The sequence below is a fragment of the Nuphar pumila genome, chromosome 6 (genome assembly GCF_984573655.1).
Source record: "Nuphar pumila chromosome 6, dmNupPumi1.hap1.1, whole genome shotgun sequence".
Taxonomy (NCBI): domain Eukaryota; kingdom Viridiplantae; phylum Streptophyta; class Magnoliopsida; order Nymphaeales; family Nymphaeaceae; genus Nuphar; species Nuphar pumila.
The window spans coordinates 17,661,993-17,806,171 of NC_143254.1; the positions used below are offsets into that span (position 1 = coordinate 17,661,993).

The 144,179-nt window shown below is 37.1% G+C and overlaps 4 protein-coding genes across 6 annotated transcripts; 3 read left to right on the forward strand and 1 right to left on the reverse strand.

Annotated features, from left to right (window-relative positions):
* Positions 1-14,989: 14,989 nt before the first annotated feature.
* LOC149834157 (pyridoxal kinase-like) lies at positions 14,990-82,854 on the forward strand. Its single transcript, XM_090011256.1, has 13 exons — positions 14,990-15,097; positions 15,179-15,287; positions 24,294-24,387; positions 24,542-24,646; positions 34,061-34,144; positions 45,231-45,303; positions 46,951-47,016; positions 48,297-48,360; positions 59,832-59,897; positions 61,552-61,608; positions 81,328-81,372; positions 81,473-81,526; positions 82,601-82,854. Exons 1-13 carry the CDS (start codon positions 15,030-15,032, stop codon positions 82,739-82,741), a joined length of 1,026 nt encoding a protein of 341 aa, XP_089867382.1. The 5' UTR covers positions 14,990-15,029; the 3' UTR covers positions 82,742-82,854.
* An 894-nt stretch (positions 82,855-83,748) lies between these two features.
* LOC149834158 (multicopper oxidase LPR1-like) lies at positions 83,749-90,358 on the reverse strand. The gene is made up of 3 exons (XM_090010000.1): positions 90,117-90,358; positions 85,038-86,513; positions 83,749-84,007 (listed from the first exon to the last, which is right to left on the reverse strand). The coding sequence occupies exons 1-3, from the start codon at positions 90,354-90,356 to the stop codon at positions 83,954-83,956; spliced, it is 1,770 nt and encodes a 589-aa protein (XP_089866126.1). The 5' UTR covers positions 90,357-90,358; the 3' UTR covers positions 83,749-83,953.
* Positions 90,359-117,211: 26,853 nt separating this feature from the next.
* On the forward strand, positions 117,212-127,835 carry LOC149834159 (protein MEI2-like 2). 3 transcript variants are annotated; one of them, XM_090011259.1, is made up of 13 exons: positions 117,212-117,513; positions 119,606-119,647; positions 119,808-119,951; positions 120,044-120,513; positions 121,346-121,504; positions 121,584-121,700; positions 121,790-121,941; positions 124,935-125,026; positions 125,142-126,114; positions 126,200-126,284; positions 126,366-126,434; positions 126,977-127,156; positions 127,250-127,835. In XM_090011259.1, exons 2-13 carry the CDS (start codon positions 119,617-119,619, stop codon positions 127,373-127,375), a joined length of 2,598 nt encoding a protein of 865 aa, XP_089867385.1. In that variant the 5' UTR covers positions 117,212-117,513; positions 119,606-119,616; the 3' UTR covers positions 127,376-127,835. The 3 variants fall into 3 exon arrangements, with proteins under 3 accessions (XP_089867385.1, XP_089867384.1, XP_089867383.1); XM_090011258.1 differs by having other exon boundaries at positions 117,276-117,824; XM_090011257.1 differs by lacking the exon at positions 117,212-117,513 and adding an exon at positions 118,869-119,055.
* A 6,123-nt stretch (positions 127,836-133,958) lies between these two features.
* Positions 133,959-135,814, forward strand: LOC149834160 (uncharacterized). Its single transcript, XM_090009291.1, has 2 exons — positions 133,959-134,022; positions 135,246-135,814. Exons 1-2 carry the CDS (start codon positions 133,959-133,961, stop codon positions 135,812-135,814), a joined length of 633 nt encoding a protein of 210 aa, XP_089865417.1.
* The last annotated feature ends 8,365 nt before the right edge of the window (positions 135,815-144,179 follow it).

Here is a 144,179-nt window from a genome sequence, read left to right on the forward strand (position 1 = left end):
GCACGTATAGAACTTGATCTTTAGTAGATTGTTTAGAGTCTAATTTTTTATCTCCCACTCATGTGGGTCTTTGAGCAACACCATGATCTAATGTGCTAACCTAATACCAAAAAGAAAATTAATAAACTAATAATCTATCACTAAACTAACAAAAATAAATAATAAAAAATTTTGAATCACGCAAATCAGATTCAATCATTGCCTTGCTAAAGTAAGATTGGCAAATGAGTCGGCAGATAGGGTTGGCCTGATTGGCTGACTGATCTGGTTAAATCTGATTGTCTGGCCTAATCTGGTTAGTATGATCGGTTGATCTAGTTGGGCTGGCAGATTGGTCAGCAGATTGATGTTCGATCAGTCGGCTGATCTGCTTTGCCAGTCTAAAACTAATTTTTATTTTATTAAAAAAAGAAAAACCCAAACTATAATGCTGAAATAAACTAATCAGAAAATCTAATCTATATGCAGCAAACTAATGAAAATAAAAACTGATCTATATGCATGCAGAAATTAAGCAATGCTAAGCTATATACAGCAAAATAAAATAAAATAAAAAAATAAAGAAAGAGGGGAGAAGAGACTCATTTATGGTTTGCCTCCGACAGATTGGGGAGAAGAAGAGAAGCCCTTCCTCTTTGTTACGGCTTGTCACACACCTTTAGAGTTGAGCTTCGGTCATAAAAAGAATCCACCGACTGGCTGATGGAAAAAGAAGAGAAGAGATGGAAGAAGAAGAAGAAGACAATAGAGGAAGAAGAAAGAGGAGAGGAAGAAAGAGGAAAGAGAAGAAGAGAGGGGGGGTGAGAGAGAGAGAAGGGCGTGAATTCTGAAGAAAAAGATACCCCATCTCTTCTAAAATCCCTTTTTATATTAAGGGCCTAGGGTTGGAAAGGGTTTTTAGAAATTTTCTAAAAAAGGCTCCTAATCTCAATGCTTTTCCTGAATTTAAAAATATTATTTCTAAAAACATGCTAAAGACTAAGATATTTCTAAAATACAAGTGGATCAAATCTGGAATTTTAAAATTTTACCTAATCCGTTTATCAGTTTCAATCCAAAAGTCTTCTATTTGCACTAATTTGCTCATTTTCACTACAATTTTGATGAAATTCGATGCGAAGCTTTTCTGTATGATAACACATAAAAATTGACTAAACACGAGCATTTAAACCTTGAATATGTGCAAGATCATGCATAAAAATATGTAAAAGTATGAATAAAATATGCATGATCAAATTTCTCTATGCTTGTCGTTTGCTAGTCCTCGAGCAAACTTTATTCCTAAACTAAGTGAAAGCAGAACAAAGCATGCAAATCAATAGCCTAAATGCAAAAATTATTATACAACACTTCATTAGCCTAACTCACTTTCGTAGGAATCGCGGTTGCAGTTAGCATATGTAACAAGTCTTTTAAACCCTTAAGTTACCCCAGTTGACGAGTGAGGTCTCGTGAGGGTTTGCAGTGATGCTACCCACAAACATCTCTGTCATGTATACATAAGAATTCTTCAAAAGACATTGGGCCATTAAGAAATTAGTTTAAACAAATATTTCATACAATTACATTTTCATAACATATTTAGAGTTTTAACATACCTCCATAGAAGAATATTTTTTCCTTTCACTTTTCTAAAATTTGCAATTATCTATGCTTTTTCCTCAGAAAATCAAGTACACTCATGCTATCACCCGTTTATCATCACTTGTATGTTTTCTGCACAGTTTTTCATAATGATTTCTAAGCAATAAAATTTTCATTAAGTTCTTGTTATTATTATTTTTTTTAAAAAATTTTATACTTTTTTTTCTTCAATTGAGCACTATTTCAATGTTTAGGTTTTCGCGACCTGTGTAGCGAGCTTTGGGTCAGTGACTTTCAGGCCAGACGACCTTAGGACACCAGATACAGAGTATCCCTCATACTTAATTGCTTGAGTCACTAAACCTTAGACTTTTTATAGTTACGTATAGTCCTCTTCCTATCATGTGCAATGTCTACATCTCTTAGACTCTCTACTAAGTCCATGTAATGGGCTTTCAGGTCGGTGGCTCCCAAACCAAATGGCTTTAGGGCACCGGGTGTAAAACACCCCTTAGACTCTACTTGCTCGAACCAAATAGGCCACAAATGTCAACTAGATAAGGAAGTGATCTCCTTAGTTGTCTTTTTCAACACGAGAAGCAAACACTTCAGCTCGTGTCTCAACCCAGTTGCTAGGGAATAACCAAAACATCAAACAAACTAAATGTATGCTCTTTTTCTTTTAAGCTCTTATTTCTTTATATTTTTCATTTTTTTAGTTTTTAAATATAAAAATGAGACTGTGCATATTTATACTTATGATTCAAAACAAACTCTAACATTCATATACAATCTTTTCTTTGAAATCCACATAAATAACCACTCTTTCTATATTAGTTTCAGCAAAAGTTTTTCATATGGGGCTTAACAATCTCTAGAATGTCAGATTATATAAAAACATTTATATATGCTAAATTTGTTTCTCAAAAGCCTAATTTTATGAGTTTTTATAAAAAACAGATACATGGACAAAAAAAAATTGGTATGCGTGTTATACCATCTCCCATGTTTTAATGACATTATTCTCAGTGGCACTCCCCAATGCTTATATGCAACTGAATGAATGCATAGTAGGGAAATAAAATAAACACAAGAGAAATGGTAGATATCACCTAATGTATGTGATGGAACCCTGTATGCGCTAATTTATGCCTCATTTGTACACCACCACCACACACACGTAGATGTATGATTTCTTGTCGAGTTGGCGCTGTAGTTGCTCCTTAAAAGGTTCCAAGTTGTCCTGTCACCTATACTCATAAATACTAACTAGGAAGTTAAATGTATACAAGATCAGTCATTCATACTCCTAGAACAAAAAGAAAGAAATATGCAACAAGAACTACTTAGCTACAAAAAAATACACCCTACTCTTGACCTAATGTACAAATGCATGCTACTCTATACATCAACGAAGTCAATAACCTCAATGTCCTAGTTCACTGCGACAACTAAAATGCAGGGCTTCAGTCTCTGCCCATTGACTTTGAATCTCCTGCCCGTTATAGTGTTCATGACATCAACAACACCATGTGGAAATACCTCCTAAACTATAAACGGGTCATCCCATCTTGACTTAAGCTTTTCTGAAAAAAGATGAAGCCACAAATTAAATAGCCAAACTTTCTGTCCGGGCTCAAACTGCTTCCTCAAGATATGCTTGTTGTGAAAGTTCTTGTTTTAAGCTTTATAAATTTTGGCACTCTCGTACGCATCATTTCACAACTCCTTGAGCTCGTTCAACTGAAGCTTGCATTCTTTACCAGCTTGGGTCATGTCGCAATTGAATTTCTTAATAGCCCAATAGGCCTTGTGTTCCAACTCAATAGGGAGGTGGCATTGCTTCTAGAATACCAACCGGCAGAGGGACATGCCAATTGAGGTTTTAAATGTAGTTCTTTACACCCATAATGCGTCATCTAAGCATTGAAACTAATACTTGCGGTCTGATCTGACTGTCTTTTCCAAAATCTGCTTGATCTCCCTATTAAAGACCTTGACCTAACCACTGGTTTGTAGATGGTATAGTGTAGCAATTTGATGATACACTGAGTACTTCCTAAATAGGGAAGCAACTTGTAAATTCTTAAAATGCTTACCCCCATCACTAATTACTGCTCTAGGAACTTTGAACCTGCTAAAGATATTGTGCTTAATGAACTTGAGCACCTCTTTATGATCGTTGGTCTAGGTGGATATGTCCTCGACCCATTTGAACACATAATCAACTGCCACCAAAATGTAAACATACCTGAATGATGGTGGGAAGAGACCCATAAAATTAAATCTCTAAACATAAAAAATCTCAACAATAAAAATGGGGAGCAGAGGCATCATGTTTCTCTTTAAGATGTTCCCGGTCTACTGGCATCGCAAGCATCTCTTGCAAAATTCATGTGAGTCTCTATGTAGTGTACGCCACCAAAATCCAGATTGGAGGACCTTGGCTGCAGTCTTTCGACTGAAAAAAATATCCTCTAAAGGCTAGGGAATGGCAAAGGGCCAAGACCGACTTGCTCTTCTCTTCTGGGACACACCTACGAATCATCTGGCCAGTGCATAACTTGAACAACTCTGGGTCCTCCCAGAAATAGTGCTTCACATGTGCCAACAACAGATCCTTCTCATTTTTACTCTATTGCGTAGGGAACTTTCTGGTCCCCATATAGTTAATAATGTTAGCAAATCAAAAAAGATACTTAACGTGCAAGATCTGCTCATTCAGAAATGAGTCATCTATTTGTTCTTGATCAGTAGATGACTCCACTGTTAGTCTAGACAAAAGATCTGCTACCAGATTTTCGCATCCACTCTTATCTCGAATCTCGAGATCAAATTCTTGCAATAGAAGAATTCATCAGATGAGCCATGGCTTTATGTCCTTTTTACTTATCAGGTACCGCAGGGTGACATTGAGTAAACAATGACCTTAGAGTTCAATAAATAAGATCGAAACTTCTCCAATGCAAACACTACTGCCAACCGATTCTTCTCTGTAGTAGTATAATTCATCTGGGCATCAGAGAGGGTTTTGCTGACATAGTAAATAATGTATGACTTTTGATCGACCTTTTGTCCTAAAATGGCTCCTGTTGTGTAGTCTAAAGCGTCGCACATGATCTCAAAGAGTAATGCCCAGTCAAGCAATCTCAAAATGGGTGTTGTGGTCAGGGCTTCCTTGAGAGAAAGAAATGCCTTCTTATAGGCATCATCAAATTTGAAAGGTTGATCTTTTGCTAACAAGTTACAAAGTGGTCATGAAATCTTGCTAAAATCTTTTATAAACCGCTTGTAAAAGCTTGCATGCCCAAATAAACGATCTAACATGTCTCATTGAGGTCGGAAGAGCAAGTTTGACAATAGACTCTACTTTCGCTTTGTCGACCTCAATCTCCTTCTTAGACACAATGTGTCCCAAGACAATCCCTTGCTTAACAATTAAATGACTAATTTTCATACTAAGCGCAAGATTAGTCTCTATGCATCATTTGAGCACTCTAGACATATTTTGGAGACAATTATCAAAAGACTAGTCATACACCGAGAAGTCATCCATAAAAATCTCTAGGACGTCATCCACCATCTCTAAAAAGATAGCTATCATGAACCTCTGAAAAGTTGTCGGGGCATTACAGAGCCCGAATGACATATGTCTGAAAGTGAAGGTGCTATATGGACAGATGAGTGTGGTCTTCTTTTGGTCCTTAATGTAAATGGCCAATTGATTGTATTCTGAATATCCATCTAGGAAACAAAAATATCTCTGATCTGCGAGGTGTTCTAAAATCTGATTGATGAATGGCAACAGGAAATGGTCCTTTCGCATTGTATTGTTCAACTTTCTGTAATCAATACACACTCGCCACCCAGTGGTAGTGCTCGTGGGTACACCTTTTTTCTTTGTCATTAATGGTTATAGTGAGCCCAAATTTCTAAGGAACGACTTGAGTTGAACTTACTCACTGACTATCGGAGATAGGATATATGATCCTAGCATCTAACCACTTGTCTACTTTCTTATTCACCACCTCCTTCATGTGGGGGTTTAACCTCATTTGCAACTCCCTAGAAGGTTTAGCACCCTCTTCCATGATGATCCAATGCATGCAAAAGGAAGGATCTATCTTCTTTAGGTCTACCACAAACCATCTTATTGTCTCTTTATGCTCTTACAAGACCTGTAGAAGTTGACACTCTTGAGTGCTCATCAGGTTTGCCACAATAATAATAGGCAAGGTCTGTTCTTTTCCTAAAAAGGCATACTTGAGAGAAGTTGGCAAAGGCTTCAATTCAAGCTCAAGCGGATTCTTAATTAAGGGTTCGATAGGTTGTTCTGCCATATCCGGGAGAGGATTGAAGTTTCAGGTTCAATTCAGCTCACCTGAAAGTCTATCTATTAATCCCAAGCTATCCTCTCTGAGTGATTCATCTTCCTTATCCTGAGGTGGATCACTTAACGTCCAAAGATGCTTTGCTTCTACCAAGTCCTAAACCAAATTGACCTAAAAACAAGCATTCTCGCAAGCAAAGCCCATGATAGTATTGAAAATGTTCAGCCTCATCTTCCTATTGCCAAAGGATACGTCCATGGCTCTTGTGCAACAATTAATGCACACATTAGTTATAGCCAAGAAGGGTCATCCTAAGATAATGGGTGTCTCCCTAACGTAGTCAACTCCATCCATATTTAGAACAATGAAGTCAACATGAAAATAGAAATCCTCCACTTTGACCAACACATCTTCAAGAATCCCTCACGGGACTTTGATTGATTTATCTGCTAACTATAGGGTCATAAGTGTGAGTTTCATATCCTTTAACTCAAATGTGTCATAAAAGAAATTTGGTAAGATGTTCACACTTGCCCTAAGGTTGAGCAAGGTGCACTCAACAATAATGTCTCCTATGATGCATGAGATAATAGGAGCCTCTGGGTCCTTGAGCTTGGGTGGAGTTTGGTGTTGCAACACCACACTTACTAGCTTAGTTAAGTATACTGTTTTGGATATATTTGACCACAACTTTGTCTTTTGTGTGCAAAGTTCTTTCAAGAACTTCGTATATGCAACAACCTGTTGAATGACATCCAACAATGGGAGGTTTATTTGTACATGCTTGAATATCTCAAGCATCTCTTGAATTTTCACCCCTTGCTTGCCAAAAGACTTCGCCTTCTCAAGTACTTCAGAAAAGGAGGCTTTGGGTATGTATGATCTGGAAAGCTTAGGTTGTGAAGCCCTTTCACTTTTTTGGGGTGAATATAAGGAGATCAAATGATCACTCTTCTGTCTTTGAAACTCTTCACTTGTCTCCTTAGTACAATGATATTCCTTGTCATTCCTAAGGGTAGTGATAGACTTAGCCTGCTCTTGGTGTGAATCAGTCATATGCAAGCCATATATAGGTTTTTTTCTCCTGGGATTGACCATAGGTTGAATAGGAAACGTCCCCTCGCTACGCCAACCTAATGCCTCAGCTAGTTATTACATTCGAGTCTCTAGTTTTGCTATTGACTGTGTGTGGGAGTTCAGATTTGCTTTTATGTCTGCAAAGGCCTGAAGCATTTTCTCTTCAAAGGTTTGACTTGATGTAGGCTCTTAAAAAGGAGGTTGGCTAAACATAGATTGCGCTTGAGGAAAATTGGGTCTTTGGTAGCTTGGTTGATAGCTACCTGGCCTAACCTAGGTCTGGGAAGGAGCAGGGGAGTGTTGTTGTAGATTTCTCTATGAGAAGTTGGAGTGGTTTCTCCAGCCAGGGTTATAAGTGTTGGAAAATGGGTTATTCACGGGCTTGGCAAAACCTTGCGCCACCTGAACTTATTCTTGCATAAATTTAGGGTATTGTGATGCGGTAAGACAACTATAACAAAGTTTGCTGGGCTAGCACATAGCGCGCACACCTGCATAGTTGGGGCGAGATTTGACAACAACTGATCCAATTTTTAGGTCAAAAGGTCAACCTTGTTTTGCAACTCAAGGTTTGTCCCCACTTCGTACATACCAGTTTTCTTAGCTCTCCCAACGATAGGTGTTTCCCTTTTTGCTCTTGAGGCTGAAGCATGATACATATAATTCTCTATGGGAATCCTGAATAAGGCTCATGTTTCATTCTCATTTTTTAGCATAAATGTGCCTTCACAGGCTACATTAATCATTTGCTTATTTTTCTCGGTCAGCCCATCGTAGAAGTATTGCACCCATTGCCATTTGGGCACCTAGTGATGGGGGCACTTTCTAAGAAGATCTTTCATCATCTCCCATGTCTCATGGAACTGTTCTCTCTCTATCTGAGTGAAACTAGTGATAGCTTTGCAGAATTGGTTCGTCTTACCAATTGAGAAATATTTTTTTAAAATTTCTTTTTGCATTCGATCCCAAGTAGTAATTTGAACCATATCAAAAGACTTCAGCCAATGCTTGACTTTATCTTTGAGGGAGACGGAAATAAGGTTAACCTAAGCACATTTTCTCCAAAATTATTGATTCTAACAGCAGAACAGATCTCTAAAAACTTATCAATATGACAGTAGGGATCCTCATTACTAAGGCCATAGATGAAGGATGGTAACATTTGGATGACACTGGCCTTAATTTCATATTATGGGGCTCCTATATTTGGTCTCACTATGAAGGAAACAAGATTGTACTCGATTGGAACGAAGTACTCTCTCAAAAAACGAACTTGAGTAAGATCTGCTGCCATGGGTATGACTCTACGGGATCTCCTGAGGATTAATTCAGGGTTATTAACAAGATCTACAAGTTTAGGGTCTAAAGAGTGTCGCCCTTGCATACACCATTGAGTTGAGACCTAGTGCACTACTCGTTCTAGGGGCTTTTTACTTAAACTAGCATGTAATCACAATCAAGCCACACTACAAAGTAAGCAAGAAAATACTGAAATAAACAACCACCACCCAAATGCAAGTATAGAGCTTGAAAGCAAACTATATGCTCAGTCACCTAAAATATTACCCTAGTAGGTAGGTCAAGCAAAAAAAGTAAGTTGGCTCTATGGTTTGCACTCAACGTTGTTCTAACAATCCTAATTAATAAACCAAAACAAACTAAGCAGTCCTAGATATCAATAAAAAATGAACTAGGCAATCCTAAAAAAAATGTGAAAGCAAACTAGCAATCTTAAATATACATGAAATAAAGGCACACTACAAGAAACTTGTGGATTAGCGACGACCTAAATTCGATGCTAATCCGTCGCTAAACAATTTAGCGATGGATTAGCGTCGGATTAGAGACGGATAACTTTCATTGCGAATTTTTTGACGCTAAGTAGTGACAGAACTCATCCGTCGCTAATTTGCGATGGACATGATCCGTCGCAAGTCCTTCGCTATTTTAAATTAGCGATGAATAATATCTGTCGCTAATCCGTCGTTAAATTTAAAAAAAAAATAAAAAAAAATTGCTCTCTACCAGCGCGTTCTCTAGCAGGGAGCATTTTTTTTTCACAAAACTAGTGCGTTCTCTAGCGTGTTCTTTTGCACAGAACCGATGCGTTCTTCAACGTGGTCTTTTGCACAGAATTGGCGCATTTCGGCGTCATGATGCTCTTCCGCAGCGAGCCAGTCACGACAGGAGAAGGGACGCGAGCAGCCTCTCGCGGCGGCCGATCAGGAGGGAGAACGACTCCCCCTGGAAGGAGACCGACAAGCTCCGTGTCGACGGCCAGAGGACCTCCGATGCCTGCTTCACAGAATAAATTGTCGGTGAAGGAGTGGATGCGCGGGAGGGGGTAGAGGAGCGGCGTCGATCGACCGACTGCAACCTTTTTGGGGTTGTAGTGGAGATGGGATCCGGCGAGGGAGAGGCGAGATGGGCGGTGGAGACTGGCGAGGGGCACCGCCGGGAGGAGGAGGATGACGTGGGGGAGAGGTAGCGGGAGTTGATCTCGCGAGCCTTTGGCCTCCGGAGGCCGATGCCATTGTCACGCTTGGAGGGTGCGAGAGGTGGACGTTGCACGTCGTCAGAGGAAGGGCGGGGCTTCTAGCATCCTGAGAAGCCCGTGGTGGTGGTGGGGACCGCAGCCACCATTATCAATAAATCATGGTCGTAGGGATCTTCATGACCAATAAAACCTGCAATTCCACCAATAAAAATGGAGGGAGGGAAAATTCCGCACCTCAGTTTAAATTGAAAATTAGCGACAAAATTAGCGAGGGAATGTTTCCGTCGCTAATTAGCATTTTTTGTAGAGTTTTGGCGACGGGAAAATATTATCGTTAATCCATCGCTAATTAGCGACAGATTTAGCGAGGGAGATATTTTCGTCGCTAATTTTGCAAATATTTTGAATGCTAGCGAAAATAGTTTTCTCTCATTAATCCATCGCAAATTTGCGATGAAAAAAATCCATCGCAAAAAATCTGCCGCTAATTAGCATTTTTCTTGTAGTGGCAATAAAGTGAGTACTTAGTCTTAAATCGTCGTTCCTCGACAACAATGCCAAAAATTTGATGCAACTTTTTCTTAACAGTATTTTTCAAAGGGTATTTTCAATAAAAATGGTTAGTGTTAACCATGTATCAAATTATAAATAACCAGTTCACACTAATGGCGAAGTCCAGGTCGAACTCATGGAACGAGTTAAAACCTCGTAATTCAAACAAAACAATCTTTATTGCTTTAAAAGTAAACAAAGCACAATTAAACTTATTACAAATGACTGAGTGAAAATAAAATTATTACAACCCAAATTAAATAAATGGCCTAATGTCCCCAAAAAATAAAGAATAAAAAATATGTAAAACTTGCAGGTCTTCATCTACTCGTGATCTAGCTTCTGTTATCCATGCGTGTACGGCCCTGATATGCTTGTCGCTGTTGCGTTCCACTAGAAATCAAGAAGCTCATGCCCCACCTGCAAAACTCAAAACTAACACAAGAACAAAAGCAACTAGACTATCTATTCTAGTTATGGTTAGTTGCAATAAACTAATAATTGAATTGAATCTAAATAAAAAATCTATATGCATGTAAATCTAAGGAAAGAGAAAGTTTAGACTAAAAAAATTAAGTTTACAACACGTTTTTGCCAAAGCATAATTTCAAAACTAGAATTTTTATATGACGCAATATGCAACACGTGTAAAACTTGATCTTGAGTAGACTGTTCACAGTTTAATTTTTTTATCTCCCACTCATGTTGGTCTTTAGGCAACACTGTGATTTAATGTGCTAACCTAATACCAAAAAGAAAATTAATAAACTAATAATTGATCACTAAACTAACAAAAATAAATAATAAAAAATTTGAATCACACAAATCGGGTTCAGTTGTTGCCTTGCTAAAGTAAGATATGCAAATTATTCGGCAGATCGGGTTGGCCCGATCGACTGACTGATCTGATTAAATCTGATTAGCTGGCGTAATCTGGTTAGCCTGATTGGCTGATCTGGTTGAGCTGGCAGATCAATCAGCCAATTGATGGTAGATCAATTGGCTAATCTGGTTTGCCAGTCCAAAACCAATTTTTATTTTATTAAAAAAAGAAGAAGAAAAACCTAAACTATAATGCTAAAATAAATTAATTAGAAAATCTAATTTATATGTAACAAACTAATGAAAATAAAAGTTGATCTATATGCAAGCAGAAATTAAGCGACGTCAAGCTATATGCAGCAAAATAAAATAAAAAAAAATAAAGAAAGAGGGGAGAAGAGACTCGCCTTGTGGTTTGCCTCCGACGGATTGGGAAAAAGAAGAGCGACCCTTCCTCTTCGTTACGACTTGTCACACACCTTTGGAGTTGAGCTTCGGTCATAAAAAGAATCCATCGGCTGGCCGATGGAGAGAGAAGAGAAAAGATGGAAGAAGAAGACAAGAGAGGAAGAAGAAAAAGGAAAGATAAGAAGAGATGGGGGGACGGTTGAGAGAGAGGGAGAGAGGGGCATGAATTCCAAAGCAAAAAAAGACACCCCCCTCTCTTCTAAAATCCTTTTTTTATATTAAGGGCCTAGGGTTAGAAGGGGTTTTTAGAAATTTTTTAAAAAAGGCTCCTAATCTCAATGATTTTCAAAATGTCTCAATTTAAAATTATTATTTTAAAAAACATGCTAAAAACTAAGATATTTCTAAAACACTAGCGGGTCAAATTTGGACTTTTAAAATTTTACCCTATCCGTTTATCAGGCTCAATCCAAGTCTTCATTTGATAATTTTCACTCCAATTTTGATAAATTTGATGCGAAGCTTTTTTGTATGACAACACATAAAAATCGACTAAACACGAGCATTTAAACCTTGAATATGCCCAAGATCATGTATAAAAATATGAATAAAATATGCATGATCACTACTGTAATTTCTTAAAATTTTCAATATATTGATTGTAGACATATTTTCTGTATAGAGAATAAAAAGAGGTACAAGGGAAAAGATGCAACAATATTGAAAAATGTTGAAATATGTAGGCTCAGTGTTCTTGATATTTTATAAACATTGAGGAAAAGGCTTACTGAAAAATTTGTCAAAAATACTGTGCTTACCGAAAAACCTTATTGTCAAGAATGTATTTACTAGAAAACTCATCATCGATGAATCTGGAAAACTCAACGATAAGGTACTGCTGATGAATCGTCAAAAAAATGGCAAAAAATACTTGTCAAAAAAGTTACACGATTTTTTTGGGGAAGATCAAGAAAGTTGAGGACCACAAAGAAACCCTAGAATATGTGAAAATAGCCCTCAGGTGCGAACAATCACTTTTATACCCTCAAAGAGTCACAATTATTCTAGTAGAAAAATCACAAACATGAAAGGACATCACACATTTAGATATATGGTATTTGATAGTTAGTAACATATTTGTATCTCTCTGCACAATTATATATGCAATTTTCTTATAAAATATGTGATTTTATTATGTTATTTGTGAAGTTGCAATTAAAGGAGGTTTGCATAAGTTATATTTGCATGCTTTGTGATGATTGCAAAGAATAAGGTATGAATATATGTGTAAGTGATAGTTAAAAAAAGAAGAAAGGAGGTTTGCACGGTGTATAAAATATGTATTTTTTCTAAGGTATTTGAGAATTTATGATCATAAGGCAATTCACAAAACTTGTTTTTGCGTGCTTCATAAAGACCGCAAATAATGGGTGTAAACATAGATTTAAGTGACACTTAAAAAAAGGGATGTTCGCACTGTTTTCTGCGGCTTTGGTATAAAACATGTGGTTTTACTAAGGTATTTGTGATTTTACGATTAAGAGAGAAGACCACATAAATAACATAATTTTTTGTGCGCTTCTTGATGTCAGCAAAAAAAATGTGTGAACCTCCTTTTAGATACCCGACGAGCAGAGCAATATATCGTGTAAACTTTGTAAGTTTTGCACATACTAAGTGTAAAAAGATCCTAACAAAGTTGACTATTTACGGTTTTGGTCACCACGCAAATTTTTGCAAATCATGGGGTTTTTAGGAAAACACATCATTTTTACGTACAATATGATAAATTTTCAATTATGAAATAAATATACTGCCAAACAACTTCAAAATGGATTTGATATGGACTTGCTGGAATTTTGATGGTGCTCCCAAACATGCAAGTGGGAACTACCAAATCTACAAAATTTGTAGATTTCATACTTTCCTCCCCATCTACCTCTCACTACCAGCTCTCATAAAATAGTTTATAATTTCATGTTAAAGTCAATAAAATGAGTTTTATTGTACATAATCTTCTATAAATAATGATAACACAAAGATGTTCATGCTTTTAAAGTTCATCACTCATGTTTCACTGATATATATTTTTATTGAGTACCAATCTTTCATAAGCTTATAATCATACTTTCAAGAGTAACAAATCATTTATTATTATTGTATTATAATATATAAGTAATCCATATCTACAAATGTATAATAAAACTTATGATTTTATGTAAATTATGAAATTCAATTCATATGGCATGGGTTTTTTAAATATTTGGGGTGAGTTTATCTCGGATAGAACTCTATAGCTTTTTTATTTCAATTTTTTATACCTCTGGCACTACTATATATGACTTTTGAAATGAGTTTCATATTAATCCTTAGAATGATTGCATCACTTAAGGGTGTGTTTGATAGCACATTCTACTGGATGTTGCGGACATGTAGAATGACATCGACAACAAATAGTAGATGCATGGAATGCGTGTTCACCACGTTTGTGGAATGGTGTTTCACCATTATGCTGGGAAAAAAGATAGTGGGGCTGTGGGTTTTAAAAAACAACAAAACGTCGAGGGAGTGGGGGTCTATCTCCCAACACTACCTATTCCCCCCCCCCCCCTCTCTTCTTCCCCTTCTTCTTCTCACTCTCTTGTTAGGGTTTCGATTATAGCTTTGATTAGGACTCTGTAAGATTTTTTTGATTAGAACTTTGAATCAAATTATTTTAATTATGGCTTTTTGTATTTTGTTTGATTAAGGTTTTTCTTTGATTTGATTAGAGCTTTGAATCAAATATATTTAATTAAGGCTTTTGATATTTAATTTGATTAGGGTTTTTTTTCTTTTATTTTTTTCATTAGGGCTTTGAATCAAATATCTTTAATTAGAGTTTTTTATTTTTAATTTGATTAGGGTTTCTCTTTTATTTAATTAGGAATGTTTTTCTTTGACTAGAGTTTGAATGAAGGCTTTTATATTTAATTTTATGGTTTATTTATATTTTATTTTTCTTGTAGTTTAAGATATTTTGGTTGACATATGATTTATTTTCTTACAGTTTATGGTTTTATTATTTATTTATGGTTTATGCATGTGTATAAAAATATGAATTCTTATTTTTTCTCAACTTACTCAAAATTTAATAAACTTTCATAATTAGATCCAATATAATACTGATTAAAGTATTTATATATAAAAAATATAAATTTTTATTTTTCTCAAATTATCCTAATTTAAAATATTTTTTCATATTTGAATCCAATTCAAAATTGATATTCAGGGTTAAAATCTATAATAAACATGTTAAAACACTCACATGATGGCAGATCGAGTCTTACAATTCAAAACAAAGTTATCTGACTCATTATCTATATGTGTCGTTCCCACAATCTAAATCAAACAACGGATGCAAAAAGCACAATTTTTTGTCCAATCAAAACTAACACGGAATAAATGTAGTAAAGTTGTTACAAAATACGTGTAATATATGTTTTGTTCGGTCTTCCATCGATGGGGTCACTGACACCCAAGCCCTTAGCAAGCCCACCAGTTAAAAGGCGCCCTGGGTACTCTTAGTCTTGACATGAGATACCCAAGGACTATGAATAGATGTCTGAGCCCAGATTGATGAAAATGTCGGTTTTTTTGAAGAAAAAGGAAGCTGCACGTATTGGTTGATACTTCAACTGCAGCCCGTCGGACAGACAACAAGAGCGAGAGCGAGAGAGAGAGAGAGAGAGAGAGAGAGAGAGAGAGAGGGGGTCTTTATGTGCGCGAGTGCTTTGACAATTGGGGCAAGGCGGCCGTCTTTGGTACGGGCGACTTTCCATTTCCGGTACTTTCTCTCTCCCTCTGTCTCCCTGGTGCGCAATTTGTTTGATCGACAGCTAGCATCGCTGTTTGGGATATCGAGCAGGAACAAGAGGATAAGAACTTCCAGCTGTATGGCGCCGCCGCCGATCCTATCGCTAGCTCTCCCGTCGGAAACGGGCCGCATTCTCAGCATCCAATCTCACACCGTCCAGGTCTCTCTCTCTATCTCTCTGTGTGTGTAGCACTGGCTGCTCTTTATTTCTTTCTTTTCTGTCTTTTGTTATAAGTCCTCCAATGCTGAAATGTTGGATGTGAAGTTCTTTGTTTTTCCTCTTTATTGTTTAGATCTTTTGGGGTTCTTTTGAGAATGTTGAGGAATGCGTATGGGGCACTCCTGGTAGTTGTTTACTTATTTGCTTCGCATCTGATGACCTGTATATTGGAAGAAAATGGTCTTGATGATGAGGCTGGTTTCTTTAAACTCGTCGAAAGGACTTGGCTTGCTCCAATAGATTTCCGGCGCCGGCCGATTCTGTTGGTAGTTGATATGATATATCGTTGTCAGTGGTGATTTTGATTTTTTTTTTCGGAAGTACACCCAGCTTCGACCGTGGATACTCATAAACATATCTTCGACTTGGGCTGTCATGTGGAGCCCCGTGGGATTGTTATTATCGGAGATATGGAACAATAAATACGATGTTTCCTCCTCCTGACATTGTCATTGTAAGCAATAACAATGAATACTTCGAAAAGAGAAAGAAAAAGTATTGCCTTTTTCTATGAGAGTTGTGCTTAGCAATCATTTCTCCTTTCTTTTTATTCTCCAACTTTTGTTTTGCTCCCTACTGCCTAGCAATAGTTATATACTATATGTGCACATTATAAAGGAAATGTGAATTGTACTTTTATCTTTTCATTACTTTTCTACCATGAAATCCACTTTCAGTGACTGACACACATGAAAAATCCATGATTGTGGTCTAGGTAGGATGTGGGCATAGGCATAAATCGTTGAGAAGATACTTCTAATTTCCAAATTGGATTATTTAGGCGCCTAACTAATATAGTAAAAGACCCTATGGTGATTAAGCTGCGTAAAGTCAAGCCCTTAAACCGCTAGGATTCTAACAATTCACCTTGCGGCTGACATCCTCAATGGCCAATTCTAGGATGGCTCTTAATCTTGCTTTAACTCCAGTTAACCTTTTTCATCTTTGGGGCCTCTCACTCTGGTCTGGACTCTTGATTGCGCTTTTCCTAGATGGCACCTCCCGAGAATCAAACTTGATGCATGGTGGTTGCTTTTATACAAAATGTTAGGTGTCTAACTGATACATTGAAAGCCCTTAGAGTGGTTAACCATCAGGATCCTAACATCATACTGAAGTTAGTGAAAAGATATTTTATCTCCAAATCCATGCAGAGGCTTGTGATCACCTGGGCTGTTTCTTCCCATCCCAGATCTGAATTCCTTTTGTAAGAAGTAATCATTTAACTCCTAGACAGTGACCGACACTCAAATATTGACATTTCCTTTTGAAATACTCGAACCCATCACTTTAGTGGAAAAATCCTTTTCTTTTCTTTGTTTTTCTTAACTTGTTTCAGAGTGATGTTTGGAATTAATTGGTTTATCATTACTTCATTATGTTCAGCACACTGTCTTGCATACTTCTGCCTGCAAAAAGAGATTTCATCAAAAGCATCTTTCGCATTATGTGCTTATGATTTAGTCACCCCTGCTTCGCTTTCTTCTGATTTTTGTCCTCGTGCTTCTCTAAAACGTAGCAGTAAAGTTTGTGATCCAATGGGTTTTTTCAATGGGACTAAACCACTTTGATCCTCTCAATTCTTTTTCTTGTTGCTACCATTCTATTCTGTCTTATGCATCAGGAACATTTGGTTTCAGTTTATATATAGAGGAACAAAATCGCAAAAAGCCATTAAAGCGATTCAAATGGACAGATTTTCAGCAATTTGAGGCACATGCACCTTCCAAATAATGCAAAGTTAAGAATTTGGCGTAAACTCTTTTTGACAGGAGGAATACTGATCCTTTCTAAAGAAGAGATTACATTAATTAATCATGTCATAATTGGAGAATTTAACAATTTGAAAGAAATGTCGAAAACTTAATGTCATGTCAAACCTGGCATTGACATCCTTTGTATTGTTTCCTGAAACTTATTTTCTCAAAATACGGATGTCAAACTCGTTATGGTATTCGCCTATGGTTAGACTTCTGTTTTATTACATGTTTTGACCCATTCAAGTGGCCATGAGATGCATGTTTTGAATTTTTGAGAATTTAAAAATGCTTCTCTGCTATATTACCTTAACACTTCTGGAGGGCCAACGTGTCAGTGTCCGACACTTGGACACTGACACCAAGACTCCTAGACACTTCATTTTTTTCATAGAAGTGTAAAAAAAAATTGGACACCTTGTGTTGCATGTCCGATACTTTTGAGTGTCTTAGACATGCAGTGTCTGATGATAGACACTTTGTGTCAACTTTGTTTAAACCTTTTTTCCTTTATATATTTTATTGGGTCCCAACTCCACGAAAATGAGTCTGCATGCTCCTTGCTATATAGAAAGGGCTCAACCCCCTCTCTCTCTCTCTTAGATAATGAAGGTGTTAAGCTAGCCAATAAAAGACTCTCTCACTGTTACTGCAGTCATGCTCACTTAGTCTCATTTAAGAATTAAATCTCTTTTTTCTTTAACAGTTTCTATATATGATAAATTGTGCGATGCCACATACAGACAAGAGAACCGAACACATCTCTTTTTTTGAAATAGTTCTTTTATTTTTTATTTAATTACTCTTTCTCCCCATATATATATACACTTCGACTTTGACACTTGTGTAAGTGTCCAAGTATGGTTTGGTTTGGCTATTCATCTCTATCAAATAGGTTAGCCTGCACGCTTATCCTAGGCTTCAAGTAACCCTCCTCTAGCCTCCACTGGACAATCATTGATGTTCATCCCTCTGATCGTCCTTGTGATGGTTCCTTTAGATCGAATATTCCCACCTAGTATGCAATTGTTGATCTATCGTCATGTCAGGGCGACTGTAGGGCCGTTTCTAACACTGTTGTACAAGTAGCTGTATCAAACGTTCAGATGAGTGCCCATCCTACTTATTAGCCAATAGGATGGAAAGATATGATGCATCGAGGATACCTAATTCTACGTTCAACGTGCTCGTCCAAGGAGGAAGCCCATCCCATCTATAACGCCCCAAAATTTCAAACTTGCAAACCTTTCAGAAAACATGCAAAAGACTAGAAAAAAATCTCTTTCCTTTCAGAGTTTATTTATGTAATCAGCGGAAAACAATTCTTTTATTGAATTTAGAAAGGTAAGTTGACAACTTTGGGCACGTTAGCTAAAAGAACCAAAACTCAGTACACATGATACTTGCAAAACATTTGGAAAAGCCACCTTCATTTAAAGAAGTTCCCAAATAGTACAAAATTCGGATATCCAAAGGAAAATCTGTGACAAAACCCAAAAACGTCCAGGACGCGAGCTAAGAGCAGGAAAAGAAAATTCTTGAGGCCATCTTGCCATCGTCCGTGGTGTACCTAATCGTTCCATATAATGATTTAGTTTCGTGAAAAACTAGTAGGTGCACAAGAGAGGCTCCAGGAAACTGAATTAAGAGCATTTAATTCAGCATGCTAAGCAGTTTAAAACAGATAAACACTTAAACATGTAAGCAGTTCAAAACTCGATTGAACAAAACATATGCATGATTAAACTTTTGTCTTCGCAGAAAAGTATAAGAATGCTATCTTCTACTTGATTCGACACGGATGAAGAGACACAATGAGACATTGCTCTAGCTTGTTTTTGTTTCTTGAACGGGGTCTCTGCATTTAATTATTATTAGGTCATCGTTTGTCGATCTCACTATTTTTAACAAACTCTTTGTCGTGAACAACCTTAATTTATTCCCATCTCTTAAGGTCTTACGCGACCAACTGTCACCTGTTATGACTCACTTAAGGTGTCATACTTTCTCAGAAAAACCCACCCTTTCATAGAAGGTCCAAAATATGATCTAAAATCAATAAAGATCTGATTCTCACATCTGGGTTGAGCATATAATCATGCTAAAATAGAAAGCCAAATCTATAGATTCATAACTGGCTATTCTGATCAATTTCAGAAGATCATCACAACCTACCATAACTTTTTATGGTAATCAAAATTCACAAGTTCCACGTCAGATCGCCTGGTCTGGGAAATGTACGACCTCATAAGGAATTACCACCCTAGATGATATACCTGGTCTTAGACCATACACTTCTTCACAGGAGTTTGCCGTTTTTGCGGCTACCCACTCTTGGACAGTGTACATCTTCACAGAGAATCTACCACTCTAGCCGATTACCAGATCTTGATCATACATACCCTCACAGAGAATCCTTTGGGAACCCGGTCCTCAACAAATGCCATATTCAATAAAAATTATTGTGATACATGCATCAACATAAATGACCGCTCTCAGGGTCGATAGCCACTATTATAATTAACAAGATCAACGTCGAATCACCTGGTCTGGGAAATGTACAACCTCATAAGAAATTACTACCCTAGATGGTATACCTGGTCTTAGACCATACACTTCCTCACAGGAGTTTGCCGTCTTTGCGGCTACTCGCTCTTGTACAGTGTACATCCTCACAGAGAATCTACCACTCTAGCCGGGTCACCTGATCTTGATCATTGCATCATCATATGCATTCACAATTCTTATCTCAAAGCACATCGTATTCGACCTTTCTAGCGTGTAACTCATACACATATCTTCAAGACATTTTAATCAAATATTCATGATACTTATCAATCATGTTATACATGTATGATATATTCACACAAACAATCATAATGCAATCTTCTGCAATACAACTATGTAGGCGTGACATGTCATTTACCTACATAAGCATCATAATCATAAGAATCTCGGAAACACCAAAGTCATATGTAATTTTATCGATAAGCTTTTACTTGACAAAAAATACGTACCCAAAACACACGAAAGTCTTATGACCCATCAACCAGTGTAAACAAACTTATGTTTCGATATTACTGGCTTGCAGGTACGCGCAGACAAATCGTAGAAACAACTGAGATTAGTTCAGGCGTCTGTTATTCTATATATTTTCAATAACCCGAATAGCTAGTTGAGTCCGCTCCTAAGGGGACGGCTTTAACCGAGAGAGGATTCCTCAAAGGCAGGTACTTGGCAACAAATGCATCCAACTTTTGCAGAAGTCCATGGATCTACCACCTAGGATAATGTCTGGTAGTCCCTTCCCCTAACTCCAATGACTGGGGAGGCCGGATCTTTGCCTGTGGGGTGGTTATTAACAACCTGTCCATTGGAGTGTGTACTGCTCTGTCCTCTCCCTTGACAGACTATAAGAAGCGAATGAGTGCGTCAAGGGTAAATTAATTGACGACTCATTCTATATGCTCTAGTCTTTTGACCAAATGGGCATCTTACCTGTGAAGGCGATCCTATTTTTATGTGTTTACAACATTGTGCATTTAACACTGTTCGAGGTCGCACGACTGTCTCATCCGATCATCGCAGTACTAGCGTGTAGTGCATGACTACAAGTACTCTAGGATGAAAGGGGTATAGTTCTTTAATAGGAGCCTCAACAAAAGTGTTTCACAAAGATGTAATGTTTCTCAAACTTTACTTTTGACATTATTTATCTTTTAAAACAGCCAACAACTTGTGCCAACATTTGACATGCGATTTTCTAGAATCGCATATGCTATCGTGGTATCTACATGCCTCGCATGACTTGATACCGGCCTCGATGAACGAGATACGTGTTTCTCAACAGAACCCCCGCTAAGAAGTTCGCTCAAGCCCCAATTTGGGGTTACCCGAGATATGTCGGATAGACGAACAAAACCAGCCAATCACATCCTTCCAAATACTTCGATTTGGGCAATCTTTGATGCTTTTTTACAGCTCTCTAAATTCTCAATTCTACTTTGCAGGACCGCTCACTTGAAAAGCCAAGATCCCTGCTAGGGATCTTTGTATCGTTAAGCCCCCGACTCAACTTTAAATGCAAGAGGAAGAGCGATAAATGCCCCTTGCATCCTCCACAAGGATGCCTTTATAACACATGTAATGAGCGAAAACCTGAGCATCACCTGCAATGGCAAGGCAGTAACGAGATATTTGCAAAAGTAAGAGCCTGGGCACAAAGCGTGACGGCAAAGGAAAGACATGACAGAAAGTAAAGGACAAGGATCGTGAAACTGTAATGAGATATTGCGGAAATATAAAGAGTACATACAAGCACTTACAACAATGAATAAAAGAGACAATATCACAAGTCCACAAAGGGACAATACAAGCACAAGCCTTTAAGAAGGCAACAATATAAAAAGCCTCTTATTGAGAAGAGAGAAAGCTCTCAAGAATAAGAAATATACAAGGGGTTCACCCCTATTTATACAAGAGGGAGAGGAGCAAAGGGATGGCCAAAAGGCCTCAAAAGGAGAGCCAAAAGGGGGCTCCCATAGAGTCGTTGGGAGCCCCCAACGGTCACATTTGTGACCGTTGGGGGCTCCAACGACTCTAAGGTTGGAGCCCCTTTTAACCCTCAAAAGAAATAAAAAAAGAAATAAAAAAATAAGAAAATAAAATTACATTTTATCAAAAAACGAAAATAGTTGTTTTCTAAAACAACTATGTGAAATTACAAAAATACCCCTATCAGGTATTGATGTAATATATATATATATGTATATATATATATATATATATATATATATATATATATATATATATTAGATACATTTTAACAGAAACCGCGTCCTTAAGTTAAATGTGTACTCATATAAATATATATATGCATATATATTTATTTAATTGTCCTTTTTAGTTAATTGAACTCAATTCAATTGTCTAAGTCCTCTGTGCAATCTTCCCCTACCTTGGGGAGTTGCGAGATTGCTGGCGTCTGCGGGTGTAAGCAATGGACGGCTCGGGTCACGGGGCGCGAGTGGGATCCATCGTACAAGCTGCAAAAGCGAGACGTCAACATGCTATCTCAATCAGAAAGGTAGAGAGGATATGGGCATTGCCGCTGTCCTGACGTGAAAGAAGCAGAGGCAGGGGCAACGTGCCCCGGTGAACCTTCTTTACGTGCAAGAAACAGGGGCAGGGGCTTCGCCCTTGCCTGTCTGAAAGTACAGAGGCAGGGAGCTTCGCTCCTGCCTGCCGAAAACTGGCGATGGCAGGGGCGATACCCCTGCCCTAAAGAAGAGGGTGCAGGGAGGGGGCTCAGTCTCTCCCCTACCCAAACCAAGGGAGGAAAGGGGTCTTGGCCCCTCCCCAGCGAAATAGGGAAGCAGGGAGGGAGACGACCCCTACCCTGCGTAATAAACAAGCATCGACCCCTCCTCCTTTATAGCTCGAAGGCAGGGAGGGCTCGAGCCTCTCCCCAAAACAAACAGAGGCAGGGAGGGCTTGAACCCTCTCCTACACAATAAAAAAGGAGATAGGGAGGGCTCGACCCTCCCTATGAAAAAGAAGAGACAGGGAGGGGTCTCGACCCTCCCTGGTGAAAACAAAAGGGCGGGCAGGGGCCTCAAAACCCCCTGCCAAGACCCTTCTCACAGGCGGCAGGGGTTTTACCCCTGCCGACCTATTCCCTACCATCAAAGGGAGCAGGGAGGAGGCTGTGCCCCTCCCCTACTAAAGGTGGTGCAGGGAGGGGGGTTCAACCCCTCCCTTGGCCACAGGGAGCACAGGCAGGGCTCGACCCCTCCCTTGCCAGAAGGAAAGGGAGGGGGCTCGACCCCTCCCCCGCCATCAAAGGGAGCAGGGAGGGGGCTCGACCCCTCCCCTGCCGACTCAACGAGAAAGAAAGGGAAGAAGACAAGAGAAGAAGACGGTGCGTACCTTGAGGTTGCTGGAAGAAGCTCACCAGAGAGGAGCTTGCCGGAGGGAGGGTTGCCGGCGTGCGAGTGTTGCCGGTGGCCGCTACTCGGCAGACGCGAGGAGAGTGGGTCGGGGGAGAAAGAAGAGGAGACAGAGAGGTTAGGGTTACCTGGGGCTGCCGGAGGAGGTCGCCGGTGGCGGTGAGGTTGCCGACGCGAAGTGAAAGGGGAGAGGGAGTACAGAGAGGAACGAGAGAGCGAGAGGGGAAAGGGGGTTTCTATTTGAAACCCCTCCCCTGCCTCGCTGTCTTTAGAAGGCGCGAGGGAGGCGGTGGCCTCAGGTTGGGTCCGGGTCTGGATCCGACCCGAATCCAAGTTTTTTTTTCCGGGTTTTACACCACCAACTTGAATTACCTATGTTATAGTCTGCCTTTTGTGAATAAAACGGATGAAAGAGCTCAACAAACATGACCTGTAGTCAAGAGGAAGAAAATGTGAATATCGTAGTTGCTCATGAGAGATTTCTACAACTCAAAATGAGCCTTTCTTTCTTGTTTCTTAAAAGGCTTTTTTTGATGGAATGGAGAGCAAAAACAATTCAAACCTACCCTAGCAGTGAGTTCCGCTGAGCCTATACATGTGTTGCCTAGAATAGAAAAGCAGCGGGCATATCCTAGCCGTGAGTGACACCATTGTTGCGAGTGGCACCTACCCTTTCTCCACTGTGAGTTTCACCTATGCTCGACAACTGAAACATTAACTAGAATGCTTGTTTGGTAGTTGTTTCATGGTAATTTTGACTATATGATGGTGTTGCCATGGTTTTCTATTTTATAAAACTGTTTAGCACATTGGAAATGTTATTCAATTTGAGCCAATTATAGGATGCCAAGAGCACTGAAGAATGCAAGAAGCTCCAGGTATCTAAATCACATATTTGACTTATTGATTCAGGAAATTGTGGTCCCCATAACTGCCTGGGCGAAGTAGACAAATACACATGCACACATATAAAATTAGACAAGTAGTTCTCATGTTGATTGATATGTTTAACCATTGATTCTGAAAATTTATTTGGATCCCCTCTCTGATGTTTTTCATATGCAAACATGTGATTTTTTCACCATTTTTGCAACTTGTTAATAACTGACTAGTTGGCATAGTCAACAGACTAGTCATGTGTCATCGCGTCGTCCTACAAATATCTGGTATTATATTTTCAATATCTGGCATTCATACTTATAATCATGGAAATTGTTCTGCTTTTGCACTATCATTGTCAGGGCTATGTTGGGAACAAGTCAGCAGTCTTTCCTCTTCAGCTTCTTGGCTTTGATGTGGATCCAATCAATTCAGTACAGTTCTCCAACCACACAGGCAAGCTGCTCTATATAACTTCCTTCAAACAGTCTCAGGACTCATGGACCTGATATACGGTGCGAACTTATATCTATATTCCTGTATAAGCTCGCAATAGATCCTGCTGTGAGCTTTCAGGCTTGATGGTATCTGATCAATCAAGGTGGTGCAGGATACCCTACATTTAGAGGTCAAGTACTTGATGGCCAACAACTATGGGATATTATTGAGGGCCTCTCAGCAAACAATTTACTATTTTACACCCATTTATTAACAGGTCAGCAATGTATTTTTTTTGGGACATGGTGTTGATTGTGTCCAACTTGGGTTTGACTTTGCCTATGAAGTGTTTTGGTGTGTCTGGTTTTGTGTCATGTTGACATGCACACAGGCTAAGTGTTTGTGTTGACATCTATGTCACAAGAACACAGATATGGGAAAAGAATACGATGAGTATACACTTTGTATGACACGACAATTCTCAAAAATTAGGACATGGGGATACATCCAATAGTTATGGAAACCTCGATTCTTTGGGAATCCTGATTACCGATCAATTCTTAGTCGTAGAAATCTCAATTCTTTGGGAATCCTGATTACCAATCATGGGAATTCCAATTCTTAGTCGTAGAAATCTCGATTCCAAGTCGTGACACTATTTGGTTGTAAGTTTCTTTTGTGAATTTTGAGATATAAATATATTTTGCTATTGCTTCATAGCTTTGCCTTTTAAATGAAAAAACAATGATTTTCCTAGATTTGTAATATTTGTGATAAAATATGCATAAATTACTGTACAAACTCTTTATTATTTGAATGTATAGTGTCTAACATAAGCTTATTAGGATGCTGCCTTTTGAATATTTTGTGCTTTTGTTGAATGTCTGTTTGTGTGTAATTCTCTTAACTAAGTGATCTAGAGATCTTATAATAGAATGATATAGTCCCTGATGGTAGCGCTGGCAAACAAGGTGTGTGAGCCGAGCTTGAACTGTTCAAGCTTGGCTCATCCTTGTGGCAAGCTAAGCTGAGTTTGGGCTCATAATGAGCCCGAGTTAAATGAGATGAGTTCGAGCTGGCTTGTTTATAGAAAAGATACATTAGTTTGGTGATGGAAGAAATATGATTACAGAAAACATCTAAAATATATGTAAAATATATTTTTTAATACCCAATTAGCTTATGCGAGTTGAGCCGAGCCAAGTACTTATTGTTCATAGTCAGCTTGCCAATCCTATTTTACGGGTTCGAATGAGCTCTTTATGAGCCGAGTCATCAGTGGCTTGGCTCGTTTCCTAGCCCTACCTGACGGTGATCTTCCTTCCTTCAAAGTTTTCTTCTTTTCTCCATCAATTTATTAGTATTTCATATGGTTTCACATATAGCTTCGTAAATGATTCCTCATATTGCTTCCTGCTTTCCAAATCCTCTAAGAAAATCTAAAATGTATGCTTCCATATTCTGTTTCCTGTGTTGCTTCTTGTTTCCATTTCTTGTCTTGGCAACTATCAAACAGTGATACACACATTTTATATGTGTGTGTTTGTGTGTCTGTGTTGTGATCAACGCAAAATTTTTCCTCTTTATTTTTCTCTTTTCCCTTCTCTTTGCCTTTCTAGCCTCTATTCCCTTTTTGAAGGGGAATAACAGATAGAAAAGAAGAGAGAAAAGAAAAGAAAGAAAAGAGAGGAACTCTTTTGCGAAGGTCTCACTTGACCTTAATTTTGAAAAGATTTAAAAGATTACTCGCCTCCGTTTTGAAATATTTGCGGGAAAAAGGGAGAGACGGGATTCGCTTCCTGACGCCTTTACTAGAGGTAATCGAACCAAAGATCGAATTTATGCCTTTTGCTTTGCCTTAATATTGTCTAAGAATTTATTCTAAGTCTAGAATGCACAAAGAATCATGCTTGTGTAAATGCAAATGCAGAAATGTATGCTTTTTGAGAAGAATGATTTAGAAATTTTAGGATTTTTCAAATGATCTTGAAATAAATGATGAAGAAATGGTTTTTGAAAGTTGACGATGGACTTGGAGAAGTTAAATTTTCTAACTTAAGACTTAGAATAGATCTTGAGTTTTGAAATAATCAAAGATTGAGATGAACCTGAATTTTAAAGAAGGGAGTTTAGAAAATAAGAATTGAAAGTTGAATATGAATTTCAAAAGGGGAGTTTAGAATTGAAAATCAAGATGGAATTTGACAGTACAGTGAAATTCTAGATTAAAGTTTGAAGTCAGAATGAAAATTGGATGAGTTTTAAGAAATCTAGATGAGATTTAGAATTAGATTTTAGAGATCCAAGATCGATTCTGGAAATTAGAAAGAAGGATAGAGAATGAAATTTAAATTTCGAAATCAGGTGATGAGCCTGGAAATTTTAAAGTTGAATTGAACTTTGAAATTAAATTGAATTTGAACTTGAATCTGGAAATGAATTTGGATTTTTAAAGTTGAATTGAACTTTGAAATTCAATCTAGAATATTGAATTGAATGTGAATCTTAAAAATGAATTTGGAATTTCAAAGTTTGAATTGAACTTTGAAATTCAATCTAGAATCTTGAATTGAATTTGAATCCTGAAAATGAATTTGGAATTTCAAAGTTTGAATTGAACTTTGAAATTTGATTTGAGTTGGAAATTGAATTTTGAATATAGAAGTGAATTTGAAATTTCAAAGTCAAATTGGACTTTGAAATTGAAGTTTTGAATTTCGAAATGAGATAGAAAGATGAATTGAAATAAAAATTTGAAGATTGATTTGAGAAGTGAAGAAGATATTTGAAAATATATCTCGAAAATCACTTGGATTTTAAAAAAAGAAGAGTTTTGAAAATATGATGTAATTCTATCCTAAATGATGAATGAATTAAAGAATTTTGAAAATTGGATATTGAAAAACATATTTTATTCTTTTAATGAATTGAAATAAGATTGAAAAATATAATACATCTCTGACTATGGTCATAAGATGTATTATATAATAATCGTATTTAAATTCAAGTGAAGAATAAAACACATTTTTGGTGCCTTCATAGAGTTTAAAATGAAATTAACTCTCAATATATCCTGACTATGGCCATTGATATATATTTTGAGTTAATTTTAAGTTAAACGCTGATGAAGGAAGAAAATATTTAAAAATATGATGATTTTTGAAAAGAGATCCAGTGTGGATCCAATGTTATTCCATAAAAGATGAAAATCATAAGTTTTGTTCACACCCTGACTATGGCCGTTGATACAAATCGTCAACTTAGGATTTAATCACCTTTTATTAGAATGGTGCACGTGCCATTCGTGTTCCCATTCGTGAAATTTTAAAATAAAAGAGAGAAATGACATGAAACAAGCATTTCTAGAGGATACGCATGCTCATACATTCTAATCTAGTGCAAGGAATGTAAATTCTCATTATAATCCAATTATTACATCATTGAATGGATTAAAAATTCCTAAATTAAGAAGGAAAAACAAACCTTCCCACATAATTCCTGCAAAATTTGAGTTGGCACAAGGTAAAATATACATATAAAAAGGAAATATCACATTGTATTTAAAATGTGAAAATGATGGAATATTCCTACATCTACTTGATGTTAAGAAAAAAAAATTAATGTGTCATGTTGGATGAGAAAATATGTATATGGGTTTAACACTTTAAACTAATGAGGAAATAGATGATGGAATGAAGGCATTGTTAAAACAAGATATCATATAGATATAATCGAGTTAAATCATCATTTACTCAGATATCGACTAATCAAAAGCAAATATATACAGGAATTTTAAACATACCAACAAAATGCAAGTGCTGAAAATCGAGGATTTTTATGTGACAACTGAAATGTACATGTATGTTATACAAAAATTGCTTGGATATGTAAGTAAAGGAAAACAGGGAATTTATGGCAGGTGAAGATATTAGTTGTGCTGTGAAGAGTGTGTAGAAATGTATGTATGGCAGTGAGGTGTATATGTAATGGATGGTATGCAGTGAAGTTTGTAGGTGCAAAGGTGGAAGAGGTGTACAACAGATGCTGTGCAAATGTGGAGGGTGAATGGTTAAGAAGTGTAACAAGACACGGATGGTATAAGTATACTGTTTGCAGAAAATGAGAATGACACACACGTTGAAATGAGTGTGCTAATGCTGGTGTCACTGAAATCCAGTTGATATTGATTCACAAGATGATCAATCAACACATGAATCAGTAAAATGCACAGGTAAGTCAGGAAAGAAAAAAAAAATCACAGATTGGGATATGTACAGGAGATGCTGTGGAGGTGAAAGGGACTATAGGGCTGTATTGGAGAAGGTATTGAGTGAAGTTGTAACCTGTGACATGTGAATATGGGTGGCTACATGTGGAGCATGGCAGCAGATGGACATATGCAGGAAACGGGCTGGATGCTATGAGTGAAGTACAGCAAGATGCAAGGGGTAAGTGCCATAGGTGATGTTGCAATGCTGTGAAGAGATACTGTGAAATGGAACACAATGAAATAAGTGTGGTGCATAGGGCGAGTATACATACCATGGTGTGCACAGGTGGTGTTACAGGAGATAAAAAAATGTAGGTGATAGTGGACATAGGTTGTGAAGATATGACAGATGTAACTGGGAGTGGAGATAGTGTGCTGGGATGTGTAGCTGGTGCTTGATAGCCACTGTAACAAGGTGGCATTCCATAACCAGATTGGTCAGGTGCTTTGAGAGGATAACTTACTGCAGCAGATGGTGGTATGAGATGTGACTTGGTGACTGCCTGCATTAGAAAAATGCTTTGAACGTGTGTAAAAACACTGAGTTAGCAAGGAGTTTGATTTGCAGCAAAACAGGGTTGTGAATGAGAAGTGAAACTAGCAATGAATGCTATATGGATGTTGCTGTAAAGTACAGTCGTGTCGGTGCACTGGGGTTGGAGAGGCATATCTTCATATTCTTTGTTCTTCCGCCTCAACAGAGATCGGGACTTCCTGTCTCTTACCTTACTTTTAGTTGACTGTACCAAGCTTCCACTTGGAAAAAGATGACTTTGGCATGTGCTCTGAATGTACCAAGTAAGCAAACCATATGTTGCATCACACAAATCATCTTCAGATAGATCAATAATCAGAGAAAGTAAACCAATTGGCCGGACATCATTTTCACTAAATCGCCGACACATCGGAACAAGTGATGTGGTAAGGTGGGCAGATAGTGCTGATAAAACATGCACTTGCTACTGCAAACTGGACTGTAGCAGCAGGTGCATGGGGAGGTGGTAGTTGGTGTTTGTTGATAACTGACTGCAGAAGACATCCTCACGGCCCTGGGCGCAACTAATTTTCAGAGGGATCACCACACCTAAAATAACATTGATCTATCTGGAACAAGAAGAATGGGGGGTGGATCGATGATAATACTGTAATTGAAAAGCAAAAAGAAAAAAAAATATCATTAATGAAATCAATCAGAGTGTTAAAATAAAATAAAGACAGTGTAACCCAAGAACATTGAAAATATGGATTGAGCATAATAGAGAGAGTACTGGTGGAAATGGTGTTATTATGTATTCAAGAAAAAAAAAAGTGATGACAAGTTAGTGAACATTCCAATATTAACAATTGGCTGGCTATGCGACAACCTGGCTAATCCATTCACATTGGAAGACCATAATTCTCTTGATCCACTTAATGATCTTGGCTAATATCAGATGAAGTGGAAACAACGCACACCAAATCCCTTCTTATGCCACCACAGAAGCTGGCTTACAGGAGATGAGCTCATTGGATATTCCTGTTTGAGGATGGCCCAGACAGTTCTTATGAAGAATTCACTTTCTACCACAACCCCCAGCAAATCACGATAAATTTGTATAGTAACTGAACTAAAACTTGATAATGAATCAAAACAGGAATTTACAAGCAGACAATTCATACTAAATCAAATGTAGACTTTTGGAAAGGAGGGGAATCAAGTCACAACAATCAGGAAAATGCAGAAAAGGGAATCAGGGATCTTCAACGTATGCAATCTTGAATGTCTGATAATTTGAATGTATGCACAACGAACGGCTTGCAGAATCTATTTTAACACTTTACCAGGGCTTGACTTAACAGTGGGACCAATTCTGGACTATGAGATCTCTGTAACTAATGCATAACAGGAGATCCTGGAACCTTCTGCTATGGTATCGAGGCATACTGTACGATTGTCCCTCTGATTTTCCCATGGGTATGCATCCAGATTCAGACATGTACCAATTGAGGATAACCCATCAAAAAGATAATTAAGAAAAAGAAGAAAAAAAAAGGTTGTGCAGGTTATTGAGATCAGAGGACCGTGCACTTCAAGACTCGCTGGTTCTCTGATATGGCTCGTATTTGCAGAGAGTACGAGTTTATAGCATCAGGGCACCATGACTGATTTGCCATGAAGGCTGGGTGAAACGAGTGGGTTCATACCACAGTAGCGCATTAGCTTAATAAAATAAAAAAAATGTTTAAGCCACATCGTATGATGCTGCAATAAAAATGATACGATGGCACTATGAATAGGAAGATGGAGATGCAGAGGATATACCCCGAATCAAATGCAAGGGATGATGCTAGTGTTGAAATCCAAGCAAACGCAATGGCTGATTGAGATAAAACAGAAAATTAAATGTAAGCAAATGCTAAAAAAAAAAGGAAACTGAAATAAACATGGGAAATCAAAATGTGAAGGATTATACATGAACAAACAATGAAAATGAAAAACAGGAAGTCGAGTTATAAACAGACATTCAAAATCTGTGAAAACTACAGGAGTTCATAAAATAATAAAAAAAAGAGGTGTCGGAACACATGTATTCCATTGCTGTAGCACAGGGTGGGTCGATCTGCTATATGCAGGTCGACCCCACCCCTTTGCTTTATGTAAAAAAAAAGTGAGAAACTCAACATCTAAAAATGTAAAATGCGGCATTAAAAGATGGAAATTACATAGAATGGCAAAAATAATAAAGAAATGTTGGAACCGGAGGATTCCATTGATGTCGCACATATGTGGACCGATCTTGCTATGAGCAAATCGGCACCACCAGAAGTGCTTTGCGGGGATAATGAATCAAGAAAACTCAAATGAAATTAGAACATTCATAGGGAAGAGAGGCACTTACTATATTCCCCTTTGCAGGAATGACTGATCTCCTGGTTCTGCTGGGGTCCTGAAGGGGGGAGTTCCTCCTTTATTCTACCAGGGAACTTTACTCTTGAAGAAGAAAAGGAAGGGAAAAGATCAGGGGAGATGGAGAAGCGGTCTCTTCAGCAGCTCAGAGGGGAAGAGACCAGGGAAGGGGAAAAAATTGAGAAGAAGAAATTGTGGTGGGGTGAAACGCGGTCGTGAATGAGAGAGAAGAGTGCTCAGAGGGAAAAAGGGGAAAGATCGAGAAGAAGAAGAAGAAGCGCAATGGAGAGGTGAAGGCGATGCCATGGGCCTTCCCCTGTGCTCCTTCTTATAGAAGGGGAGGAAGAGTCTGGATCAGCGGATGCTTCCAGAGCAGAGAGGGCGAGAAAGAGACCTTGCATAACAGAAGGATGTTACAGGCTCTTCAAAATGGGTCCCCTAGGTTTTACAATTTTTCAAGAAGAGGACTCTTTTATAAGGTTTTTTCGGAAAAGGGTTTTTCAAAAAAGGGGTTTTAGTTAAAAAAGGGGTTTCTGAAAAGCGGGCAAACTAATTTCCCGAAATTTTGAAGGAAAGACCCGAAAATGTGAGGATTTTAACAAGCGGGACCCAAATGAGGTCTTTGAAGCATTTTTACAAAATTTTTGTTTTAAGATTTTTCTAAAATGAGGTTTTTATGAAAAATGCAGTATTTGTTTCAGAAAATGAACCTCAAAATGGATCTGGATCCAAGATTTTCAGAAAATGTTGGGTTTGGATCTCAATTTGAGATCGAATCCAAATAAAATGTTTGAGAAAATTCAAAGGATTGATTTTTTTTTATTTTTTGAAGAATAAGAGATCTGGGATCAGAATGGGATCCAGATATCTGATCTGGATAAAAAATTGGGTCAGATATGAAAATTGAGTCTGGATTCTAGTGAATTCGAGAAATAAATGGAGATTTATCAGAGATTAACCCAATTTTTTTCAGAAGATGGAGGTCAGGGGCAAAAAGAGATTTTTTTTGTTTTTTTTGTAAAATTTGGGGTGTTCACATGTGTGCATGTATGTGTGTTGATATATATAATTCTTGACCTAAAGCAATAAAATATGAACATCATTTCAAGTGCAAACTCTTGAGTACCAATTCTAAATCACTATGATTAAAAACATCAAATAATGGAACTTAGTTGTAATTGAAACATAATAGAATTGATGTCAATTGTCAAGTTTTAAAAGAAAATTAATGAGAGTGAATACAAAATAAGTAACCAAGATCATAAAAAAAAATAGATAAAGTTAATGACACTGTTTTGGCTGATTGCATCCATGAAGTGCCCTGGTGTGTCCAAGTGTCCTGTTGTGTCAACACAAGATATGCGTGCTAAGTGTCTGTGACATAGGTTGACATAGATCTAATACACTGAATTATGGCATGTGCAAACTTGATTTGTTTGTATAACTTTCAAAACGGCATGAAAGATCACGCCTTTAATATCTTTTTCTGGTTTAAGAAAATAAAACTTATATGTTTAACTTGCCTAAATATGTCTGAACATTTTAAATCTGAAATGCCTAATTACATTTCTTATTTGTTGTAGACTCTTCTTTTGGGAGGGGAGGTTTGACTAGTTAGTTGAATATGCTGATTAAGTTTCATTTATACTAAAGAATGGCCCATTCTTACGAATGGGTCACATACATGCACATAAGACACATTCGAATACAGTTATACAGACTCTTTTACTTGAAAATTATCTATATTTTAACTGATTTTTGTTAATAATTGATATGTTTTTATGTCTCCCTCCCTCTCTCTGCCCCTATTTTTTGATAATTTAATGTTAGACATATAGATAACTTTCTAAACTACCTACTTGATTATCCCCCAAAAAAACTTTCTAAACTACCTAATCTCTCATATATCCATGGGATCCTCGTATAGGTGGGCTTCCTAACCTCTCTCTCTCTGGTCCCTACATGATTTCCATTTAAGTCTTTCTCTCTCTCTCATCCCTACATGGTTTCCATTCAAGTCTCTCTCTCTCTCTTTTGTGCGTGATGGGGGCATCTTTCCCTCAATTAAAGTCTAAAACAAATTTGTAACAGGTATATCATAATACATTGCATGTCATTAAAAAAAAGATATAACTGTGTCAATATTTTACACAATGATACCCTTCATCCATCTTTAAGAAGTATTAAGATTTGTGTTTCTCAAGTATTTTTCTTGCAGCAGAACCATATTCCTTTTTGCTACATGCATGGATTCTCCTTTTTTTTTATTGAATTTTATTGATCACTATCTAATTCTTTTCCCCTCCTGCATGAAATTTCCAAGGTCTTAATGTTTACAAAACTTTGTCTGAATTTGATGGTGCGCAAACAGTGTCTTTCATACTGTTGCAGACTTTGATTTATAGCATCTCAATTACATGCTTTGATTTTTTTCTTTCTTTTAGATGAATCATTCCAGATTATAGCTTTCATCAAATGCATGCTTGGCACCATATAAATTCATTCATGTTTGCCTAATTGTCAAATGCTTGTAGGTTATATTGGATCAGCTTCCTTTCTAGACACCATACTGCAAGTTGTCAAGAGACTCCGTGACATAAATCCTAATCTTATATATGGTATTGATTCTGACATGCCTAGTGTTTCTCTTCTATCTTTTATATTTATTTGGTGCTTCATGTTAATACTAGCATATTGACACTATTTACTTATACTGGTCTTCCTATATATGTTTGTAGGCTTTTTTTTTCTTGGTGTTGTGACATGTGTTGCAATAAATATGGTGAAGAACTGAAGATGCTACCTATTTACATGTGCTTCATGCATACACGGATCCTGTTTCCATTACAATTGGATCTACATGCCACTTATACGCATGACAATAGAGTCTGCACTCTAGATTCAGGGACTTTTCTCTGAAATTTGGTCTTTCAGACATTGCAGGTGTGCAAAGGACTGGATTACATAGGAGACATTCTATGCATGCTTTTGTGAGACAAGAAAATAACATGAGATTCTAATGCTTAGGCTATGATGATTTTTCATATACCATATGGAACATATAATATATGATGATTAAGCTGAGATCAGAACATATAAAGAATTCTGCAGTAGAATATGCTGCAGATACTACAACAGCAACCGAATTAGTTTAGGTATTATAACACAATATATGTGGATAGACTGTTAGGTACTAGCTGGACAGTGCGTATTGCATGATCTATCAAGGCAGAGAATGGAAGTACGATAAAACAGAATATGTAAATCAACATGATTATTAGACTTTCTTAAACTGGTAGATTTGATGATATATACACAAACAAATATGAAAATCTGATAGGTAGTGTATGCTGTAGTTGATACTGGAGTCTGGGGTTGGTGTGTGTGTGTTCGGGGGGGGGGGGGGGAGAATCAGTTGCTCATCGAGTGTGTATTCTCAACCTTGGGATCCTGGGGACTCCAGGGGGAAGATGACTCACATGTGGATGATCCGGTTGATATGAAGGCTGACAGCAATAGTCGTTGGTTGTTTGTGTTAGTGAGGCAGTATGAAGAGATTGTTAAACCACTCTCTTGCATTTTGATGTGAGGGTTTTCAGGAGGTAGAGATTAAAAGCGTTTGGGTTTTCAGTTCATATTTCAAAGCTCTGAACAAGTTATGGCATCAGATTGAGAATATCAAATTCTTGTCTGGAAAGAATGGCTTGTTTCTTATTCACTTCAGCAATGAAGATGACTTGCAATATGTTTTAAGGAGTAGAGTTTGGAAACTGGCAGAACGAACGTTACTGTTGGTGGCCTTGAGACTTTTTTCTTGGTGTGGCTAAATATTTGGGAGGTAAACTGTTGAGATTGATGCAATTACAAGAGTTTACAAAGGATTATCATTTTTTCATATAAGCATTGAAGTTCATACTTCGTTTGTTTCGATCAGAGAGATAGAGGTTGAGATTGAAAACAATAGGAATTTTGTTCAAGCGGTGGAATATGAGTGTATGATAATGTTTTGCTCCCGTTGTGAATCTACTTATCACCAGAAAGGTGTGTGTCTAAGATGCAAAAAGAGAGGTTAAAACTTCAGAATCAAGTGGTGAGTGGAAGATGTTTAAGTCTAAGAAGGTGTGGCATAAAAAAGACTCATCGAGCAAGGAAAAGGAGGTCAGCAATAAATTGTCCATCTTGCAGCATGATGTAATGGTAGTAGAAGAGTCTCAAGAGCAAGTGTCAGGTCAGAACGGTGCAGATAGAGTGAAAAATAAAAGGACCATGGAGGCTGATGACATTTCGTTGGCTGGTCAGATGCAATCAAATATGATGGAGGAGGAGCTTAAGTCTGGACGGAATCCACCTTCTCAACCACTAGAATCCAGTCAGATGACAGATTATTATACTATGGCATCTAGCAATCGTGATAGGAAGGTGCTGGGTAAACAACATATTATTTTCAAAATTACCAATCCTGGATTGGCTATCTTGCCTAATGAGATGTTCCAAATAGCCTTGCCTTTTAAGTTTGGTGCCAACCCTCTATTGTAGGCATGATTGAACGAAGTGGCATGATGGTAGTGTAGTAGAGTTTGGATCCAACCGAGATGACAAGTAGGAAATTGTTAAAATATGTTGTTTGGATATATATATATATATACATATATATATATATATATAATTTTTTTTTGTATATGTAAACTAAAATACCCATCAAGGGTATTTCAGTCATTTCACATTATAATAGGGGTCAGTAGGGGTTGATTTTCTTTTCTTCTTTTCTTCTTTTTTCTTTTTCTATTTTATTTTTTTATTTCTTTTGTCAGGAGCAAAATAATACTATTTGCATCAAAATCTTTAACAAACAAAGCGCAAGCCTGATCTAAAGCTAATATCAATAATAACTTTTGCTAAATCTATCATATGAAGCTTTAGGTGCTTGTTTTAAACCATATAATGTCTTATTTAGGCGAAGGGTCTTTTCTTGAGGAATGCCTATACTGGAGGGTTCTTCCATGTAAACTTTCATAAGATTTTCATTTAGAAAAGCAATTTTAACATCCATTTGATATATGAACCAATTTTTAATAGAAGCAACTATAATGAGGGTTCTAACCGTGGTCATGCGAGCAACATGTACAAAGGTTTTTTCATAATCTATGTCATATTCTTGTGAATATCCTTTGACAACTAACCTAGCTTTGTATCTCTCAAGCGTCCCATCACTCTTAGTTTTTATCTTATACGCCCACCTACAATCTATGAGTTTCTTTCCCTATGAAAGATTTTGAATGAACCAAGTTTCAGCCCTTTTCAATGCTTCTAGTTCTAACCTCGTAGCTTTAACCCATTCGAAGTGTTCTTTGTCCTGAGCATAAAATGAGGGTTCTACATATGAATGAATTAGGGCTATGCATGCTTGGTATTTTCATGAAAAGAGTAATAGGATTCAAATTTTGATGGAGGTTTTGATACTCTAGAAGACTTTCTACACTGGGATTAGAAAAATTTTCAAGTGCACATGGAGGATTTTGATTTTTCCCGTCTTAGAGTATTGTATACAAGTTTGATCATCACGAGTTATGATCATGCATAATTTTATTTCATACATACACATTTTATATGCGTGATTAATTGAAAAAAGAAGATTAATTACCCGTGTTTATCGACTTTTGGCAGGGCATTGATTGGCTTTCAAAATGAGAAAAATTATGCAAAAAAATGAATCCACTTGAGTGGTTTTCGAAAAATTAATATTTTGTTTTAGCAGCCTTCTTGAAAATAGTTTTTGAAAATGGGTGTCTTTTGAATTTAGTAAAAATTATCCAAGTTTTTAGAAAATATATTTTTTTAACCCTAGGTTTAGTTATAAATAGGATTAATCAAGAAGAGGGGGGCATCTCCTCTAGGAATTCACACCAGCCCTCTTCTCTCTCTCTCTCTCAACCGCTGGTTCTCCCTCTGCTCTTCTCTCTTCTTTCTCCTATTTCTTCCTCTCTTCTTTTCCTTTCCTCGCCGGCGTCCTCTTCTCATTCATCGGAGTGTGCGTGCTACCCTGGAGAACGACCATCTCTTTTCTCAATCCCTTGTTCGGAAACAGCCTCAGCATGTGTCTTCTCCCTCGTCTCTCTCTAGTTTCACATTTAGATTAGATTTTGTTTATTTCTTCAAATGCATAAATTCTGTTTTAGCATTGCATATAGTATAGCATGATATTTTTATATTCATCGCATTTAGTTTAGAATAAAATTTAGTTTCACGCAACATATAATTAGTTAGTTTTTATTTTCTTTCGTTTCAGCTATTTTTTTAGAGGATACGCAACATTAATCCAGTCAGAGGCCATCAAACGAATCTGTGTGATCAGTGTGTTCAAGCAGACCCGTTTGGATTTGCAAAGTGCCAAAAAGCCCCAACGTGATCCAGCGTTTTCACGCATATGAGATCATTGAGCGATCAGATCTGATCTGCGTGTTGCTGCAGAACTTGACCCACTCAAGAAATAGCTTGCAGATTGGTCTGTCAGTGCAGATCCGATCTGCGCGAGCCTTCTTTTATTTTGGGTTCTGGTTAGGCAAGATTTGCCTCTGTTTTGGATTGTGTCATCACGCTGTGCAGTTTGCTAGCTTGCGGGATCTGACCAAATCAAATGTTGTTGAACTGTTAAATCCAATTTCTTTGGTCAGATTTCTACAGTTTAGTCCTTTTGATCAGCACATGCAAATCATGCAGATCAGCGTGGCCATCAGTATTAACGTGATCATCAGATCACACAATCTGATCTGTGCACACAGACCAATGTGAGCACCAAACATTGCTGGACCTGATCACGCGTTCCAGCGTGATCATCGTGATCAGCATCATCAAACCCGCATGCTCTTCTCTGCTGAATTATTTGTGTCCTCTATCTAGCCTGTACTTTAGTTTTGTTTGTTCTTTATTTCTTTAATTAGATATTGTTCACAAGTTTTATAGATTTGATTATTTTTATTTGTGAAAACTAACATTCGTTATATTGGGAAGCCTAGTGGTGCGTGCATTTTTGTTTTGCATGTGTAGTGTGTTTTGTAGGTGGATTCACGTGTGCGAATGAAGTGTCATCGCTAGGGTCGTGTCCGTGCGAAGTAAAAAAAAGCTAGTCCGTGAAAGAAGGAGCCCTACACATTTTTGCTTTTCTTTATTTTATTTTTTTAGGGCCACTGGCCATTTAATTGGGTTGTAATAATTTTTAATTTTTGCTCGACTATTGTAATAGGGTAGAACGTTTTATTTGTTCTTTTTCTTAAGGCAATAAAGATTTGTCATTGTGTGGGGTACAAAAGCTTTTAAACACGTTTTCTGTGTCCGACTCGGACTTCATCACTAGAGTGAACCGAAAATTTAAGATTTGATGCACGGTTTACATAAACGATTTTCATTGAAAAGTATCTTTTAAAAATACTTCCATGAAAAGTTGCATCAAGGCAATTCATTAAGAGATTCAATATCTCTTTATTAAATATCGTTCTCAAAATTACAATCATTAATATCTTGTTTTGAAACTAGATCAAACAAAAATAAATGCTCGGTTACTTCCTTAAGTTGATCCTTATCAAAGAAAAATTTCTTTTCCAAAAAAGTTATATTTCTTAAGATATATAATTTTCCATTTTTAGAATCATAACACCTATATCCCTTTTGGTTATTGGCATAGCCAAAGAAAGCACAAGGGATAACTTTTAGAGAAAATTTGTCATTTTTATTGGTTAAAATAAAACATTTGCAACTAAATACTCATAATTTGGAATAATCAAGAGTGAGTTTGAAAAGTTTTTCAACAAGTGAAATATTTTGTAAAGAAGAAGATAACATTTGTTTGTAAGATAAACAATAATTAAGACAACTTCTGCCCAGAAAACCTTAGGCACATGGCTAGCAATAAGCAAAGTTCTTAAAGTTTCAACAATATGCCTATGTTTTCTTTCAGCTAAACCATTTTGTTGTGATGTGCGTGGACAAAATTTTTGATGTGTGATGCCATATAAGTTGAGATAATTTTTTAATTCATTTGACAAAAATTCTCCCCTGAATTAGTACAAAATATATAAATTTCATTTTCAAACCTATTTTTAACTAATGAAATTTTTGAAAGCGAGAAAAAACTTCAGATTTATGCTTAAGGAAGTAAATCCAAGTACATCTAGTAAAGTTATCCATAAGTACAACATAATATGCATATCCATCTTTAGACAAAATTGGTATTGGTCCTCAAACATCTGAATGAACTAATTCAAGAGGTCTAGATGAAATAAAAGTTCTATCATTGAATGATAATCTTTTCATTTTTTCTAGAACACAATCTTCACAGGTGAAATCATTAATATTATAATTTTTTTTCAAACTTAGAAAATATTGGATTTTAGATACATTTGGATGTCCTAATCTTCTATGCTACAAATTTAAATCCATTCTTTGGACACTACAATAAAAAAGTATCTTTGGGTATCTCCAAAAAATCCATATAGTAGAGACCTTCTTGGTGACTTTGCCCAATCAGCTTTCCTGACTGGTGATTCTGCACCAAACATTCATTTAAAGAGAATGAGATATTACAACCATAATATTTGAGACAGGTAAAATATTTAAATTTAATTTAAGAATGTATCTAATTTTTGAAATAGAAAACATTTTAGAGTTTGAAAGATCTTTTTTAAAATTTTCTATTCCTTCGATTTCAAGAGATTCTCTTGTACCATCGGCTGTAAAAACTTTTGATATGCTTGAGTTGTTATTAACATTCAGTTGAAGAAGACGATCCTCTAAGAAGAGGTTGGAGGGCTTCAACTAATTGAGATAAGGATTTGGCTATTTCAATGGATGTGTCTTGAGAGTAGCCAACCATAGTCGTCTCCTTATTTTCTTGAGGTGTTTCAACCGTAACTGCCTTCTTTTCCATGTAGTTCTTGTCCTCCTTTCTTCTTAACTTAGGGCACATAGGTTTAATATGTCTCGATTCATGACACCAATGACAAATGACTTTTCTTTTGTCATATTCATTTTCTTGTCTCTCAAAGTGAGATGGTCTGGAAGTACGAGACTAGGAACCCGATCTTGAGACGACCAAAACTGAATCATCTTCATTCTTGAAAATACGTTTTTTTAAACAATTTTCTTCTATACTCAACTTCTCAATAGTATCTACGTTAGAAAGAACTTTTTTCCTATGAAGGAGAGCCAATTTAGTTGATTCAAATTTGTGTCTCAAGCTATTAATGAATTGATAGAAATGCTCTGCATTTATTTGTTTTTGGCGAAACTCAATATCTACGTTAGAAGGAACTTTTTTCCTATGAAGGAGAGCTAATTTAGTTGATTCAAATTTGTGTCTCAAGCTATTAATGAATTAATAGAAATGCTCCACATTTATTTGTTTTTGGCGAAACTCAATATCTTTAGGACAATGCCACTTAGGCTCTAGAAGCGCCAACTCTTCCCTTAGGGAGGATAAGTCCTTGTAATGTTCTCTAATGCTCTTATACCCTTGTATCATGTCACAAACTTTATTTTGTAGATTGCACACGTGTAATATCTTTAAAGAAATACATATTTTTAAGGTATTCCTAAGCCTTGTTAGCACGTTCGAATTTAGCAAGGCTAGAACATTTTTTAATGTCCACACTATTGATAAGCCAAGATATAATCTTGTCATGTCTCATTCTCTGCTCTTTTTACTTTTTCTTGTAAGTAGCTATAGCCTTAGTCATCTTTCCATCGAAAAGAGGCATTTCTTTCTCATTCTCCACTTTAGTAAGTTTTAATTTTGGTTCCGGATTGGATCCATCCATTAATCCCCACAACCCTTTTCTCCATATGTGGTGCTTCATAATAGAAGCTCACATAACATAGTATCATTAAGTTTGATGGGCATTATGGTGACGTGATCTTTGTTATCCATTTTTACAAGGAATAATAATGATAGAGAGAAGAAGGGAGAGAAAAAAAGAGAAGTAAAGAGTAGACAAGAAATGAAACACAAACACTCCACCACAAATTTGGAAAAGACGCACCACCAAGCAAGCACCAAAATGATCACACGAATACTTGAGAGAATACTTTCAAATGCACGACTAGGATCACATAAACTTGGATTTGAATCACCAACAAGCTTTATCACCAAGCTCTGATACCATGTAAAGAACCAAAATATCCACCAATGTCAAGTGAGCAACACAAAAGTGTTCTCTAAAGAACACAATCACATAAACCCACAAAGGGGTGCACACAAGAAAGCTCATAATATAAAAAACATTTATTTTATTAAGTATCACAAGTGTGCAAGAAGCATACTTTATAAGAGGGGAAGACCCTTATTTATATACACATGAGGGAGAGAAGAGAGGGAAAAAGAGCCAAGAGAAAGAGAGAGAGGGACCTCCCAACGGCTAGATTTCTAGCCATTTGACCTAGTCCAACAATTTGAAATCTAGCCATTGGGTCCTAGTTAACCTAGTTTTACTAGTTCCAACAAAGGAAAAATAAAGAAGAAAAGAAAAAGAAAAAAATCAAGAAAAATAAAAAATAGCAAAAATTCTAAAAAAATCATAACACATGAAACAAATCATGCAACAAATAAGTGACAATGTAAATAAAAGACAACTACATAATTTAAACACAATTTAAAACCTTAACAATATTAAATTCACATTGATCCAAGTCTTACTAAAATATTATAAGTCATAGTTAAACTATTGAGAGTTCATGATAACTAAAAACATCACATGTAACCAATGTCTTATCTGCTAATCTTCATCTCTAAGGTTAAACTATAAATATCCTGTTTTTTTATAGGCCAAGAATTAAGACAGAAAATCCTCATTGTTGCATCCAACTGATGCGCCACCACCTCTTCATATTCATGCTCTTTTTTGGCAAGTGGGTCATCATCATCATCTTCAGAACCTGGAACAATGGTTGGAAGTCATTCTTCTTTGCATTTTTGCAACCTTCTTCTTCTTTCAATTGCTTCTAGTTTAACAATAACATCAACATGAAAAGTGACAAGAATAGATGGAGAATCACATGAACGTGCTTTTTGACAAAGATTTGCAATATGTTTAAATCTATGCAGACACCTTTATTAATAGCACAACAAAACACACATCTTAATGATGACCCTGGTCATGGTACATCATCCATGCTTCTGCAGAATCACCATGCAAGATCATCTCTATGTGAAGACGACATCAAAAGATATAAAATAAAACATAACTAATTAACCACAAAATAAAAATATGGCATACATACAAATATTTGACAACAAGTTTACACGCACATAACAAACTTAAGTCCTAGCAGTACGAATACCGACAACAACGACATTCGCCTGCTCGACTAAATGTTGAGGAGTCATAATAGTATGACATTCGCCTGCTCGACTATGTTTCGTTATGCTCTTCACTGTAACAAAATAGTTTTCTGGCTTAAAGAAATAAGACTACCCAACCACCAGCCTATGAGAACTCCCTCCTTCTCTTTCTCTTAGCACCAACTATACCTTTTCTCAAAAAAACTCAATAAGAAGCAAAAAATAGATTTTTTTTACCTTAACCCACTTCCTTGAGTGGAAAAACGGTGGAAATGCACTCTTACTTGAGAAAATCGTAAAATCCCTCTCCTTTGTGCATAGATCGGCCCCCAAATCGCTCTCAGACTCTTAGGGTGCATGAGTTTCCCTCTAATGGCCTCTACACAAATGAGGGAGTCGGCCCTCAAGAGGTCTTTAAAGCCCAAAACTGTAAAATTACAATTTAGGCCCTTTTTAAGTGCACGGAGCTCGTATCATACAATACATACCGTATCATACGATACATATGATACAAATACGATCCACTCGTATCATGGTACGAGTGCGTATCGTATCGTTTTCCTTCATAGTAACGATGTGTATCGTACGATACAGTACAATACTTACAACACTGGTATGTTCCCGCATGACTATACCACCATCAATCTATTTGTGACTAATTTTAAGTGATCATTGGTTGCCCACAAAGTTTTTTTACAAAATTGGTGATTTTAGTGTTCATCGAATACATTGTTGAGGTCACAACAACCTGTGCCTTCAACTGTGTTAACATGCAACTAACCCATTCTATGAAGATATGTGGATGAATGGTATACAACCATCATGATCATTAAGGGTAATAATACAGTGCATTGTCTATTCTTTATCCTTGGTAGCGGTACCTAAGTGCAAAATGACAAGAAATCAAAAGTGCAAATATCTGTATCAAGCATGGCAAACTCGTCATGTCATCATACTTAAGAAATAAATAACTGAAGATTTTGATTAATGATCTGAAGAGAAATTTATTAAATTTATAATTAAAAAGCATGTAAGACCACACTGTTTTCCTTTGCTAGCCTAGGCTGGATCCAAATGTTGCATCAATTCTTAACCTTGTTTTCACCATGCACTTGATACTCATGACACATTTATGAAACATGATACAGAAAAATAAACCATTAATCCTTTTATTTGTCAGTGTAACAGAACTGGAAGCTGATCAAACTTGTGGAATGCTTTATAAGTACATGTTCTTGACTCCAATGATATATGAATGATCTTTGAAGATCCGAGTCTATGGTCTTGAGCTTTGGAACGGGTAGATTTTTAATTTTGACATTGGAGTATTTGAAATGATGACTGCTCTTTGTGAAGACAGTGTGAAAGTCTCATCTCTTACTAAATGTTGTGAGATTATGCATCAGTATTTTCAAAGTCTTGGAGCAAACATATGCTAAAGATTCTCCATAATGAACCCTCTGGGAAAAATCATGCTTCCCAGAATCATGGCCAAGATTCATCATAGTTAAATCTCTGGAAAAGGTTCTTTATTATTGAACCAATGGAATTGACACAAAATTTGGATATATCCTTAAGAAGGTTGTTTTCAATTCCTCTAGCACGCAATGAAGGCTAATTCATGCACGATCTTTCCTGCTTATATATCATGACACGGGAAGCCATTTGTGATTTTTATGCTTTGAGGAATCCCTGATGAAGTATTAAGATCAACACTAGTATGGTTCCTACTTGGAGATGATGGAACTGCTTTCTCTTCAGCTAAACTGCTTGATTAGTAAGTACCATGATTTCACACCAAGTTTGGGAAAATAGATTCAATAGTTAACACTAGTACGGTTCCTACTTGGAGATGATGGAGCAGCTTTCTCTTCAGCTAAACTGCTTGATTAGTTAGTACTACGATTTCACACCAAGCTTGGGAAAAGGGATTCAATAGTTAACAGGGTCATGGGTTATGGTTTGATGGTCACCTGATGTCTAGATTTGTTGCTGTGTTTGGTAAACATAATCTGAATGTTAGAGGCCCTGGTATGCTAGGGTACTACTGTGCTTGGGGTTCTGGCTATCATAATAATCATGAAACATGAAATCTCTTGTGCTGCCTCACATTGTATATTTTTGTCGAAAGATTTATGCATAACATACAAATTAACATGATGTTGAAGATTTCAAGCTTGCAATTGACACATTCAAGTATGTTCATGCATCACATATCACTAAACATGATATGTTGGTCAATTGTATGTGAACATCACATGTTTGTTCACTTTCATTATTCAGCTGTAGAAGTGAGAAATATGCTGTTATTATTGAAAATTGAGTATCAATCTGTACCTTTTGATATGATTTTGCCTTTTTCTTTTTGTGGTTAGTATGTGATCCAGTTATGGGAGATGAAGGGAGGTTGTACGTCCCTCCAGACCTGGTAGCACTTTATCGCCAGAATGTACAATTCTCCTACTTGTTCTCTTCAGTTGTAAACTTGAGTGTTTTAATTGTAGATGCACTTGTATATTGCAAGGCATTCTACTAGCTTTCTGCTGCTTTATCTAGAAACTAAATTTACTGGTAATAACTTTCTCAAATCCGCTAATTTTATGATAGATCTCAACTATTTTTGTGCCTTTGGTAGACATTATTTTTCTGGCAATTGCGATGGCTTCTTTATTTCTCAGTGTTCAAAAAGCACTGTCATATTCTGTTTTATACTACCAAGTTTTAATCCTTAAATCATTTTTCCCAATGTATTCCTTTATATTTCTAGTTTGTTTTGTACTTTTCAGTCTTGACTAATAAGTACTATGTCATGATTGTCATCTGCAAACACCACACACTAGGGGGCCTCATCTTGGATAAAACATGTAATTTCATTTATGAAAACATAAACAAGGTTAAAGCGGATCCTTGGTATAACCCAACCTTGACTGGAACTTCCTTGTTTGTTCACCTGTAGTCTTAACAGTTGTTATAGGTCCATCATGTGTCTTGAATGATTTCAATCTCTCTCTCTATGGGATCACCTTTCTTCTTCAATATGAGTCAAGTTTGTTTTATTGGAACTGTCATAAACCTTCACTAAATCAGTCAAAATTATAAATATTCCACGACTTGTCTAAACAACTTGGTATTGTTGGCATCCTTTTTACTGATGATGAGATCATCATGCAAACACTGCCATTATGGGTATTGTAAGGGTTACTTGGCCATTACTGTATGAGCTTTGTACTAAGTTATTCAATTCTCAAGGCATGTGTAGACTGTCATTTGAATATAGGCAAGAAAAGATCTTAAGAGCTTCCATGTGAGCAACTCTTTTTTCTCATAATGAGAAAGAGTTGAAGGTGCTAGATCTGTGGTAATCAATTGTCATGAAACTGCAATGACAGATTTATTCTTGCTTCTAATCCACCAAGTCAAGGTGCTAGATGTGTGTTAAAGATGGTCATGCCTCATCAACCTCCAGTAAGATATTTAGCCTTTTTTTGGTCTACTACCAAGGCCCTTGCTTTGCTTCTCTAATGCAGTGATGAATCCCTTCATTTTGGCCTTATGCATCTTCTCCTTATCAGTCATGAGCATCAACTTCAGCTATATGTTAGTTATGAAGTGGAAATCATGATGCTTGGCTACATCTTTTAATCCTACTATCATGGATGTAGCACATTGACTTTTCTATTTGCATGGTATTTTGTTGCATTCATCAGTTATTTCATATTATTCTGTTTTATTATTTCCATTCCTTCATGTGAATTTTAGTTTGTGTTTGGAAGATTTATATGGTGTGATTATTTTTTCATGGATTTGTTATTAGATCACCCCTTTTTCCAAAAATTCTCTGAAGATTTTCATTTCTGAAATAATTTAAAGAAACAGATTCTTGTTTCAACTAGACATGCAATAAAATTTTAAGCTATGGGAGGCATTATGATCTCTTAAGAGTCATTGGGTTATATTTATCTTGCTTTCTTGAAACTTGAAAGTTCCTAATGTGCAATGTGTACATCTTATTTTTGGATGTCATTACCAATCTATTCAAAATTCATTTTTTAATTTTTTAATGACTTTTGGCCTGCTGCTTGTGTATTTTTTGACGGTTGTCCCTGTTGCTTCCATGTTGACCCCTAACCAATTTGAGGCCGAACAATTAACAGGATTCAGGTATTGCTTTCCTTGTGCCAGTAATATCTTGATCTTTAATTGAATTGCTCTTCTGTATTGGAGACATTTTTTTTTGCTTTTGTAAGGATTACCTATAGTCAACTTGTTTATTTTCCTTTATCAAAATTAAATTAAGGAGTGCACATTGAAAAGCCTTCAATGTGCATGAATTGTATGAGAATCCCTAGGCATCTTTTAATATATTCATCATGACTTTGAAAAAAAATGTTAATTTTAAATATATTTTCATGTCATCATGGTGAACTTTTTCGGAGTCCTAAGGTTGATATTCATGGAGTCTAAGACATCCAAAACATGAAAAAGTGCTTTCAATTTTAAAGTCTAATAACTAAGAAGTCAGGACCTGATCTTACAAAAAGAGAGAATAAGGTTTAGCGATGAAATCACAACTGCAGTATATGCTACAAAACCATCAGAGACAGCAACAGTTAGAAAATGTGCATCATCAAATACAATTGCCCCTAAATGTATATTCATGTATAAAGTAACATGTAGTAAGTAGTAACCCTAGACCAAGATAAAGAATGATATAAATGAGAAAGATTCTTGAACATTTGGATGGTCTTTTTGATCTACATCAGTTTGGACTTCATGCATCCTGATCCTCCAAGAAAATTGGCTGAAGTTGGGAGATACTACAAAAATCTAACCATCTTCTATACCAGCTGTTCTGACCTTCACATCCTATTCTGACAAAGTTATTTGAAATGCTGTTAGTCCAAACATCTCAGGAATCTCAGGAATAAATGGATGAACCATGAACTTGGTGGCTTTTTACATGTGTGGTTGGTCTGCTAGCTTTTGGCCATATAACAGGATGGTGGTCAGTCTAGTCTGTCTTAAAAAGCTGAGTATGTTAGAGTCCTTATTCATTGCAGAAAGATTCGATGACTTTGGTCATTGGATGAAATTTTCATCTCCTATCCTATTATCATCTTTAGCAGGCAAAGAAGGATTACCATCTAAAATTGGTGCAATGATTTCCTCATTGATACTCAAATTACAGAAGACTGAGCAACCATGTTGAAGACAATGAGAGAAAAGCTCAAGATAGCTGTAGTCTTTGCCATCTGGGCACATGGGATTTTAGTTCATTAGTTGCACAACACAGCTGTAGTCTTTGCCACAGCAAAAATATAGATTTGGATTCAGCCTTGTTAATGTGGAATTTGAATAGTTAAACAAACAAATAGGATTACATGTGTTTCTTGTAAACTTCTAGTTTTTCATGACAAAGCTTTCGTATCATGATTTTGCAGAATAACTTCAGAAAAAGATGGCTTGGAGGCATGTAACTGTCTTCATGCTGCAGGTCCTTCTAAGGTTTGGATGCTTTATGTGCTTGGTACCTCATCTTAAAACACATAACATCATCCACATGTATTTAGTAAAATTAATTTTAATTCTGTTTTCTAGTTAGGCAACAACATTTTAATGTTTCAAATTTTGCACCATGATGAATATGAAAAATTGCATTCTATGAGCCAAATATAATGGTTGAAAAATTGTAATGAGATTTAAGAAAACAAAATGCTCAGGCTTTGTATCGACAAACTTGAAATTGCAACTAAATGCAGAATAAGGTTGCCAGTACTCATGGAACTAGGGATAACTTTTTTTTTTGGAAAACTATTACTTTTATGGACTTGAAATGATGGAGATTGGTGCTCTTACCACAAATAGGAAAGTATTACATGCATCACTAGTTCTCTGTGTGTCCTATATAATATGAAGATTGCACTCCAAGACTCATTGTGGCATGATCCAACATGATGAGTTTACTTCCAAGGATACTTTCTTGGTGTTAAGAGATGTATGTTTATGTACATGTGTACACACACACACATTATATATATATATATATGTGTGTGTGTGTGTGTGTGTATTTTGTATATATATATACATATTATTTTTATTTCTATTAGATTATATTTAGGATTTATTTGTTTTTTGTTTTAGTGACCAAGGGTGTGCTGGTCATTTTGACCAGCTAGCCGTTGGGGCCTCCCAACGGCTAGATATGGGAGATCCCTAATGGCTAGTTGGTCTCTCTCCCTTCTTTCTATCTTGTATAAATATGGGACCTTTGGTCCCTATTGTGGCATGCATGTTTTATGCATTCTATGATTAATAAATATTTACTTTTTATATTGTGAGTGTGTGCTATTGTGACTCTTATGAGTACCCCTTTGTGGATTGTATTGTGATCTTGCCCTAGTAGGCATTGTGTTTGGCTCTTGGAGATATCATTACATGGTATTAGAGTTATTGGCTCTTGTTACCTTGTTCTTGCTTGTGTTGCTCATTTTCAAAGTGCTCGTGGTGCCATTTTTTTGTCCTTGCATCCTTCATCCTTCTCTTCGCTTTCTCTCTCTATTCTACTCTTTTTCATACCATCATCATGGCCGAAAAGGAGGTTGTCACTATCAAGTTCGATGGAAACAATTACAACATGTGGGCTACGACGATGAGGCGATTCCTTGTAGGAAAAGAACTATGACACTTAGTTGATGGTTCAACTCTGGAACCTTAACTTACTCTTAACAAAATTGTGAATGGAGTTAAAGAAGATCTAAAGGATGGTGAAAAAGATAAGGTTATGTCCGATTACCGAAAAGCCGTGAGAAATGGGAAGTGGGCCACGCTAAGGTCTTCTCACGGTTTATGAATAGCATGGACCAAGATCCATATGCTAACATTTTGAGATTTGAAAGAGCCAATGAAGCATGAACTTTTCTAAAAGAGATGTACACTCAAAAGGATGCCGCCTACTTGTAGGAGCTTTGAGACAAGATTTACTCATGCAATCAAGGTAACCATGTAATGAATGTAGTCAACACAAACAAGTGTCTCTTATGAGAAAGAACAACATATACAAATGAAGACCACTTATGGGTCAAGATACAATCACAAACACAATGCCACTTATGGGCATGAAAAATAACATAAAAAATATAAGGGTTTTATTGAGACAATGCTGGAGAACAAGCTTAACATACAAGAGGGGTTACATCTATTTATATACAAAAGGAAGCAAATAAGAGCCACTGAGAAGTGTTCCCAACAACTAGAAATATAGTTGTTGGGAGTACTCCCAACAACTATATTTATAGCTATTGGGAACACTCCCAATAGCTCTATTTCAAGAACATTATAAGGACTATAATGCCTTTGATAAAAAGAATAAATTACAAAAATAATGAAAACCTAAAGTGCCCCTAATGAACACAACTAATTACATAAGAGAAAATAACTAAAATATTAGTTTTACTTATTACATTAAGAATATATATATATATATATATATATATATATATATATATATATATATATATATATATACTTTAACACTCCCCCCTTAGACTTACAGTGTAATCATCGAAAATTTGTCAAGCAAAAAATGAAACCGGGAAGAAAGAAGAGCTTTCGTAAAAAAGTCGATCAACTGAAATTTTGATGCTATATAAGGCAGAATGATGATCTTCTTCAGGTACTCTTCATGAACATAGTGGCAATCCATTTCAATATGTTTGGTGCACTCATGAAACATGTGATTGCCGGCTATGTAGATGTCGATTTTATTGTCACACCATAACCATGAGGTCAATTGCATATGCATCCCTATCTCTTCCAATAATCTTCTCAACCACATAATTTCAGATGTTGTAGTGGCCATGACATGATACTCAGCCTCGGTTGACGACAACGACACCTTCTGCTGCTTCTTGCATTTTCAATACATCAATGAGTCACCTACAAACAAATAGAAACCGATAGTTGAGCATCTGTCATTAGGATCTCCTCCTCAGTCAGAGTCAGTATAAGTAATTAATTCAATTGGGGAGGAAGACAAAACAATCCTCTTAGAAACAAAATTTTGTAAATATCTGATACTCATAACGACACTCATGTGCACATTGTTTGGAAAATGCTAGAATTAACTGGAGTATGGACTGCATGTGAGATATCAGGTCTGGTAATGGTCAAGTATGTGAATGCCCCAATCATTTGGCGGTAAGGAGTAGGATCATCCAAAGGTGTGCCATCATCTATTTTCATTTTTGCATTTATCACTTCATGAGTGTTTTCATCTGTAATTCCATACCTATCTATGATGTTAGAAGCAAACTTGGATTGAGTTAGACAAAATAATCACGAGTGAAATATACAACCTCAATCCCTAAAAATATCTAAGAAAGCCTAAATTAGTCATTTCAAAACTTTGTTTTAAAACATTCTTAATAAAACTCTCCCAGTTTGTCTCCTCCAGTGATGATCATGTCATCAATATAGAGAAGGTGGATAATAACACCTGCATCAAATTTCTTAATAAACATAGCAGTATTAGTATAGCAGGAAGTAAAACCCAATTTTACCATAACAAAACTAAAATGATCATACTAGGCTTTAGGTGCCTGTTTCAAACCATAAAGAGCTTTCCTTAAGTGAAACACCTTTTCAATAGGAACCTCGTATCCAGGTGGTGGATTCATATAAACTTCTTCCTTCAATTCACCATTGATATAGGCATTCTTGACATCCATTTGATAAATAGGTCAACATCTGATGACAACTATAGCTATAAGAGTTCGAACAAAAGTCATCCTAGCAACTGGGGCAAAAGTTTTACCATAATCTATACCGTACTCCTGAGAGTAACCTTTGTCTACTAATCTAGCCCTCTGTCTTTCTAAAGTTCCATCACTCTTGGTTTTAATTTTAAACACCCATCTGCAACCTATTGTCTTCTTTCCATGAGGAGGATTTTAAAATACATGTAATATATATATATATATGTTTATATATATATATTATCTAAAATACCCAATGTACCCAATAGGGGTATTTTAGTCATTTCACAAGTACCCGATAGGGGTACTTGTTATTTTCCCTTTTCTTTTGTATTTATTTTTGCACTTTATTTTTTCCCTTTTTTTTATTTTTTATTTTTTACTCACATAAGGGGCCCCACCATGGAATCGATGGGGCCCCCAACGGTCACATTTGTGATCGTTGGGGGCTCCCAACGACTCCATGGGGAGCCCCCTATGTGGCTCTTCTTTTAAGGCCATAAGGCCATCCCTCCTCTCCTTTTTTTGTCTATATATAGGGGTGAACCTTTCTTGTATTTTTCACTCTTGAGAGCTCTCTCTCCTTTCAATAAAAGACATTTATATTTTTATGTTGTGTTGTCTCTTTGTGGATTTGGGTGTTATCCCTTTTGTTTGTCCATTGGTGGATGTTGTAAGTGCTTATTGCACCCTTTATTTTTTCGCATATCTCATTACATAGTATCAGAGCCTTGTTTATGCTCTTGATTCTTAATATAGCTAGTTGAGTAGCTATACATTGTTTCTTTCTTTTTGTATCTCTCTTTGTTTGTCTTCTTGTGAGAGATTAAATGGAAGGGGAACAAAAGATTGATCTCTCCTTCAAGCTTAATGACTCTAACTACATGATGTGGGCCGCCGTCATGGAGAACAACCCTCAAAGGTAAAAAACTTTGGGGATACGTTATAGGCACCATTCCGGAACCACAACTCCAACTCACCAAGATGAATGGTGATCAAGATAAAGCTCTTGAAGGAAATGCCCGCATGAAGGCCATTGAAGATCACCAATCTAAAGTGGAAGATTGGGAAAGTAAGCATGCGAAGATTCTTGCTTGGTTCATGAACAATGTGGAGCTCAAAATTTGCACCAACATCGCTAAATTTCGGATGGCTAATGAAGCATGGTTCTTTATGAAAGGTATGTTTACTCAAAAAGACCTTGCTCGTCAATTCTTCCTCCAAGAAAAAATCCGGACTATCATGCAAGGAGAAATGAGTGTAAGGGATTGCTTTAGCACTCTTGGACCCTTATGGGATGAGCTATCTTTACTAGAACCAAAGTGGGTTTCTAGTGTGGATGTGGAACTAAGAAGAGAACAAATGGAAAAAGAACACTTTTTCCAATTTCTATATGGGCTTAGGCCTGAATATGAACAAGTTAGATCTTCCCTTCTTCATAGATCTAAGCCTTTTCCTTTGGAAGATGCTATAGCCAAAATATGCCAAGAAGAAACTCGTCTTGGCATGATTAAAGGGGGAGATGACGTTTTGGCCGTATCTAAACCCGACAACCATGTGAAAGCCTATAAGCCTCCACACTTTGGAAGGCAAAATAATTATAATGGCAACTATATAAAAGCCATTTGCCATCATTGCCAAGAGCCGGGTCATATAAGACCTAATTGCCCTAAGTTGAACGAAGCACCTAAAAATAAGGTTGCCTCCGTTGAAGAAGCTACTCAAAAGGAGGAAACTATCAAAGGGAAGAAGTCTTTTTCTCTTGCTCAACTATCGGAAGCACTTCAAACTCTACTAAAGATACCATCAACCTTGGGTGCCACCATAGCTTCTTTCTCTCCTCTAGGTATGTCTTCTTGGATCCTTGATTCTGGAGCTTCCTTTCATATGACCCCTCTTGAAAATGAGCTTTCTGATTTGTATAGCAACTCTAAAAACTCCTATGTTTCAACTGCCGATGGTACATCTTTACAAGTAAAAAGTTTTGGAACTTTAAACTTTTCCAAAGATTTCTTTGTGCCAAACGTGAGAGTGGTACCTCAACTTAATTTAAATCTCCTCTCTGTTGCTCAAATATGTGATCATGGATGTGAAATCTCCTTCTCAACTAAGGATTGCTCTATACAGGATCTCCGGTCCGGGAAGCGGATTGGGCAATGCCATAGGAGGGGAGATCTCTATTACATGAGCAACTTGAAACTTCTCACTAACTCTTTTTGTAACCATGTCTAAGATAAAAATATTGAAATTTGGCATCAAAGACTTGGACATCCAAGTTTCTTAAAAATGTACTCCTTTCCATTTGGAAAGAAATTTTGTAATGAGAAACATTTTGTTTGCAAGAGTTGTATTTTTGGCAAAATGAAATCCACTCCTTTTCCAAATCGAACTTTTGTGTCCAAAAGACCATTTGAGTTAGTCCATTCAGACGTTTGGGATCCTTCTCCGGTCATGTCTAAAGGGGGATATTCCTATTACGTTACTTTTATTGATGACTACACTAGGTATGTATGAATCTACTTTTTTAATTTAAAATCCGAAGTCTTTGACTTCTTCAAGAAATTTCATATGATAGTCAAAAATCATTTTCAAGTAATATCTGTACTCTTAGATCCGATTCAGGTGGAGAATATCTATCAAATGAATTTTAAAATTATTTAGAAATAAATGAAATTTGTCATCAAAGATCGTGTCCTAGGACTCCTCAACAAAATGATTTAGTCGAAAGAAAGCATAGACACATCATGAAAACCACTAGGACACTTCTTATTTCCAAGGAAATTCCAAAGAGTTTTTGGGCCGAAGCCGCCTTAACCTCAACTTACTTGATAAATAGAATGATATCTTCATCCTTACAAAATACATCTCCATATGAAAAACTATTTGAAAGAACACCCGATTTCAATAGATTAAGAATTTTGGGGTGTAAATGTTTTGTCCTTACACATAAAAGAGACAAACTATCTCCTAAAGCTATTGAATGTGTTTTTCTAGGATATGGAGAAAATCAAAAGGGTTTTTGATGTTTTGACTTGAAAAATAACAAACTCTATGTATCCAAAGATGTAACCTTTTTGGAAAATGAAAATGGTTTTATGAAAACTAAGGATATTGATGAAAGTGAATATGCTTTCTTATTTGATCTTCTCTCCCAAGAAGATGAGACTCCTCATGAAGAGGAAATCTCTAATGAGTCGTTGAATGACCTAGAGGATATTCCTCTTAACAATGTTGAAAATAAAAGCGATAGACCAATCCAAACCTATGTTAGGCGTGGTCAACAAGCTCAAATGAGCGCCTTAGAAAAATACTCTCAAGGGTCCAACATAGAAGAAACCTCTTTAAGGAGATCCGGTCGAATCTCCAATCCTCCTAATAGGTTTGTTTCCTATGAGTCTCTAACTCCAAGGTATAGAGCGTGTCTAATTGCGTTACACTCATTTCATGAACCTTCACATTATAATGAAGCCAAGAACATTCCCCAATGGGTTGAAGCCATGAATTAGAGCTTAGTGCCCTTGAAAAGGCAAAAACTTGGGAAATAACTTCATTACCCACTGGAAAGAGATCGATTGGATGTAGATGGGTCTTCAAAATTAAAACTAAAAGTGATGGTTCATTAGAACGCTATAAAAGCCAGATTAGTAGCAAAATGATACACTCAAGAATACAGTATAGACTATGAAGAAACTTTCGCACCCATAGCTAGGATGACTAGTGTTAGGACTCTTATCGTCGTTGCGTCAGTTAAGAAATGACCTATCTATCAACTAGATGTTAGGAATGCATTCCTAAATGGTGAATTAAATGAAGAGGTTTACATGGATCCTCCACCAGGAGTATGTATTGGTAAAAATAAAATTCTCAAACTTAAAAAGGCATTATATGGTTTGAAACAAGCCCCAAAGGCTTGGCATGATAGATTTAGTAATTTAATGACAAGTTTGAATTTTCGTTCATGTTATACTGACACTGCTTTGTTTGTGAAAAGTGCAGGGTCTTCAGTAGTTATTCTACTACTGTATGTTGATGATATGATCATCACTGGAAGTGATGAGCAAAGAATTAATGATATTAAGAAAGTTTTAAAAGAAAATTTTGACATGTCTGACCTTGGTTTCTTAAGATATTTTTTAGGAATTGAAGTGGCGTACTCTCCTCGAGGGTACATTCTCTCTCAGATGAAACTTGTTGTTGACATTTGTTCCAAGTCTGGTATCTCCAATGATAAGAAGACAGAAACCCCTGAAGTCATCAATGCAAAGTTAAGATTGGAAGATGGAACACCTCTCGAGGATCCTACTCCCTACCGTCAATTTGTTGGGTCTCTAACCTACTTATCCATCACTCGGCCAGACATAGCTCATGTTGTCCACTCTGTCAGCTAGTTTCAACATGCACCTACAATCGTGCACATGAGTGCAGTCTTAAGGATCGTCAGATACATAAAAAACACCATAACTAAGGGAGTTTTTCTTTCCTCCTCTTCATCACTTGATTTAATTGCTTATACTGATGTTGATTGGGGAGGAAATCCCAATGACAGAGTCTCAACTACGGGTTTTTGTGTTTTCTTAGGTGACTCTATGATTTCTTGGAGATGCAAGAAACAACACAAAGTATCCTTATCTTTAACGGAAGCGGAATATCGTGCTATGGCTACTACAACCATGAAACTTGTATGGCTAAGAAGTCTCCTCAGTGATATGGGCATTGTCATATCTACTCCTTCGAAGATGTGTTGTGACAACAAAAGCGCAATTTATATTGCAAGCAATCACACCTTTCATGAGCGTACTAAGCACATTGAGATGGACTGTCATTACGTACATGATGAATACCTAACAGGAACCATAGCACTACCTTACGTCACATCCGAGTACCAGTTGACGGACTTCTTCACTAAAGCCCTTGCTGCTCCTCGTTTTTTGTTTATCCTTAACAAGCTTTCGGTTATATCCCCATAAAGCTTGAGGGAGGGTGTTAAAATACATGTAATATATATATATATGTTTATATATATATTATCTAAAATACCCAATAGGGGTATTTTAGTCATTTCACAAGTACCCGATAGGGGTACTTGTTATTTTCCCTTTTCTTTTGTATTTATTTTTGCACTTTATTTTTTCCTTTTTTTATTTTTTGTTTTTTACTCACATAAGGGGCCCCACCATGGAATCGATGGGGCCCCCAACGATCACATTTGTGACCGTTGGGGGCTCCCAACGACTCCATGGGGAGCCCCCTATGTGACTCTTCTTTTAAGGCCATAAGGCCATCCCTCCCCTCCTTTTTTGTGTATATATAGGGGTGAATCCCTCTTGTATTTTTCACTCTTGAGAGTTCTCTCTCCTTTCAATAAGAGACATTTATATTTTTATGTTGTGTTGTCTCTTTGTGGATTTGGGTGTTATCCCTTTTGTTTGTCCATTGGTGGATGTTGTAAGCGCTTATTGCACCCTTTGTTTTTCCGCATATCTCATTACAGAGGACTTTTTAAATCCTAGGTTTTTAATTTTTTTAAGGCTTGTATTTCATCATTCATAGCACTCATCCATTCAAGGTAATTTTTGGCCTGATTGTATGAGGAAGGTTCAAAGTAAGAAAAAATCTTGGCTAGAGAGGCTCTATTATTGAGGAGCGAAGTTTTCATAGGATACAAATCTATCTAGAGGCTTATGTATTCTAGTGGATTTCCTAAGAGTGCTTAGTTCTATGCTAGAATATTGTTCAGCAGTTCTTCTTCCATATTCGATAACTGGAGGTTCATCAGTAATGTCATTAGACTCACTATACTAGATGTTGAATCGATGTTCATCATTAACATCATCTTTTAATATATCATCGTTACATTTAGGAAGTAACTCAAGAAAAGAGTAATCATTTTTTTCTTTAATAGGCATATTTAAATCAAAGAAACTTTCTTGCTCTATAAGGGTAACATTCCTTGATATATAGAGTTTATCATGTTTTAAGTCATAACATTAAATCCTTTTTGGGTTTCTCCATAACAAAAATACACAAGGAATGACTCTAGGTGAAAGTTTATCATTTTTATTTGTAAGGACAAAACATTTACATCCAAAAGTCCTTAGTCTGAAATAGTCAGGGGTAGTTTTATAAAGTTTCTCATAGGGAGAAATATTTTGAAGTTTGGTTGAAGGAAGTCTGTTTATGAGGTAAACTGAAGTAATGTTTTCTTTCGGCCAAACCATTTTGTTGAGGCATGTTTGCACAAGATCTTTGATGTAAAATGCCATGATTTTTCAAATAATTTTTAAAGTCTTTTGACATATACTCTCCCCTTGAATTAGACTGAAAAATAGAAATATTGATTTTAACAAGGTTGTGAAAAGTTTTGAAAGTTTCAAAAACTTCATATTTGTGTCTAAGAAAGAAAATCCAAGTGAAACGAGAGCATCTACAAATATCACATAATAAGTAAATTCTCCTTTAGAGACAACAAGAGCAAGACCCCAAACATCCAAGTGTATTAATTCAAGCGGTTTGGAGACAACAAAAGTTCTCTCCGTCACAAACTGAAATATATGCTTTGTTGTGCCTCTTATGGGAAAGAAAACACTTAGATAATATGACCACTTATGGGTCAACACATGAAAACACAAGAATAAGCCACTAAGGGCTGAGAATCACACATAAAAATAATAAATATTATTAGGGAATAATCCCTTAAAGAAGTGTTACAAATGAGAGGGGGCAAACCCCATTATATACAAGAGGGAGCTCATAGAGAGTCGTTGGGACCTACCCAACAACTAAAAATCTTGCGGTTGGGTAGGGTCCAATGACTCTTAGTTAATTCCCAAAATCTCTTCCTTCTTTCCTTCCCTTTCTGTAGCCATATTTATCGTGATAATATTGCGATATTATTACAATAAATATAATTTTCTGATATTGAAAATATCCTGATATTTTCAATATATCGGCGATATCGGTGACACTGATATATATATATATGTTACAACTTAACAATATCAATGTTACCAAAAGCTTCTTAGGTAGGTGGGAAGCGTGCTTTCCAGAAACTCACTTTAGAAACACAATATTCCTCGCTTTCGAAAGTTTATGGGAATCTCGATTCCCCCATTTTTCTTTTATGCTTCCCACATGCATTGTCATGATTTTTTTCATGTTTTTCATGTGCTTTCTCTCATGCTTCCACTCACTTCTCATGTGCTTTCTCTAAATATAACCATCATTGTTAGATTTTAACAAAAAAATAATTCTTTTACTGAAAATCATGACATAAAAATAATCAATTTTATTTTAGTATTTATTTGCTTCTTGTTTGATTCCTATTTAGTTCTCATATTACTTTTTTATTTCTGTCTCACTTTCAAATTGATACTTCGCTTCTCGCTTCCTATAATTTTTAAAATGCCTCGTTTCTCACTTCCACTTCCCATATCGTTTCCCGCTTCTGCTTTCTAGTCTAACAACCTTTATATATATCTAAAAATCAATGGCTATGAATGTATCAATCCAAGAGTCAATTCTTACTAAATAGAGTATGTCGAACAAATCTATGTGGTCAGATTGAGTCAAAACAACTTGCATCATGAGATTCCAACTCAATTGTAGCAAATATATATCCTACACACACACAACAGGAGGATGCGAGCCCTATTCTATGTAATAGGGACACCATTTTGGCCATGTGTCACTAGTGACACAAACGGACATGCACAAACGTGCTGATTTGGAGGCAGATTTGCATGGCCATTATTTTAATAGTTTTAAACTACTTTTTAATATTATTTCAATAAAAAAGGTATTTTTAGATATTAAAATATAAAATGGTTTTTTATTGATTAAAAATTAAAAAATTCCTTGTCCTCCTGTGACAGGAGGACAAGGAAAAAGGAGTCCTGTCCTATTTTTGATTTTTTTTTGAACTTGTGACTCAAACCTGCATCTTGTGTCCTCGTGTCCATGTATCTTTGTGACATAGGCTGCATCTCTCTCTTTCTTTCTCTCTCCTTTATGTTAAAACTACATTAGGGCATGATTTCCACACACTTCTATGCAAGAGAATAATTGATTGACATTCCCTAGCATCATGTCCATCACACATGTATTTATTTTCCATTTGAATTTCTAAAATTATGTTTTCATATATATTGTTGTCTATGATTTTCTTGGATAAATTTAGTGTCTAATAATTGTGTTGATCATCATCATCATCATCATCATCTGTAGGTGGTGATAACAAGTATGCATATTGGAGACAATTTGCTTCTCATTGGAAGTCATCAGAAAGTGAAGGTATTCTTGATTCTTTTTCCAAAGCTGATTGTATGATTGAAGATTCATTTTGAAAAGCGCATTGTTTATGGCCACAATTATAATTCTTTAATAAGATTTCTCACATAAAGGGCTTTCATATACAGTTCTTTTGAAATTTATAGATGTCAATGTCTACGGATACAACTCCTGCACTTGTACATATATGCTACTCATATAGGTTTGATGTATATATGCATGCACACATGCAGAGAATATAAGATAAAATAATTCTTTCTACTTACGATATGATTTTTAGGTCCTAGGCAACTGAAAAACCAGCATTTCTTGATTAATTTAAAAATTCAAGGAAAACCATGATAAAAAAAAAGTTACATTGAACCAGAAATAAATCCAGTGGTTATGATTATGAAGATAAGGATCTGGTCTAAAATGACAGACCAAGTGTCTCTTTAATACCATAGTCAATATGCTTTAGAGGGGATGATTGCATTCATGCATTGTTTTGACTGTATCATTTGAGGGTTAGATTACCCAAATAATTCAAGGCTGGCTGCCACAGAAAATGATGCAAACTTGCACCTCTCTCTCATGCGAGACTCGTCTGGAACCCTCTTAGATATCAGTGCTATGGTGTTTTGGAACCCCTTAGTTGCTCTTGACTTCATAATTACTAAGTTTTCGCAATGATATGAACTTTATGAGCATCCAACCAGATATATACCCATCCATGTTCTTCCAGCAGTTTCAGGAAGTACAAGTTATATAAGAAAATATTGTTGTATACCTGTCACGTGGGTACGGGTATGTCATAAAATGGTTCAGATCCTAATGCACTCCAGAATATGTCCCATGAGACAAGAATACAATGTAGTTAAACACTCATTCACAATGAAAATACCCATAGAACACAAGACTTAAAAATAAACAATTTTATTAAGTATGAAATTCAAATAATGCAAAAGAAAATGAAAAATTACAAACGAGCCTCACTACAACAGTCAAAACACTGAAAACCTAAAAAACTACATCACTCTCTCAAACCTCACATATGCACACACCTACTTCTTTATAAAGGGGAGAAGAGAGTAAAAGTAGAAGAGCTCTTTTTAGTCAATGGAGAGGGTCCAACAGCTAGAAGTCAACTAATGTTGACTAATCATATATATATATAATATTTATATATACATACAATATAATATATATATATATATAAATATATTTTATATATATTGTATATTATATATTTTATATTAATATATATATATATGTATATTATTTACAAAAGAATACATCCATCGTAACACCCTCCCTCAAACTTACATAGTTTCACTGTAAGTTTGAAATTACAAACATGTATGTGGTTCAGATTTGAACACCACGGTTCAGATCTGAACTCAAACATTTACACAGCCCACTGCATACATATTTTTGAAACTACTCGCACGTGGCTCAGATCTTAACAGGCATGGTCCAGATCTGAACACATTCAAGATACTGAATGGCAATTAGACATAGGCAACATGCGATAAACTGGATTTGGGTAGGTTACTGAAAAATAACCCATCCAATAAGTGAAATGCTGTATATCCTGCTAGTTTTAAGGAATTGCTTTTATTGCTTTCCTTCTGCCAGTTCTGCATGGTGAGACTTTATATGTGTACAATTCTTGCAGGGGAAGTCGCCTGAGCAGTTCAAGATTGTGATACCAAAGATACCTGCATATTTCACTGTATGATGTTCGATCCAAATTCTTTGTAGCAGCATATGGTTTCCATTTATTACTCTCGTTTTGATAAATTTGTTGCTCTGGGTTGGCAATATCTCTGTCCAACTCTTTCTTAAAATATGGTCTTGAATTAAATGAATGAATGCAGCTGGTAGTTTTCTGCCGAAGGCTGAAACAGCCATGGAACATCTGGTTTTTTATATTGAGTAATTTTTGTGGAGGTTTCTCAAACATTCTTGTTTGTTCTTGGATATTTTTTAGCAAGTTTGGAAGACATTACTTATCTGGTCCTTCCTGAAGGTTTTTGTCTACCTGTTACAAATATACATAATCCATTTACTAGGTTCCTAATCTTGCTCTTGAAACTGGTTTCCTGTTTGTCATTCTTAATCAGTCACAAATATCATTCTCGGTAATTTCTCGGCAATGGAATATCTCAGGAGGTTTTCAATCCTTGCTCTTATAGGGAAAATATTGTAATGAAATGGTGATCTTCCATAAGGCACGCTAATCTCTCAAACTAATGTCTATAAAAGACACTTCAAACAAAACCCATAAAAGGGTATAAATGAAAGAGCACAAAAAAATAAATAAATCTTTATTTATGACAAAAATGCTTAAGAAGCATTGAGTACAAATGTTGAAGGGGTTCACCCCTATTTATACAAAAAAGCGAGTGAAGAGAGCTCACTTTGAGCGCTCATAAAAAGAGTATTTGGACCGACTCTAGTCCAACGTCTCTTATTATAACTGTTGAACTAGAGTCCAATAACTATTTCTTAGTCAAGTTCCAACTAGGAACTTGACTATATTAAAAATCTAGTTTAAACCGAACTAGATACAAAAAAGGAAATGAAGAAAAATGAAAAATAATAAAAAGAAAAAAAATATATATATATAATAATATTATATATATATATGTTACAATTTACATTTTAACATGCCCCCTCAAACTTTACGGGGAGAGGACGAAAAGTTTGGAGAAACGAAGGGAAGGACTTCAAGATTCTTTAATGGAAATCACCATCTTTATAACATATCAAAAAATTTTGCAAATATAAGTCTTCCAATGCCTTTATTGGTGATCATCCCCCAAGCAAGCTTCATTGGCCATCTCCATGATGTATCGAAGGTATCACATCCTTAAGAACCTGTAGAGAAAGAACAAAACAAAAAAAGACTCCAAGTACACAAGAAAAATATGCTAGCCCAAAAGTTGCAAAATTTTAACAAGATATTTTAAAGCAAGAATAGAGTGATGTAAACAAAATAGTAATAATTTTTTGAATCATTAGATATTAAGAAAGACAAGAGGAGTATCCCCCAAAGATGAAATTAAATCATAATCATAAGAAACCATAGCATTGATCATAAGAAGATTTGATTATTTAAAGGGCATATGATTCATTAAGAAGAGATAATAAAAAATATCTTAGGCATTTCAATCAAGCAAGCACCATGTGAAAATGCCTTAAAAAAAGGAATCAAGTCTAAAAAATGACTTCAATGTGAAAATATCTTTAATAAGATCAAGTTCAAAGATGACTTGATTAACCCACAAGAATCACAAAGAGGCTAAGTGCACAAAGGCACAATGAAATACTCACAAAGGAGTACAAATACACAAAGGTAAGAAAAAGAATCTTTATTTAGAGAACTCAAAATATCTAGAAATGGCTAATTAACTTCATGCATGCAATTATGTGAACCATGCTAATACACATATATGCATCATGCAGTTACAACATATTTAATGCACATGAAATCATGTAAAAGTGTCTTAAAAGGAGACACTATAATCAAGACCCAAAGTTCTTGATAAAAAGCATGTGCACAAGAACACAATAAGAACACTTAGAACACTCATGCAGGAAGGCACAACCCACGATGGCTCACAAATGCACTAAGGCATAAAAAGAATAAGAAAACTCTTATTAAAAATACTTGGGCTTTGACCCAAAGCCTTAAGAGTTAAAGGGGAGAACCCCTATTTATAACTAACATGAAGGGGCCTTGGAGGGCCTCCACTCATAGTCGTTGGAGCCCCTCCAACAGTCACAAATGTGACTGTTGGAGGGGCCCAACGTCTATTTGAGTGCCCCCCCTAAGGTACCTTTTGGTACAAAAGCAAAAAGTAAAAAATAAAAAAGAAAGAAAATAAAAGAAAAATAAAGATTACAATCACATTCACGAAAATGAATGTGCGTAAAACTGTGAAAATGACTAAACTACCCCTATGGCTAAAATAAGGAAATATATATATTTTATATATATAAGTGGATAAATACATATACATATATATCATATATGTATATGTATCATCCTCTCTCTCTATATAATATATAAGATTACAAGGTTTCAGTAATATGATTTAACACCTCCCCTCAAACTTAGGGCAAGATGACCGAAAGTTTGCCAAGAAAACAGTTGAAACGCGGAGCACACGACGCTTTGGTGAAGAAGTCTGCTAACTGATATTCTGAAGTTACATATGGAAGATCAATGACTCCTTTCAGATATGCTTCACGAACATAGTGACAGCCCATTTCAATGTGCTTGGTACGCTCATGAAATGTGTGATTTTTGGCAATATAAATTGCACTTTTGTTATCACCGCAAAGCTTGGTGGGCCCTTCTACATTAATCCTCATATCTTCTAATAGCTGATGAATCCACACAATTTTCATGGTAGTCGTTGTCATGATTCGATATTCAGCTTCAGTAGAAGATAATGACACTTTTTGTTGTTTTTTACATCTCCACGATATCAATGAGTCTCCTAAAAACACGCAAAAGTCAGTGGTGGAGTGACGGTTATTTGGGTCACCTCCCCAATCAGAGTTAGTATAAGCAATTAAATTCAATTCAGAGGAAGATGATAAGAATACTCCCTTATTTAATGACCCCTTTATGTATCTGATGATCCGCAAAACTGCACTCATATGAACGGATGTTGGTGCATGTTGAAATTGACTTACGGTATGAACGACATGAGAGATGTTTGGTCTAGTAATACTTGGATACATTAACGATCCCACATGTTGTCGATAAGGAGTGGGATCTTCAAGAGGGGTGCCATCATCAATTTTCATTTTGGTTCCCACTATAGCAGGAGTTTCACAAACTTTGTCAATCTGTAATACCTGACCTGTCAAGAATCTCAGAAGCAAGCTTAGTTTGAGATATAAAGTAACCTTTATGAGAATATGCAACCTCAATCCCCAAGAAATATGTCAGAAATCCTAAGTCGAACATCTCAAATTTATCTTTTAAAATGGATTTTATGTTCCTAATTCCTTTAGAATCATTATCAGTTATTAACATATCATCAACATACAAGAGTAATATTACTATTCCCGTGTTAGATTTCTTGACAAACAAAGTTGTGTCAGTAAAGCATGAGGAAAAACCATTTTCTAGCATTACAGAGTTAAATCTATCATACCAAGCCTTAGGGGCTTGTTTAATACCATAAAGAGCTTTTCGTAGACGAAGAATTTTTTCTTTAGGAGTCTCCATTTCTGGAGGAGCATCCATATATACTTCTTCGTTTAGGTTGTCATTGAGAAAGGCATTTTTGACATCTATTTGATAGATGTTCCATGTCTTGATAGATGCTATGGTGATGCGATATCTGACAGATACCATCCTTGTAACAGGAGCAAAGGTTTCTTCATAGTCAATTTCGTATTTTTTACTATATCCCTTGGCTACTAGACGAGCTTTGTATCTTTCAAGAGATTCATCGTTCTTGGTTTTGACCTTAAAAATCCATCTACATCCTATGGTTTTCTTACCTTTCGGAAGATCTTGAAATTCCCAAGTCTTAGCTCTTCTTAGGGCTCCAAGTTCATTATCCATAGCTTCTATCCATTCAGGACTTTTTCTAGCTTCTTCAAAATTTCTATGTTCTATATATAAGTTAATGACACTGAGACAGGCTCTATGTTTAGGTGAAAAAGAATCATAAGAGATAAATTTAGTGGGCGCTTTCCTATTTCTATCAATTCTTCGCAGATTCTCCTCATTTGAAGAGATAGTCCTACTAGTTTCATTATATCTTTCAATTGCACTTCTAAAAGTGTTTTTGTCTCTATGGGCATATGTGATAGGATCTCTAGATATTCTTTCATCGGTATGTTGGTGGGGAGGTGAGTATAGTAAGATATTATTTTCCTCGATCTCATTATCGCTTGAGTCATTCTGAGTTGATTTATCATCACTTGTATCATCATTTTTGGATAGTAACTCAAACAGAAAAGAATAATCCGCATTTTCATCATGAGGTTCATGACTTTCAAAACCGCTAACATTTTTCAGAAAACTCACATTTTGGATACATACAATTTGTCGTTTTTAACATCATAGTACCGAAACCCCTTTTGGGTTTCAGAATAACCAAGAAAAGCACATGTGATGGCTTTTGGGGAAAGCTTATCATTTTTGTCTCTAAGGACAAAACATTTACATAAAAAACTCTTAATCTACTATAGTCAGGTTCTTTTGTGTATAATTTTTCAAAAGGAGAAATTTTATTCAAATTTTTAGATAGAAGCCTATTTATGAGATAGACAGATGTGAGAGTCACCTCAGCCCAGAATTTTTTTGGAATGTTTTGCGAGATAAGTAGAGTTTGAGTTGTTTCAATAATATGTCTATATTTTTGTTCAGCTAATCCATTTTGTTGGGGTGTTTTTGGACACAATTTTTGATAGAGAATGCCATAACTTTCAAGATAACTCTTGAATTCATTTGAAATATATTCTCCTCCAGAATCAGTTCTAAGAATTTTTAACTTTCCATTGAATTGGTTTAAAATCATCATATGATAAGTTTTGAAAGTTATAAAAACTTTATGTTTAAACAATACCTAGTGTAATCGTCAACAAAGATCACATAATATGAAAATCCTCCTTTTGACAACATAGGTGCCGGTCCCCATACATCGGAATGAACAATTTCAAAAGGTTTTGTTGTAAACATAGATCTTTGATTGAAAGGTAAGCTTTTCATTTTTCCAAGAGTGCATTCATTACATGTAAAATCACCTTTACAAAGATATTTAACAAAAGGTAAATAGAAAATTTTAACAATATTGGGATGTCGAAGTCTTTTGTGCTACACATAAATGTCTTTATTTTGGACAACATTACAAAATTGATTCTTGAGAATTTGGAGGAAGTCGACATTAGTATAGATCTTCTCTCCTAGAGCCTTCCCCAATCAACCTCCTGGACCGGCGATCCTGTATCCAACGTTTATTAGATGAGAATTTTATATCACATCCATGATCCGAGAGTTGAGAGACCGAAAGCAAATTTAAGTTAAGTTTTGGTATGAATCTAATCTTTGGAATAAAAAAATCTTGTTTTTCAAAATTTTCAATTCCTTTAATTTCAAGAGATGTTTCATCCGCAGTTGAGACAAAGGATGGAGAGGAATTTTTTGAATATTTGAAAAGAGAACAAATACTTGGGGTCATATGAAATAATGCACCCGAATTTAAAAGCCAAGAGGTCTTACCGGGAGGAGAAGAGATTAACATGGCGGCTCCATAAATTCCTCCTTTGAGAAGAGGTTGAAAGCTTCCACAATTTGTTGTAGGGAGAGTGTTGTATTGGAAGAGGATGGCCGTTCTTCTGGTTGAGTTGTGGTAGCCATGGCTAACAACTTCTTCTACTTTGGGCAAATTGGTTTTATGTGCCCCGACTCTTTACAAAAGTGGCAAACTAGTTTGCTATAGTCTATTTTTTCACTTTGCCCATTTCCTCGATTTTGATTTTTAAAATGAGGAGGTTTGTAAGTTCTCAAATTGTTACCCGGTCTTGAAATGGCGTTTACTCCTTCACTTTCTTCTTGATTAGAGGAGGTTGCAAGAATGCTTGGATTGTTTTTGCAAATGCCCATACGGGTTTCTTCCCCACTTAATTTGGTAATAACATCTTCAATGGAAGGAGACGTGAAACAAGATAGAAGAGATGACCGAATTTGTTCAAATTCGGGTCTAAGTCCATTTAGGAAGTTAAAGAAGTGATCTTCCTCTAATTGGTTATATCTAAGTTCAATAGCTTCGCCACTCCATTTGGGCTCAAGCATGGTAAGCTCATCTCAAATAGAGGATAATTCGGCAAAGTATTCTTGAATAGACATCTCATTTTGTTGTAGGGTCAAGGCCCTCTTTTGAAGATAATACTTGTGAGACAAGTCTCTTGAAGTATACATCTTCTCAAGATATTGCTAAGCTTCGGAGGCTTTCTTGAATTTGATTATGTTGGCATTGATCTTGGTTTCAACGAATGGGAAGATCCAAGATAGGATCTTGAAATTTCTCATTTCTCATTTCCCATTGCTCATATTTTTTTGAATATTCTTTAACAGCCTTTTGTCTCTCTTCACCTTCCAGGATTTTTATTTCTCCTTTTTCAACCATCGTAATTTTTTGTTCGGGTTCCGGTATTGAACCTTGAACATATCCCCAAAGTCCCTTTCCTTTGATATGGGCTTCCATGTTTCTGGCCCAAACATGATAGTTTGAGCCATTGAGTTTAAATCCAAGGGAGAAGTGAGTCTTTTTCGCCCATTAGAGAGGAGAGAAGGTGAAAAAAGATACGTACCACAATAGAAATCTAGATCTTACTTGATGAAGAAGACTTCTAAAATATTGAACGAAGGAACGAATCCACGCCAATCTCCAAAAACTTGAAGGCACGTTTTTCGAGGCACCCAAGAATGTGAAGAACCACACAATCTTCCTTCTTCAAACCTTTCTTTGATACCATGTAAAAGTGTCTTAAAAAGAGACACTATAATCAAGACCCAAAGTTCTTGATAAAAAGCGTGTGCACAAGAACACAATAAGAACACTTAGAACACTCGTGCACGAAGGCACAACCCACGATGGCTCACAAATGCACTAAGGCTTAAAAAAAATAAGAGAACTCTTATTAAAAATACTTGAGCTTTGACCCAAAGCCTTAAGAGTTACAAGGGGAGAACCCCTATTTATAACCAACATGAAGGGGCCTTCGAGGGTTTGAGTGGGCCCCCCAAGGTACCATTTGGTACAAAAGCAAAAAGTAAAAAATAAGAAAGAAAGAAAAGAAAAGAAAATAAAAATAAAGATTACAATCACATTCACGAAAATGAATGTGCGTAAAACTATGAAAATGACTAAACTACCCCTATGGCTAAAATAAGGAAATATATATATTTTATATATAAGTGGATAGATACATATACATATATATCATATATGTATATTTATCATCCTCTCTATATATAAAATATATAAGATTACAAGGTTTCGGTAATATAATTTAACAGAAACAACAATGAAAAGATAACAATTTTTATCAAATAAAAGATGAGTTAATTAAATTTATGCATACCACAAATGTGGACATGATAATCAATTAAAAACATAATTCACTCACCCATCCTAGAGTGATTTTAAGTATAGAGGACCAAATATATATATATATATATATATATATATATATATATATATATATATTATCAATGAAATACATGAATTTTTATAGATACATATTTTTCCATACAAGGAAGGAACAAGTAATAAAGATTTTTAAGAGATTCATTAAAGAATTAAAAGATCCCATATGACAAAGGGAATGATATAAGCAAGTAAAAACCAACTTTAATAATACAATGCAAGATGCATGAAATTATTTCAATCAATCATTTCTCATAAAAGAGAAGATGAGTTAGACAATTTTGAATAGATTAAAAATTCTCAAACATTTGAATGAGTAAATTAGAGCAGCAGTTTAACCATCACAAGCAATCATCTCCTACTCCAAACCTCAAATATCAAGTGTATCAATGACTAGACCAAAAGCATAAACAACATGCCATTAAAGGGCCAAAGACACACACGAAGGTGTGTAAAAACCCCTCTTGTCTACATATAATGACACTTGAAACGAGTGTATTAGCGACTAGAACAAGAGTACAAAGCCAACAATGGGCTAAAAACCACACACAAAAGTGTGAATAAATATTTCTTGTTTATATATAGTGACACTCACAATCTAATGTATCAGCGACTAGAACAAGAGTACAAAGCCAACAATTTGCTAAAAATCACACACGAAGGTGTGAATCAACATCTCTTGTCTATATATAATAACACTTAACAAGTGTATGAGCTACTAGGTTAAGAGTACAAAGCCAATAATGGGCTAAAAATCACACACGAAAGTGTGATTAAACATCTCTTGTGTACATATAATGACACTTAGATAAGAGGCATAAAAAGAAAAAGACAACCGAGGTAAGAAGGCTTGTAATAGAAGCACACTAATGCAACCAATATTAATTTTAACCATATTTCAAAATACCATGGTTTCAAAAAATAGATAGCCATCACAGATACACATAATTAAAAGCATCCATAATGAAGTCAATGGCCAAAGAACAAATGAGTGATACCACACACTCACAATCAGAGATCACATAACAGTTACTTAGAGTCAAACTACAATTTGACAAATCTAAAATGACATAACACCAGGTGCACATAACTCACCCCAACAAACATCTTTGATTCAATAATAACAAGGCCAAAAAGATTGATGCATCATATAAAAGTCTGTGATGGACAACACAACTGCCATAAGAAGGCAATAAATTGTAACGCCCCAAAATCGTGGACTTGAAACCTTTTATGAAAAAGGTTGAAAGCTTTGAAATCAATCATTTATCAGAGTTTAAAACAGAAGTTCAGCGGAAGATCAGGTTCAAAACAACAAGTCCCTAGACCTTGGGCACATTATAACCAAAAGCAGATTCCCCCTTACAAACCTATTTGCAGTTTAAATATATATTTTATTGAAATGAAAAGAAGAACCACATTTTGGTAATATAGTTTTAGAAATGCAGAGTTATAATCAAAAGAGATGCTTTCAAAGAAACCTTATACCGCATCTATCAAAAGTATCCCCAGGAGCGCAACGTCAGGAAAGGGCATTGCCTTGAGTGCATCGCGTCATCATGCCATCGCAAGCTGTCTCAACCTGTTCACCACCTGCCCATGAAAATGGGTCAGTCACACAACAGACTAGTAGGGGTGCAAAGGACAAGAAAGAGCAGAAGCTGCAATAAGTAAGATAAACGCTAGCTCAAGCAGGAACAAGCAAGACTAGCAGATCTAACCAAATGTGCTGTGGAGTAAGCAAAGCTCTAGTAAAGCAGACAGCTACGTAAAAGAGCAGGAAGGATCAGAGTGCTTGAACAGACCACTATAGCAATCTCACAAATATAATAGGTGAAGAGTAACTAACTCTATCCACCAGCCAAGCAAAAGCAATTGCAAAAGACAGGTATTCATAACAACATTCGAAATAAATACAAGTACCATTATATGGTTCAGCCTATCGGCCAGCAGCTACATTAATCGTGAGGCACAAGCTATTGCATCACAAGCAATTTGTAAGCTACATAGGATAAGCAATCAACTAGTAAGAAAAGCTAGTTATTATCAAGCACAGAACTGCGTAAGCAGTTTAACCAACAAGGGTAACACCTCGACAGGCGTACCTAGCTCAACGAATAGCATACCTAACTACCGAGCTAACAAGCAAGCAAGCAATGCACGTCACAATATGCATATCTCAAGATCATGTGCATAAGTTATATCTTGTCTCATTACTGAGCAGGCCGTTGTGGGTACGCACAAGGCAAAACGTAGAAACAGCCGAGATCGATTCGGGGCTCCATTATGCTATGTATTTTATTATACCCCGAATGACTGACTGAGTCCGCTTCCTAAGGGGACGGTCTGTGACCAATAGAGTAAATCCCCAAAGGCAAACAAAGGCCCAATGGATGCGCATCCGTACTTCTGCAGAAGTGGCCCGAAAGATTTCCCCTAACCTCCGATGACTGGGGAAGGTCGGATCTTTGCCCGAGATTGCCATATATGACTGTCCATCGGAGTTTTGTACCATCCATCCTCTCTCTTGATGAACCGTTCCGAATGAGCACGACGGAGAGTTACTTAACCGCCGTCCCATTCTCATGCTCTGGTCTTTCAACCCAATCGACCATCTTGCCTGTGAAGGCGCATGATTATTATTTAGGTGAGTTATACGCGCTATTGCGCGTTCGAGACAAGCACACAATTCACATCTTACTCACAGCAGTACGCATCGTAACTATTCACATATACAAAAAAAAAGGGTCAATCCTCAGTTAGGGTAGAAACATCACTCTTGTGATCTCAAACACATGCCATTGCATGTTCGAGGCAGACATAGGCCTCTCATCCTACTCATCGTAGTACGCAATGTACCTGTTCAAAAGTACAACCACGATAAGAGGGGTATGGATCTCTCGCAGGAAATCCCAATGCTTCTACTTTATAGAAACCCGCAGTGAATTCATTCCAGTTCCAACTGATCGTGCTCGGATCCTATAGACAATCGCGAGCAATCTGCCTATTAGGCGAAAACAACATAACAGAATTAGCTTAATGTGTCAATACACGCTTAGAGGTTACTATATACCTTTTGTTCTGCTTTCGTAGCCCAAACATATCGTATGAGACTAAGGGTACAACTACAAGAGGAGGAACATGGATCTCTCGTAAGAGATCCAACAATACCTTCACGAAAGAAGGCACCACAATCATGGTTGAACCAGAAAGCCTAGAAACTAGGTCTCGCATCAAAGGTGAGGTAGCGCCGATCTAGCGATGGCGCAAGTACCTCGCCAGGATTCCCGCCCCTACTCGTGCACAGGCTTCTAAACCAGGCTATCTGAGTCATATCGAATAGGTGAACTAAGGTTGTAACACACCTATCCCGAATGCATTGGTTTGGGAGATCTGGCCGCTATCACTTTACAAGCTATACATTCCTGAAAATAGGATCGCACTTAAGACGATGTCTTTTGAGAACTGAAGTGCATAAGTGCGTGTCGTGGCTTGTAAGCCAAGTGAAACGATGTACACTATACATTCGAAGCTGCACGTAGGGAGTGTAAGCTGACAAGAGGCAAACTCATGCACATACTAATACAAAGGCAAAACGAGGGACAAGACTCGGTGGGCAAAGCCGCACCGCGAGGGTAGAACGCTAAAGCTCCATACGAGGTATGAGATCATACCTCGATCATCGTAACGCACAAACAGGCAAACCCGTAAGCAACTCGTGAGGTAAGAGATCCTATACTGACCACGCGAGTGTAAGGGACGACTCACGAAGCATGGGGTTGCACCTCGATAGATCAATAAACGCAAGTAAGAAAAGGAGTGTGCGACAAAGATAGGATACATGCACGAACAAGGCATATGCACGAAGCGCAGCAACAAAGTAAAGACGAATACATACAAAAGGTAAGTGCAAGAGCAAGCACGACAGCACGGGAAAGTAAAATACGAAGAGTAAAGCAGAAGCAAAGCCATGGCGCATAAAGCGCGGGGCAACAAGTAAATACAAGAAGTAAAGTGCAAGAACGTAAAGGAGGACCAGGCATCCTGGAGAACAAGGCAAACATAAGCAAGTAAATGCCAAGGCGCAAAGCGCGGGGCAGCAGGAAAGTAAAGTGCGAAAGTAGGGAGGACAAGGATCGCGAAACCGCGTCCTTGAGTTAAAAGACATGGAATGTAAAGACAGGAATGAAAAGCCTAGGCACATATAGCGCGGCGGCGACAGAAAGGAAAATGCAAGAAAGTAAAGAGGACAAGGATCGCGAAACCGCGTCCTTGAAGGTAAAAACATACGTATATATATTATACGTATACATATATCATCCTCTTTTAGTTATCTTTCTTATTTTAGCATTTATCAGTTCATTGTCCTTTCACGCAAGAATCCCCTACCTTAAGGGGTTGCGGGTCCTCGTACGCATGCAGCGTAGGCAAGCAAGAGCTCGAGCCACAGAGGGCGAGCTGGATCCACCGTTCAACCTGGAGATCTCAGAACATTAGCATATGCCGAATATAAACAAGAAGCAACAAGGCAACCAGACCTCTTGCCTGCAGGAGGCAGAGGCAGGAGCTCTGCATCCTGCAGACAAGGGTGCCAGAGGCAGGGGCCTCAGCCCTGCTTGACAACAACAGCAGAGGCAGGGAGCAGGAGCTCCCTGTCTGCTAGCACAAGGAAAAGCAAGGGAGGGAGCAGAAGCTCCCTGCCATACCTGCCACAACAAGGCAGGGGGGGAGCACCCCCTGTCAGAACACGAGACAGGGGCGCAGCCCCCTGCCGGCAGCAAGAACAAGGCAAGGGGCAGAGCCCCTTGCCAGAGAACACGGAGATGCAGGGGGCAAGCTCCTGCTCGAAAACAGAAAAGCAGGGGGGGCTTCGCCCCCTGCTGGCACAACGCAGGAGGCAGGGGGACCTCGACCCCTGCCAGCACAACAAAGAGTGCAGGGGGGGCTCCGCCCCCTGCCGGCAAACAAAAGAAGGCAGGGGGACAAAGCCCCCTGCCGAGAAGCAACACAAAGGCAGGGGGACCCCGCCCCCTACCGAAAAACAACAGGCGAGCAGGGGGGTTCAACCCCCTGCCGGAACAACAACATAAGGCAGGGTGCAAAGCCCCCTGCCGAACACAAGAGCAACGACAGGGGGGGCTCGCCCCGTGCCGGGAAAAGAAAGAAGGTAGGGGGCTTGTCCCCTACCGAAAAAAAATGAAACAAGGGCAGATGGCAGGGGATAGAGCCCCCTGCCGGCAAGGCGAAATGGCAGGGGGGGCCGAGCCCCCTGCCGGCAAGCAACGACGACAGGGGCAAAGTCCCCCTGTCGACCCATACAAAGAGGAAGGCAGGGGGGTTAACCCCCTGCCGACAGGGGGCTCAGCCCCCTGCCGACAGGGGGCTCAGCCCCCTGTCGAACAGCTCCTCAAAAGGAAAAAAGAGGAGGGTCACAGGGCTCGATCGAGCCTTGCCGAAAAACCTTCTAGAGGCAGGGGAGCGGAGCCCCCCCCTACTGAAAAGCTAATATTAGTAACTCATATTACATTAAAATACAAAACCTGGGAATGGATATGGATCCTTTATTGAATGGATCCATATCCAGCCCATATTCTAATATTATCTTCATGAACTTTGTGTTCTTCAAAACCACTTATGTTCTCTAAAAAGGTCACGTTTCTTGAAACATATAGTTTGTCATTTTTAATATCATAACATCTAAAACCTTTTTGTGTTTCCGAATAACCCAAAAATGCACAAGGAATAGCTTTAGGAGATAATTTATCATTTTTGTCGGTGAGGACAAAACATTTACAACAAAAAATTCTTAGTCTATTGTAGTCGGGTTCCTTTTTATATAAGATTTCAAAAGGGGTTATTTGGTTCAAATTTTTGGATGGAAGTCGATTTATGAGGTAAACCGATGCAAGAGCCGCTTCGACCCAAAATCTTTTTGGAATTTTTTGAGAAATAAGTAAGGTTCTTGTAGTTTCTATTATATGTCTATGTTTTCGTTCGGCTAATCCATTTTGTTGAGGAGTTTTAGGACAAGACCTTTGATGAATAATTCCATTATTTTCAATATAACTTTTGAAATAATTTGAAAGATATTCTCTCCCAGAATCGGTTCTAAAAATTTGTAATTTACTATTGAATTGGTTTTGTATCATCATATGAAAAACCTTAAAAGTAGAGAACACCTCATGTTAATGCTTGAGGAAGTAGATCCAACTATATCTTGAAAAATCATCAACATAAATAACATAATATGAAAACCCTCCCTTAGACACAATGAGTGTCAGTCCCCATACATCCGAATGCACAATTTCAAAAGGCTTAATTGAAAACATAATTCTTTGTCCAAAAGCTAAGCTTCTCATTTTACCAAGAATACAATCATTACAATTGAAGTTGTCCTTACATAAAGTTTTGGTAAAATGTAAATAAGAAAGCTTGACAATATTTGGATGCCCAAGGCGTTTATGCCAAACATTTATATCCTTATGTTGGGCAACATTACAAAAAGAGTGTTTTGGAATTTGAAGAAATTTCATAAAGTATAGATCTCCATTTCTAGAGCCTTCCGCAATCAACTTCCCGGACCGACGATCCTGTATCCAACATTTATTTGATGAGAATTTGATATCACACCCATTATTCGATAGTTGAGAGACGAAAAGCAAATTTAAATTTAATTTTGGGATAAATCTAACTTTAGGAACAAAAAAACCTTGACTTTCAAAATCTTCAATTCCCTTTATTTCAAAAGAAGCCCCATCTGTTGTAGAAACAAAAGAGTGACATTTTTTTAGTATTTAGAAAGTGCAAAAACATTTGGAGTCATATGAAAGGATGCACCTGAGTCTAAGAGCCAAAGAATCTTACCGGGCGGAGAGAAGGTGGACATGGCAGCTCCGGAAATGGATCCCTTGAGGAGAGGTTGAAGAGCTTCCATTATTTGATTTAGAGATAATGTAACATTGTTAGAAGTTGACAGTCCTTCCTCCTTGTATTGTTGGAAAGTTGTAGATATAGCCACCATCTTTTTCCATTTAGGACATACTGGTTTAATGTGACCCGGTTCTTTGCAAAAGTGACATATGATTTTGCTATAATCTCTTCTTCCATATTGTCCACCATTTTCTCTTCTTCCTTGATTTTTGTTGAAGTGAGGGGGTTTATATGTTTTTACATTATTCCCTGGTCTAGAGACAACATAAGCACTCTCATCTTCATCTTTAGAGGGAATGGCCAACACACTTTGATTGGTTTTATTCATCTCCAATCGAGTTTCTTCTCCACTTAGTTTGGTAAGTACATCTTCCAACGGGGGAGAAGAGAAAGAAGACAATAGAGAGGACCTAGTTTGCTCTAATTCAGGACTAAGCCCGTTTAAAAAGTTGAAGAAGTGATCCTCTTCAAGTTGTTTGGCCCTTAATTCAATAGCCTCTCCAATCCATTTAGGTTCTTGAAGAGTAAGTTCATCCCAAATGGTGGATAGCTCGGCAAAATATTCTCTAACGGACATTTCCCCTTGTTGAAGGGTTAATGCCTTCTTTTGGAGGTAATATTTATGGGAAAAATCTCTCGAAGTATACATTCTTTCGAGATATTCTCATACTTAAAAGGCTTTCTTGAACTTCAAAATATTGGCATTTATTTTCGTTTCAACGGAAGAAAAGAACCATGAGAGAATTTTGTAATTTTTCATCTCTCATTCTTCATGTTTTTTGTTATATTCTTCAAAAGCTTTTTCTCTTTCTTCGCCATCAAGAACCTTTATTTCACCCTTATCAATAATGGTGATCTTAGGTTCGGGTTCGGGAATGGTTCCTTTAACATATCCCCAATGACCTTTCCCCTTAATGTAATGTGAGTCTCCATATTACCGGCTCAAACATGGTAGTTGGAGCCATTTAATTTGAAACCAAGTGAAAAGTGGGACTCTTTTTCACCCATTAGAGATAGAAGAATGGAGAATATATACGTACCACGAAGGATTCTTAAGTCTTGCTTGTCGTAAGAATCTTCCAAAATATTGATGGAAGAGAAGTCCTTACTTCAATCACCAAGAAGCCAAATGCACGCTTTATGAGGCACGAAGAATCACATGATCTTCAATCTCTAACCTTGCTCTGATACCATGTGAAAATATCTCAAAAGAGATATAGTGCTAAATACCCACAACCATCACAAAGGGAGAGGTGCACAAAGGCACAAGAACACTTAAAACAATGTACACAAAGATACAAAAAGAGAACCCAAATGCAAAAATATAAAGAATTTTATTGAACAAATTGAAGAACAATGCTCCAAGCATTGGATGGATTTACACTAGGGGTTCAACCCCTTTTATAGAGGAGAGGAGGCCTTGGAGGGGCTCCCACTAGTCGTTGGAGCCCCTCCAACGGTTAAAAATCTAACCGTTGGAGGGGTCCAACGAATAGTGTTGGACCCCCCTCCAAGGTTGACTAAGTCAACAAAATAAAAAAAGAAAAAGAAAAAAAAAAGAGAAAAAAGGAAAAGGAAAAAAAGAAAAAATAAATAAATTACAAACATATTTACAAATATAAATATGCGTAAAATAGAACAAAAGACAACAATATCTCTGGGGGCTACATGAAGGGAAAATATATATTTTTATATATATATATAACAATAGATACATATACATATATGTATATGTATCTCTCGTTATATACATATAAAAATATATGTAACTAGGAGATACAATTTAACACGATTCACAAGGATTAAGCAAAAACTTGAATCTGGTTATTGTTCACTCCTGTTTTTGAAAAATCAAAGAAAACCCCATAATAAATGAACGGTACCTCCAATGAAGATGATTTTTACACACAAATCATCTAAAATCATGATCTACCTGAAGCTGCCTTCAGATGAGAGAAATCTCAAATGTTTGTACGACCCATGCCTTCAAAAATGACGGCAGCAAGGCTTCACAAAGCTTCAAAGTGTAGCCCTCCTCTCACGACCTCAGATAGGCTCTGATACCATGTTGAAACATACTAATAAGAGGGAAGAAGACTAGGGTTAGAGGAGATACAACAAACCAAATAAGAGAGCAAAAGGTTTTCACATTGATTATCGTGAATAAGAGTTCTAAATACAATACAAGTGCCGACCCCCTTTAGACCTGAAAAAGAAAAGAACAAAAAGACTAGTATACCCCATCATTATAGGGTATGTACATATAAGCCTAATAAGTTACTTTACTTAACTCTATGATACAATATAGTACACTGACTTTCAATAGATTCAAGAGCAGGTTCTTATAAAACCAAGCATGTAGATCACATTCGTACGGTTAGATTCAAGAGAAAAGAACAAAAAATCCATGAAAATAGTTGTTCACACATTAGTTCTCATATTCTAGTGATTATATATATATGTATGTATATATATGTATGTATGTGTGCATTTATGTATTTATATATATAATATAGAGAAAACTGGACTTGGTTAGGGTTAAACTAAATCTATTTTTGGATAGAAATGGACTTCAGTGTGGTTGACTTCACCTGACACAAAGGAACCGGTGTCCATGTGGTGCACTGTTAGAAGAGTCCGTGTTACATAGTCTCATATCAAGGAGAATGGATAATGAGTACCTTTCTCACCTCTGTTTAAGAGGGTCTTTCTCAGAGTTACCGAAAGCACCTAGCCTAGTGGGGAAGCGCGAAACATCGCGTTTCCGAAACGTGCTGGGAAGCGCCAATTTTTTTGGGAAGCACGCTCCCCCCTCGCTTTCCCTTTTTTATTTTATTTTATTTTTATTTTTATTTTTATTTATTTTTGTTTCCTCCTTGCTTCCTAGGTCGCTTCCGGTTCGCTTCTTAAGTTGCTTCCGAGACGATTCTTGATTCGCTTTTAAGTCGTCCCACGCTTCCCGATTCCTAAAATTTTGAAAGTGCCCCGCTTCCGCTTCCGCTTCCCATACCGCTTCCCGCTCCCGCTCCCGCTCCCGCTCCCGCTTCCTCGACTGACAACCATGGTCTTTCCCTTATGGAGACTACTCTCAAATTTTAAATAGCTGCGCACATGGAGCTAATCATGTGAGGCAACAGTTTTTTAATTTATTTTTGGAAACTGGGCATTACAAATGCCCTTACCTTTAATGAAATCTTTGAAAACTGGGCATTACAAATGCCATCTGCCTTGTTTGGTGGTTTTGAGGTTGCGATAATTATTGTGAGATATTCAAGATAAGCGAGATTTTGAAAATCTCACGATATAGTCAGAATAATCACAGCTTATGATTTTATCGTGATAATATCATGAGATTTTCAAAATCTTTGCGATATTTGTGACTATGTTCTTAATCATTTGTCAGTTTGTCACCATCTAACAGTTCAGCACTTAATGTCCTCGTTCTTGGCCAATCCAGTCGCCATTTATTCTGCTGCTTAAAAGGAATTTCTGTGATGGTTCATAGGCACTAGACAGATTATGACATTGGCAGTGCTTCACTTTTGAATGCTTGAATATTTATGAAGATTATGAGCCATTGATTTTAAAACCTTAAAAAAATCACGTTTACGCATCAAAATCTGATAATTCAAGAGTGGGTTCTTATAAAACAAAGCATGTAGATCACATCTGTACAGTTAGATTCAAGAGAAAAGAACAAAAAATCCATGAAAATAGCGGTTCACACATTACTTCTCATATTCTAGTGATTCTATATATATATATATATATATATATATATATATATATATATATACACACACACACACCACACACACGTGTATGTGTGCATTTATGTATTTATATATATAATATAGAGAAAACTGGACTTGGTTAGGGTTAAACTGAATCTATTTTTGGACAGAAATGGACCTCAGTGTGGTTGACTTCACCTGACACAAAGGAAGCCGTGTCCAAGTGTCACACCTGCATGTGGTGCGCTGTTAGAAGAGTCCGTGTTACATAGTTCTATATCAAGGAGTAGGGACAATGTGTACCTTTCTCACCTCTGTTTAAGGGTCTTTCCCTTATGGAGACCACTCTCAAATTTTAAATAGCTGCTCACATGGGGCTAGTCATGTGAAGCAACAGTTTTTAAATTTATTTTTGGAAACTGGGCATTACAAATGCCCTTACCTTTACTGAAATCTTTGAAAACTGAGCATTACAAATGCCCTCTGCCTTGTTTGGTAGTTTTGAGGTTGTGATAATTATTGCGAGATATTCAATATAAGCGAGATTTTCAAAATCTCACGATATATTCAGAATAATCACGGCTTATGATTATATCGTGATAATATCACCAGATTTTCAAAACCTTTGCGATATTTGCGACTATGTTCTTAATCATTTGTCAGTTTGTCACCATCTAACAATTCAGCACTTAATGTCCTCTTTCTTGACCAATCCAGTCACCATATATGCTGCTGCTTAAAAGGACATAGTCACTCTTGACAGATGACATTGGCAGCTGCACATGTATAATTGTGCTTCATATTAACGAATAAGTTCTCTTTTTTTGTAAATTTATTCTTACTATGTAGTCATACGTTAGAAGTATATCATCTTTTTTCTCATATTACTACTGGAAAAATCTAGTGTAATGACTGGGATAAAAAAAAGGAAATCTAATCAGTAATCTGGAATAGAACTCGAGTAGGTTCAGATTAGTTGTTGATCTCTGCTGACATATCAACATGTGCTATGTCTCAGGTCCAGAGACATCATTGCACCAAGTGTACAGTGGGAAATTATGAACCCAAATCCAAACTGGAACGGAACACTTTATAATTAGGGAAATCCTTCCATCTTCTATGGTTCCACCAATAAAGTTCTTGCAACTACCAAAGGTCTCTGTTTTAATATAAAATCTTTGTCGTCCTTTGATTTAAAATTATTTAGGAATTAATAGCAAGGAAGGAAATTTTAGAGTTTTCCTAATCTTTATCTATCTGTATCTCCTTCATATAAAGTGCCTTTTAGTCCTCTGGCAAAAGAACAATAATTCCATAAACATGAGCAGGTTCTCGAAGATTGTTGATATGATTGAAAGACTCAGTGTAAGTCGCAACGCCTTGACTTCAAAGGTTTCTAAAACAATATCCCTGCCATCTCCACAAATCCATCGTCTCCTTTGGCCCAGCATTTTTCCTTCCAAAATGTTTTTTTTCCATCTTCCCTTTGATCGAATGGCTTTTATATGTCTTGAAAGAATAGAATCATGACATCTGTGTTTTTCTCTGTATATTTCTCTCAATAGTTACAATTTGGTACTAACATGCATGTAAACATTGCTACAGGGGACAGGTGATCTAACGACTGCTCTTTTACTAGGTTGGAGCAATGTAAGTGCCATGTCTTATTTTCAGTACTAAAATACACCTTGAAAAAACTCTAGCATGTTGGCCTTTTAATTACTTTTTATTCTATGCTTTAAATGTGTAGAAATACCCAGATAACCTTGAAAAAGCATCAGAGCTTGCAGTTTCTAGCTTGCAGGTATTGCTCGCAATACTGGTAACTATTTGTTGATTTTTCTTGAAGTTTACATTTGTTTTTGCACTTGTACATAGTATCTATCAACCCTATCACTTCATCCGTTCCTTACCATGCAGAAGGTGTTATTGAGCTGTTTCATGTTAAGGAGGATTTTACAAGAATACTGATGCAAGACATGGTTATATTGCATTCAACATATAAGTTCTTTTATATCTGGTTGTGGGTTTTATATACTAATGTGCAATTTTTTTACTAGCTATCTCAACTACTATTGTTCCTAAAGCTATTTTTAAATTTGAAAAAAGGTATTCTTAACTATTACTGACATCACTCTATTATGAATCCAACTATTCACCAAATCATTACACGTGACAGGAATTGACATCAGTGCAGCCTCCCATTCCTTATGGTGTCTTCTTTTTTCACATTTACTGATTCCTGAACTGAAAGGCCTAAAACAATTGATGAAGTATTCATTGGAAATATTGGAAAAGTTTACTTCTTTGCTAGATGATTACTTGTATACATCTTTGGATTTGAGAGGGTGGAGGGCTTGGACCTTGTTGGACTGCCTTTTCTGTCCTTTTTTTCTCAGAATTGTTGATTTCTGAACTGACAGGCCTAAGAAGTGATTGATGGGAAAATTAAATGGAAAGATTGTGAAATTTTACTGCTCAGGCCTGATCACTTTGGTGTTTTTGGTTTGAAGGGTAGGACTTTGGACCATATTAGACTGCCCACTTGGTAGATTATATTTTCATTTTTCTTATGGCACATAGCATGTCAATTAAGATGAATGCCCTGATTGGGTTTTGCACTTGTTTTGAAGTTAATTGTTCTTGGTTTAACTACTGTGTAATTAACGAAAGGAGGGCCTTAGCTTATTCATCAAACTAAAAGACATTGTGGTCGGTTTAGTTTTTTTCTTTCTTGCTTTCATATATGCTTGAGTTAATCTGTAGTTCCTCATATGCAGATAATTCCTTTTACATTTATTGCCATTACTTTCTTGATGTCTGTATGTTTGTGATTGCTAGCATCAGCATGTTGATGGGGTTAGATTGCAATCTGCAGGCAGTTCTTCGCAGGACACTGGCAGATTATAAAGCTGTAGGATTTGATCCTCAATCAAGTAGCTTAGAGATTAGATTGATTCAGAGCCAGGATGACATTCGCAACCCTCAAGTTACCTACAGGGCTGAAAAGTACAGCTGATTCACAGCTTCTAAGGTCACCATATAAATTTATTCTTAACTGAGCCATATTTAAAGTTGTACTTACTAAGACAGTAAAACACGCTACATTCTTTTTCTATCTATTTTCTTCAATATTGTTGGATTGCTTCACATTCCAGAATTTCTTTCAATTGCTTGCAAACAGCAACATGTTTATTCTTTCATGGCTTTTTAGCTTGTCACATTTGCTCTACTAAAGAATAATATGAACATTAGTAAGTCGATGCAGATGGAGCAAGGATTAATGGTGATTATTTTGTTACAAAATATGATGATATTATCCCTGTAAAACAAAACTTTTTAAAGGGAAAAGCTCACAATGTTTTGAAAATATCAGTAATTTATATATATATCATGATTTTGACATATTAACTGCAGACAAAGGAAAGAAGGGGAGGAAAGAAGGAACGAAGATAGGAAAGATCTTCATACTATATATACGAATTTAGTAGAATATTTTCAAAGTTACAAACTAAAAGTTTGCAGATTTAGTTATGTGAACTTTGTACTATGTATGCAAATTAATGAAATATTTACGAAGTTTCGAGAGGTTTCAGTAACAGAAAGTTTGCAGATTTGTTTATGCGAACTTTGTACTATATGCAAATCTAGTGAAATATTTGTGAAATTACAAGTTTCAATTATAAAAAATTTATGAGTTTGGTTATGCAAACTTTGTATAGAATATTTGCGATGTTTCAACAGGTTTCAGTAAATTGATTGTTCTAAAAATTGTTTATGTGAACTTTATATATATATATATATATATATATATGTGTGTGTGTGAATTTTGTAAAATATTTGTAAAGTTTCAATAAGTTTCAGTTATAAAAAGTTTGTTTACAATAGATACACAATTCAAATTTAGAATTCAAACTAGTTATGGCATACACAATTCTTCACTTTCATCGTCCACTTAAAGTTTGTTTGGAACACTAACGGAGACAACATACAGTTGTATACTGTCGGCTCATTACACTGTCGTGGACTAAATGACATCATCGCCTTGACTGGTAAAAGAGATCATCTATGGTCTCAAGGTAAGCACTAAGAGCAAATCTAACATTATCTCTTTGTGCAACTCAAGCGAGGAAAGAACAAATAGGAGGGAATGAATTTTTTCTTTGTTTGGGGAAGGTGCTTCTGACTTTGTTGCGGATGGTCAACCATCTTGAGCTTCCGTACCTTGTCCTCATTGGATTATTTTCAATGGCCTCATCATCATATTGTCTTCATGGTCCAATATCTGCACAGCATGCAAAACTTTTCTTAAATCCAATGCAATGAAGTGGGGATCAAATCAGGGGCTCTTTGATGGTAAGACTTTAGGGGTTTGTTTGATTACCTCGGATCTTTGAGGAGAAACGAGGTTTAGTAGATCAAGGTATGGCGTGGGCTCCACACCTGGATCAAATCTCCTTTAACAGCAGAGGATGAGATCCCTGTTTTAGGTCCCAAAGGGGTTTCCCGTGGTGGGATGGGGCCTAGGCTGCTAGGCAGGCTGTCTAGGTTCAAATCTCATGGGTGTCACCCTTTACCCGGGTGACTCTGAAAAAAAAAAAGGGTAAGCTCACGGAGTTTTATGCTGTCAGGACAGTGACCATAAATACGGCAGGTAGCATATGATTAGGTCTTTGTTCTCGAGAATGGTTTCTTTGTGTAAATTATAAATAAAATATATCTTGTTTTAGGCCCAAACTCTATCGAAATCAAGGTTTTCAAGTCCAATTGGGGGTGGGGTGAGGTGGTCGGATTAGAGAACCTCGGATCTCTAATTCGAGAATCTCTTCTTCAAAAACCTTCTTGGATCTGAGATCCAAGGTAATCAAAATCATTTTGGAGAACCGAGAAACCAGGGATCTCTTAAGTGATCTTTTAGGGTGTGTTTGATATACAGGGCGAACGGTGCCGTGGGACCAAAGTGTTTGGTCCCACGGCAGATGTCCAGCATTTGCTATGGGCTTGCGGCATGCATCCCTCGAATGCGATCCAGTCACACCCCAAGGTTGATACACTAGTGAGTTCCGAACAAATGCCTTAGGGCATGTTTGATACACTAGACAAATGCTGCGTGGTCAGAACACATGGCGTTTGTTTGGAACTGACCGACTGGAGCGTCCGGTGAGGAAGTGGCGTGTATCCCACGTGTCAAAGATGCACCTTTTTGTGCCACATCACTAAGGCAACATTTTGAGTGGGGCCTGAATTGTGTTACTATAGGATCCATGCGTCGCTTGAGTGGGGGCATGCATGCATGTATGTGTGAGAGTGCTTACGTGGCAGTGGTACACGTATCCGGGCTCGGCGGACGCATTGAACGGGTAGGGACCGTCGGGGTGGAGGAGGGAGAACCTGACCACCATCCTGGTAATATGCCCGGGCATCATCTTGAACACGTTCTTCCAGCCCCTCTCGTGCTCCGGCACCGGAACACACCTCCCGACGGCGTGATCTTCCACTCGGCATCCGACCGCGTCGTTCTTCTTCCTCTTCATGCACTCCCTGAGCTCGTCCACCCCCACCAGCCCCCTCTGCTCCAACACCACGAACAGGCCTAGGTGCACGTGCAGCGGGTGGTTGTCCTCCGTCAAGTTGATCACGTTCCACACCTCCGACGTCCCGGCCTTCGGCGTCTCCGTCGCCGGCGCCTCGAACGGCTCTCCGTTCAGGTACAGGTGAGTCGGCTCGTCGCCGTTCGCGTACTCATACATTGCTATGTACCTGGTGATCACAGCGGCACGTTCGTTCACAGCCGGAGATGGTAGCAAAGCTGCCGGAAACGGTGTCGACTCGTCCCGCACAGGCAGCGGCGGTCCGATTATGACGAACTTCATGACGACACCGTTGCTTCTCGGGTCGGCATGATTGCCGGAAGGATAAGGGTAGGGCGCGTCGTTGGAGAGGACGGTGGTTTCGACGTCAGACGCGGAGAAGTCGACGACGACGTCGGCGATCTCCGACGGAGCCAGCAGGAACTTGGCGGTGGTAACCGGGCGGAGCAGGTAGGCGGAGTCGGAGCCGACGTGAACGAATTCGAGGCCTCCGGTGAGGAACAGCCGGAAGAAACGGGCGTTGCTGGCGTTGATGATGCGGAACCGGTAGCGGCAGCGGTGGACCTTTAAGTACGGCCAGGCCTTTCCGTTCACTACGATGGCTTCGCCGAAGTACTCCGGCTGCCACTGCGGGTGGATCTCCGGGTTGTTGCCGGTGGCGTTCATGAAGATGGAGCCGTCCTGACGGAAGCTCCGGTCGAAGAGGACGAGGTGGCGGTCGAGCTCCAGCCCGGACGGGAGGCCGAGCGGGGCCTCGGCGGAGGGGTCGCGGACGACGTAGGCGCCGATGAGGCCGGCGAGGAGGTTGACCCTGGTGAGGCCCATGGCGTGGTCGTGGTACCAGAGGTTGCCCGGGTTCTGCACGTTGGGGTAGAGGTAGGTCCCGTTGGTCCACGCCGGGCCCGTCTCCATGAAGCGGCGGGTAAACCAGGCCATGGAGTTGCCGTCGCTCTCGGGGCCATGGATGCCGCCGTGAACGTGGACGACGGTGGGGACGCCGGTGCGCCGCCGCGTGGGCAGCGCTACTTCGGAGATGGTGGGGTCCCACGGCAGAATGTGGTGGCGGGGCAGGTGGTTCTCCCACGTGACGAGGGTCGGGGTGCCGCGTAGGGCTTCGATGGTGGGGCCCGGCACCGTCGCCGCCTCCGCGGTGGTGCCGTACGCGAAGACTTGGGCCATCGGTAGGTCCCGGTGGAATCTCTTCGTCGCATTCAAGAGGATAAAAACAACGCCAGCTTCAACAAATTAGATTTTTTGCCTCATGTTTTTATGGCGATAAAATAGATGAAAATTAAAAAGTGATTTTTTAGAAAGAAAAATAAAAAATTAAGGTTTAACACTACTATAGTCCGACTAGCGAAATATAGCGATTTAAAAAAAAAAATTTGAATTGTCACACTTGTCTGGTTTCGTCGTTGTAGGTCAACCTCAACGTATTTAACCTAGAATAGTCCTTAGAGAGCAAATTACTCTTTTAATTGAAATAAGCCACCAATGCTCTTTTGCCAATAAAATAAATATTATAATTATTTTAATCACTTTTGTTTGAATGATTAACTATGGTCAATGGATCAATCACTTGGGTTTGTGGTAAAAGCAAAAAGCTCATGATTAAATGTCATGGCGAACAATGGGTGGTTATCTATAATAAAGAGAAAAATGCAAATGCCCCCTCAAACTTTTCAGTATAATTTGTGTTCACACCAAAAGTTTAAGAGTTTGCAAATCCCTAACAAAGTTTTCTTTTTGTTTAATCAAATTCTTTCAATCATAAACTAACCATGGGTTGTCTTTGTCTTTGTGTTAATACTAACTCATATTTTGAAGTTATCATTTTAGCCCCATGTAACTGGTGAGATACAATTATTAATTTACTCTTATTTTAGAAGTATATATGGAGGGCTGTGAACGAGTATATCTTATGTATTTAATGTAAAATTTTAATTAACTACAATGATACTCAAAATATTGACCTCTTCAATAAAAAACAAGACATTAACCATTACACGAAGCAATTTGTTATTAACAAGTTTTAGAAAAACTTTTATATAATTAAGTTTAAATTCCACAAGTCCGACCATTTTAAAGAAAAAGATAACAGGCCTATATGAGAAAGAAAGGTATATGAGTGGCATGATCATTTTAATATGAGAAAGCTTGTCCGTTGGACTGGATATCTTAGCAACTTGATAACGGTTTTGCAGTCGCATGAAAAAGTGGGTGCCTTTTTATGCCTCTGAGATGTACACCACCGTGCTTAGGCATGAACCAATATTATGATTGGTAGGGATGGCAGAGGACCGGGGGAAAGCGAGGCCCCGCCCCGCCTTGCCCTGTTTGGACCGGGGATGAAGGGTATGAAACGGGGATGGAGGTGGGGACGAAGGTTAAAATCCATCCCCGTTCGGTGATGGAGGCGGGGATGGACGTACCCTTTTCCCCGTCCCCGTCCCCGCCCAGCCCCGTCCCTGCCACTTTTCCCTGCCTCATCCCCGCCCCACCCCGCCTCATCCCCATTTGAACTGGGGATGGAGGACACGAAACAAGGATGAAGGCGGGGGTGGAGGTTAAAATCCATCCCCTCCAGGGATGGAGGTTCTAATCTTGAGGCAGGGCGGGGGTGGAGACCTTGTCCCCCGCCCCACCCCACTGCCATCCCTAATGATTGGATTAGATAGTTGGTACTCGGGGGAGTGCTTAAGTGACAGGCTATGTGACACTAGCCATTCACATGGTAGCATTGCATGGAGTACACAACAAATTGCAGGCCCTACGTGCATAGTGACACAATATCGTGAGATTTATGAAAAATCTTGCGATAATATCACGAGAAATTGCTTGAAAGTTTAAAACAGAAATTTCTCGTGAGATTTTCAAAATCTCGTGAGATTTTCAAAATATCATGAGATTTATGAAAAAAGCATAAATACCACGATTTAAATGCGATATTTACATTTTAAATGGCTATTTATCATGAAAAAAACATGTATTTTTATTTTTTAAATAATTTTTATTAATATTTTCTTATATAAATAATTTTATATTTTTTAATTTATTTTTATTGCAGAGATTTTGCCGAAAAGAACATGAGATTTATGAAAAAATTTTAATTTCTCACGAGTTTTTGAAAAACTTGATTTTGCCAATAAAAACGTTTGTCACTATGCCTACGTGAAATGCTGTGTATTTGTTCAATCACTGGATGTCGTACGCCCATCCATTAGGGAGAGAGGGTCCCATGAATGGATGGATGTGTGGGATCGGTATGCTCTCCTTGCTAGGAGTGTCAACGGGTCGGGTTTGGTTGGGACCCATGTGAAACCAGATTTGGATCAGATTTTTGGGTATGATATTGGGTCAAGACCCGAGTCTAATTGAGTCTACTATAAGAAAAACCATATATACCCCATCCCCATAAGAACTACATGAACCAGACCCCGGACCATACCTGGTAAAGTAATATTTTTTAGCATTTTTACATTGAAAATTTGTGGGTCTTAATCATAACTCAGGACGGGCCAGAGTTTGGAACAAAAATTTCACAAACTACACTGGGGTCCATGTATTAATTGGACCTTCGGGTCCAGAACTGGGTCTTCTTATTTGTCACCATACCCGGACCCTATAAGGTTTGGTCCGGGTTGGGTACAGGTAAACCGGACCCATTGACACCTCTACTCCTTGCCAATACTAAGAGAATTAGGAACATGGATCCCAATTATGTGACCCCCCCTTCAAAAATCAGAATAGTGTGTCCTTCAAAGTAGTTAATGGCATCATTAGTGTTTGCTTACATGAAACTCACTATATTTAAAGGCAAGGCAATAACAAACACAGACCACCACGGGTGGGAGGAAGGTGTTGAGTTGAAGACTCCTGATCAAACCCCTCTGGCATACCAGGTGTGTCCGTAGCTTTCAGAGGTGGGCCACATAAGACAAGGTGATCGTGGGCCCTCACCGGGGGTTTTTCCTACGAGGGTTCCTTGTCGTAAAAAAAAAAATCACACGTACATGTTTTCCAATTAAATCAGTTTCCGTTTAGTTTAGTGAGTTTTTCTATATGAAGGTTTGGCATCAATTATGTATTTATTTCACACAAATCTCAACAGATCGAAAAAAAAGAAAAAGAAAATAGAGCAAAAATAACTAGTTAGATAGGCGATTTTCAATTATAAATTGCTTTTGTGGCAAGCTTTGCATACGTGATGCTCTCAATTCTAGCAATGTTGGCGTGTCTACTTATGAATCATAGTCACAAATATCGCCAATATTTTAGAGAAAAAAAAAACAATGGGCAACATTATACCAAAAAAACTGATATTTTAAACTAGCGTTTGTTTTGAAAAATATCTCAAGTTTAACGGATAAAAACATGTTAAAAACACTTTTCCTATTTTTTACATTATTTAGTTTTTCATTATTAGCAGTTTATATATATTATGTGTTTATATACACCGATTTTTTTTTCATAAATTTTTTAAGAAAAAAGAGAGTTTTTTTTAAATATCACGAGATTTTCTCCACCCATAATTTCCCAAGAACGAGATTTTGTTACTATGGTATAGTGATATACTGGATCCGCATGTGCGCTCATATTTGTCGCCTATTGTACCTCGATGAGTTGATGGTATACGTGGCATCTTTTTATTTACTAACCGCTGCAATGCCACCGTGGGGGAATAGTGAACATGGCAAGCTAGTGAAATGGCAGCAAGGAAACCCAATCATAATGAAGAGACTAATGGACCAACTAAATACGAAGGTGCAAGTTTAGAGAGAGAGAGAGAGAGAGATGGGGTACCCATTTTTTCTTGAACATGCCAATCCTCAATGGCTTGGAGACCGGGATACCATCTTTGAAGCTGTAAGCATGAATTCTTGGCATATCAGGAAGTTGGTCCACGAACTTCTCAAGAAAACCAGGGTCCAGAATCACCTTGTTTCCTGAAGATCTGAAACTTGCTTTCGACGTGACGATAAAAAACGATGAAGAAAGAATGAACAGCAGCAGCAACAACATCTTCTCATTGATCAACGCCATCTTTACCATCCTCACCACCCTCTTCTTTTGATCTTAGTTACCCTTTCTCACCCGGAAAAGCCAAAAAAAAGAAGAAGAAAAAGAGAAAGATCAGTTCCTTATTCTAGAAACTAACATGATAGGAAAGAATGCCTCATCTTTTCTATATATATTCTGTTCCAAAAGGGTGGTGGTAGTGAGAAGAAAGAAGGTGGCATCGTTTTCTTAGTGGGAATGAAAAGGTGAAATTGAAAAGTTTATGATTTGGCAAAGCAGGAAAAAGCAAGAACGCGTGCAATGTTTTGTCTTGACTTGTTGGAATTTTATGGATTAAAGAACACATAGTGGACGACCCAGTCTCTCTGATGTGTACCCCAACAATGTCCAAGTATACATGAAAGCTATTTCTGAGAGGGTTGTTTGTCCATCTGTATTATATAACCACTACTTTTATCCTAGGAAGGTTTAGCTTGGAAAATTAGTGGCTCTTAAAACAGTTTTTATCTACTGAACGTGCTAAACACACACACAAAAAAAAACTAGTTACAGCTATGTTTTGAGGAATCTATTATTTATGAAAATCATGATTTGGATAGCATCAAGTTAACCAGAAAATTTGGTTTATTTTATTATCAAATTTTAGTTTCATACATGTTTTTTTTTTCACTCTCGAAACACATCTTAACATGAAAATTATCTATGTTTACCTCAGTTGTGTTAGATTCATATTTGGGTTGGACAGTTGGAGTGTGCAATAACAGCAGCATGCTGGATCCAGGGCTGGTAAATGAGTGAAACAAACTGAACAGAGGGTGTTCAAGCTATGCTCGTTTCTTGTGTTAAGCCAAGCCGAACTTGAGTGCATAAAGAGCCAAAGCTAAATGAGCCGAACACAACAAAAAATATATTTTTTCAGAGTTGAAAATAATAGAATTTGGACTTTAAACCTAGTGAGTCGAGCTCGAATTCGCTTATTCAAAATATAAATAATTGCTTCAAACTTGTAAGCAGTAAGATTTGAACTCTAAACTTATTGCTTGGAAGCCAAATTCTTCAACCATTTTACACTATGATATAAAATTAATGAGTCTATACAAACAAAACCAAGCAAAGCGAAACATTGGTTGTGTGTTCTTCTTCCCGAGCCTATTTCATGAGTAGGAACAGGCTTTTTACGAGATGAACATGGGCCGAGTCATGAGTGGTCCCAGCCTTAACTTGATCCCTCTTATATTAGTGAGGAAATGGTAAAATATAGTTGGGATCAGGTTCTCCTGCCATGTCAGTGGCCATTTGTTTGAGGGTGTGAGGGAGTTTAATTAGGTGCAACGTTGATCGAGGCTATCTATGTTTCAATTTTGACAGTTCAGATTAGGAAAATAGAATTTCCATATGTTACCTATTGAAAGAGACCGTGATCCAGATCCAAAGTGCACAGAATTAGGCTCTAGAATATGTTCAAATTAGACTTCTAAAGAGGATCAAAACATGACAGAAAAGTTGTTAAATTGAATAAAGAAACTTGTGTATGTATCTTAAAAAGTTTTGACCTTGATTGTAGGAGAACAATTGAATCAGAAAGATCTCAATCCTTAGGTAAAACTTTTATGGTGCGAGTAGCCTCCTCTCTCAAGGAAACCATGTGAGAGAGAGGAGAGAAACTTTCTGATCGTGGGCATATGCAAGAAAAACCTGACTTTTACTGGCGCTAAAATTAACGGAAGGTGATGAGAGATCAGCCTGAAGGGTGGCGAAATGGTTTGTGTCAACATTTAAACAGAGAATAAATCCAGTTCAAGTCACTAAATCGCCCACTTGAGAGCCCTATCATATGAAACACATGATCAGTTAAAATGGATGGACTGATTTGAGGTATTGCTGATGCCTTTCCTTCAAAAATTCGAGTATTCCTTTCACGCCAGATATGCCATCCAAGTGGTGATTAGAGAGTATATATCTCCATATATACTACAACCCACCTCTTAGAGCTTCTTAATTATTTGAGCAGGGCCTAAAAGCAAGATTATAGCCCAGGCATCTTCAGAGACACAACAGGTTCAGGGAAACGCCAAGATGTCACAAAAATATGTTGGAACAACTTGGCATTAATTAGAAACTTCTAGTAACGATGCTTCAAAATAGTGAGGCAAACTCATAAGAACTATAAGTGCACTTGGACTTGGAGCATCCCTACAGAAAGATCATTCATATAAACACATAAAAGCAAAGCAATAAAAACTGATACCGGCATGCATTCATTCAAAAGCCAGTGAATTGACACACGCTTTCAGAAAATTCTATTTAGGGGCCAGCCTTTTGGCCCTAATGCCAAAACTGACCTTCACTTTCCAGAGCTTTCTTGAAAATTGCCAAAATATATAAGGATGTAAACGGTTTGGGTTCGGGTTGGATGTGACCAATACCATATCCAACTAGTAGGATGTTGGCTAAACGGATTTGAATGATATCCGAATCCGCTTTTTTACATGTAAACTTATTCGGATATCCATCAAATCTGGACATTCGATTAGATTTGGTAGCAAAAAATCAAAACCATATCCACATCCAATTATAATTGGATATGGTTTTGGCTTGCCAAATTCAACTAAATATAGTCATATTCAGTCCGATATCTCGGACAAAACCCAATCCATTGACATCCCTACAAATATAGACCTACATCCCTACAAATATATATTTTTTATATATTACACTTAATAGTTTATATATTTTTCATTCATCCCTCTATATATATATATATACAAGCTCTCCCAAACCAAGCCGAGCTGAACTCCCTATGTTCGGGCTCGACTCATTTAAGCTAAACGAGTTGCTCGTGGCTTGACTCGCCAACTATATGAACCGGACACAAACGAGTCCATGACAAACCCAACCGAGCCAAGTCACGTGGTACTCGCTGCTCAGCTCATTTGCCAGCCCTAATTGTACGGGTTTGGTCCAGGCCCAATTGTTATTGAGCCATATCTTGGTAGGTCTTGCCGAGCCCTTTAAGCTCGACTCATAAACAGGCAGGGTCAGGTAGGAACAGGCTCCATTGAAATTGTATTTTGCATCTACTCGAGCCCAGACTGTTTACCAGTCGGGCTGAGTGGAGCCCGATTCTTATCGGGCTTGGGCTACATATGGCCTTTAATTAGCAGATTAACCCCAAACTCCATTGGTCGTTAGGGCTGACCTAATGGGTTCACTAGGCATACTGAGGTGTTAATGAGTTAATCATTCTGGTGTCCATTGTCCAACTTTGAGGTACTAATACCAGGCCAAGGTCGACGCCAATAGGACCTAACTTGGGTAGAACCACACCTGGGTTAGCATACAGATAGCACAAACCAAAACCCCATTATTTAGTTATTTAATATTTTTATATTGAAAAAGTGCAAATCTTAATTAGAAACGGTCTAATTTGAAATTTTATAAACTAGACCTGGTTCATATATTACTTGGATCTTGTAGGCCTGAATGAACCTAGGTCTTATAATATTTGATTTGGGTCAGAATTAGGTCATAGCTGACCCGTTGGCAACCATATGTGGTAGTCTGTATTTCTCAAATCAATCTTATTGCTGCACTTTTAAAATTTAAACTGAATTTGGGTGTGACTGACTTTACTTGGAATTTGGAAAGAATAAGTGAAAAAAAAGGGGGGAAGTTTAAGAGGTGACTTTTATAATTTCTTCTTTTTAATGTAATTAATTATCAGAAAGCAAAGAAGCCCACCCTGGGTTGCCCAAGTGGTTAGGATGGTTCTTGAGAACATGGTGGAACCCTGTCTTGCCTAAGATCGATTCCCCATGGAAACACACTGGTGGCTTCTTGTTGGAGTTTTTTTCACAGGCTAGAGCACCCACCCGGGAGGGCCCATTAAGAGGTCCCTGTTCTCAGGTAGGCTCTTTGTCATTAAAAAAAAATGTAGACAGCAGACGGGTCAGATATAGGTTGAGTTTATCTTGATCCAACGTTGAAATTGAATTTCAGTGAGTGGGTTCACTTCCAAATCTAGATTCAGTTTAGATAGTTGAATTGGGGACTCAGCTATGATCCAACACCTTGTAGTACTGGATCCGAAAGAAAAGGTTAAATATATTGACTTTCTTGTGCAATAGGTAAAACTAGGGATGGGAAACGAGATGAGCAGCTCGTCGTTCATCTTGGCTTGAAAATTGAGCTCGGCAACCCAAGCTACAAGCCAGCTCGTTTATGTAAATGAGCCGAGCATGAACATGGCAAGCTCCGCTCCTATAATCTTGTTTTACGTATTATATATATAATATACACATTATATGTGATTAATATATTTATTATATTATATGTATTTTATATATTGTATATATATATATATATATATATTCAAGCATAAAAATACTTAAAAATAAATTTTTAAAGAAAACAAGCTCGTAACGAGCTTGGGCTTGGCTTGGCTCGTGATGAGCTCACAAACTGAGCTCGAGCTAGGGTGTACCCTTAACGAGCTGAGCCCGAACAGCTTAAGCACAGCTTGTTTGCCAGCCCTAGGTAAAACAGGTGGTGATAGACCCAATTCTAGATCCAGTTGCAACATACTTATTTACCCGGCCCCAAAATCTAATATGGGATGAATTAGGCCGAGAACTGGGCCAAAGCTCCAATCCATTTGCATAATAGCTGGCACAATCGAAAACTCAATATCCGGTTGGCCATGCTTGACTAGGTGACTTGGAAAAGCCACACTTGTCTGCCTAATTTATTAAAAATACATAATAAATATATATTTTATAAATACAAAACCTTATCCATAAACTATTCGGGCAGGAGGAACCAATGATTATATAGAGGAATTGGTTACTCCTATTGTCTATAAAATGTGCACAACATTGAAGCTATGTTTTGCAAATCAAACCTCATAGAAATTTTCAACATGATTCATTTGTTAGTAATGGTTGTTGGATCATGTAATTTTGATAAAAAAAAATATGATTTCATGAGGTTTGAAAATTATAAAAAATTTGGGTGATCCAAAAGTCAATGCTTACCATCATAATTGGATGATCCAGAAGTAGCTTTTTGCTAAACAAGCCAAGTAGATTTGCATCTGTAAGGATGAACTAAAAAAAATGAAAATTGAAAATATTAAGAAAACAAAACTGTTTACACACTCTTACTATATATATATATATATATATATATATATATATATATATAGATAGATAGATAGATAGATAGATAGATAGATAGATAGATTCTTAGAGAGAGAGAGAGAGTAAATTCATGTTAAAGAGAAAAAAGCACATGAGACTCTGCAAACCCAATTGAGTTAATGATAAAAGTAGGCTGACTTAGCTGAATGACCGAGTCAATCTTATGATTCGGCCAAGTTTAATCTGAGTCATGCTGATTTCTTGACTTGGTTAAGCCTCTGTTTGGGAGTGGTTACATGAAGACGTTTTTGAAATCTAACCATTTATAAGTTATAACACCATCTCCCCTCCCAACAGCACTCCCATCTTCGTCTTCCCTCTCAAAACAAGCTTGGGATTTGGTGAATTTCCGATCACCGTTGGCAACTACGGCTCTCAAACAGAGGCTAAGGAAGGATCAATGTGAAGCAACTCCGAGTTGACTTGCCGAGTTTGCCAATTATTTGCTCCCCTGTTAAAATCCACGATAAGCCAATTGATGTCTTTTATTGACGTTCTCTGAAAGGGAACGAATTCGGGTACGCAAGCCGCAGCGGGCACCGCATCAACGGTGCTCTTTTTGCTTCTTTTTTGTCAAACCCCAGAAACAATCTTTTTGCTTCTTTTGATTCTCTTATTATGAGTTGGTCACATCAGAATTGCATCTCATTCTTTTTCTTGAAAAGGAATGAACAGGACTTCAAGTGTGCATGTGCCCCGGTCTGTCATCCATCGATCACCGCATTTCCAGAAGCGGGCTGCCGTTAACCAACCGATCAGGTTTTGGCCGGTGATGAGGCATCGACATTTTTCCCGCATCCGGTCATTCGGTGTCTGAAGCACCGGAATCTGTCTACTGGATGTATCCTCTCGAATCCTAGGGAGGCTCTCCCACCGCAGTGGGCCCTTGTTCGGTGGGTCCCTCACCAACAGCCCTCCTCTGTCCCCATGAAGCACGCTCTATTCGGAGGTTTTGGCCGGTGAAGAGGCATCGTTGCCTTAGCTTGTGCTGCGTTCGTTGGTCGTGCCGATCACCGCCGGAGTCCCCAACCCTCGCAGGTGTGCCTCTATCTTGTTTATTCTCTTTTTCAGACTTTCGTAGGCTCCTTCATCGGTGCCTTTTGTCGTTTGGTTATGTGCCCCTCGTCTAGCCATTTTTGGGGGCTTGCTCCCGATCTCCCATTGAAGGTCAACCTGTGAGCCCTACATTTCATCAAGGAAGCTGTGAATGACTGGGGTGCAGCCTTTGTGCTTCGTCGATGGGGATTGGATGTTGTCTTGCCTTTCAGGCTCAATCGTTGGTTCTTCTCTAAGCTTTCGGAGTCCCTCCGATCATGCCTAGATATGGGCTCTTTTCGTATTTCAGACATTAGGTTTTTTCTGCGAGCTATTAGACGGGAGCCTCTTGAAGCATGCTCTGTTAAGGCTTTGCTTCTTTCTCCTTTCTTCATTCGTGAGCTTCCAGAATGGGTTGCTGATCTAGGATGGCAACAGGTCCCATCAACTTGGCAAAGCTCCTTTCATGTTGTTCGCTATAGATCTCAGTTGAGTCGTGCCAGGCCGGGGGATTGGTGGTGTGCTAATTGTTTTTCTCTGAACTTTCACAAACGTTGTGATTGTCATAAGTGCGGCTTATCTTTTCTCTCTCGTCGACACCCAGTATGAAAGCGAAGACGATCTAACCCATCACATTCCCATTCTTCGGGGAAGACTCTAGTCTCTAAAGATTTTTCTAGGGTGGTGCGTCATTCGACAAGTCGGAATCCTGAACGGCCTTCACAAAAATTATCCTTCTCGCCATGGGTGCATATTGGCAATCTTCATAACCTGGCGAATTCATTCAATGCTGTCGAGATTGGATCTATTTGGGTCCCGGTTCGGCTGCAACACTTTGGGCTTTCTTTTTCGTCTATTGCTTCAGCTATGATAGACTCTTCGCTAGCATTTGATGGCATCTCCCAACCGTTGCAAGTTCTGCCAGGGGTGGGCCCCAAAAAAATTGGCTCTGCCATCAATGCTTACTCTCTTAGAGATTTGCCGCTCACTATTTATAATGCATGGAGCTCGACGTTTGATTCTTTTTGCGCTAATTCACGTGGAGAAATGGTGGCGCGGTTGGTTAGGTATGCTCGTGGGAAGCAGAGAAAATTTTTTCCATGCTCACCATCACAAGTTCTGTCAAGGTCGTTATCTATTTCTCAAGCTCGGGGCCTGGTATCTGCCTCTGTTTGTACCAATTGCCATTTCAAGTTGGAGGCGCGGTTGGGCAGGCTTGCGCGTGATGGACAAATGACGAATCTGCAATCGTCCCTTATTATTTTTCCCTCCAGACGCTCTGACTATCTGGTTATCAATCTTATTGTGTTTAATGTTAAAACCAATCTGGCAATCAGATACATGGTGCTTGGCTCCTCGGTTCCCCGTCCTCTCCCTGTATCGCATTATGTCTCTGAGGTTTTTTCTTCTACCAAATCTTTTGGTATTCCGTCAAACGGGGTCTCTTCCAGTAGTCCAGCACGGGGTCAAGGTAGCCATCTGCTTATGCCTTTAATTCAGCAGCATCCTAGTTCACAACCCCTGGGTGTCACGGTTGTCGATGCAGCTAAGCTGCTGGATATCTCTCTCTCCTCTTCGCAGCTGCAAGCTATAGTTGTTGATATGGATTGTACGATTTCAGCTATTTCTGCGATTATTGGGGACTCTCTATGCAACTCAGGTGGAGCAGACTACGAGCAGTTGGGCATTTTCAATGGTCAATTGAGGTCGTCTGTCAATGCTGGTGGTCAGCGAAGAAGGAGGTCTTCGTCAATTGTTTTGACTACCGATGTCAGGTCCCCAAGAAGGTCATCTCGGTGCCACCAACCCCGGGTTTTTCCAGATTTTGTTCCATGAAGACTGTTTGTTGGAATGTTAGGGGCTTAAATTGTCCCACTAAATGCTTGTTTATTGCTAATTGGGTTAGGGAACAAAAACCCGACATTTTTGCTTTATGTGAAACTAAAATGGAGGTCATCCCGCTCGTAGTCGTCTCTAGCATCTGGCAGGGAGCTGACTATTTCTTTAAGCCAGCAGTAAATCATGCAGGAGGTATCCTTATCTTGGGAAAGCAGTCTTTAAATTTATCTCAGCTGGATGTGGGACTTTTTTCTCTGTCTGTTGCTTTCAATTTTTAGACAGTTGTTAGAAGATTAGTGGTTTATGTTGTTTATGGACCTAATCTCACCGCCATGAGGCCCGCTTTTTGGGATGACTTGGATAGGGTTGTCATTTCCAACGCGGATTGTCACCTTCTTATGAGGGATTTCAATTGTTTGTTATCTATCCATGACTCTAATAACCTCGTAATTCCTAATCCCTCTATGTGAGGTTTCCAAGACTTTGTTCATCGACATTTTCTCTACCCTATTCCTTTAACCGGGAAGCGCTTTTCTTGGTCGAATATGCGGTCTCGTCTGTGCTGTAGGGTCCTTGATAGGGTCTTTGTCACTCCTAATTTATTGGACCTCATTCCCGACGTTAAGTGTGTGTTGTTTGCTTCCTCTATCTCGGATCATGGGCAGATCATCACTCAGTGGGGGGTGGCTTTCAACCCACCAGGAGCTTTGTGTTTGAAGAATGGTGGCTTCAGGAGCCAGATTTTCTCTCGGTTATTACTAATTCTTGGAACAAAACTGTTGATGATCATTGGGCAGCACTCCGGGTTCAAAATAAGCTTTCTCGTCTAGCTAAGGATATCAAAGCTTGGCTTCATAGTCGTAAGGTGGAGAAATTTCAGCAAATGGCCGCATGGGAGCAAGAGATTTCTGTGTTGTATCAGTATATGTCTTCTCCTGACTCTCTTTCTGATTTGCAACTTCTCAGTCTCCAGGCCAGGTCCTTAGAATTAAATATGCTCTTGAAAAGCTGGAGGGTCAAAGAGGAAATTCGTTGGAAGCAAAGGTGTAGGGTGAAATGGCTTGCGGCTGGTGATGGCAACACTAATTTTTTTCACTCATATGCTTCTCATCGTCATAAGAGGAAGGTTGTTCCTTCTATCTCCATTGAGGGTGTTTCTTATCTCAATCAACACGTTATTCCGGCAGTCTTGCTTTACTTTAAGGACTTATATTCTGCTTCGTTAACTGCGGAGAGTGTCCTTGGCAATATCCTAGTTGGCTCAATTCAGCCTGAGCATGCTAGATCTATGCAAATGAGGTTCTCTGACGATGAGATTTTTACGGTCATTAAGGATCTGTCAGGCTGGAAAGCGCCTGACATTGATGGGTTTCATGTCGACTTTTTTAGAATCTTTTGGGATTGTGTTAAATTAGACGTGGTGAGCATGTTTGATGAGTTTCATCGTAACTCCAGACTGCCTTATCATTTTCATGTTGCTATTATTTCGCTCATTCTGAAAGATGATGAGGTCGTTGATATTTCTCGATTCTGTCCAATCTCAGTTATGAGTGCTCTCTATCGGATGTTTGTCAAGGTTTTGGCGAATAGGTTGAAATTGGTGGCTAACCAAATTTTTTCTGACTCTCAGATCGCCTTTATCCGTAATAAGAGGGTACAACACTCGTTCATCATGGCGTCCGAGGTTGTTCATTCCTTGCAGCATAGCGGTCAACCTTACTTTGTCCTTAAGTTAGACTTTCATAAAGTGTTTGACTCTGTGCATTGGTCATTCTTATTTCAAATGTTAGCAAACTTCAGTATTGGTCATTGTTTTTCTGGTTGGGTGAGAGAGCTGGTCTCGAATGCCCAGGCCATCTTAAATATCAATGGTATTAGAGGAGACCGGTTCAAGCTGGGACGGGGCTTGCGGCAAGGGTGCCCCCTATCTCCTTTGTTGTTCAATCAGTTGTTGAGGGTCTTGTGGTCTTGCTTAAGTGGGCTGCTGTATCAGATTTCATTGAACCTTTGCAGGTTTCCGACTTCCAGAGTCATATTCTTACTTATGCTGATGATATGATCATTTTCGGTTGTGCAAATGTTCAACAGATGCTTAGGTTCAAGTTTATCATTCAGTTCTTTCTCTCCCTATCCGGGTTTTCTCTAAATGAGACCAAATGCTCTATTACCATGTTCAATGTTAATGCCAATATGCTTGCAGCTGGAAAGAGAATTTTTAATTGCACTATTTTTGACTTACCTATTATGTACCTGGGCTTGTCGTTACAAGTGAAGCACCTCAATTCAGCTGCTTGGGCCCCGACGCTTCAAAAAGTGAAGCGCAAATTGCTTTCGTGGCAGTCGTCTTATCTCTCCATCGCTAACCGTCAAACCTTAGTCAGACATGTTCTTTCAACTATTCCAGAATTTTTCATGTCTATGTTTGTGATGTCTGTGGGAGTAGAGAAGCAGTTGACACGTTTGCTGGCAGGTTTTCTTTGGTCTGGGTGTCAACTCGAGGGTAAGCGTCATTTGATTGGTTGGCGTTCAGTGGTCTTACCTCTGCGTATGGCTGGTTTAGGCATTCCTGCGCCCAGACTGCAAAGCATTGTTCTTGTCGCCAAGCAATGTTGGTTGGCCCACCAACCGGATAACCCTTGTGCTAGTTTGCTTCTTGCTAAATATGGGGCTCTAGCTCTTACCTCGGTTCGTCTGGGAACCCGAGGTTTGGCTGTCTCGCACTTGCGTAAATCATGGTTGAGGGCTTTAGCCTGCTTTAGAGACCATTTTGAGGACTCCGGAAATTTTGGTCAGTGGTTGCAGTGGGCTTTGACGCCAAGCGGAGAGTTTCTCACAAAAAAAAAAGTCTATAGATCGTTGCTCCCGTCGGGGGCTGATTGGTTGCCCGAGGATGTGCTTTGAGCGAAGGATCCTTCTCCCCATTCTCGAGTCCTGACTTGGCTAATTTTACACGATAGGATCCAAACCCACAGTAATTTAAAGAAGTGGGGCATTCAGCTCCCGAGTTGGTGCGTGCTTTGTCAGGCTGCTGAAGAATCTACGTTTCACTTGTTCTGGTCTTGCCCAATATTTGTGGAAATCTTTAGCAGGACCTGGAGGCATCCGGAAGTATTGGTTAAGGAGGAGTCTTTTGTGCTTGATTTGATCTTGGGGCCAGTTTGTATTAGGCGCAGCAAGAGGTGGAGGCTCATCTGGCGGAGGTGGTTGCTTACTTCTTGGTGGTTTGTTTGGATGGCACGAAACGACGCTCATTTTCGTCATATTCCAATTAACACTCATAACCTGGTGCATAAAATCTTGGTAGATGTTTATGGGATCTTGCGTTTGCATCTTAGTGATCTTCCGCTCCCTCCTGCTGACGTTACATTTCCTTTGCCGCAATCTGAGCAAGCGGCTTCGGCGTGAGCCCGTTTTATCTGTCTGATGTTCTTTTCTCTTGTGCTTTTTTTATTTGTTTTTAGCTTTTGTTCTTGTTCAGTTCATGGGTTCAACAGTTTGTTGATCTTCATGAGTGGTAATGTTGAATTACTTTTCTCTCTCTCTCTCTCTCTCTCTCTCTCTCTCTCTCTCTCTGTGTGTGTGTGTGTGTGTGTGTGTGCTCTCGGCCTGTGTGGGAGCCTATTTTGCGTTGCAACCGGGTTCAATGTTTGTTGACCCTTTTCGTAATGTTGATGTTTATAGTCTCTCTTCTTTTCTCCTTTCCTACCTTTCAAACGCTGGAGTTGTAAGGACCTTAGATCTGTGGATCTGAGTTCATAAAATCTTGGGGGAAGGATGCAACAGCCAGTGAGTAATTATTGTGATTTCATTAATGACTTTATACGGCCGGGCTGCTTAGTTGAGTTCAGGATGATGGGTTAATCTCTTGCTTTCCTTTTTTTCTGATTTGGAACCTTCCTCGGATACGGGTCACTTAATGGGCCAACCTCTTTCTAAAGAGTAAACCCGGGCTAATCTCTTGGTTTTTTTTTGTTTGATTAAATGATTAAAGGACTTAATGGGGACCTTGTATTTTGTTGAGAGATAGCAGTATCCCCTACATCTTTCCATGTATGCAACAAGTGAGTCTCTCTCTCTCTCTCTCTCTCTCTCTCTCTCTCTCTCTCTCTCTCTCTCTCTCTCTCTCTCTCTCTCTCTCTCATTTGCATTAGTGGCAACAATTAAAAATTTTCAACTTGTTCAGTTTGGCAAAGGAAAGGGAAATTAAGGCTCAGAGCACTTTCCTTGTAGCAGCAACTCATGAACATCACTAAGTTGACATGACATCACAAGTTTGAACCCAGAGGTGAGCTCGAAATCCTGTATACTCTACCATAGACAAGAAAAACCTGGGATTTTATACCAATGCACTTGGTAAGCGGGGCAGTTTGAACCATAGACTAGCTATTCAATTCTCATTGTGATTGGATTGATGGGCTGCCTGCCTCCTCTCCAAGGATCCATTTCCTAGTTCCTCGGTCTACAAGTAAATGCCTATCGAACTTTTCCTCCTAACTAATGTCCATAATTACATTGTATGCAACAATGTTGCATGGTGGACATACAACCACCCGCTTAACAGCCACCCATTTTCGCATTTCTCGATTTGACGTGGCGTCCATCTCTTCAAAAATGTTGAGATGGATGCAGATGCATAAAAGATGACCTCATGATGCCCATCGAAGTTCCTTTTTAAATCATCTTTCAAACTTTTTGCTATGTTTAAGCAAATACTTTCATTTCTCCACCATTTGTTGTTTTAGTCTTGGGTTAATATTGATTACGAATCCAAGATTAGCATGTTGCCTCTATATGACTACATATAAAATTCAAAAAATGATTGTATTGTGTAGCAAAAATAACAAGTTTCTCAAAATGCCATACAATTATCAAAATTCACCCAATATCCAAATTCGTGGCAAAAATGACATGTTTCTCAAAATGCTCTACAATTATGGAAATCCACCTTATATCCAAATTTGCAAATTTTTTACTTTAAAAAAACTTTTTTATCCTCCGCACAAGTGAATTTTCTCAAGTTCGCGCGATATATCGATACGCTCTTTGAGTATCACAAACTCTCATTAAAAGGTAGATTCACATGTTTCTTTCTGCAGACCTCATGATGTTTGCATGACCAAACTTGCGAGCCTCATGTCACTAAAATATGTTAACTTCGCAAATATTCTACTAAATTCGCATATGTTGTAGAAAGTTTGCATGACCAAACTTGCGAACTTCATGTCACTGAAATATGTTAACTTCGCAAATATTCTACTAAATTCGCATATATTGTAGAAAGTTTTCATGACCAAACTTGTGAACTTCATGTCACTGAAACATGTTAACTTCGCAAATATTATACTAAATTCGCATATATTGTACAAAGTTTGCATGACCAAACTTGCGAACTTCATGTCACTGAAACATGTTAACTTCGCAAATATTCTACTAAATTTGCATATATTGTACAAAGTTTGCATAATCAAATCTATGAATTTCTTATAACTGAAACTTCTCAAAATTTCATAAACTAACTTTGCAACATAGTACGAAGTTCGCATTACCAAATATGCAAACTTTCTGTAACTGAAACCTAGAAACATCATAAATTTTAAGCTTTAAAATGACATTTACCCTTCATACAAGCGAATTTCTTTCAATTATATGAATTTTTTCTCAAATATGCAAATATATGAATTTTCTTACATCTTAAATATGTGAATTTTCTCATAAATATGTGAACTTTCTCCCAAATATGTGAACTACACGAATATAACCTGCGAACCTCTATTAAGTAAATATTCCTCAATGAGATCCATAAATGTATGCTTATATTCTCAAATATGTGTATATGCGGATCTTATGTCGCATTTGCTCACTTTTCAAACATTCGCACATTGGACATGAGATTCATAAATTTTCTAAAAACTTAAATGTGAACGGTTTAATATTTATTTAAAAAGTGTCATTTCGCATTTTAGGGTTTTGTTTGTCGTCCCCAATCCCTTTTACCCCACTATGTTTTCTTTGGCAATTTTTTTTAGTGACTATTTTTTTACAATTATTTTCTGGCGAGTATTTTTGGCAATACTTCATTTGGGACCTTAATGGCGATGAGATATTACAATAAGCATATTGTTACCGACTGAAACAATTATTTTTTTTAAATTTTTTGGCGTGAATCTATTTTTTATGAATTAGTTATTTTGGCATTTTCTTTTTCTGTTAAATTAGTAGATACATGTATAACTCTAAAAATTGTTTCATATTTTATATATTTATGTTATTTTGGCATTCTCTCTTCTAGTAAGCACATGTTTTTGCATTCTCTCTTTCTAAATATTGATTTACTTTTAGTCATGTTTGTTTGTCATATGCATTGTATTTTATTTACTTTTATGCATGCTAGTTGATTTTACTCTTGATCATAAATCTAAAACATTTTTTAGATCTTGATTTGAGTTTTATGATAAAAAGTTTTTTCTCTTCTTATGTGTCTCTTAATTTATTCTAAAGACAATAAGTCTCAATCACCAGTTTGTCTATTTTATTTTTTTATATTTGACTATTTCATGTAAATTTTATTATAATTACAAGATTCGCAGGCTCAAGAGTCGGAGGATCCAAAAACCCTATGCATGGGTTTTATTGGTTCCAAGCATATTTCTGGTTCTTATCACTATCAAAGGAAGAAAATGACTGGCTGGATCAAATGCATTTTTGAAAATTCTTAGAGGTTACACCTTGACAAATTCGTCATAATCTCATAGATTTCTTGGTGTAGTTATGAAACCTGACAACCAACACGTTTAAGATCTTCAATTCGGTAGACTTTTGTGAACCTTTCTCGATGAGCATTTACTTATAAAGGTTGTACTCACTTGTGAATGATCTAAGGTTCTCACAATATGATGTGTGAATGTCGTCCAATTGAACCTTGTTATATATATATATATATATATATATATATATATATATATATATATATATATATATATTATTCATTTTCATTAAAAAATGAACCTCTTCACGCAATCATTCATAAAAAAATGAACCTGCTCATATATTATACTCATTAAAAAATGAACTTGATCATCAAATCATTCATAAATAAATATGCTCATACAATCATTCATCCATTCATTGACATATTCCTTCATAAATGAACCAGCTCATATAATCATTTCATTGTGATGTGCAAATTTTGTTAACAATGACTCAAAAAATCTCACATTTGCTTCATATCAACTTTCTCATCAAGGTCCTCTGAAGCTTCTTCTTCTTGATCCTTTTGTTTGGCCTCTAGACCTTTTAAGGTTATAGCTTTTGCTTTTCTTAAGGGAGATTTTTTTGTGGTTGTTCATTTTGCTTTGTTATCTCCTTAACTGCCTTCTTTTGGTTTGCTTTTTTTTTTATTCTTCTTTCTCAATTTTTTTGTAGTAATGGACCATATGCTTCTTGTAGCTTGTTGCATCGGCGTGAAAAAGGCTATTAGCAAATAACTTATTAGCTCACATCTCAATAACATAATAAAATAAGAAATATAAACACATGCTTATGTGAAATTGAGGCTCATGTTTTTACCCAAGTATAACATGTACATCAGAAAAAATATACCACAATAATATAAAAAGTCAACAATATGTACAAGTATGTATTAAGTTTAGCCACATGTAATTACTCGTTCTCTTGTTACATAATATCATCCATGAGACATGTCATTCAATCTGAGTAAGTGTCGTAGTCAAAACACTGCAAAAAAATTGACCTGCAACCCAATATTAATTGTACCTAATATGAGAGAAAAATAAAGATATTATTGAATAAGTAATCATTTCATACTAAATTTTTTATGTCTGCATCTACATTATATATGAACCCCATGAAATTATAAAGCCTAAAGTCCTTTTCTTTCATAATCATTTCCCACAAAACTCAATGTTCACTACCCCAGTTGAGAGGAATTAAGATCTACAATATATATATATTGAGTTTAAGACAGAAGTAATTTATCTATATGTAAACATAAACGTAAGTATGCAATGTTGTTAAACAGATACCTTGTCACATTCTTGAAAAGGATACAATACATCTTGATTCTCCAAAAAAGTACAAACCTTTTCTTTTGTATTGGGACATTTGTCCATTTGTTGTTAACAAAAATTTTACGTAGGACTTACCTTGATTGTAAAACCTTTTTCAAAATCTTTTAGAAGATGTGGGATGCATGTTTCAAGCTCTAATCGTCCTTCTACACGAGAAGGTAAAGCATAAGCAGGTTTTTGATCACCATAGTTTGAAGTTCACTATCGAGGAAATTCAAATTTAGGATTTTGACTCCCTGCGAACAATATATGCAATTGAAATCAAATGTGTATAAGCACTTATGAGGGAATAAAGAAAAAACATAAAAAAAACATAAGAACAAACTATCAAAATGATCTAGAAAAATCATCATTTTCAGACTTTAAAGCATGTTTATCTTTTAGGCTCCTCTTCGGTCTAGCACCGCCTTCACATAGACATGATGGTTGTTGCATTGGCTTCAACAACACCTCCACATAAGTATGGTTGTTTAGGGGTATCCTTCGCATCGACTTCTCAGGTTAGGTCGAAGGGTGAGTTTCAAACAAACTATACATATGCATGTTATATTATTTTATTTTGATTTATTTTCTTTGTTTATAGATATGAGCATTTATCATGGCCCATGCATATTTGTGTTTGGTTGTTGCAGTTGATAGTTTATATATATTTTTTGTGTTTTATTTAAAATTTGTCATTGAATTTATCATCTAAGTTTACTATATTTAGGTATTTTTTTATAGATATATATTTGTTTGTATTGTAACAAATTTATCTTTGTTTACTTGTCCAATATCTTATGTCTTCTATACGTATCTTAGGTCTTTCGCCATATGACACCTAAAGAGAAATATGGCAACAGGAAGAGAAAAAAGATCGATGACAACTAGCCACGTGGAAAGAGTCTGGTTGTAGAGTTGTTCGAGCATGATTTTTACATGGATACTTTATTAACTAGTGATGTAAGTGTTTGGTTTATATGTTTGTTTGTTTGTTTGTTTGTTTGTTTATTATATTTATATGTAGACTCATTTGAATCTAACATAAATGTATCATATATAACAATTGTGTAATATCTATATAAATTGATAAAAAGACATTCAGAATCACAATCAAGATATGGCAGTAGGAAAGCAACAACCAAAGACCATTTACCTTACCTCTTATTTTTCGGTGAGTCTCAAAAGCAATAGTCATCCTATTTTTCTATCAACTCAGAGAAACTAACTACTTAACATTGTTCACAATTGTGGACACCTTAGTTTTGACTGAGTCATTTTAAAGTTATGCTAAATTAAACTTCATTATTGGCCTCCAAAAAGGCATCCTTTAGACTTTTGCTGAAAAAACCAATTAAACTAGAGGATCTTAACTTTCTAAAAAGCTAAAAATTAGGTCAATACGATATTAGAGTAGAAAGATATAACCACAACAAGGCAACTTATTTAATAAAAATCTTATTTTTAGGTAGAGCCTATTTTGAGTGAATTTTTATCACCAAAATGATCAAATTTAGTTTTGTACTTAAAAGAGAATTAAATTGAGAATGCTAGCTTTCTAACTCACCAAACGGTGCCTCAATCTGACACCTAAATAAAAAAAATGGCTAAAACAAGTAATTATGTCATAATAGATCTGAAGTACGACTAAATTTTAGTGCGAAGATTCAAAATTTCCTTATTCAATCCATAGAAAACAAACCTCTAGAAGCCATATCTACATGCGTCATTTTGAAAAAAAATCATCCAAAAGCCTATCTTTGTTTTTGTAGAACCCAAAATTAGAATATCTTAAGTCTTAATATCTCATTATCTTATGATATCCAACCCAAACTCTTATCCCAAGCAAAATTCTTATTGGATGAACCTTATCCCTCAATGGGGATAAGCATGGATCCATTTGGGTTAGATTCAAACCTGGAAAACCATTTATCTATATCTCATCTGAGACTCCTATAAATATGAGTTGACACCTAGAGTCAGGGGGTCTAGAAATCCTTTGCATGAGTTATGGCCCCAGAGAGAATACCTATCTTAGCTTTACCTTCACTCTGAGCCTCTCTTGGTTCCTCATTGAAATGCAACAAAAAAAATTTATCTCAATGTGAGAGAAAAAATGTTGAGGATTCTAAAGGAAAAAGGGTTTGAGCTCTTTCCAGAAACAAATGCAAAAAAAAACAAAAAATAAAATGAACAAAATTGACTATATATGATTCAACAACAAGTACACAAATATAAAAAATTCACACACCAAAATTTTGTGTAGTTTGCTCCATATTTATGGATCTACTTAAAGATCAACTATTTAAAAGAGATTTGCATGGTTGTATGCAAACTTTGAACTATATATGTGAATTTAGTATAATATCTATGAAGTTTGGATATGTTTCAGTTACATGAAGTGCGCTAATTTTGCTATCCGAATTTTGTACTATATATGCAAAGTTAGTTTGTGAATGTTTTTACTATCATTAAATGTGATGCTTCGATATTTAAAAAGCGATAAATCACATTTTAAGGTTTTTTTTTCACATTTTACGGCCTTTATTTATGATCTTCAACCCCTTTTGCCCCACCATGTTTCTTCTAGCAATTTTTTTGATCATTTTCTTATGACTATTTTTTAGTAAACATATTGTCAAAACAAGAGGAGGATTTCATAACTTTGGTGGAGGAGATAAGAGGTGGAGATGATGAACTGGTAAATGATGTTGATGGTCCTCAACTGAAAGAAAAGGCCTTGGTTATGAAGAGTGCATAGGAGGAGGATGAAGAGTCTAAGAAGGTGAAATTTAAGTCGCCTTTGGAGAAGCAAGTGAATGCTCTAAGTCAGATTGCAGACTTCACAAGCTCAAGAGTCGGATTGTAAAGAAGACAATTTTGCCTCAATTATTAACTCGACAAAAGAGAGGGTATGCAAAAAAAATCAATAATCTGACTGACATTAAGAAGTCAAAGATCGAACCCCTTGATGTTGAACATTTCTTTATTTCATCAATTAATGACCTTGTGTGACAGTTTGTTAAATTTAAGTAGAGCGCTTCAAAATTTAGGATGCACATTTTTAATTACGCGAAGAGTTCAGACAAATATATGCTTCTCAGTGGCCATGATAGTGGACTTGTGCAATATTCCAACACTTTGCCTCTATGAATGCCAAAACTTGAGCCAGTTGATGATGATTTTTATAAAGTTTGTACTGAAATTCTTATTGCTACGATGCAACTTTCAAGTCTATTGCTATGGATTGTGAATGATTGTAACAAGTTCATTTTTTAATTAATATATATATATATATATATATATATGAGCATGTTTATTTTCAAATGAGATTGAAATGAATATATGTATAAGTAGGTGATCCAATTTTTTGAATGGATAAATAAAATAAATGATTATATAAACAAGTTCATTTTTAAATAAATGAAATAAATATATGTATGCACAATTTCATTTTTAAATGAATGAAATGAATATATGTATGCACAATTTTATTTTAAATGAATGAAATGAATTATTGTATGTATATGTTATTTTCATGAGAATCTCACAAGTCTCAAAGATAGACATTCAAAAATATTTGACCAGGTTCACACATTCTGATGTGCAAATATGGTTCAATTGATAAGGTTAACTCCTCATATGTGAATGTACCGATATAGCTTATGTGAAATTCAGTTTTTTTGTAGAAATATCATGCAAATACAATTTTTAGTGAGAGGTTACGAGATTCATAAAGCATATCAACGTATCGCGCAAAACTCAAGAAAAAAATCACATATTTATGAGAAAATTTTTATATTTGAGAGAAAAAACAAATATTTAGGAAGAAAATCACATATTTTGGAGGAAATTCACATATATGCATATTTGAAAAAAAAATCATATATTTGGAAGAAATTTGCTTGTACAAAACGTAAAAAGGTCTTTTTAAAGCTAAAAAATTATGATGTTTCCAGGTTTTAGTTATAGAAAGTTTGCAGATTTTGTAATGTGAACTTTGTACTATGTATGCAAAGTTTTGAGAGGTTTCAGTTACCAAGAGTTCAGATATTTGGCCAAGCAAACTTTGTACAATATATGCAAATTTAGTAGAATATTTGCAAAGTTATGAAATGTTTCAATTACAAAAAGTTTGCAAGTTTGGTCATGCAAACATCATGAGGTCTCCAAAAAAATGTGAAAATCTACCTTTTAGTAAGAGTTTGCGATAGGTGAAGAGCATACCAATATATCGTGTGAACTCGAGAAAATTCACTATGAAGGATAAAAACATCATTTTAAAACAAAATATAATACCTATGAGTTTTTTATAAATATTCTCATAAATAATAAATGGATGGTGATAATAAGATGCATAAAATAAATAGAGTAGATTTTTTTTTAAAAAATAAAATGACTAAGTGTCCTGCCAACTCTAGTGAAAATTGTACTCAAAATTGATTTTTAGTAAAAATAGCATTTTCGAGACGAGAATTTAGATAATTGTGATAAATTAGTATTTGAAAGAATTTAATATGAATTTGATATAATTTGGATTACATATAGAGTTATTTCATTTAAAATTTAAATGAGGTTTTGAAAATTTTAAAATCTAAAATATTAAATAAAGTCAATTAATAAAATAAAAAATTATGGAATGAGAATTTTGATTTAACTGAAACCAATAAAAAAGTAGAGGTCCATAGGTTGTTCATCCCCTATGAGGCCCATCCTATGTGGCACCTCAAAGTTAAATTAAGAAAAATTAATTTAAAACTTTAAATTACATGTTTCTTAAAAGTTTCTAAAAATCAATTTTTAAAAGACTAAGTCAAAAGTTACCAAAACACATGGAAGACCCTTTCAAGAGGGAGCCATCCCATCCTAGAAGGTTCTAGGATGGGTTGAATAGCAAAGAAGAAAAAAAATAAAATATAAAAAGAATGAAAGAAGGAAAAAAAAGACTAAGTCAACTTGTTTGCCAACCAAACAAGTTTGACTAGTTTTGCAAATTGAAAAAAAAACACACAAAGAAGAGACGCCCAGCCTTGTGGACCCTCTTGTATGACCTAAAACCATATGATGTACATAATAGTACATCATATGGGTACATAACCTAGGTTAGTTAATTAAGTAGAAAAAAATATGTAATGTAAAGTATAATATATATATATATATATATATATATATATATATATATATATATATATATATAAACAATGGGTACATAACCTAGGTTAGTTAATTAAGTAAAAAAAACATGTAATGTAAAGTATATATAATATATATATATATATATATGCTTAAAAAAATTTAGAAAAAAGGAAAAGAAAGGAGGTAGGAGATCTAGATCAAGGGCTGAGATTAATTCCAACACCTTGAACTAGGGGTTAGAGCCTATAAAAGAAGAGAGGCTCAAGTGCCTCCCTATTTGGCCCTTTTAGATATTTCTCTCTTTTTTCGCTATCTTCCTCTACTTATTTTTTCTTCTTTCTTCTTTCTCTTCTTCTTTCTTAGTTTTTCTCTTGCATACGACAAAGAGGATTGTACCACATATTGAAGCGGGGTTGAGCATCAGGCTGCAACCACCACATGAAGAGGAGAAGGCAATTAGAGTGGATAAACCAAATTTCGATAAAGTAGAGTTATTTTTCTAAAAAAAGTAAGGAGATTATTCTCTACACGTAGATCAAAACTCATATGCATGTGTTTATTCTGATTCTAAATAAATATATATCATGCACTGAACCTTCCATGTGAGGATTTAATGTCAGATTTATCATATTTAGAGTAGAGACAATTTTTGGATTGAAAAACCTCTAAAAATCGATTTCTACTAAATCAATTTTTAGGAAGTTAAATTATATTTGAGTTTTTCACACATATGTTTGTATACATTTTTAATCAGATGTGTACACACGCATAAACGTGTGATAAAAGACTTTAGTCTCGAGTCTTAACAAAAAAAATATGTGTCGTTATATTGTATCCGAATATGGGTAAATCAAGCATAACTGATTAGCCCGCATTCGAGGCATGAAGGGTTTTTTAATGAAAACCCTTTGTAAGCCCAAAAATATGTTAATCAAGAAGAGACTCATCAGATTACCTAGTGGGGTCGGTTCAATCCCTTGAAAAAACATTTTGATTTAAGAACCTAAGATTTTATGTCAATTATGTATAATGGGTTTTCTTAGAAACAAAATTGATTCTCGAATGCAATAGAGAAATATGTAATCAATTTTTTTATGAAAAAATCAGTTAGTGTGTTTGATTTAATTCTCTCATCCATGTTATAATGTTTTTATGTAGAATAATTAAAAATATATCATGTTATTGTGAAAAAATGATAGATCTATGCATGAAAGTATGAAAAATACCGAAAACTTTTCTGAGGAAAATAGTTTTCAGGAAGACAAATTGATTTTCCAGTGTAATAGTTGTGGAAATGAGATTTGTCTGTGGAAAATTAATTATTATTATGATTAGAGAATTTTAAAGTGGTGTATGAAGTATTGTTATTGAAAAATTATAAAAATTTTAATTTGGGAGGCCTATTTCTGCTCACTCGAATGCTTGTTCCTCATTATTTCGTGATTTCAGCCTAACATTCATTTGGTAAATTGTTTATATCTCTCTCATCTAGAGGAGTTTTTATGAATGACTTACTGCATTGAAAATCTAACAAAATTTCACACAATCTATGAAATTTTGGGCTTTGTTTTTAGAATATGCATAGGCCAATGATAATTAAAATAAAAAAGTATAGGCAACAACTAAACTAATCGTATCTCTCTCATAAAGAGAAATTTTTATGGACGGTTTGTGACATCGAAAATATGACAAAAAATTCTATAATATTTTAGAAATTCAGCTCTGTTCGCAAAATATACATGACTCTGTGATAGTTGTTATTAGGGGTCTGACAGATCTCAAACCGGTTAAGGACTGAGTTCGCAATTCATGCGATATTTTGCTAGCCATTTGAACATGTTTTTATGTGAAATGAATGGTACTACATATGTAATCCAATATTGACTGTATGCAGGTATTAGGTGTTCAATTAGAGACACTATATGATTATGGTGCTTGTAGCATAAATGATTTGCAATACAAATTAATATTAAAGTGAATGAAGTATGCATGTAATGTGAATGTTTGGATGCATCTAATTGTTTATGATCAATGCTCATTGATGAATGAGTGATTAAGCTAAAATTAAAAAAAATGTGCAATGAATCATGATTAATTAAGTTGCATTTTTAAGAATGTGCATCCATGGGCCCTGAGGATATCAAATCTTTAAGTTTGATTCATAATGTGTGTTGCATGGAACTAATGAATTAACAAGGTTAACTATGTGACATTAAAGTATGATGCTTACAAGGAGAGAGTAAGTTATGCATATGGTTTCGTAGATAAAGTTTTTGAGGATGAAAGGTTGTTCCTCCCCAACCATGAAGATAGAGGAACCTTCCACATTAGATTACAACATGAAGGCTAAGAAACTTATGAGTAGAAGTCTTATGCATCGAGTTGGTGATGTTGGGAGCCTTTTTGCTTTGGTCGTCCATTACCCAAGACTGATGAAAAGTATTCGGCCATAACAAAGCCACAATTGAATGAATACATTGTCTGCGCCATTGCCTTGATCAACGTTTAAGCATGTGATCGTACCCACAGGACTAAAAAGTAAAACCTAAATTGATTATGCATCTAGTTAAATCATGATATGCATCATTTAAAAAAAAATCTAATTTAAAATAATAAGGTTACTCATGCATAAATGATTTATCATTCTGCAATGGTAAGTGCATGCATTATTAACTGCACATGCATGTTTACTTCTTCATGAATATGTATCTGCTTCGAATTAAAAGAAATATGCAAGTGTGAATGATTAAAAATTGTGAAAAGCATTGCATTGTAGGTATCTTTAAAGTGTTGATTGATATTTTCATGTGTGAGTATTGAAATATGCTTTTATATGTTTGTTTTAATTTATGTGTATAGAATAATGCTTTCTTACTGAGGACTTGTTAAGTATGACCTTATTATGAAAACTTTTTTTTAGGTAGTGAATAGATGATAAATATGATGGCGGGAGGTTACGGTGGGACCTGAGCTAAATCTTTTTCAATTATACTAATGTTTTAAATTACGAACATTCACATTTATTTTATGGAATTTGAATAAAACTTTGATATTACAACAACAACAACAACTACGCCTTCATCCCAAAACAATTGGGGTCAGCGATATGAACCAAAAAAGAAATTCATTTTGGGTCTTCCACATGAATCCTTCTCCTCCAATCATTTCTATCCAACGCCATGTCCTCGGTGAGGTTCAAAGCATTCATATCCTTTCCTATCATCTCCATCCAAGTCTTCCTAGGCCTACCCCGACCTCTTTTAACTAATATATTTTCCCATTTCTCCAACCTTCTAACTGGAGCATCATTAGGCCTTCGCCGAATATGTCCAAACCACCGTAAACGATTCTCTCGCATCTTATTTTCAATGGGTGCTGAATAAAACTTTGATATTAATTATTAAAATTTTGTAATGAACTTTTATTAAATATGGATGTTGACTTTTAAATTTATATGTAGATGATATGATGGATCTGTAATTCGTCAAAGCTTTTACCCAATTTCAAATTTTTACTGTGATTTCTAAAACCATAAAAAAAATCTGCTCTTTTTGAAATAAAAATTTCGGGCGTTACACAAAAAGTTTGAGAATTTTGACATAGATTTCGATAATTATAGGGCATTTCGAGAAATGCATTATTTTTGTGGTGCAATACAATCATTTTCCACATAAAATTCCTCTTGTGACCAATATGAATATATTTTCACATGTTTGAAAAATACAAAATTCTTATTATTTTGTCCCAAAAAAGTTTACAAAAGCAAAAAAGAGTTACTATTTTGTCAACCGACATTATTGCTTGAGATGACTAGGACAAAAATAAGTTAAAATGGTTGAAATCAAACATAGAGTTTGATTTTTTTTTTTTTGATTTAGTTACACAGAGAAACCCATAGCCTGAGAATGGGTAGATCATAGATTGATCGTGGGAGGAAACTCCATGGCTAGCACCCTCGCCCCCAAGGCCTATGTTGGACATATGTTTGTGTAGGGAGATGATGCCCACATGGATTAAACCTTAACTACCCATATGATAACTGAGGCTCATCCCTACTACACCACCCCCCTTGGGGCTAGGGTGTTAAAATTGGACTGCATTTTTACACCATTGAGCTCACGTGAATGACTAAAATGATTTCCTTAATAATAAAAAAAGTTATATTGGATATTTCAACATATAAGCATAGTGACAAACATTAAAAATGGTAAACTCTTGTTTTTTAAAAACTCATGAGAATTTGAAAAAAATCACAAATCTCTTATTTTTTTGGCAAAATCTCAAGAATAAAAAAATAATAAAAAATAAATTTTATAAGAAAATATTAATACAAATTATTTAAAAAATACATGGTTTTTTCACGATAAATAGTCGTTTAAAACATAAATATCACATTTAAATCAAGGTATTTATGTTTTTTCATAAATCTCACAAGAAATTGCTATTTTAAACTTTCAAGCAATTTCTCACGATATTATCACAAGATTTTTCATAAATCTCGCAATATTTGTCACTATGCCTATACGTCCAATAGAGGGAGTTCACGAGACTAGTTGCTTAACCTCACTGCATAGCCATAAAGATTTCATTTTTTTCAAATATGCCCAATGACAAATACAATGGACACAATATTTTCAAAATATCCCCTATTTTAAAAGCACCATACCTTTTTTTTTATGATAAAATGGGCAAAAAGCAGTTTTGGTATTTTTCTTTGTTCTATAACTATATTCATTTCTTTAGTAGAGGGTAGCTGCCTACTTCAATTTGTGCTTATCAAGCTTTTGAAGGATTTTTTATTTTTATTTTTATTTTTTTCAAAACTGATCATACAGATGTGTTCTAAGTGCTTGATTTTATATGAATAAACTTGTATTGCCTGATTTGGACTTGCGGGCAGGTTTATATAAGGTTTGAAAATTAACAGTTTAAAATTATTATAAATATCAAAGGCTTAATTTTTTTTAATTGAAAAAACTATCCAAGTATCATTTCCTAGCAAATCAACGATGAGCATGATCAGATTTGCAAAACAACCCTGAAAACTCCTTGTTAGCTTGTAGTAGGCTGCTATAAACACACAACTTAGTAGGCAGCTACCTCTACTCTTCATATATTTTTGTATTTTTATATATTTCATATTTTCTCTCTCCCTATATATACAGATATTCTTTATAAGATTGACACTTAGCAAAAATGTATTCGACAACAAGAATTATGGCTACATTATAGAGCCCACGTTAAAAGTAAGGTATTTGGGAGCAACAAAATTTTGGTGGTCATTTTTCAATTAAAACAAAAAATTTCGATGGTTGTTTGCAAAATTACACTTTTTAGTAATGGCGAAGATCCAATAATTGTTGCTGGTAAGGTATTATATATATATATATATTGTTTTTCTGCTTCTTGGGTGCTTTTTAAGCTTAGAAAATTTATAATGATTTTGGACCATTGATTTTTCGAATTTTATAAAAACTGACCCATGTGTTGGAATCAAAGGCTTCAAGAGCTGATCCCAATAAAAATCAACCACATCTGTACGGTCAAAATTTAAAAATAAAATAAAAAAACTCGAAAAACCTCTCTCTCTCTATATATATTCCTTGGCGTCGGTGTCAACGGACTCCAAACCTGGTTTTAAATCAAGCTAAATCCGGAAGCAGCCCACCATCGAAGGGAGCTCATCATCTCTCTGCCTCTCTCTAGTCTCTTGTATTTATGAATGTATAAATTTAATATCTTTTTCTGCTAATTCCTACCAGTGATTGTAAACCAAGGAAGCCGAGGAGAGAGAGAAGAATAAGAATACCATTCTTCATGATGGGTGCTTCCTTGCCGGCCGTGTGAGAGAATCGTTGGGCTTTCTCATCCCCAATTCTGCATCCTTTCTTCCCACGACGAGAATAGGTGAATTCGGCGGTTTTCTCTACTTATTTGCTTTGATTTATCGATGGGGTAAGCTTTCGATCCGATTGGGGAAAGGTTTTCCCCATCTTTTTTCTCTGGTTTTGTCGGAGACGGGATCGCGCGCTTCGCGGTTCTGATGATTTGTGTGTTTCCCCCCCTTTTCGTAAATGAACTATGGATGAAAGGAAGATGGGAAGTTCTTGCTTGTTGCAGTGGTAGATCTTTTTTGGTGCTGTATAAATCGTTTTTGCGTATAGTTTAGTTGTCTTCTCGCATGAGCTTCTGGAGCTGGGTTTTCCCGTGGTATCTGGGTGCGTTTTCTTTTTCTTTTGTTTATTTCTTGTGGTGTATTTGAGATTGATGTTTTATGGTTCTTGAGATGGTTCTTTTGCTGGCTGAGTTTTTCTTTTTTTTTTGGATTTGGGGTTTTTGTTCCGATTTCGAATTCTTGGATTTTCTCTTCCTTTTTTTTCTGAAAGTTCGTGATTGTGTGTGCATGCATGTGAGTGATGTGATCTTGTGGGCATGTTTGTGTGTTTCTTATCCCTTGCCAAGTTCATCTCTTCGAATTCGTTCTGTTGATACTTAACGCTGAATTTAGAGGGGAAATTGGTTTCTCGATGCTGGGCTCGTGGTTGAAGGTCATTTTGTTCTATTTCAATACTGTTTTTGTGGGAGATTAGTTTCTGTGAATCCTGCAAATGCAATCTTGAAGGGAGGGCGATTCTGGTGTTGAACTTTTGTTGGATGGGGGCGGCCTGGTAATGTGGTTTCTGTAGCCATGAGAGTGGTGATTGGTAGTTGACTGTGGGTTAAACATTGTTATTGTTCCTGTTCATATAGAAGAAAAATGTGTCTTCGTTGGACCTTCTGTCTGTTTTGGTCTAAATGATGTTTGCGTGGTGATTAAGGGGCGTCAGTGTGATCCCTGTTACGCCATGAAGATAGCATTTCTAGTAACACACATGCATGTATAGTTATGCAATATGTGACCGCATCAAGATTCTTCGAGATGTTTTTCATGTGGCAAGCTTTTATTGAAAATTACTGTGATATGAGGATTGGGCATGTGTGAAATCACCACAACTGACAAGGTTCGAGAATCCTTGAAAGTTCCACATCTATGGTTTTGAAACTTGATCAAGTTCCACTTTATATCTAAAATTACTGTGATATGAGGATTGGGCATGTGTGAAATCACCACAACTGACAAGGTTCGAGAATCCTTGAAAGTTACACATCTATGGTTTTGAAACTTGATCAAGTTCCACTTTATATCTGCTCTTCCCAAATACAATGATTTGGAAACCTCAACTATCTGAAATCCTGTCGGGCACATAAAGGTCTTGGGCTGGGGCAGCACGATCGTTCATGATACCAAGGGACCAGGATAATTGCAGATGTTCCTATAAGTAAAGAAGTAAGAGAAGAAAGGTGCATGCCATAGGTTAATTGGCTGCGACAGCATGATTGTCCTTGGTACCAAGGTTCCAGGGGTTATTGCAGACTTGCCTACAAATAAAACAGAAGAAGAAAGGAAAGGTGCATGTTTGTGTATTATGGCTGAATATAGAATGTGTTAGAATAATAATCACAAACTACTGCCTGTATGCCATAATCGAACACAAGTACAGGATTTCCACCTAATGAGAAATGTGTCATAGTTGAGATCAAGGATTCATTGAATTAGTTTCATACTAGCTACTGGATTCAGGAATGATAAGATAGACTGTAGAGTTTCATTTATTAACTTTTTTCAAGCTTCTTTTGTCTTCTAAATGTCCGTAATTTGCATTGTTACATGGGGAAGTGGTTATGTTTTTTTGTTTAATCCTGGCACCTTAGGCTTGTACAATAACTTCTTATCTTCAGTTAAAAAAGAGAAGTGATGTACTGATAGCTTTTCTGAGGGGTATAGCCAGCTTAATAGTTTATTATGTGCAGAAAAGTTAGCTAAATTGTTTATTGAATTACCCTTTTTGTGGTTTTTGCTGTTGTTGCTGTTGCTACCTGACATGATAGAATATTGAAAGAGTTCTGCATCGGATAACAGTGTCTCTTCATTTCTAATACATGTCCTTGTCTTTGGCAGATTTTAATGCAATGGAAGAATCTCCAGGCCTCTCATCTCAAGGTTTGCTTCTTTACTTTAGCCACTAGAGGTTGATGTTATGGAATAGCCGTTTGAAAGTACCTTCCCCTGATTTCTGTCATATGCATTTATGTGGATTAAAATATATTCTGGTTTATTCGTTTAAACATTCTCAGATGCTTATTATCATTGTTTCCAACAGGCCTGGATAAAGTAACGTCGGTGAAGATTCCTCAGAAAGCAGGGAGCAATGCATGGGGAATTCAATCCAAGTCAGAGGCTTATCATGTCTCAGATGATACCAGCCTCTTTTCAAGTTCTTTGCCTGTTTTGCCCCATGAAAAGTGTATGTTATCAAATTTTCTCTGGTTGAATGTTCCCATTATTCTATATATCTATTTGGTGAACTGTGGGTAATTAGATATGAAATTTTTTCAGTGAATTTTGAGGATTTGGGACAAGGTGTGGAAGCTGTTGGAACTGCATCGTCAAGTTCAAATCAAATTCATCCGGAGAAAGAGAACAAGGAGTCCACTGAAGATGTTGATCACCATGCAATTGGAAGCCTTCTGCCTGATGACGAGGATGAACTTTTGGCTGGCATCATGGATGATTTTGACCTAAGCGGTTTGCCCACTCACATTGACGACGTGGATGATTATGATCTTTTTGGCAGTGGAGGGGGTATGGAATTGGATTTTGAGCCACAGGAGAGCTTGAGTCTCAGTTTTGCCAAAGCTAGCATCTCAGATAGCTATGTTGGGAATGCAACTGCTCAGTATGGGCTCTCAAATGGTATGGGAGCCATTGCAGGGGAACATCCATATGGGGAGCATCCATCTAGAACATTATTTGTGCGGAATATCAACAGTAACGTTGAGGATTCAGAGTTGCAGTCTTTGTTTGAGGTAGATATTTGAACCCTAAATTCTCTAGGTTTCTCACCTTCTTTTCTTCTTTCTTCTTCCTCCACTTTCCCTTTTTCCTTATTTAGGACATGACATCCAAGGACAGATATAACAATTGTAAGCATTTTCTTAGACATAGAAACCATTACAATAACCCATAATGATCATGAAAATATCAGTCACCAATACTTAAATTCTTTATACAATTCTGTATAAGTTGCTATTCAGAGTCACTAAATACTTTAAAAGCCTTTTGGTGCCTACTTAGGCACCCAGTCATATGAGGTCCACATTGAGCCTTTCAAGACAGTTGATTTAGTCTTGTATTGTCTTATTTAATGGAAGGCCATAAGGATCTTGAGAAGCCTCTTACGATGGACATGGTAGGGCTGATACTTTGGAAATAGCCTTATTTTTATCTGAAAAGCTAAATTATTAAGTGTAAAGGTTTATACGGTGAAGAACCAAAAAGAAAATAGTGGAGGTATGTGTTCTATTTTTCTCAAATGAATTGACTATACAAGCTGTAAAATTCTTTTAAAGATATCAAGTTTTTATTTTTGAAAGTTTAACTATAAGGAGCTTTGGAAAATAATCTAGCAAATTGAATAAGATATTTTAGTATATTTCAAATATTTATTCTACCCTTCATTCTATTCATATAAAAGTATCTTTCAAATAGATAGGGCTTTCAAGGGTTACTTTTGTGTAAGAAAGTATTCAATTTTTTTTTGGGTCATTAATTGAAGGCTCTCTATGATGTCGGTTTTCCTTACTGTTCTTGTGGTTATTTATGAACCATTAAGATGACTGTTTTTTCCCCCTTTTGTAGCAATTTGGTGCCATCAGGACTCTATACACTGCATGCAAACACAGGGGATTTGTGATGATATCTTACTATGATATTCGTGATGCTCGGACTGCAATGCGTGCATTGCAGAACAAACCGTTACGTCGGAGGAAACTTGACATTCATTTTTCAATTCCAAAGGTTTGTCCTACAAAAGTTTAATCTTTACCTGAAATCTTGAAGTTGTAAACCCTTTAAATAATTTCATGTTAAATTCCAGGATAACCCTTCAGACAAGGATATAAATCAAGGAACCCTTGTGGTTTTTAATCTTGATCCCTCAGTTTCGAATGATGATCTCCGCCAGATATTTGGGGCTTATGGAGAAATCAAGGAGGTTAAGATCTTTAGTTTCTGTTTGTTTTTCTTATGGGTAAACACATCTTCTAGTGGATTTCTTATTTTTCCTGGTGCACTTGTGAACAGATTCGGGAGACTCCGCATAAGCGTCATCATAAGTTTATTGAATTTTATGATGTCAGAGCAGCAGAAGCTGCTCTTCGGTCTTTAAATAGGAGTGATATTGCTGGAAAACGGATAAAGCTTGAACCCAGCCGTCCTGGTGGAGCTCGGCGAAAGTATGTCTCTCTCTCTTTCATGAATTGTTGAACTATTGCAAAGATTTTTAAGGTGTATGTGTGGGTTTCACATCTGTAGCAATTTATCACTTGTGTGAGCAATATGTCTTTTACCATTTATATGCAAAAGTGTTATTATTAATTATGTCTTTGTCTGCCATTGCTTTGATTGTAGTCATGAATCTTATTGTTTTAATTATAATACACTTTTCTTCTCAGGGCTACAATTAAGATGCCATAAAATTTTGTTGATCAAGTCCAAAAGTTTGATACTGTTTGATTTTCTTTATATGATCACCTTGCCATCAAATATCCATACTTCTTGCATTGTCACATTTTACTTTTTGATTTCAGTTCTGATTGTGCACACTAGATGTATTCTCAATCTCAGCTAATGTATTTCTGTTTCTGTTCAAGATTAAGAATTATCACCTAATTGACAAAACAACACTGTTCATAGAAACAACGATGAACGTTGATCTCCCAATGATGATCTCTTTATATTGAACCCTCTCCATCTACTTAAAATGTTGCATTACAATCTACTGTTTATTTATGTATTCTTGAATTATCTGACTGCATCAATATGTGGTTTTAATGAAGGAAACCAAATAAATTATCCCGATAGACTGATTCATCCGCTGGCTATATACAGACTCTTTTCTGATGGTTATTCATCCATGCCCTATATGTGTCATTATTCTGCAGTAAGTTGGTGTCTGAAAAATTCACAAAATTCGGGTTTTTATTAGGTTTCCCTAATTTCTGCTGTGACTTGAGGAGATTCAAATTAATAATTGTGAGGGTCTCTTTTCTTGTACAAATTTCCATCCCCTACAAGAATTGTTTTCTGGAAGTGAGTTCAAGATCAATAGAATCTTTCATATAGTGCTGGATAGTGGATCCATGTTTGTATCCTGTTAGATGTATCGTAGTTTTCCAAAAGTTTGACTACTTAAGCTTTCTTCTTATTTTCATATCATAACACTATAAGCTGTGGCATAGAATAGTCAATCAAGGTGATTTCCATCTCTAAGGCTCTTAAACTTCCCAAACCTTGAATAAATCTTACACAAGGGTCGACGATGCAAAATAAAAATAAAAATTCTTTACAAGGAAACCTAATCCAAACTTGATTTGATCCAGTTATGCTCTGGATCCAAACTGACATACTACCTGGTTTAGGTGTTCTAAAACCGCTTGGACCCATTTGAAGATATAATAAAATTGAAGTGAAGCAAGGGATGGAAGATGTGAAGATGGATTAGGTTCGTTCTGACCTCCGATCAAAATCTAGAACCTTCTTTGATGCAAATAAAAAAAAAAGAATTTAAGATCAGATCATGTAAATGGGGTCAAATTTTGGTAAAAAGAAATCCATCAAAAACATGCTTTTATTAAGTATCAAAGAGATGCAATTTGTAAAATGATTTGGAGTTAAAATAATCATATTTTTTTTATTTTTATCTTTTTAAATGTTTCTGACCTTGACAGTGTGACGCTGTTATCTAGTATATTAAATAATAGTAACTAATAAGGATCAATTTACAAACTAACAAATATGTAACAATGAAACAACCAAATAATTCAACATGAATAAATAGCAAAGAAATAATTATAATATCTAAATGAGGATATTGCGCAAGTGTAATGTCGTGATAGTTCATAATTCCATAAAAGTTTTATAACCAAAATTATTAATGCTGGAGCTGCTAGAAATCTGAACTACTATTTCATAATTACGGGTCATTTTCATCGATTGTTTCATCTTCCGAATCAGAGATGATTTCTAACAGTGGTTCTGTGGTGGCTGTGGCCCATGCCCATGCCTTTCTTTTTATTTTTATTTTTTTCACTGGAAACAAACTCAACCTGTATCATATGTCACTGGCCAATATGGACAGATAACCTTCATTTAATGATTTTTAGCATAAATAATATTGGGTTATGGGCCAATACATCAACACTCTGTATGGTATAGCACGATAAGGTAGGGTGTTTACAATATTATCTTGCCTAAATAAGTAAATATGATGGTTTAACTTGGATTTTGTTTCAATGCTTCAGAGATTTCCAAGCCTACATAGCCTTAGATGTCTCAGTCTATGAACATTAAAAGTGCTACATGGTTTTGATCTTCCTTTTTTCTTTCACCTGAATGGCAATAGGAACTATCCCTAAAAAGGTGACAATTAGTTAAATACAACCAAGAATAAAACATAGAAGTGTCCCCTAAGTTATTGAAAAACACATTTAACTGCTTCTCTTTCTCTCTCTAGAACTGGCATTATCCACTCTTTGTCCCTGGGCTCCCTCTCTATCTTATAGGAGTCCTGGCATCAATGTAAAAATTTCCATGTTTCTCCACCCTTTTTTCTCAGTCTGTCTCATCTTCTCCTCTCCCTCTCTTTTTTCAGTATACGATTTCTGGTGTTCTCCCCCTTTTATCCATCCAATGATTTCCCTTGCCATTCTGGATTCAGGTGATATATTTTGGCTATCAGAAGCATTCATCGTGCATCTCTTCAGAAGTTCTCCACCCTCTCAATTACATGTTCCCTTCTTTTTTGAAACTCGTAAGATCTTTTGGATTTTTTATAATAGATTTTGTTGTTGTTTCAAAGAATATTCCAGAGAGTGCTTGAAGATTCTTGGATTATTGTTGGACGAGCACTCTGCATCTCATCAACCAGGGCTACAATGAAGAACAGTAGCCTCAAAGCAAAAAAAGAAACATTTAGACACAAAGAAGAAAAGAAGACCCTTAAAAAGCAAAAGTATTAGAAAAATGAAAGAGGCGTTTAGACAATCAACAATCATTACTTCCTTTTAGGTGGAAATTGCTTGAAGGTGGAATACTAGCAGAGGCTATGTGGCTTCTCTTTTAATGCATAACAGGATCGTTGTACTTTTAGCATGTTATTTAGTGCCTTGTCATGCCCTATAACATTTGGATTTTGGAATTAGCAAATGTGATGTTTTGTCTGTTTCAGCTTGATGCAGCAGTTGAGCCAGGAGCTGGACCAAGATGAAGCTAGAAGTTATCGACCTCAAGTGGGTTCTCCAATTGGGAATTCTCCTCCAGGTGTTTGCCTATTGAGTTTTGCTTGGTCTTTTCTGAGTTTTGATTGCATTTATTATTCTGCTTAATTTGAAGGTGCAAGCTAAAGCAGGCTAAACTGTTTGTGGCTTTGTGTCAGGTAATTGGGCACAATACAGCCCAAATGAAACCAGTCTGTTGCATGGTCCTAATCAGTCTCCAGGTTTGGGAACCATCAGTCCCATAGGCTGCAACCATTTACCTGGATTAGCTTCTATATTACCACCTCTTGTATCTAACTCTGTCAAGATTGCACCTATTGGTAAAGACCAAGGTAGGGGCAGCCAAGCCGAGCAAGTATTCTCAAACAACAGTTCCATTAATGGAGCTGGTATTCAGCAGTCTCATTCCTTTCCGGAGGCCGGCAGTGGAGTGATGCCAAATATGGGCCAGAGTCCAGGAAGTGTGACTTCTTTTGGTCTGACTTCTTCTAGTGCATCTGGTGTTGGTACATTGACTGGGCCTCAGTTTCTTTGGGGTAGTCCCACACCTTATTCTGCGCATGCCCATTCTTCAGCCTGGCCTGCACCATCTATCGGACGCTCATTCACCTCTACTGGACAAGGACATGGATATTCATACTCGAGTCGCCAAGCCCCCTTTATGACTTCATCGCACCATCACCACCACCATGTTGGTTCTGCTCCATCTGGTGTTCCCTTTGAGAGGCATTATGGTTTCTTCCCAGATTCCCCTGAAACAACTTATATGAAGTCTGTTGCTTTTGGGGGTATGGGTTTAAATCACAATGAAGGAGCTTACATGATGAATATTGACCGCAGATCTACTATGAATTCTGGAATCAGCCTTTCGAGTAATGTCATGACTGAAAATGGCTCATCAAGTTTCCGAGTCTTGCCATCGCAGAGGTTGGGGCATTTGATGCTTGGGAATGGTCCCTTCGCTGGGCCTTTTACGAGCTTAGATGGAATTGCTGATCGTGGAAGAAGTCGTCGGGTTGAGAATAGTGTGAACCAGTTGGACAGCAAGAAGCAGTATCAACTTGACTTGGAAAAAATTGTGAGTGGTGAAGATACGCGGACGACACTCATGATAAAAAACATTCCTAATAAGTATGATATTAGAACTTGTATTTCATAGTATGTTCTTTTCTTCGGTTTCACTTCTCTGGGAAAAGATGACTTTTTTGAATTTCAGGTACACATCTAAGATGCTGCTTGCAGCCATTGATGAGAACCATAAGGGAACCTATGATTTTTTATACTTGCCGATTGATTTTAAGGTATGGTTCTTTCATTGCATATATTGAATATCTAAATGCACAAAATGCAGTTCCCTCTGACATCCTCTTCCATGTGTACAGAACAAGTGCAATGTGGGTTATGCATTTATAAACATGGTGTCCCCATCGTACATCATTCCATTCTATGAGGTTTGTGTTTTTCTTTTACAACTGCAGTTACTAACTGTAGTTGAAAAATCAAAATCAACCCTACTTGCATCTAAGCCTGAATTACCAAGTGTAATAATGCTGACAGCTGGATTATTATAAGTTATAACCTCACATGGTCCCAGACATAATCTTCAAGGCAATAACCAACTCAATCAACTTGGAAGTGCATTTACATTCTAGTCTGCATTCTGGAATTCTCTTCCTAGTACAGCCATTGTGTAAATTGGAACTTTAATCCTTGAGAAATAAAGCGATATGATTTGGGCATTTTTCTAATTTAGCACCCGCCATAGTTTTTAAATCAAGTGGAAAGAGTAAAATGCTACCAACATTAAAAATTTAGGCTTTATAAACTGCAAGTTCCTGTGTTTGTAGTTGCAAATGCGTTTTTCAGAAATTCCCCAAATTCTGTTCTCAAAAAACATCATCTTTTCTATATCTTTAACATTCTGAAACATTAATTTCAGGAAACTGTGTTTTTTGTGTAATAGAGGCACATCTTAAATTTCTTGCTTTGGCAGGCATTCAATGGCAAGAAGTGGGAGAAATTTAACAGTGAGAAGGTAGCTTCACTGGCTTATGCCCGTATCCAAGGAAAGTCTGCTCTTGTCACCCATTTCCAGAATTCAAGTCTAATGAATGAAGATAAGCGATGCCGTCCTATCCTCTTCAACTCCGAAGGCCCAGAGGCAGGCGATCAGGTAGCATGTCATTTCATTTGATTTATTTTGTTTACTGTCAAATGTGTGCATCATCACATTAGCTGATGCTGCTGTTGCAATATATTCTTCCAGGAACCTTTTCTATCAAACAATTTGAACATACACATTCATCCATTGGATGTGTCTGCCTCCGATCACTTGGAAAGCAGCCCAACAAAAGTTTGGGGTGGTGAGAAAAATGAGAAAACTGATGGTTGATTTGGTAGTGATGGCCAGTGAATTAGCTGGAAGCAGAAACTGTTGCATAATTTTGTACATAGCGATTGGATTGTATGGTTCATGTCATTAGGTGGAGCCTGCTTTTCAAAGCGTTGGATACACCCAAAGAATTGTCTGGAGACTGAAGAAACTGCGAATGAAGAGTTAGGAAATGGTCTTTGTGTAGAGAATGGAGAGAAATAACAACCAAGTGTACAGTTGAAGATGAGGTCTGTTTGCTGGTGTGTTTTGTTTGCTCACCACGTTTGTCCTTTGTGTCTTTGGTAATTTATGCTGAACAGGTCATGTTTGTTAAGTGGTGGGCTTGGAGTAAAAAATCAGGAATATCTTATCATGTACAGGTCAATCATACTAGAGATACTGTCGTCTTTTGTGATGTCATGTGGTCATGTGAACAGAATTGTATCTACAAAGACTACAGTTTTCTTTCCAGCAATGAGCTTGCTGTTCCCACCCACTTTTTTCCTCTTTGATTGAAGTGTGATTCTGTGGTGGTAGGACCAGTGTCTTGGTTCAGCTGGGTCCGTCCAGGAATGCCAGATTGAGTCTATAGTCAACTCAGAGGAGAGACAAGTGAAGATTGCACTTGTTGATTTAGTGAATCGGTCAATCCAACATATGCTACTCAAAGCCATGTACTATACTCGCAACTTGAACATGTAGTGTTTGGACTAGGGCTGGTAAATGAGCTGAACGAGGTTATCTTGAGGTGTTCAAGCTTGGGTCGTTCCTGTGGCGAACTGAACTAAGCTCGATTTCATGACAAGCCTGAGCTAAACAAACTTCTTCAGATGTTCTGTTTGGCTAAGCAAATTACCTTTAACAATTAGAAAATGTCATTGCTTATAGATTATAAAGACAGTCAGAGAACGCTGCCTGTTTGATGATGCTCTCATCCAATGTCAAGAATGGCCTAGATGTTCTCATCTTATTTACTACTTTCTATATGAGCACCCTTTACACCCTTAGTATACCAATGTTAGCTTTTTCTACCCGTATGGCTTGTGCCTTACCCATCATTGTTTTCTTACGAGAATTATTGGTGGGGCAAACGAGAAAATTTAGAAGGGAAATTTTCCAACACACCTGAAGTTTTGGCGACGTCAAAAACACACCCAAGTCTTTGAAATTGTTAAAAGCACACACCTAAATGTATGCTTTATTATTTAAATATACAATTTTGTCAAGTTGACTTGCATTATCATTAACCTAAGTTGAGTGAATAAGATAAAGTTACTGGTTAACCACAAAACATTTTTTTTTTAATTTAAAAATACAGACTTTTGGTGATAACAAAAGACGCACCAAGATTTGTTAATTACATTTAATTGCAACTTTGACGGAAGTAAGCATCAGTCTTGTTTTTTTCTTTTTTTACTTAATCATGAAAAAAAACTAGGTGGTACTGTCGGTTTTGTTTGTATCGTTCAAGACTCCGAACAAATATCCCCTCTCATAATTCAAAGTTTCATACAAGTTGGTGGTGTTTTTTTTTTCTAGAAAATATTCATTTAGGACCAACCTTTTGCCCCTAATTCCAAATATGAGCCACACGTTTCTGAAATTCTAAATATGATCCAAACTTTTCCTGGAGACTGTCAAACAAGGACCTCATGTTAACATCCATCATATTGGACACATGAGTCCTTTTTGGTTTCTTATATTGTCCCTTGAAAATTGAAAAATACTCATTCATTCTCATAAAAATAAAGTAGACAGCTTGAACTCTTAATGACGTAGGTCACTATTGTAATTTTGACTTATGATTTAACCTGAGTTAAACGATAACAATAAATGCAGGCCTTGACGATTTTCAAAAAAAGTTTGGCCTATATTTGAAATTTCATAAACATGGGTCTGTATTTGAAATTAGGAGTACAAGGTTGGCCACTAAATAGTTTTTTTTTCTTTGTTTTTTTGTGGCACTGGCATGACCTTAGACTAGGCCAGTCATCTTTATATTAGGCTTTTTTTTTTCAATAACAAGGAGAAACCACTGTTATTGTTTGGAGTTTGGCCATCCGGTTGCAGTCCAATACGTGCCACATTGACCATGGTCCTATTTTGGTGTTTGCCTATGAGTACTCCCCATGCTCATTGGGGATAGGTGAGACACATTTATATTGGACTTTACTGCTTTGAAACATCTATTGTCACTATTGGTAGTTTTGGCACTCTATGATTGAGGTTCTTCCTGGAAACCCTTGTACTCTGCAGTCCGTTTAGTGCAAGCATGATTGTGAAATCTTAGCATTGATGTCTCCATTGCCTTGTTGGCCTACTAGTGATGGTCTGAAAATGTCATTTTTTTCAGATTCAGATCGTTAAAATAAGAGTGGAGTCTGAGCCAGCTGAGACAAGCTCCAGTTGGCTTGTTTAAATAAATAAAAAATAAGAAAAAAATTCATTTAAGGACCAACCTTTTGCTCTTAATTTTAAATATGCCACACATTTTTGAAATTCCAAATATGAGCCAAACTTTTAGTGAAAACTATCAAATAGGGACCTCAAGTCAACACCCATCATATTGAAAAAACGCTAGTCTTTTTTGGTTTCTTTTGTATTGTCCCTTGGAAACTACAAAGTACTTATAAAAAAAAGAAAAGAACAGTGAACTTTTATTGATGGTCACTGTTATAATTTGTCTTATGATTTAACTTGGCCCTTGTTTGACAGTTTTCAGAATTTTTTTTTCTATATTTAGAATTTCAGAAACATGTGGCCCAAATTTGGAATTAGGGTCAAAGGTTGGCACACAAATAAAGTTTTTCCTAACAAAATCTTTGTTTTTTAATAATATTCACAAAACAATGAATTTGAAATCCCTAACTTGTTGGTTGCAATCATATTATCCAAAAAGCTTAGCAGCTAGCACATCATATATTTTTTGAAAGGCAAGCTGGGGTTAAGGCTAACCCCTACCAAAACAACAGCCTCCCCATGTGTCAGAGGGATTCGATCCCGAGCCTTTAGCTTGACACAGGACCCCATTACCACATGGTGGCATTTAACAGCCTAATATGCTTATACTTCTCTTTCTTGCGAGGGTAAATAAGCATTTTTAACTCCAAAAAGAAATATATATATATATATATATATATATATATATATATATATATATATATATATATATATATATATATATATAAAACTTAAAAGAATCACTTTCCAAGACATTGCAGGTTAATTAGTTGAACACCCAGTGTTCGTTCTTGGCTTTCTTATACTATACGAGCTATTCGCAGTTCTGCTCATCAAGTTCATTTAGGCTCTATTCGTAGTTCAACACCCTTCCCATCTCTCAATACAAAAAAATAAAATAAAATTTTATTATTATTTTAATGGTTTTAACTTATGTATTGACACGGAATATTTTTTATTAATTTCTGTCCGATACAGAAAGATTCACTTGAGTATCCATATCCGCCCGATACAGCTGAATCAGTGGCCCAACGATTCAGGGCAGATACCGATACTGACAGCTAGGGATGGCAGTGGACCGGGGGAAAGCGGGGCCCCGCCCCGCCTCACCCCGTTTGGACCGGGGATGAAGGGTATGAAACGGGGATGGAGACGGGGACGAAGGTTAAAATCCATCCCCGTCCGGGGGTGGAGGCGGGGATGGACGTGCACTTTTCCCCGCCCCGTCCCCGTCACAATCCCCGCCCCGACCACTATTCCCCGCAATATCTCCGCCCCGCCTCATCCCCGTTTGAACCGGGGATGGAGGACATGAAACGGGGATGAAGGCGGGGGTGGAGGATAAAATCCATCCTCGCCAGGGATGGAGGATAAAATCTTGAGGCGGGGCGGGGGTGGAGACCTTGTCCCCCGCCCCGCCCCACTGCCATCCCTACTGACAGCATTGCATTGAGATTTGAAAGCTAAGTTTTGAGAGATGAGAACGGTGATGTGAGTGGAGAAGAGAGCCGAGATAGGCTTTTTCAAGTTTCAACTACATTCTCACAAGGATGTAGCTCACAACTTCACTCCCATCACCCATTTTCTCTTTCAATTCCATTACCTCTCTTCACTGTAGTTAAAATTGGCTCACTAGGTGAAACTGCTTTTAAGAAAAACCTAAGAATTGAATAGAGTCAAATCATTTTTATGAATCGGCAACTTTTTACCATCTGATGACAGTCATTAAATAACAAAAACTATTAAACATATTTAAAAAAAATATTAAACACTTTTTTAACCTCTAAAAAATATTGAAATTTATGAATAGAAATGACACGTGAATTGGCTAAGAACCGATTCAAACCGATTTTAACATAACTTTAATGAGCTTGAACAAGTTTCATGCAAAGTTGAACCAAGTTGGGAAGCAAGGAGCTCTTTTCTTTTACCAGTCCTGCTCCTTGGAGGAATCATTGATGGGTTGGATAAAGCTGGATAGGAAATAAAAGTCCAGCAGTCTTGAGTAGTACTGCGGTGTAAGCAGCATTTGGATGGTAGAGAGAGAAAGTCCCATCCCAGCTCATGTGAGATTCGCCCACATGGCTCGAAACTCAATTGCAGTCGCATCATTGGACTCTAGTCTACACTCACTTTACTTTTGTAACATTCTACACTATTACTAGATATGATGTACTCTAAAGATATGCCTCCACATTGTCAGTATTTATGAGAATCTTGTCTTATATTGTGAAAAATGCCATTATCCTGTTAATATTGTAATACAAATGTTATATTTTCAAACCAAGTAAAAAATTTGAAAAACTTACTGTTTTTTTTTTATATTAGGTGGGTATTCGAAAAACATTCCTACCATATTTTCAAATTATCAGGAAGAGTTCCCGGAAAGTAGTAGTACTGTAATTGGTAGTTGTAAAAGGGCCATACTTCTGATTACATAGAGCGGATCCCGTCAAACGCTGCCCAGCGTTTACAACCACAAACCCCACCCCTATTTACTGTAGCTCAGGAAACAACCAAAGCTGGGAACGATTTCCCCATCTCCAACGCCCCTACACTATTTACATCCGTAACAAAACAAACACACATATACACACAAAAAGGAGGCTAGGCAATTCTCAGCTTGTTCATTGAGTCATGATGGCTCCTGATCGAATTGAAACAGTAAAAAATCACAAAGCTTTCGTACTGGATCCGATCCGTTTTGCATCCCTAACACCAGCTTGGATTGCCCCCCATCCTTGGGTGGTGGTTTAACTTTGAGCTAAAAATGCAGACCAAGGGTCCGTTTGAATGCTAGGCCTATCCATTGCCGTGTGGACACACGAGTGCATCCAGATTGTAGCTGAATTTGAGGGTGTGTTTGACTCGCGGGACGCCCCTGGGTGGGGACTGACCTGTCCCTGTTCCTGGTGCTGTCCAGCGTTTGATATACTGTGTGGGACTTGTCTCAGGAGGGACAAACAGACGCCCCTCCATTTGTTTTCAGCGCTGGTCCTGGACCAAGTGCCACCTGGCATGTCCAGGCAGCGTTAATTTGTCCAGTGAGTCAAACACGCCCTGAGTGCAACTGTAGTGTCCCACGAAAGTGAAACGTAAGTTACAAAAGCGTATTGCTTGTTCTTAGAAATTATATGGGTTTGTGGCCGTTTCAATTTGGAAGCATTGCTTGTTCTTTGCTTTTATTCTCATTAAAGTCTAGAATCATTTGGTTTCTTGACCTTATTTTAACAAACATCATAATCTGATTGGATTTGAATTCTTAGTTTGAAAACCATATCCAGCAGTTCAAGTCCATGGTAGCAAATATCTGACACTTTTAAAAATATTGTCAGAAAATGAGATATTTTTTAAATAGCTTAGTATCTACTTTCGATTATATCTCAACAAGTCTTTTATTTTTCATATATTTCCTAATTTTTATATTTATTGCGGATAAAAATGCAAGAAAAGAAAAAAATGTCAATTTCTCTTGAGAATTTCGTTGCCATTAGTTTGCTGTTTAAAATTGTTAGGTAGTAACGGGGGCTCGATACGAGTATATAGTATTGAAAACATCATCAACAACTATCAAATATTAATAAAATGTTGTTTGTAGTTAACGTGTTCATGCTCCGTGTCGCGTCTGCTAGACACGCGTCCGATTTTGAACACTGCCTGACATGTTAATGGTGTCGTCCATGCCATAATGCTCAATACAATCTCTCTCTCTCTCTCTCTGCATTCCTCACTGAAAACATAGGCCAACCAAACCAACTTTACCCTTTAATTTAGTCCCATAACCCACAGTGAAGAAAAAGAAAAGGAGAAAGGGAGAATAAGAAACGGTGCAAAAGGAGAATGGCATCAAACTGCGGGAATCCTTCGCGCCCAAACCATGATTTGTATAAGCAATTCTTTGTGTATTCTTTTGCTTCCTTTCTCTTCACTCCAAGGCTCTGCTCACGCTCCTTTTCCACTTCTTCATTGCACTTTCTCCTCCCTTTCAAGTTTCACGTTATTCTTACGTCCCTCTTCCCCCCAAGCTAACTAGGATTCCCTCTTTCTCTCTCTAGAATATATTGTTTCTCCTCGATGGTTTAAATAATTAAGCTTAGTTCATGGTGTATATTTTGCTCCACTTGAGGTAGAAGGAGGAGAGATGGACTCAAGGATTAGTCACTTCTTTATCATTCTGTTTTTGGCACTTATTGCTCTTGGTTCAGGTGAACTGTTTAATATGGCTTCCTTCTTCTTCCTCCCTAGTTGGTAGGCCTCAAATTTTATCATTGGTGTCTTTTTGCCATCTGGTTCATCATCATCCCTCTCTCTCTCTCTCAGATGTGCTCATTTGTTTTCACTATGTGATGGGTTGTCACTTATTTGGCAAAAGTTGGTCTTTGTAAATTCACGTATGATTGACAAAGTTGGTCTTGTAAATTCGTTTATGATTGATAAAGTTGGTCTTGTGAATTCACTTCTACGTCTTGTCTTATCTTGTTCGTCCAAGTTGCGTTTGATGGCAAATCAAAATTCAGTGGTACATGCGAACTGTTTTTTTTGTATAGAGCACATTGAGGTCCTTGTATCGTACATTTTATTTCCTGGACTTTTCAATGCGAGCATATTTGATTTAGAAGAGAACATGGGGTCGTGAATTGTTGAATGAAATGAATCATGTGAAGTTTATTTTTCTAAGAAAAAAATATTGGCACTGTTTCCTAGTCATGTTGGAAGAAAATGTTCCATGATTTTCTGATGCGACATTAAAAAAGCTGTTTAAACGAGCATTTGATTTCCTCAGTTTTTTCTGTAAATACACCGAGACTGATAAATCATCAGTGTCTGTAGAGTTGGTGATTTTTTTTCTGAAGATCTACTTCACCCTTTTTTTATGGATTCTTGGGTAGCGTTGAAATTATGCATCTGACCGCATTTAAGCAATAAAGAGAGGTCTAATTTAAAAGCTTTAACTTTCTTGGGTCGTTCTTTGGGCTTCAGCAGTTGCATAGACATTACCATCATTGGAAAAACTGATTTGTATCATACGGTTTTTATTTGTCAAGTAATTGATTCAGTTCTCACATCTATTTAACATCAGACTCAAAAAATCTCTTCCCCTGGGGGGCAAGGAGTGCGTCACGGGTTTACACTGTCGGGACAGCGACCGTAAATATGGCAGGCTTAGCCAGTGCGACTAGGTCTCTGATCCCGAGGGTGGTTTTTCCATCCTTCATGGAAAAAAATTTGTCCAAGATCCCTAGAATCTAACCACAAAAAAGCTTTGAACAATGAAGTCTGCATGTATGCTGATGATTATTATAGCACATTCTTTCATGTTGTTCCTGTTGGGCCATGATCTTGTTCCCTGGATCAAACCTATGATTCTATGAAGAGGATGCTTGATAAAGGTCAGTTTGTTGATTGTAATGAACTTTTTTTTTGTCAGAGAGCTCCCCTGTTAGAGAATCAAAACAGAGAAAATCCGATGACCGAGAAGCAGAGATTTTACCTTCCAGAGCTTTTCAGAACAAGGTTGAATCCATCAACAACAGACGCGAATTGGATGTTACGTATCCTATGATGACTGTTCCTGTAATCAATCCTTTAAATCCTACAACTCCAAATACAGCCCCAGTTGCAAACCCTGTGACAACCCCCACTACCACTCCGACGACCATGACACCCACAACCTCAGGTAGTCAGAGGTGGTGCATTGCAAATCCATCAGCATCACAGACAGCTTTGCAGGTTGCTCTTGACTATGCATGCGGATACGGTGGGGCAGATTGTTCAGCAATTCAACAGGGTGGAAGCTGTTATAATCCGGATACAGTTCGTGATCATGCTTCATATGCATTCAATAACTATTATCATAAATATCCAATTGATACCAGTTGCAACTTTGGAGGAACTGCTATGCTTGCATCAACTGATCCTAGTAAGATCTACAATAAACTTTATATTTCTTTTACTGCATTTTGCATCATGTACTTCTCATGTTATTTAGAAGATTGATTGATTTGTTTGCTTATTGCAATGTGAGGCGATATGTTTCTCATTAATATGCTGCATGTATTCTCATGTGCTCTTACATTATGCATATGCTATCTTTTCTGCTTGGGAAGATGGATGTCTAGAGGAAGGTTGCTAGGAATGGAAATGGAAACCTGAAACACTAATATGGAAAACATGGCATTTTTAGGTTCATATTGTACGGATTATAAAACTACAAATAGACGAATACCATGTATGCAGAATAAATTCACACAAAAAATGGCACCAATATCCATGATGACACAAATGAAATTTTTGCAGAATATACAATGTTCATCTATGCAATTTCGAAACTGTACAATCACATAATTCTTCATACTTCATACTTGATGCAAGCAACAATGTTTGAGGATACTCATATGGAACAAAAAACATTTTAAATAATAATAATAATCAAAATACTGAGTTAAATTCCCTTGTAGGCTAGTAAATCTAATTGTTATAATTCTTTTAACCAGATTATAAAGAAAAAGAATGTACTATTTTTCAGAAAATATGCCTCCTAAATGTATCAATACCTTGAACATCTAAAGGTGTGCTTCCCATGCTTGGAGGCCAAGTTTCCTGTAAATGGAAAATGCTTTTCTCATACCCTAGGAAGTGTTTTCTTCATTTTTTTTATATTTCCAGGCATTTTTAAAAAGCTAATTTTTTGAACACTAATTTTTTGAATAAAGAGTGGATTTTTGAAAATGATGAAGGCAGACCTTGATGCCAGGATTACTCTTTAATAATCTCAGAAGAAATTAATCTTGGATATTTCATCCTTGGAAGTTTGCATTTCCTTATTTTGGTCTGTGCCTTGGTTAGTCTATTTGGGTGCATGATTTTTCTTTGATATTATTCCAATCTACATCCTGTACTTGTTATATTTCATTAATTATCCAAGAAGGTGAAATTGACCCAAAAAAGGAAACCCTTTTTCCACATATGGCCAAAGTGAAATCTTGATTCTTGTTTCTCTGATTTTTCAATCTTTGTCTCATATATCCTGCACTCTTGCAGGTTCGGGAACATGTGTATATCCATCAACAGCAACATCAACATCAACATCAACACCAACATCAACATCAACACCAACAAGGTACTTCAAAATTTTATGCTTGATCTCTTATTAGTAGTTTTGTTTCCTTCAGATGTTTCTTTCAAGATTAACTTGAAAAGGAAAAGAGCAAAGTAAAATAAGTCTGATCCTGATTGAAACGTGTGACAGCCCTGGTTCATCCACAATAAACACGACGAATCCAACTGGACCTACAATCTATGGATCAGAAGTTCCCACTTCCAGTGCTGCAATTACAGCATCTGTTTCAATAAACTCAGTCTTCTTCACCTTGATATGCCTGCATAAGTTGCTTCTCACATAAAGTGTTGATGAGTGCATCACCTTTCAGGAAATGCTACTGAATCCTTTGCTGCTGACCACTCTGTTTGCAAAACTTGGTTAAAGCAGGAAGCTTCTGTTTAGTACATGGTACAGCACAGTCTATTATGATCTGTGATCATTCAGTTTGGGGAAATTATATTGACCAACTTTCAGAGTTAAATAGAATAAGCAATCAATTCATATCAGCCTTATTGTTGATAAATGGCATTTTGGATATTTTTCATTGCTTTTTGATTGATAGTTACGAGCTAGTGAAACAAGCATAAAGCTTCAGTTAGTGAACAATTTTGAAATAATGTGTTTTGTTTTATCAATCTTGTTGCACAAATAAAGTTTCTAACATGGTATATTAGGAAGTTTTGGTTTCATTCATTGTGCTTTATTTTGGCATTATTTGGTAAGCTTTAAACTAAATAGTTCACTTTGTACAGCTTACTTTAATGATTTATGGAAATTTTCCTTGTAATCCATCTCTTTTTCCCTTGATGTGCCTGAGGAAAAAGAAAATTGGTCTATAGATATGTAGCACATGCTGGTTTATGAACCGAATAATATGATGACATCCGAGTGTCCGCCACTAGGAGCAGTCTAACAGGATTTGTAGCAGGAACTGACGCAACTAAAATGTCTCGTACACAGAAAACACCACATCGCATAAGCAAATGCAACCAGGCAATGAAAAGCAACAGAAAGACAAGCTAAAATAGAAGAGTGAGGGAAGCAACGTGCATTTTGGTTATGTTATGTTTTGCTTTCCTTGTGCACGATACGTTGCGCAATTATGTGACTGCCTGCTAGAGTTCTATTTAGACACCTAACAGCAGAGTTTGTCTAGGAAGCAGTGTGTCAGTTTGTAGAACCAGCATGTTACACAACTTTTATCCTACCTTTGGCTGAGCAGCATAACAAAACTAGCATTCCCATTGTTAAGTGTCCCGATTGCTGGAATTGTTGGCACTGTATGGAAGCTCATTGTCTTGTTTCAGCTGGTTGATGCCAAAGCTAGTCACTAGTATGTTGTTTAACAAAATTACCCTACTATTGTTATTGTGGAACTTGTTAAATGTCCTTGGTGGTGGAAATTTGTGCAAGGTTAAAGCAAATGACACTTTAAAACTTGATTAGAAAAAAGTTTATGAATCTTTTGTGTACAGAAGCTGCGTCTTTAACAGCTCTTCCATGCATTTATTTTATAAAAGAGTGTTATGTTCTTCAACCGGCACTGTTGTTGCCTCATTTACAGGTATTCACAATGCGTGTGCAAGCGCATTTTGCGAGCTATTTGAGTGTAGAAGCTTGCTATTAGCTTTGAGCCTATCTTGCCTTGAGATGATACTGGTGGTACTGAACACTTTAAATGCACTCACTATTCATCCCAAATAAATGGTTCCCAACATAGTTACCAAAGTAGGAAACGGGTGCAAGAAGTGGTAAGTAGAGAAGCAAGAAACAAATGTTTCGAAAATGTTTAGATAGGTCAAAATCAAGTCTAACCTAATTCTACGTTTTCCTATATAGAAAATAGTGGAGAATTCCCTTTTTGAAGACTTTGGTATCATCCCCAAAGGGGTTTGGGGTAGTGGGATGGGACCTAGGCCGCTAGGCAGGTGGGTCTAGGTTCAAATTTCATGGGCGTCACCCCTTGTGCAATCCAAAGCATGGCGACTCCCTGGGGGGCAAGGGGTAAGCCCACAGAGTTTTATGCTGTCAGTACAGAGACTGTAAGTAGGGCAGGCAGAGCTAGTGTGGCTAGGTCTCTGGTCCTGGAGGCGGTTTCTCCATGTAAATACCAAAAAAAAAAGGACTCTAGAATCATAGAAATCCAGATCATATCTGGATCCATAACCAGCCGTATGGCTTGTGTTAGTTTCAGTTTCAGAACCAGACCTGACTTACAGAAACTGATGCAATGTTGCGGCATGCCTGATCCTTGATCCAACCCTTTTGAGACCAGTCAAATGAGAGAGAGAAGCTTCAAATAGGGTGTAAAATGGATCGGATATAATTGAATATCCAATCCAAACCTGATGCATTATTTCCGGATTTAGATCCTTACAATAAGATCTGGATGTGGGTTTGGTTTGGTTTTGATTTGCTAAATCAGATCTCTTTTGGATTCGAATTGTATTCAAATTAGTAATTAGGACATATCTAATTTGAATCTGGTTCAAAATAGGATTCAGTTTCTTTCTTTTTTTTACATGTAAAGGGCATAGTTTGTACTGCTTTTTGGTGGATCCAGTATTACCACATTTTGGATCCAGGGTCAATCTCCGATATTGAATATGATTTGGATTTACGGTACACATTTTGGATTCGGATTTGGATCTAACAAGTTCCATCCAGAATATGATCCATTTTTCACCCTAGCTTCAAATTACACATCAAGATGCGAATTCACATACTAGACCAGGATTGAAGCGGGTTCACTCGGAAGGTACCCCTCCAAGGAAAAAAAGGATTGTATCCTATGACATCATATTGCGCATCATCCTAGCAATCTAACTGAACGCATTAGGACGGTCAGGATAAGTCCACATTCTGGACATTTCGTGTGAGAATGCAGACTTATCCAAGCCATCCAGATGCATTCGGTTGAACAGCTGAGATCGACATATAATGCAGTCGTATGATGGAATCCTTTTAGTCTCCACTGAAGTGGTGGTAAATGAAGGAGGTTGATCCATTTGCTTTCTCAAAATTAATTGGCAACCTTAGCATCTGTTGGGTCCCCCAATCAAGAGAGAAAATAAAAATGATTTGAGGGGCACACATTCGTGTCCACAAAATGTTACCAAACTCCATTTGGGTTGACCAAGTATTAAACTCAATTTAGATATTGAAACATAAGAAATTGATTTTCAAGAATAATCATAGGACAGTTATTCTTCAAAGAGTAAAGATTGTTGAAAAAATTCACTCCTTGAGTATGGCAATTGAGCTTGAACTAGGTATGCTCAAAGGCACACATTATGTAAAATTCTTGAATTTTTGATAATTTTATGAGGAATAAAGGCGAATTTAATGTTAAAATATTGTTTGAACCTAAGTTGAGATTTAATTGCTATTTAAAGTTCAATTTGCATCTAAGATGAATTTTGGTTAAAAATTTATTTTGAATCGGGTTTTGATTTATAGACTGAATTTAATCTGGATTTAAGTTGAACTTAATTTGAATTTAATTTTAGAGGTTATTACAAATTGGATTTGAGTTTCAATTTAATTTAGATTGGTATTGAGTGTGCATTCAAATTTGGAGTTTTATTGAATTTTGATTTTAATTTAAGAATTTGAATTTAATTTGGATTTAATAAACAGGTCTTGAATATTATAATTAGATTCAAATTTGATTTTAATTTTCATCTAAATTAAGATTTAATTGAATTTCGATTCGAGTTCGAATTACACATTAATTTGAATCTTAAGTTGAATTAGAATTAGAATTTAATTAAGAGTGAATTTACATTTAAAATTTAATATACAAGTTCTGCAAGATATCAACCAGTGCTATGAATTTAAGTATTGCTTTCGCTTTTGGTTTTGTTTTGTTTTGTTTTGATTTCAATGATTTTTTAGTTTTCTATGATGGATTTATGATCCAACAGTCGCACCAACCTAGAGACCAACGTACCATTACCCATGCACGATTGAAAAAAAAGGAAAAACACACTCTTTGAAAACCCACCACGGTGCACGCACAACCTATCAATCATATCTAATTTCTTCAGATATTTTCCCACCTTCGCTCCTAAAAAGTGGCGAGCTTCCCAATTTTGAAAAGAAAAAAAAAGCAGAACGAAAGAGAAAGATGAGATAAAGATATCAACAGGATGGGAAGAGGAGGACTCACACGGCTGAAACAGAGCAGACCCACTGCACGGTCTCCGGGCGAAGGTAGGCAGCGGAGCAGTTGCAGGAGAAGGCTGCCCCCCCCCCCCCTCCCCCCCCCCGCTTCTCCTTCCCTTCTTCACAACCACCGATAATGGAGACAGACCTCTGCCATTTCAAACAGAGCCATCACATTATCATGCAACATACAGAGAGAGAGAGAGTACCTTGGGATCGAAGACAGGGTCCTCCTATGGTTTTGGTTGTGGGTAAGGAGGAGGCATTGGGCCTTGAAAGGAGGAGCAGCAGCAGGAAGAGAACAACCAGAAGAAGAGGAGGCATTGATTCTGATCACAGAGGATGATGGAGTTTGGAGCAACAGGAGAGCCATCGTATTTCAGTTTCCCTTGCTGCACCTTCTCCGAAGAGAGAGAGAGAGAGAGGTCAGTGAAGAAAAAGACGGTGAATGGTCCGGGGAGCCAAGTCAATGGAAGACGTGGCACTCACTTAGTAAGCTCGTATCGTATCAGTAAAACAAAGATTGTGACTACCGAGATGCCCATGTGGTAAGGAAGGTCATGTGTCAAGCTGAAGGCAAAAGATCGACGGTTGTTGTTCTATCAAAGGTCTGTAGGGATGGCAGTGGATCCGGGTCGGGGCAGGGACAAGGTCTCGACCCCCGCTCCATCTCAAAGAACGGGGATGGAATTTAACCTCTACCCTCGTCTCCATCTCTCGTCCAAACAAGGGTGGGGCTTTGTTTCCCCTCAATATATTGTCATCCCTTAGAAGGATTGGGGATAGGGCAGAGCGGGGTAAGGTGGGGATAGGGTGGGACGAGAACGGACGAAGGAAAACGTAAGTTCATTCCCACTTTCATTCTCGCACGGGGATGGATTTTAACCTTCATCCTCATTTCATGCCCTTCATTCCCGGTCCAAACGGGGCAAGGCGGGGTGGGGCCTGTTTTCCCTGAGTCCACTGTCATCCTTAAGGGTAGGAATAAAAATAGCTTGCCTTTCAAAAATAAAAAAATAAAATGAAATGAAAAAAAGCTCAACCAAATTTGATGCCATGGCATTACATGTCTTTGTCATTAGGGATTGTGGTGGAACGGCCCCGCCCCGCCTTGCCCTATTTGAACCGGAAATGAAGGACATGAAATGGGGATGAAGGTCAAAATAAAAAACTAGAGTGGGCATGAAGGTGGAGGGACTTTTTCCTCCGCCTACCATCTCGTCCGGTCCTCAATCCTTCTCTAGGGATGACAATAGACTGAGGAGAAACGGGTTACACTCCTGTCTCACCCCGTTTATAGTGGGGATTGAGAACATGAAATGGGGATGAAAGCAAGAATGAAGGTTAAAATCAAAACCCGTGCCAGGATGAAGATGATAATGAAAAGCATGATTTTGAGATGAGGCAGAGGTGGAGACCTTGTCCCCAATCCCACCTCCGGTCCAGTGCCATCCCTTCTTGTCATTTGCCATGCCGCCCGCGAAAATTACATCATCTGGTAGAGCAAAGATCAGGTGCAATATGATTGCACACCCTTCGTGTGCTGCTACACCTGATCACGATCACAAAGATGAATAGATGGTGATCAGGTGTAGCAGCATAGTTTGTTTATTTAAGGTTGCACTTTGGATTATGCTTTTTCAACAGAAAACATTACCTTTTGGGTCATGAAATATTTAAATATTGAATATTTTCTACTAAGCAAACCATATAGATCACGTGTGTCGCTTGATTTAGAATATGAACAAAAGATATGAAAAAGCAGCAATGATTTCAACTCAATACCACAATACCTTAGTGCAGAGACGGACCTACATTAGGATTGGGGGGCCTCCCCCCCCCCCCCCCCTCAAAAAAAAAAAAAAAGTTTCTGGGTCCGTCCCTGCCTTCATGGTAGTCAATATTTTATCAAAAGCCATATTCGCCATTAAGGCTATGTTTGGAGCCTTGCATTGAGACTGAAACACCATTTCTATGTTAATGTTTTGCTAAAATGTCATATTTCAGAAGTGGGTTTCCTGAAGTTTCCCCTCTTTTTAGAGATGCGAGGAGTTTCTTGCTTATAAAATGAGGCTTCTCTAGGGATGGCAGTGGACCTGGGGACAACGGGCCCCGCCTCGCCCCTGTTTAGACCGAGGATTGGGGACATGAAACGGGGGTGGAGGTTAAAATCCATCACCGTGCGGGGATGGAGGCAGGGGTGGAGGTTCAGATTTTGAAACGAGGCAGGGGTGGAGACCTTGTCCAAAGATAGAGCCTAAGCTTTTTTTTTTAGAAGAATACAAGGATTTAACTATTATTAGAATATGCCTAGTTACAAGGTTAATGAGGACTCAACCAACACTGAAAATAAATCAGGACATGCGCCCCTAAGTTTTGATTAATTAGAGAAAAATAAAAAAATCAACTGATCAATTCTTCTTAATTGAAATTGATTGGCAATTCAGTAAATCGTGATTAATCAGCTCTCTCTCTCTCTCTCATTATTTAATTTTCTATATCAAATTTGCGTGTGCAATTCAAATTTCTTAAATCCCAATTGACTAAAAGATGAAGCTATCTAGGACACAAAGCAACTCTTGTAATTCAAATACAACATTGAAGCGAAAAAAGGGAATTAAAAGTAATAGAATCAATTTGCAGAACCTATGGCTATGATACAAAAAATACTAAAATTAGTGAAATTGAAAGCAAATGATATATTTTACTTGATGCTAAAAAAATAATGATTAGTCATTGTAGTTACTGCTCTATTATTAAAAATGCGTTGAACAACTCACCTTATTGAAAACCAAAGGATACAGAAAATGCTTTGATTTTTTTATATTTGATATTTTTCTTTATTTTTTATTTAAATCAATACTATCACTCTTCATGGATAAAAATATACCACTAATTATTTATCAATCAAATCCATAACAAAAGTTTAAAAATGGCAGAATAAATTATAATGGTTGCTAATTTTTTCTGAGAAACTGAAGCTTTTTGTTTTTTACTTCACATTATATGCAGCGTCACTGCATGGCGTGCATGAAGTGACCAGACTGACAACCATCTATCCCATCATTTCTCATGATGGGTGCATTGTCCATC

Excerpts from the sequence above, each read along its gene's own strand:
- LOC149834158 (XM_090010000.1), bottom strand. The coding sequence starts at position 90,356 with ATGGCGTTGATCAATGAGAAGATGTTGTTGCTGCTGCTGTTCATTCTT. Across the intron at positions 86,514-90,116 it reads GCATGTTCAAGAAAAAATGG|AGATTCCACCGGGACCTACC; the intron begins GTACCCCATCTC and ends AATGCGACGAAG. Across the intron at positions 84,008-85,037 it reads GATACGTGTACCACTGCCAC|ATATTGGACCATGAAGACAA; the intron begins GTAAGCACTCTC and ends CATGCTGTGCAG.
- LOC149834160 (XM_090009291.1), top strand. The coding sequence starts at position 133,959 with ATGGACTCAAGGATTAGTCACTTCTTTATCATTCTGTTTTTGGCACTT. Across the intron at positions 134,023-135,245 it reads ACTTATTGCTCTTGGTTCAG|AGAGCTCCCCTGTTAGAGAA; the intron begins GTGAACTGTTTA and ends TTTTTTTGTCAG.
- LOC149834159 (XM_090011257.1), top strand. The coding sequence starts at position 118,980 with ATGATTGTCCTTGGTACCAAGGTTCCAGGGGTTATTGCAGACTTGCCT. Across the intron at positions 119,648-119,807 it reads TCCAGGCCTCTCATCTCAAG|GCCTGGATAAAGTAACGTCG; the intron begins GTTTGCTTCTTT and ends TGTTTCCAACAG. Across the intron at positions 125,027-125,141 it reads AATTGGGAATTCTCCTCCAG|GTAATTGGGCACAATACAGC; the intron begins GTGTTTGCCTAT and ends GCTTTGTGTCAG.
- LOC149834157 (XM_090011256.1), top strand. The coding sequence starts at position 15,030 with ATGTGCGCGAGTGCTTTGACAATTGGGGCAAGGCGGCCGTCTTTGGTA. Across the intron at positions 24,388-24,541 it reads ACAGTTCTCCAACCACACAG|GATACCCTACATTTAGAGGT; the intron begins GCAAGCTGCTCT and ends AAGGTGGTGCAG. Across the intron at positions 47,017-48,296 it reads GAACAATTAACAGGATTCAG|AATAACTTCAGAAAAAGATG; the intron begins GTATTGCTTTCC and ends ATGATTTTGCAG.